The following is a 117,997-nucleotide window of genomic DNA, read 5'->3' as shown; positions in this document are numbered from 1 at the left end:
GATCTTGCATTGCTAGTTCACTCCTCAGATGGTTTTAACGACCAGTGTTGTTCCTGGAGCCCTGGATTCCATCCGGGTCTCTCGTGGGTGCTGGGGTCCAACTACTTGGGCCAGCTGCTGCTCTCCTGATCAGCAGGAAAGCCGGGTTGAAGTGGAGTAGTCAGTACTTTAACCCGGCAGAAGCCACATCGCTGATTTCATTTTTTTCCTCAAGCGCATTTTCATGTGGAAGGGAAAGAAAGATCGTCCATTTGCTGGTTTACTTCGCAAATGCCTGCAACAATTGGGGTTGGACCATTCCAAAGCCAGGAAGCGCAACTCGGGTAACGATCTCCCTCCCAGGTGGCAGAACTCCAAGTACTTGAGCCATCATCTGCTGGACCGCATTAGCAAGAAGTTGGAAAGCAGGGATGCTAACGGGGAATGTGGGCCTTGCGCCCAAATGGTGTCTGCTCTGTGGCACCCAGCACCCGTCCCGCGGTTGTGCTCAAAGTCCTGCAGCTGGGAGTAATCAGGAATGCAAGAAAAAGGGAAGGGGTGGCGGGGAGAATCCCAACTGCAGGGCAGTCGAGTTGGGACTTGGCATGCCTGGTCATGACTTAATGGAACATCATCTGTTGTGATCACCTCGGAACCCTAAAGAACAGTTTTACATACATGGGTAATCGTATGAATGGTCTCAAAGGGGAACAATTTACAGGCCACAACTGAAGTGACCGCCTATGGCGGTTCAAAGAAACGGACACATTGCAGATTCACTTGTGTAAATAAAAAGCATCCGGAAGTTGGGGCACACGTTGCTGCTGGCCAGAAAAGGTAAATACATGGCAGTCATATCCAGTACCTGGCAGTTTTTCCCCTGTCTGGGAGGTCCTGCGGTCGTCGCGGCAGGTGCACGCCCCGCCACTGCGCTGCCCGGGCCGGCGCTGGGTCCCCGAGCGCACGGCCGACGGTTGGCCAGAGCGCAGTCCTGGCGCTCCTCCACCCGCCGTGCACTGTCTTCCTCGCCGACGCCGCCATTTCCCCAAGTCTGCAGGTCCCCGTCACGGTCACGGTCGCCGTGAAGCCGAGGCCGTCCTTTCTCATTCCCCTGGCCTCCCGCCGGCGACGGCGCCCCGCGGCCCGAGGCAGCGGCCCCGGCCCCGCACCCCCGCCGCCGCCCGCTTGGTACGCGCCGCCTCCCCCGCCCCGCGCGCCTCGCCGTCCCGTGCCCGCGGGAGTCACGTGCCCGCGGCGGTCACGTGCTCGCGCGGCGGCCAATCGCCGGGCGGCGCTGTCCTGGGAGCGAGGAGGCTGTGGTGAGAGACGGGACCGAGCCCGGAGATGTTTTCTAGCCCGGCCCTGGCGGCGTTCGTGGCGGTTGCAGGGGCCACGACGACGACCAGGACCGCGACGGCCCCGCGCCAGGGCGCTCCTTCGGGGGGCGAAGCCCGCTGCGCGCGCCGGGCTTAGGGCCGTGCGGGCGAGGGGGGCGTGGCGACGGCCGGGAGGAAGGAGGGGCGCGGCTCGGAGCCCGCCGCCGGCGCCGGGAAGCAGCCCACCCCCGCGCCCTCGCACACGCCTCGGCGCCGCGCCGCTCCCGTCCCCTCTCCCCGGAGCCAGGTAGGGTGGCGGGGGGCGCGCGTCGCCGCCGGGCCGGGGCGCGCCCCGAGGACCCGGCCGGCCCTCCCGTGACAGGCCGTTAGGGCCGCCCGCGCCCGGCCCCGCCGAGGGCCCCGCCCGCCGCCGCCGCCCCCCGGGCGTCCGGAGGAGCCGCGGTGCAGGTGGGAGCCGCGGGCGGGCCGGGGGCGCGGGCCGGGGCGGGGCCGGGCGCGGGGCCGCGGGCGCGGGCGGGGAGGGTGGCGGCCGCTCCCGGAACATGGCGGGGCGGCGGAGCGTGTGCGTGCCGGCGTGCGGCGGCCGGGCACCGGGGCGCGCGGGAGGCGCGGGCCGTCCGAGGGAAGCCCGGGGCTCGGGAGAGGTGCCCGAAAGCGGGAAGGAGGGCGGGGAGGGAAGCACGGCGGCCTCCCCGCCGCGCCGGCCGCTCGCACTGCCAGTGTCATCCAGCCGCCGTGCGGCATTGGGCAATCGTGGGCTCCCGGGCCGCTCGGTGCCAGTGCCCCGTGGTGGAGCACCCGGTGAGAGCCCCTAGGAGCATGCCAGGTTCCTCCTGGAGCTCGCCTGGGAGGAGGAATGTGGGAATGACGCATCCTCTAGGATCCCAAAGCGTTGAATAATGGGTTGTACAAAGAGGTTACGGAAGCCCAGCTGACAGCTGTTTTCGTAATAACAGTGAGAAACTAGAATGGGAAGTTAACCGTATTGCGCTAGTTGAAACCGTAGGAAATTATTTAAAGCAGGGCGGTTCACCGCGCCTGTCATCTCCAGCGGACGGGGTTGGGGGACCCGGTGGCCTGTAACGCGCCGAATTACCTTTAATCCTGAAGTTGAAATGAACCTGAGTTCTCTGTTTTTCTTTTCTCTAAATTGGCCGTGGGTTGTATAAATTTGGAAACGAATTAATAAAAATCGTTATTTTGAAGTAAGTTAACTGTTTATTGAAAACATGCTGAAGTAGGCCGTTAAAACCGTAGCCAGTGATCTGAGTGTCTTCACAGCTGCCATACAAAGGTTTTCCTGGAGATTAGCTCAGAACTGGCAGGACATATGCTCTGCCTGTGCCAAGTGGCTAAAAAGCAAAAAGACAGTGTGCAGACCAAGATGAAGTTATGTCAACGGACTTTGTTGAGAAGGACTTTAATGCCAATTAAATTCCTAACATTATACAGCTTGAGCAAGGTGAAGTTTAACTCTTCGGGGCGTGTGTTACGGGAGGATTTTAGAGACAAGCAGTGTGTTAAAGGGAAATCAGAGCGACAAATGTATTCATTGGAGAAAAATTAAGAAGTAGGATGCAGTTAATACTCTTGGGTATGGTTTCTGTAGTTGTTGCTACAAATTAGTTACTGTTCACTGAACTGGGCAGAGCTTGGAAAGTGGAACTCCCGGGGTGTGTAGTCCCTGAAGAGTGTCTGAGGAGGAATAAAGAAAAACAAATATTCAAATGAGGAAAACGCGGTAGCTGAAAATACGTTGTGTAATCTTTGGTGTTGGTTGTTTAATATCCAAGAAAAATTTGAATTTTATTTGGAGGCAGTTGTCCAACCGGTGGAATGAATTTAAAGAGGAAGTTTTTACAATCAAGATGCTGATACTATTTTTCTTTCCCTATGAAATTTGTTGAAAAAATATACTCATCTGAGGTAGATTGGGAAAATTATGATCAGTTGAGATATTCCAAAAACACAGCGCTGGAAGAAATTTTTCTGAAGTATGAAGAATGTGTGTAAAAGTGTTATTATTTTGTTGTTGTTGTTAGCTGACCAATGGTTAGGTTGTCTTTAAACCATTCTTAGGTTGTAAGAGCTTTATTTTAACTCAAGAGGACAGTGCTTGCTGGAGTTAGTCGTTTCCAGTTGTAGTCATAAGAGGCTTAGACTGACTTCCGCGTGTGAACGGCATGCCTGTCAGGCATAAGGCTTATGTCTAATAATTGTAATTGGTTTCTTAACAACTGTTGATGCTGTTTTCTGCCTTGACTTTGTTGCTCACAGCGATCTTTCTGAAATCCCAGTGCTCTGGAAAAGTCTTAGAATTGGGATTTCAAAGGGATTCAGATTTTCTGATTGGTGTTCCTCATTTTACATGTGAGAGACTGAAGGCCTAGGAAGGTGAGATGACTGACCGGCTGACTTGTCTGCAGTCAGAGCAGTCTGTGGTTTGGCTGGAGGTTTCTTTCTGTGAAGATACTAATTTGCCCTTCTTTAGAAGCAGCTTCTTGCCTTAGTACAAGAAACATGGCAGTATACAAGGCCACGGTTCAAGTTCTCTTTGACATCTCTACAGTGTTTTTGTTGTTATGGTTGCAGTTTTAACAAATCAGATTAACTTTCAGAATCCTGTGTTAATCTACACAATTAATTTTCCTAAATAATTTACAAGTTTGAATGGAACAAATCAGAATACTATATTAAAAAGCACATTGTGTACTACAACCTTTTCTGCAGATAAAAAGTGGTGACATTATATTTAAACAGAATTTATTTTTTAACAGTGTTAGGTCTCTAGGTTTTTGTTTAGTTCTAGGTTTATTCTTGGCACCTGCTGTTTTACAGATTATAACTCCTCTGGGTATATTTTCTCATCCCCATTTAGTTCTTCCTAATCTTAGTAAAGCTGCCTATGAACATGTTTAAATATTGGAGTTTGTTAGAGCCTGACTTTCCCTTGGAAGGTATGATGTCTCTTCCTACAGCATTTGAAAATAGTATATATTTTCATGCATGCCCAATCTGTCTCTTTGACAGTGGCTCTTAAGAAGTTGTACTGAAAGTATCTTAGTAGCAGTGTTAATTGTCCCTTTCCAGTTTCCAGAGATAGCAGTAGCAGGAGATGATTTTTCTTTAGGAGCTCAGCTTAGAGTAGTTTGTTTTGAGGCTACCTGGTAGTTCTGAAACCTGGACAGGAGAGCTTTAGTTGGCTTTTACTGTTAAGGTTAAGACCTGGTGCGCAAAATTGATATTCTGGAAATCAGAATATGTTGTGTTCTGAGAATGCCTCAGTGTTCATGGCATTGCAAATAAAGGTAATAATCAGAAATAACGTTTGTTGAGCAGTTAGGTTATGCACATTTGTGTTCAGAGTTTTAAGCGAAATATTTTTGATAATTTTCTTAACTCTGTGAAACTAACATATGGCAGAGGAAACTGAAAATATGAATGTGACTGTTCGTGCCCCTGAACAAATAATGATTCCTTGGTCACTTTAACCATTTCTCTCTGTTCTGCCTCTAATTCACTGGTTTTGGAGAGTTTTAAGGCACTGTTTAATTTCAGGCTCATGAAAAATATTTGACGGCCAGTCAGTCTACTTTCTTGTGGGTGGTCAAGAGAGAAAAGCCAGTGCTGCCTGAGGATTGTAGGAAATAGGTCGGCAATTCTCTTTCTGAGCTCTTTGTTGTTAAATTACTTGTCAGAAGCTAATTTTTCTCACCAGCTACAAAAAGACTACAGTTGTCAGTGTTAGAAGAGGCTCTCCTTTCAAACGCTGCCTTCCTCTTGGTGTCTTGCTCTAAAGAGGCATGCTTTAGTCCCATTAGTTCAAGAAAAAAGATAAATAAGCCACCTCAGCTAGCCCTTTGATGTAACAGTCAACTCAGCAATAGAAAATGTGAGATTTTTCCAGGTTAGAAAATAGCATCCAAGGTTTTCTGGCAAGTGAAATTCTCCCCAAATCTACCAAAAGTTTTAGCCTCCATACTTAGGAAAGTAAGGGAAATGCTTCCAAATGAGGCAAGTAGAGGAAGTAAATTATGAAGTTTCATGTACAGGTGGAAGTTTGCCTTTGGTGTTTAAAAAAAATCTAAAATTGAAAAATTGTGTTGCCATTGAGCAGCTCTCTGGTATCTGTGCGCTGCATTGAACTCGCTTCAGAATACACAGTAGCTTGTCTTTCTGATTATTATATTTAGGCCATGGTTGAGGGGAACAGTACATATATTAGGAAGCATTTTTGAAACAACTTCATTGCTTGAAAGTTAGAATTGCTTCTCAGATTTCATGTTATTCCCCTCCTACAGTAGTTTGTGGGCAGTCTGACTTCTGCAGTAAAAACTGTGCATGTCGCTTTTGTCTAGAAATAGCTGTATTGACTCAAGAAAGGAGAAGGATAGCACATTAAAATCATGATACTTTGTAGTCCCTAGGGTACTTCTTAAATATCTCTTGAATGTTATGACTATGACATTTGCAAAGCTAGGATTGTTAACTAAGGGGATGAGAATTGAGCCACGGGTTGAATCTAGGTTAGAATCATCTGGAGTAATGCTGCGCCTTGAAATTCACTCATGAAAGAGAAGCAATAAGGAAACTTCAAGAAAGAAGGACGTGTACTTTTATTTTCTCTTTCACCGAATCTATTGTATACAGCTGGCTATTTTGTTTTACCTCTTTCTGAAACAAACATGTAGGATAAAGCAAATGTTTGTAACTGTACAGCTTCACCAGTTTGTGGTGATCATTTATATCAAAGAGAAGTAGATAAAAAATTAAAAATTTCTCAGAGTGTTTACTACCACACATAAGAATATCGATCCTGGGAATAAAGATTTGATTTGCGTTTCAGTGATCTTAAATCTTGCAACCTCTGAGTTAAAATAAGTCTTTTTGCTAGCTTAATTTTCATTATTTTGAACTTACTTGGTGATCAAGGAAATTACTTTTATTGAACTTCTGTACACTACCTACTGATATTTTAAGCTATTGAGAATAAGATGTACAGTAGGCCAACACTTCAGAATGTTATCACCTCAATATCATCAACTTTATATCTCATTACTCAAGAATTAACTTGAAATTTCCAAGCGTTGCAAGTCTATTCCTTGGAAGAATTTTCTTTTGTGATTAAAATCAACTCAACTCATTTATGTATCTATGATTGAGATGATCATGGTAGAGTGGTACTCAGCCTTTGGAAATCATCTGTCTTCCAGGATTTGTAAAAATGAAGACTCTTCTCTAAACTGTTGGTGAACAGAACCAACACATACTCTGCACATTTCTCTCTGCCCTTGTGTTACTGAAAGTAAGTGGGCGTGGTTGATAGCAAGGCAGCAACTTGGCTGACTTCTTTTCAACCCCCTTGGCTCCTACTCCTCCAGGGGCTAGTGCTGTGCACACATCCAGTGAAGATAAATCTATGCTTTCATAGATACTTAGGTATTCTTAGATTTATGCTATTAAATTTGTTTTTACCACTTTTGTTTTATGTTTTCATTAGTTTTTTTAAAGAGTTATTTATTTTTATTGGAAAGTCAGATATACAGAGAAGAGGAAAGTCAGAGATGATCTTCTATCCGATGATTCACTCCCTAAGTGGCCACAATGGCTGGAACTGAGCCGATCTGAAGCCAGGAGCCAGGAGCTTCTTCCTAGTCTCCCACATGGGTGCAGGGTTCCAAAAACCTTGGGCTGTCCTGGACTGCTTTCCCAGGCCACAAATGGAACTGGATGGGAAGTGGAGCAGCTGGAATATGAACCTGCACCCATATGGTATCCTGGCTTGTGCAAGGCAAGGACTTTAGCCGCTAGACTACCTCGCCGGACTCTGTGTTCATTTTTCTTATGTGTTGCACGTAGTTTTCCTAATCTGACATGTAATCTCTTGGATCAAATCTTGTAGCCCACTGCACATAATGGAACTCAAAAGACACTAGCTCATTCCCCAATTATCTTTGCCAATACTTTTTTTCTTAAAGACTTTTTTTCTTTTTTAGAGATTTATTTATTTTTTATTGAAAAGGCAGGTTTACAGAGAGAAGGAGAGATGGAAACATCTTCTGTCTGCTGGTTCATTCCTCAAGTGGCCACAACAACTGGAACTGAGCTGATCGGGAGCCAGGAGCTTCTTCCAGGTCTCTCATGTGGGTGTAGGATCCCAAAGCTTTGGGCCGTCCTTGACTGCTTTCCCAGGCCACAGGCAGGGGCCAGAAGGGAAGTGAAGCAGCCAGAACAGGAACCAGCACCCATATGGGATCCCAGAGCATGCAGGACAAGGATTTAGCCACTAGGCTACAGCCCTGGATCTGAGATAATTGCTCCTTAAGCTCTTTAAGTTTTAAGTTATTTGTTAGATTTGTTTATTTGAATGGCAGAGTGACAGGTGGTGGTGGGGGAAGAGGTTGTTTACTTGTTTACTTCCCGGATGCCCATAGCCTTCATGGTTTGTCCAGTCTGAAGTCAGAACTCTGTATCAGTCTCCCACAGTGGTGTCAAGAGCTCAGGTACTCGGGCCGTTTTCTGCTGCCTCTCAGTTGTGTTAGCTGGAAGCAGGGTTGAAGTTGAATAGCCAGGACTTGAACTCAGTCCCAGCTTACCTGAGTGGTGACTTAACCCATTGTGCCACCACTTGCAGCTCTCTTTAAGTGTTTTTGTTCCGGTCACACTTTGAGTCCAGGGATTTCTCTTCTTGGAGCCTGTCTGCACAGTCATTAGGGAGGCGGTAGGAGAAAACAGGATTGCTGCAGCATGCAGGCAAGCATGGGCTCTCACACTTGAGCCCTTTTCATTACAAGTGCTAATTGACTGGTGGAGGCATAATTACTGATATCCTGTAGTTGATAATAGGTTCTCCACATGCATTTTCATTCACTCCTTATTTTGACCTAGTGAAGTTTATCTTCCTGTTCTGCAGACTAGGATCAAGTTAAATAACGTGAAGTCACGCATACCTAGTAAAGGGTGATGAAGGTATTACTTCATTTCAGAAACTACACTTTCAAAATGATGATATTGAGAGAAGGAATAAAATCTTGAGTAAATTTAGAATTTTTAAGAGTAAAATATGTAAATACATATGTGATTATGAATTTTTGCAAGGAGTAGAAAAATCTCGAAGGAGCCTGGCTCTTAAAGGAGCCAGGGCTACCCCACAGCCCACTGCTTGCTGCCCTTTCTGTGCCTCCTCGTCCCCCCAGTCAGTGCTGCCGCCATGCCAGGAGGCCTGCCAGGAGATGAAGCCCCCAGTGTCAAGGCCAGCACTGCCTGCGGACCTTCTGGGAGAGTCACAGGGCATCATCTTCTGCCACACCCTAGTTTGAACCACAGAACGTGGCAGAGCCACAAATCTGGCAGCAGAATTTGCCAAGAGGTGTGTTATGATGATTGCTCTTTTAGTTATCATCGTGCCTGGAACAAGGATAACAATTTTTACAGTGGTGATGCACCTACAGTAGAACTGTCTTTTCCCATCATTGATGACAGGAGTTGAGGCCTTGTCATCCTGTTGGGCATGCTTGACCCAGCAGAGAACGATGAGAAGAACATGCCTGTGACAGCTCGTGTGACATTTTCGGGCCTGATAAGAAACAGAAGTTGTCTGTCCCCTATGCCGCCACCAGGGGCAGGAACTTGGTTGAGCTTCTCACAGTAGTTAGCTCTGCTGACGGCAGAGAAGGGAGTTGCCACCTGACTTGAGGGAAGGAGGTAGTATGATGGTCCTAAGGAACATTCTTGAAAAGGAAACCCAATCTTTTCCTCCTAAGAGCTCCTGTCTGGCAAGAAATGCCTGTGCTCCACGCCCAGCCTTTGGCTGCTCCAGGAAAGCAGCGCTGCAGCTGCTCACATGGCCCAGTGCACCACAGGATGCCAGCTGCCAGTCATGTTTCCTAGAACAATTCCATGAGATCATCTCCATTTAATCACCTGGGTCTTTCGGGTCTTTAGGTTGGCACTCAACATTGCTTGGGATTCTTTACTCTGTGCCCTCATCAGCATTCTGTCCCATTCACAGGTGTCAGCAGTCTGCTGGCTGGGCTGGCTGGGAAAGACAGTCTGTGTTAAAGACTCAAATTTTGATGAATCTCTGCTGTTTGTAATTAATGAGGTTACTCTCTGTTGATAGTAGGGAAAACTTGCTTTGCTCCATCATAGGCTGACTGCTGATTTACTTAACTGTTCTATTTGATCCCTCTCTTCCACTAACCCTTTTGGAGAAAGATCTGTAAATATTTACAGGTATTACCTGGAGTTCAAGAACTTAGGAACTTGGAAGTTCTTTGATCAGTGTTTTGATCATAACTGGAGGAAAAAATAGCTTTATTTGTACACTTTTCTAGTTGATAAATTAGGAGTGGATTTTTCAAATATTTTACTGTTTAAAAAATGGGGTGCATTTTTGCTACAGGGGAGAAGCCAGAGAAAAGCCCTCAACCAGGAAGCTGTCCCAGAGGTGTGTCTGGGACAAGTGCCACATGCCTTCCACACAGATTGTTTTCTGAGGTTAGCGTGCCGCTTGATGACATTTTATGTGAAAGGGCTCACCTTGTAGAGGAGAGCATCATCGAAAGCATTTTATTATAGTGCTATTCTTTTAAAATTTTTAAATGCTAATTACATGGTTGATCAGGGTGGGAAGGATTGAGGGTTAGGGAAAAGTGGGTGAAATTGTTGTTTCTTCTTGTCTCTGGGGGAAGGGGAGAGATAAAGGGGGAAGCCACACTCAGCCTCCCAAATGTCCCAGTACCCAGGGATTGGGAACCGCCACCCCATATCAATCCAGGGTCCTGACCTGATGCATGTTCTAGTGGTTTGTATCAGTTTTGCTGATCCAAGGGTGAGGCAGTCCTCCCAATGTCTGTTGCCTGACATAGTCGACCTCAAGTCTCCATTCACCCAGATTTTTGCTGAAGCCCCCAACTTGGCTGGGGTAGTTGTCCAGTTTGTTCAGTTCTCCCTCCTCTGTTGTGGTATCCATTGAGCTGCCATAATCTTGATAGGCAACAGGGTCTGCCGCCACTGCTCTGCATTTTCCATTCATAGGTGGGCTCAAGGACCCAGACCAGAGAAACCCAAGCCTCACCAGATCCCCCGCCCCAGGGGCTCACAAACTCAACATGCATCTCATGGACAGGCCCCATGAACTGGGCCAGGTGACCTGAGCCCTGCTGGATCCCCTACCCCTGAGCTCAGGAACCCGGCACCCACCTCACAGGTGGGCCCTAGGACCCAGGCCAGGCAACCAGAGCCTCACCAGATCCCCCACCCCTGAGGCTCACGAACCCAGCACCCACCTCGCATGTGTCTCCCACCCCCTGCCAAATCACCCACCCCTGGGATTCATGAACCTGGCACCCAGTGACTCCAGGCTGGCCTGGCTTGCCTCCCCTCAGCATCCACCATCACGTTGGGTGGTCTGGTTCAGTCTAGCCTGCCCGGAGTTCCAGCTCCTACTGGTGGTTGCTACAGCCTAGCCTAGTCCAGTCCCTATCCTGGCCCTAATGTGAACTGGCTGGTGTTGCAGCCCCACTTGACCCCTGTGCATCCTGTCTTGGTTCTCAGATACCAGTGGATGTTATGAACTGACTCACCCTGAACCAGACCCGACCCACATCTTTGCCAGCAGGTGCTGTAACCTGGCATGGTATGGGCTGTTCCTTGCCTGGATTCTTGTACTCACCTGCAGGGGCTGCATTCCTACAAAGGACTTCCCCAAGCTCCTCTCTCAGGTCTCCTCCCAGTGGCAGATTTTGTGCACAACAGTGGGTCCTTTGCTCAGGTTGAATTTGTCCACCTCTTGTCCTAGCAGGAACAGTGGTCTTGCTCAACTGGTCCACACCCATTCTGGTTGTTACTGTTGGGTGTTGTAGCCCAGCCACATCCGGTCCATATCCAGACCCAGCTTTCGTGTGGTTCAGTGGGATTCAAGACCTGCTGCAGCCCATTCTACAGCCACCCTGGCTCTCACAAGTACCTGTGGGGCGAGAGTGTAGCCCGTTCTGTTGGTCCCCAGACTCAGTTCTACCCATGCCATGTCCAGCCCAGACTCAGCTGAGGTGTCCCCTTAGCTCCCTAGCCAGGTCTGTTCGCATATACAGCTTTTGGGCATGCCAGCCAAGATTGCAGTTCCATGGGGTGAGCCCACACATCTCCAATGGATTCTGTTACCAAAGCTGATTCTCTCACATGCTAGTTATTGTCACAGCCCATCCTAACATCACCTGTCTCCTGTTTCAACTCTTACTGAGGAGTACTATTATCTTGCCTTCCAGGTAGGCCCCAGCCTTAGCTTTGGTGCGTTCCAGTAAGTGGTGCTTGGTGATGGTTGATGCTACCTACCTAGCTCAGGTCTCCCATGTGTTCTGGTACTCGGGACTGACCCTTAAAGACCCTCCTGTTCCCCCCTCCAAACTCAGCCCCTTGCTTAGCTACACATGCAATGCCGTTATCCAGTAGTAATTCCTCACCTGGGCATGAACCCTCAGGTCATTGCTCACCCCTACTTGTGCAGTCCCCCAGTTGTCCTGCAAATCCACACCCCAAGCCCCCAGGGTGCGCTGCCAGGAAATCCGGGGGCTATAACCAGCGCCATTGGTGCCTGCACCCCCAAGGCAGCTGCTTGACCCCCCAGGCAGGAGAGGTCCGAGTTAGCCGCCTGACCTCAACCAGGAGAGGGCGCCTAGCCTGGATGGTGGCCAGAGGCAGCCCAAGGCCTATAGGGCTATTTTTGCAGTGGGTTGCTATTTTCTGAATTTTGCTTTTTTGATATCAACAAATAAAATCCTTTGTTAAGCCTGGAAAAAAAGAAATTTTCAAAATTTGACAGTAACTTTATTTTTGTTTTTGTTTGTGAATTTCCTGGTTTTCCACACTGTAAGTTTTATGGATAAAAGAGTTTTAAACAGTGCAGGTTATTAACAGTTTGTAAGGGCTATCTCTGTATGGTACTGCATTTAGTATTGTTGAGATGATATAAGGGAAGGTGATATTGGAGGCTGTGTCATTTAAAGGGTTCACTTTCAGGGAATAATATCTCAGTTATGACATAGGAGGATGTGGTTATTTTTTTTTAAAAGATTAATTTTATTTTTATTGGAAAGGCAGATATACAGAGAGGAGAGATAGAAAGGAAGATCTTCTGTCCGATGATTCACTCCCCAAGTGAGTGCAACGGTTGATGCTATGTCGATCCAAAGCCAGGATCCTCTTCTGGGTTTTCCACGTAAGTGCAGGGTCCCAAAGCTTTGGGCCATCCTCGACTGCTTTCCCAGGCCACAAGCAGGGAGCTGGATGGGAAGCGGGGCTGCCGGGATTAGAACCGGCGCCCATATGGGATCCCGGGCGTGCAAGGCGAGAACCTTAACCACTGCGCCATTGCGCCGGGCCCGGATGTGGTTATTCTTTAGTCATCCAAGTTGCCTTCTAGTTAGTGTAGAAGTGAACAGGGTAAACCCTGTGAGGACATGGATTATCTCTGTCTTGTTTTCTGTTCACATTGTAAGTGGTTAGCATGTTATCTGTTCAAGGAAGGAAAAACACTAATGACAGGAAATGATTTGACTAGCATAGGGGATGTATTTAGATTAAAAGAGAAAAGGTGGTTAGCAGTTGAGAAGGGCAGCAATTATTAAGAGGCTCAATATGAGTGCATTGACAGGATGGAAAATGATGCCATACGAATTAGAAAATAACTCTTGAAGTTGTATGTATTCCAAATAGGAAGTGAGGCAGTCATTGAAAAGATTCATTGGGTTTTAAGACTTTAGGTACCAATGCTAAGTTTGTATCTGAAGGAGACATTGAATTTAAAACCCAGCAAAGGAAGGTAATTACTTAAAACAAGGATCCAAGGATCAGCATTGTGACATAGTAAGTTTAACAGCCTGTTACGCTGGACTTACATGTGGGTGCTGATTATGAGTCCTGGCTGTTATATTTCTGATCCAGTTCCCTGCTAAAGTGCCTGGTAAAGCGGTTACAGGATGGGCCCATGATCTCGGGTCCTGTACCCACATGGGAGATCTAGTGGAAATAGATCTGAGTTACGTTGGGTTCTTTTTTTGTGTATTTAAGATGCATTTTATTTATTATTTTAAAGGCAGAGTTACAAAGAGAGAAGCAGGGAGTGGTAGAGAGAACTTCCAGTAGCTTATTCACTCTGTAGATGATTGCAACAGCCAGGGCTGGGGCAGGTGGCAGCCAGGAGGCTGGAACTCCTCTGGTCTCCCACTTGGGTGGCAGGGTCCCCAGATGCTTGGACCGTCTTCTGCTGCTGTTTCCAGACACGGTAGTAGTGAGCTGGAACTGAAGTGGAGGAATCAGAAAAACTGGCATGCATACGGGGCATCAGTGTCGCAGGTGACAGCTTTTTCTGCCTCACACAACAGTGGCAGTCTTTTTTGATTTGATATACGTAGTAGAAAACTGTGTGAGATGTCAAGCAATTTGGATGTGCAAATGCGGAATTTTGGGTGAGACATAGGATTTATCCTGAATTTTGATTTGGTAGTCAGTGGCATACTAGTGGTATTTAAAGAATAAAAGGAGTGCAGCATCAGGTGCTAAGACACTTCCCATCGTAAGTTCTAAAGATGAGAAGTAAAAAAAAAAAGAAGAAGAAAAGGCTTATTTTTTTCATTTTAATAGTTTTAAACCCAAAAAATGGCCCATAAACAGATGCTTATATTTGAATACTCAACACCCAGTACTCCCTTCTCCACTTCCTCTGTTTTGGAAATGCTAGTAACACTTTCTTGAATGTCTTTGTATGTCATCATATGTATGTAATGTATAAGCAGTATACTTGTAGGATGAATTTCTAGAAGTTAAATCACTAGGATGAGAGTTTCTGCATTTGTACCAGAGTACTCCCAGAAGATGAGATCCCAGTGTCCATCCGCCTGAGGCAACAAACAAGAATTCTGATGAGGCTGAACCTTGTCAATGCAGCTTTAATCTTTGCCAAATTTAAATTAAGAAATCTTGTTATTATTGTATAGTTTTAAAATTATCACTGAGTTTGAATACCTCTGCTGACTCAATAGAATCATTCCTTGGACTGACTCTTTGTGTTTGCTAATTTGTTATAGTAGGATCTTTATTTACTGGTTGAGTATAACTGATTATTTTTCATATATAGAAACATTTTTTGTCTTCTGATTTTGTCTTATTTGCATTATAGTTTCACTTTTTTAAGATTTATTTTTATTTATTGAAAGAGCAACAGGGAGACAGTGATTTTCCATTCATTGATTCTCTCATCAGATGCTGCAGTGGCCCAGAGCTTGGCCCATGCTGCAGCTGGGCTTTTACTGAGGTCTCCACGTGGTGGCAGAGCTCCCGCTGTTTGGATCCTCTCCCTCCGCTCTCCCACTGGAACAGCTTGGACTGCACCTGCCACTGTAGTTTGTATGCTGGCATCACAGGCATCAACCTAACGGGCTCTACTCCAACACTGGCCTCTGCATTGCAGTTTTGATGTTTATTTATGAATTATAAAAATGGATTTTTGCTTCCATCTCATATTTTGGAAGACTTTTCCCCATAAAGGGATTTATTTTTTCCGTAGTACTTTTGTGGTTTAATTTCTTTATTTGTCCTACATACCAACACTTTTAACAGGTCAGAACTAATTCTAAACTTCATAACAATTGGAAAAATAATTTTGGAAAATAAAAATGATGGTAAATAAAATAATATTAGAAAGTTAAAAAAACTATAGTATTGCTTTAAGAATAGAAAGGCAAGGTAGTAGCACAGACTCAAAAATATTCAGTTATGTAGAAGAATAACATTATAATTTACAAAAATTAACATTATAAATAAATGGAAGAGTTAAATATCTAATGAAATGGAAAGATTAAGATTAAATCTATTTTTATTATTGTAGAGAAGGTTTAAACCCAAAAATGAGGCAAGTAGTTATAAATAAACTTAGAGGCATCATGAACCAGCATTGTGGCACAGTGAATTTAGCTCTACTTGGGACACCCAGTATTGGAGTACTGTGTCAAGTGCCAGGGGCTTCCCTTTGAATCCTGCTTTTTGCTGCAGTATCCTGTGGAGCAAGGGGATGGGCCCAAGTTCTTAATTGCTGATGGAGACTCCTGGCTTCAACCTGACCCAGATTGGCCTGTTGGCCAGCGTACGTGGAGTGAGTCAGTGAATAGAAGACCTCCTGTCTGTCCTTTTCTTTCCTCTGTTGCTTTGCCTTTTCATGTGTTTGAAAAAATACGTTTTAATTAAATTACAGGCATCACTTACACATTTGTGCTGCACTCTCCTGTTCATTGCAGAATTATTGACAATAACCAAAATGTAGATGCAGCCTGAATGTCCAGTGATGGATAGATGAACCGATGAACTGTGTGTGTGTGTGTGTGTGTGTGTGTGTGTGTGTACACACATATGGAATGTTATCCAGCTTGAAAAAAAAGAAGTAATGGAAAATTCCATGCTGTAACATATGTCAGAACAATGAAGTTAAGTGAAATTAGCCAGCCTCAAAAGGACAGCTATTTGGGCCTGGCACGGTAGCCTAGTGACTAAAGTCATCGCCTTGTATCTGCCAGGATCCCATATGCGTGCCGGTTTGTGTCCTGGCTGCTCCACTTTCCTTCCAGCTCCCTGCTTGTGGCCTGGGAAAAGCAGTGGAGGGTGGCTCAGGACCGGATGGGGTTGAATCCGGCTGTTGGGGCCACTTGGGGAGTGAACCGGAGGATGGGGATCTTTCATTCTGTCTCTCCTCTGTGTAATCTGACTTTCCAGTAAAAATAAATAAATCTTTTAAAAGGACAGATATTTATTGTTTTTTTTCTTATGAAATGCCTAGAGTACTCAAATGTAGACATTAGGTAATGAAATGGGGAGTACTAAGAATGGGAGGACAGGTTTGAGGAGTTACATTTAATGGGTTTCACTTAGGGAAAATAAAATGATAGTGGTGATGCTTATACAGTAGCATGGATATATGTAATGCCATGTTTCAGTATGGTTGAAGTGACACATTTTATGTATATTTAATCACAACTTTTAAAGATTGAAATAAAAATGACAGCATAAATTTTCTTTTACAAATCAATGAGATTATGATTGCAAGGTAGAAGAATGGACTATATTTACAAAATTCTAGAGGAAAGAAAATAAGTAGCTGAAGAAAGATTGAAAAGGTTTTTGATGGTAAGAGTCACAGAGTCTAAGCAGTCAAAAGGATGTGGGATTGGATAGAGCCATGAAACTGGAAGAAAGAATGGGGGTAGGATTTGAGGTAAGGATAGAGTGACAACAAATAAAAAAGAGGAAATGAGATATGCCGTTGTTTGCTGGAAAATAAGTTGTCACTTTAAGGGTTTTGTGTGTGTTCAAGATTCACTTATTTATTTGAAAGGCATAGTTAGAGACAGAGACTGAGAGAGAACAGTGATCTTCCATGTACTGGGATGTTGGGGTCCCTGCAGTGGATGTAGGGGACACAAAGGTGTGAAGAGTATTGTTCCATTGCAGACAGGGCCCCAGGGAACTTCCCCGCTGTTTGGCAGGGCCCCCAGGGACATCTCTGCCCCCACCTGAATGCAGCTCCACCTTCTTTTGCATGGACACCAGACCACCCTGCCTGGGAATTCTAATCTATCCAGGCATTGTTTGCTGCTGTGGGGCTGGCCTTTTGCTCAGTGTGAGCTTGGAGGTTAATGTTGGTGATAGCATCTTGTAAAGGGCCTTCTGTTATTCCTACTGTCTTGGCTGTCCCCATTGACCTTATGCTAATCAAGGGACCTTCATTTAGGCTTTCATTCTTTAGATTCCCCTTTTTCTTTGTGATGCAAGATTGAGTTGTAGGATAAGAATTGTAGTAGGAATGTCTGTTGTTTCTAGGTAAAACTAATGGCAGAATTATCCTTAGATATTCCCAACTTGACCATGACGTAAAAAGTCTGAGCCAGAGTTTGACTGATTTTGTATAAATAAAGCGGACAGCTTTCCCACATTGTCCATTATGATCATGAAATCCTAGTGGTCCGTCTTTGTTTCCTCTTTACGCCTCATCCACGCACCCTTCTCGAGTTCCAAACTCAGCTGGAACTGGACTGCGGCACTGGCTTATTCCACAAGGGGTCCCAGCTTCATCCTACCTGAAGCTATCTGGATTCCCACGTGAGTGGTAGCAATCTTTCTCTGTTTTCCCAGGCTATTTATAGGAAGCTGGATCAGAAGTCGCCAGGACTTGAACCAGCACTCCTGTGGGATGCTGGCTTTGGAAAGGATGGCTTAACGTGCTATGTCACAACACTACCTTCTAATTATGAACTTTTTACTTTATAATATTTTAAATGTATAGAAAATGGCTGAGGTAGTATGGAGTTCCTATATATCACACCATTGTTTTCATTTTATATTAATAGGGTTCATGTGTCCTAAGTAGCGAACTGATATTAATGCATTATTATTAACCAAAGTACATATTTTATTTCTCTTTTCCTGGTTTTTTACTTTATGTCCTTTTTCTTTTCCAGCATCCCATCCATAATGCTATGTTACGTTTCATCATCATGTCTCCTTAGACTTCTCTTAGCTATGCTGTTTTCTCAGACTTGCCTGGTTTATAATGGTTGAAACTGTCAAGGAGTTGTCTCCTACCTCAGTTCTGCCAGTAGCCCTGGTTCCTTTTCTCACAGAGAGCGTTTGTTAGTAACCATGATCTGCATAGTAGATGTTTTTTTTTTTTTTTTTTTTTTTTTTGCTACAGATTTTTTCTGTTTGCAGGCATCCTTAGCCTACACAGGAAGGTATGTACACATATACCTGATTTGGTAGATAACCATCTGTGTTAAACACTCATTCATATTTATCATTCATATTTACATCTCCAGTTCTTATAAATTTTCTAAAGATTTTTTTTTTTTTAATTGGAAAGGCAGATCCACAGAGAGGAGGAGAAACAGAAAGATCTTCCATGTGCTGTTTCACTTCCCAAGTGACTGCATTAGCTAGAACGGAGCTAATCCAAACTCAGCAGCCAGGAGCTTCTTCCAGGTCTTGCACAAGGGTGCAGGGTCCCAAAGCTTTGGGCTCTGGCCATCGTCCGCTGCTGGGTGATAGTGGAGCAGCTGGGACATGAACTGGTGCCCAAGTGGGATGCTGGTGCTTGAAGGAGGAGGTAGCCAGTTTTATCCATTCTGCTGGCCCCTATCTCTTCACTTTTAATTAACAAATTTCCAGTCTTCTTCTGCATCTGTCCCCCAAATCTCATACCAGTGGTGAGAAATTTGACTTGCACCAGTCAGTTCATTTCTGCTATTGTACATATAGTAATTATTGAATGGTTAACTATAGCCCCTGTGAAGCCTTAATTGAGGTAATGTATAATGTAAACAGACATGTATAGTATGATCCACTATTTTAGCCATTTTAAAGCGGTAGTTTTTGGTATGTTCAAAATGATTTTTGTAGTTGGCACTGATACCTTAATTCTGGAACGTTTTCATCGCTTGTACTCACTAATGCACTATTTGTGTTTATGCCGTATGTAAAACACTTGTACAGACCTAAATTGAGCAATAAATATACCTCTGATTGGTTTCATAGAAATAAATATTATATAGTTGGGAGTTAATGGATTAAGGTGTGGGTTTATTTCTCCATTCTAAATCCTCTTGGCAGATACTAAGGGAGCCTTTTTAATATCACCCTTACTATCCCCTACCAGATTCTCTGACTCAGTAGTCACATTTAAAAATCACATTATCTATTTGTATCTTTTAGAAAGTATCTTAGTGGTTACTTCTGCAGCACATATACTAGAAAGTATCCTTTTGCTTATCAAGTGGCATGAACCTTATAAAACAGCTTTGTAAATATAAATAAATTGAAATGTTCTAGAAGGAATTAATGTGAGCTAAGAAATACCTCATCAAAGTTAGAAATTATGCTAAGGCGCGGGCATTTGTTGCAGTGATTAAAACTCTGCTGTTGACTGTGCCTGGAATTAAGTTCTATTTCCCGTTCCAAGCTTCTGCTAGTGCACACTGAGTGAGCAGGTAATCACTTAATTGGTTGAGTACCTGCCACCCATATGACAGAACCAGATTCAAATGGCTCATCCCAGTCCCTGCCTTTGGGGGCCTTTGATGGAAGTGTGCACATGGATTCCATCTCTACCCTGCCATGCCCCATCCCTAGTTCTCTGCCTTTCAAATAAAGAAAAATTAATGACAGGAAAATGTCAGCACACTATGATCGTCTTTAATTTTTTTTACATTAATTTTATTTGAAAGGCAAATAGGGAGAGGCACAGGAATATCTTCCATCTAGGGCCTGGCGCGATGGCACAGTGGTTAAGGTCCTCACCTTGCACGCCCGGGATCCCATATGGGCGCCGGTTCTAATCCTGGCAGCCCCACTTCCCATCCAGCTCCCTGCTTGTGGCCCGGGAAAGCAGTCGAGGATGGCCCAAAGCTTTGGGACCCTGCACTCACGTGGGAGACCCAGAAGAGGATCCTAGCTTTGGATTGGCATAGCATCAGCCATTGCGCTCACTTGGGGAGTGAATCATCGGACGGAAGATCTTCCTCTCTGTCTCTCCTCTCTGTATATCCGACTTTCCAATAAAAATAAAATAAATCTTAAAAAAAAAAAAAGATCTTCCATCTGTTAATTCACTCCCCAAATGGTTGGAGTTGTTGGGGTTGGGCTAGTCCAAAGCCAGGGTCCTGGAACAACATCCAGGTCTCCCATGCAGATAAAGAGGCCCCACAGGGAGCTGGTTCAGAAGTGGATCAACTTGGACTGAATCTGTGCTCATATGGAATACCAGCATCACAGACAGTGATTTAATGCACGGTGCCACAACATTGACCACATACGCTAGAGGTTTTTTTTTTAATGTACCTGTGTAAGGGTACTTCAAAAGCTCATGGAAAAGGAATTCAATGATAGCATGGTCCACAAACTTTTTTAGATGGTCTTGTATGTTATCTTGATACTTGAGAATAGCAAGAGGATGTTTTATCTTTTTTCCATAGATTTTTCTATTTTTATTTGAAAAGACAGAGTTGCAGACAAGAGACAGATTTTGAATCCACTGGTTCAGCCCCCAAATAACCATAATGGCTGGATCTGAGCCGGTCAGAAGCTAGGAGCCAGTGTCTTCTTCCAGGTCTGCCATGTGGATGCAGGGACTCAGGTTTTCTCAGGCCATCAGCAGGGAGCTGGCTCAGAAGTGGAGGGAGCAGCAGGTCTCAACTGTGACAGCTCAGATGGTAGAAAATGGTGACAGTCTAAGGCTAGGTCTTCTGAAACGTTCCTGGGACATGTCCATAACCTGGGTTTTGCCATAACGTGGGGTTCTTGAAAAGTCTGGAATGGGGAGTGAGAGTGCTTATCACAAGATGATCCCTCTTTCCAGAATGATGTCTTGTTCTTTTCTCTTGCAGCTCAGGCAGTAAGCTGACTGATCCGATGGTTTTCTGTAAATAGAATTGGAAGGACCTGTTTGCCTGGTTCTGCTGTTCACTACTAGATGGGATGTGACTCTTACTGATTGGGTAGTTTAAAGTGAATGATGTTTAGCCTGGGTTATCTGTTCTGTGCCACTACAGTTGATTGGATCATTTGTATTGTGCATTGATGTAACTTTGTTGATTGAATGATTCGTATCATGTGCCAGTGCTCTCTTAGTTGATTGGATGATTGTTGCTTGAGAACTCCTGAACACAGCTGGTTGGGGCTGCTCGCCTCTTCTGTGTGTGGTGGAATGGGACAGTCTACCACTTGGTGCTGGTCAGTGAGTTAAAGATTCCTGAGCTTCTGAGAGTGTGTCTCTGACTAATTTCTGGGATAGATTTGGTCACTTGCAACAAAACTGGTGCCCATATGAAATGCTAATGCTGTAGACATAGGCTGAGCCTGGCAAAGGCCGTGGTTTTGGCCCCAGCATGCTTTATCTTTACTGTGAATTAAATTAAATGTTTGAAAATGTATTTTTAGGGGCTGATGCCATGGTGCAGCAGGCTAATCTGCCACCTGCAGGTTTGGCTTCAGACCAGCTGTGGCCATTGTAGTTATTTGGAAAGTGAAACCAGTAGATGAAAAATCTCTCTGTGTTTCTCTCTTTCGTGTAAAATAAAATTTTATAAAAGATATTTTTTAATATGCCATTCTTTGATAATGTCATTAAAGAAAACACCCAAGTAGTACTAGATTATTTTAAAAGAAGAAATGTTTTACTGCTATAAATTCAGTAGTGTAGAAAATCTAACAACATTCATTTGTAGAGTATTACTTCTTGAAGTCAGCTGTTAGATAAAAACAGATTTCTTAATCTGTTAGAAACCATGTATATTTTAAGAGAAGAAACGTGTTTGATAAAGAACTGCATCCTTTAGCTCTGTCATGGAAATTGCTTTTTAAATAAGAAAGTCACCCTTAGCTAGCATGTTATTGAACGCTGTGTTCAGCCCTTAGGACAGAGGTTGAAGTCAAAGCAGTGTAATAGCTGCCAGGACTGTTAACATGAAGGATGGAAGTAAGGCACTTGTTAGTCCTGGGGAGAGACCTCCCAGTATTTTCACTCACCTGGCATTTCTTCCTGAGTGCCATCAATGTGTTAAAATTCCAGTTTCTTCACATCTTCATCAGCACTTGGTCTTCGTAATCTGAAATTTGAGCTGTTGTGGTAGGTGTATACAAATGGTGTCTCATTGTTCATTGGCAATGAAGGAGGTTGAGCACCCTTACTTGTGCTTATTTGCCATTCATTATCTATTCTTTGGTGAACTATTAAAATCTTCTACTCATTATGAAATCAGGTTTTGTTAATTGTATAAGTTGCGTATATATTCTGAATTTTTAAGTTATAAAGATGGAACTTCAAGTATTTTCTCTCAGTATGACTTACTTTTCACGTTTAAACAGTATCACTTAAAGAACAAAAGTTACTATTTGTGAAGTCCAGTTTATCTAATTTCCCTTCCTTTAGGTTCTGCTTTTTGTTTTCCTTATTTTAGTGATAGGCTAAGAGTCTTTGAACAAGAAAACTTGAATTAAAAGCTTAAATTGTTAAATTTTATACACATACACATAGTGAGAAGAAATAAATGTTACAAAGACCTAAAGAAGGCAGAATTGCACTCATTGTGACAAATAAGCTTTTAGTAGGTTCTGTGTGTTTATACAAGTAACTCTTACATATCCATTCTTTACAGATCCAGGATGAGAAGACTGACAAAAGAAACTAGCTGAAGAGCTATAAAATGCCCAAATCTGGGTTCACAAAACCAATTCAGAGTGAAAATTCTGACAGTGACAGCAATATGGTAGAGAAGCCATATGGAAGAAAGGTACATCATTTTACTAAACATTTGACTTTTCTTGGGAAGTTACAAAAAGCAATATGGATATCAGATTTTTTAAAAAATTTGTGTATTTTTATTTGAAAGGCAGATTCTACGAAGAGAAAAGTAAGGACAGAGAGAGGGGACTCCCATTTGTTGTTTCACTCCCCCAGCAGTAGTAATGGCCAGAGCTGAGCTGATCTGAACCTGGGAGCATCCCATGTGGTGCAGGGTTGCAGGGATCTGGGCCATCCTCTGCTATTTTCCCAAGCCATAGCTGGATCAGAATGGAGCAACCAGGAGCTAGCACCCATAGGGATGCTGGCGCTGCAGGGTAGTTTGGCGTGAATCTCTTAACTTGCATGTAAACTTGGTAGAAGTAAATTCCTTAGGGACATGATTGCTTTTATTTTTTTTAAAAAAAATTATTTATTTTCATTGTATTTGAAAGGTTGGGGCAGGCCAGACTAAAGCCAGGATCCCAGAACTCCTTGCCAGGTCTCTCATGAGGGTGTCAGGGAATAAGTGTTTTAGTTGTCATCTGTTGGCTCCCAGGAGGTGCACTAACAGGAAGTTAGAGGAACAGGGCCTCTTATAAGTGGTACAAGCTGCACAGGCAGTGACTCACCACTGTGCCAACACCTGGCGCCGGTTGGTTTTTATTTTCTAAGATTAACTCAATTAACATACTGGAAAAAATTCAAGCCCCCACGATTTGGTATTTCTTTCCCTATCTCCTGACCCTTGGTGGCAAAACAGCCAAACCTTATCTTTCATATTTTCCAGATCTTTAACCTTGGGTCAACTTACATCAATCACTTCTTTAACCTTAGTGTCTTTTTCTGTCCCTCTCGTAAAGGACAGTAGTGCCCTAAAGAATTGTAATAGTGAAATGGTGTATTATTGGTAACAAAATGCTAGGTATATAGTAAGTTCTGAATACACTTAAGCAGTTTTTGTTTTTATGAGTCTTTTTATGTGTATCTTACTTTAAAAAAATTTCATATGAACTTTTGAATTGCCTGTTAGTTGATATTAATATCTATGCCTAATAATCTCTGCTTATCTAGTTCATTTTATATATTATTTTGTTTCTTTCCTGTTTATAATATTATCTTTTTAGCTTTCTTTTGGTTGAAGGAAATCTGAGATGTTTCTAGCTTTTGCTGATAAGGGTTAGTTCAACATCATCAGAAAAATTTCTTCATGTTTAAGAGTTTCATTGCCTATTGCAGTAGATCCTTATTCTTACCCCAACTCCTAGGCAATCCTAAGTCTGCTTTAAAAACTAGAAGTATAAACTTTCAGACATTGATTTTAATGTTTGTTTTGCCTTCTGGGGACCTTTGTAAAAATTTGCATGTAAATTTTATGATCAGTACTTCACTTTCTGTGGAAATAACCCAGTGCGATTTTCTTAAGGTCACTTTGTAGAGTATTGCCATCTTACTAATACTGCCTTACAATAATCTCTCTCCAATTTTCACTTCTCTTCAGCAGCACTTTGTATTTTCAATGTGTTGGTTTTACATCAAGTTATTTGTATTTCATCTTGGAATTTTTTGATAGTATAGAAGTGTAGTTGATTTTTATTGCATTTTATTTTATTGTATTTATTTGTTGTATATCATTTTATTGTAAATTTGTGTTTTTAAGAAAAGGTTTGTTTATTTTACTTGGAAAGCCAGAGTCAGAGAGGGGAGAGAGAGAGATGTATCTTTGTCTTTCCTGACATTTGTTTATACTTTGGTTTCTGGGTTTGTTTGTTTGTTTTTATAATGGAACTACATGGAAAAAACTGAAACAGAGGACATACCTAATGCCTTCATTTCCTCATAATAGTAGTTCCAGAACCAGCTGATTATAAAACCCTACTTGGGAACCTTGGATGTAAAATTAGCCAGGCATCCCCAGCCCTAGCCCACCCTGTTTTTATAAAGCCCTGTCATCAGCTAGATTTGGGAGTCAATCCTTAGTAATTTTTTTTCTCTGTAATTCTTTTTTTTGTTTCTTTTTAAATTTTGTTTTTGGTTATGTTTACATAGTTGCTTAGGGTGGGAAAAGTCGAGGATTAGGGGAAAGTGGGTGAGACCATTGCAAATTTTTTTTCTTCGTGTATCTGGCGAAAGGGGAAAAAAGAAGGGAAGAAGCTTCCTCCTGCCTCCCAGCTACCTTGGCCAGGGGTCCCCGGAGTGGGGCCTGCCTGCTAAGAGGGTTCTACTCCAGTGGTTACAACAGTTCTGATGCTGTCCTCATGCTAATCCAAGAATGAGGAAATCCTTTCCAGGCTCATTGCCTGACATAGTCCACCACAGAGTCTCCATTTGCTCAGATATTCACTGTCAACATTTGGCTGGGGTAGTTGACCAATTTTTTTTCTACCCTCCTTCCTCTGCTGTGGTACCAGATGTCCTCTGCATGGTATCAGATGTCCTCTGCATGCCCCAATGGACTGCCATATCTTCCATGTGCATCTTGGTATGCCATCTACTGCTCCGTCTAAGCCACTGCGGAGACCCAGTTTTAATACATGTTCTCCACAGTCAGAACACAGGGCCTGCGTTTCTCCCCATGGGTGGAGTTTTGAGTCCAGTGGTTCAGTGGGGGGATCCCCAAAGAATCCTTTTTTGAAATGATCTCAGATCTGACTCTTGTGTGTGCCACATACACTAGTAGTTGCAATTGCTGGGTAAGTTTTTTCTCCAGCCTGTCTTACATAACCCAGTGGATACTGCAGCCCAGCCTAACCCTGCCCACCACACACTTTGCCCTCATTTACACCAGCAGGAACTGCAACCTAGTTGGAGAGACCCCCCGATAAACTCCATTAGGCCTACCCCGAGTCCCAGTTCCTATGCCTTCCAGTATGTGCAGCAGACTGGTCCAGTCAGTTCACATCCCATTCTGCTCTCATACATTTCAATGGGCATCAAAGCCTAGCTCCACTAGCAAGCCCACACTCGGGCCAGCAGATATGACTGCCTGTCTAGCTAGTCCTGCCCCCTGCCCTGGTTCTTATGCTCACCCGTGGAAAGTTGTATCCCACCAGGGAGGTACGCAGATTCCCTACTGGACCCACTCCCAGTCCTGGATATTGCACGCTCCAGGTGGTTCTGCAGTCTAGCTTGACAGGGTTTGCCCCCAATCCCAGCATTTGCCAGCTGATGCTGCAGCAAAGCCCAACCAGCCAGCACTTACTCTGGTTCATGCATGTACCAGTGGTTTTCCCCCTAAACCTGCTCCCATGCAGGCCAACAGGTGTTTGTAATCCTGCCTAGCCTTGTCTGCCGCTGTCCCAGTCTCATGTTCATCAGTGGTGGCACTGGCCCAGCAGAGAGCCCCTGCAGCCCCTGCTCCTGGGCTCACACCCTCCAGGGCCTCATGTGTACTGATGGATGTTGCAGCCTGGTATGGCATTGCCTGCCTGGCCTTGGGATTTCCTGGCAGGTACTGTGTCCTGGCCTGGCCTGGTCTGCCCCCAGTTCCAGCTCGTGCTTGTGGATGCTGAAGCCTAGCACAACCCAGCCAGTGCCCAATCTGGGCCCTATTGTGAATTGACTGGTGTTGTAGCCCAACCTGGCCTGCCCTGTACCTCATCCCAAGTCTCAGATCTGCCAGTCAGTGTTAAGCCTGGCCTGCCTCTAGACCTAACCCACATGCATGCCAACAGGTACTGTAACCCTGCTTGGTCTGGGTTGCTCCCAGCCTTGGTTCTTACACTCACCTGCAGGGACTTTGTCCTAACAGAGTTCTCCAAGCTCCGCAATTAGGTCTCCTCTTAGTGGCAGATCTTGTGCACACTGGTGAGTTGTTGGCCCAGGTTGACTTAGTCCACCTCCTGTCCTGGCAGGACAATGGCTTTGCTCAACTGGTCCACATCTACTCACGTTCTTACTGTTAGGTGCTACAGCCCAGCCATACCTGGTCCACGCCCAGACCCAGCTCTTACATGGTTCAGCAGGTGCCAAGACCTACTACAGCCTGACCTATACCTAAGCTGGCTCTCACAAACATCAGTGGGTACTAGAGTCTAACCCAGTCTGACACAACCCAGACTCAGTCCACACATATGCCAAGGCACATTGTGGTCATTTCCAGCCCAGATCACTGCCCCATTCCTGCTCTCTTGCTCATTAGTGGGAACCAGACCCCTTAGCTCCCCAGCTAGGCCTGTTCCTAGCCATAGAAATTTTGTGTGCCATTGTTTGCTCTGGCCCAGCTCAGCATAGTCCATCCCTCATCTTTTCATGGGATCCTGCAGCGTGACCTGTCCCAGGCCTGCCCCCAGGCCCAACTCTCGCTGTTGAGTGATACAACCTAGCCCTGCTCAGTCTCCTCACATCCCTGGCTCATGCAAACTGGTAGGTGTAAAGCCTATCCCAGCATGATCCTCACTCCATTCTGGCACCTGCACATGTCAGTGAGTTAAGATTGACCCAGCCCTGCCCAGTCCACCCCCTTCCAGAAACAACCCACACACTTGCCTACAAGTGAAGCTACCTAGCCTGTTCTGACCAACGCCCAGGCCTGAATCACATGCTTATCAGTGGGGGCTGCATCCCACAAGGGGAGTTTCCCAAGTTCCTCGACCAGGTCCACTCCCAAATCTCACATGTGCCAGCAGGTACTTGCTCTTTAACAGGCATAATCTGCCCCTCTCCATCCCTTCCTTTGTATAAGCTGGTGGATGTTGTAGCCTGGCCCACCCCACATCCTATTCTTTAGTGCCCCTGTGAGTGCTGCAGTTTGGAGCAGCCCAGCCTGTTCCCAACCCCATTATCCATGCGTGTCTTGGGGTTCCATGGTCATGCCCAGCTCAGCTCTTAAGCAAACTAGCAGAAGTTGCAGTTGCATAGGAGTGGAGCACATATACCCTGCACAGTGTGCCCCCAGACCTGGTTCTCTTGCATACTGATTAGTGTCATGCCCAGCCTAGCATTACCCATCACCTGTTCTGACTCTCACTGGCAGATACTATGGTCTGGCCCTGCTGGGAAGGCCCCCAGTTCTAGCTTTAGTGTGCACTGGTGAGTGGTGGTCAGCGATTATGCATGCTAACTAACCCAGCTCAGGCTTCCCATATGGGCTGGTTGTATCGGTCTGACCTGTAAAGATCCTCCAAATTCTCCCCTCAAAACTGCTTGGTTTCAGCCTCCTTGCTTTCCTGTAAGTTCAGTGGCCTCGTTGATGAAGTCCCTCAGAAGTCATTTCTCACCTAGAATGTACTCCTTCAATGCTGCTCCCTCCCCCACATCCCCTTGCACCTTTACCTAATCAATCCATAGTCCCTTCATGCAGGAACACATATGGATTCCCCAGTGCAGCCTTCTGAAGCACAGTCTTCCAGTGGGTGGTCTGGCCTGGAGCTCTGCTTGCTTACTGGAGTCCCAGACTCTTGGCATATGTGCTGGCCTGGGACTTTACCCCCACACACACCCAAGATCCAGACCCATTCAAAGTTCCCCAAGCTGGTCCTCCAGTTTCCAGGCCAGTGTCATTACCTACGGCTCTCCCTCCCCTCCCCAGACCCCACTGGAACCAAGCACAAGGGGAAATCCCCAGGCTCACCCCACCTGCCTGGGTTTGAGCTCCTAAGTCCCCGGACACCCCGGCTGGTGCTATCCCTTTAGTCCCCTGCAAGCCTGACCTCTAGACCTCACAAGCCCACTGTTGGACAGGAATGTGGGTGCAAAAAGTAGCCGCTTTGTCATGACTGATGTGTGTATTTTGATTACCATGTTCAGTTTATATTTCATGTAATTTTTTATATGGTTCATGTCTGACATCAAATTATATCTGCAATTTTGTACTTCTTTATAGGTCTTATGTCTCTTCTACATATTTTGGGTTTTCAGCACTTTTGAGTGTACTATTTTAATTTAATTTTTAAAAAATTCTTGAATTAGCTTAAATGTTGATATAGAGATTATCATACATGTTATAATTTATCATAGCCTTTGGCAGATTAATATTAACTTATTTCCAGTAAAATACAGCAGCTCCATTGTAGTTCCCTTTCCTTTGTGTTATTTGTATAATATAGATTACATTTTCTATGTGTTCTTAGCCAAATAATAAAATACTGTAATTATTGTTTTATACAATTTAGCCTTTAAAGAAATAAGAGAAATCTGAGTTGATGCAGTTCTTTAAAAAAGAAAACTTTAGGGCCCAGCGCGGTGGCACAGTGGTTAAGGTCCTCGCCTTGCACGCCCCATATGGGAGGATCCCATATGGGCGCCGGTTCTAATCCTGGCAGCCCCGCTTCCCTTCCAGCTCCCTGCCTGTGGCCTGGGAAGGCATCGAGGATGGCCCAAAGCTTTGGGACCCTGCACCCGCGTGGGAGACCCAGAAGAGGATCCTGGCTTTGGATCGGCATAGTATCGGCCCGTTGCGCTCACTTGGGGAGTGAATCATCGGATGGAAGATCTTCTTCTCTGTCTCTCCTCTCTGTATATCCGCCTTTCCAATAAAAAAAAAAAGAAAGAAAAAAAGAGAACTTTATTTATTTTACTTGAAAGTCAAAGTTTCAGTGTGAGAGAGGGAAAGACTGTGAGATCTTCCATTCTCTGGTTCACGGCATTGGCCAGAGTTGAGTTGGGTCAAAGCTGAGAGCCAGAAGCTTCCTCTGGGCCTCCCATGTGGGAGCAGGGCCTAAGCTCTTGGACCATCCTCCACTGCTTTCCCAGGCACATCAGCAGGGAGCTGGATCAGGAGTGGAGCAGTCAGGACTAGCAATCTTGTACGGGATGCTAGCACTGTAGATGGAGGATTAGCTTATTGTGCCACATTGCAGGCCGCATTTATGCAGTTCTCTACCTCACATGTACTATTTTGGGGACATTTTAATTTCTTCCTGTGAATCAGTTTCCTGTTTAATGTTATTTCTTTACTACTTAAAGGAATTTTCTTAATATTTGCAGTAAGAGGGTTTTTAGCCATGAATTCTGTCTTCCTTGCTCTGTATACAAATTTTGATCTCTTTTTTAAAGAAAACTTATTGAAATGTTACTCATATACCATAAATTTAAAGTATATAGTAGATTGTAGTATATTTACAGCATTACACAGTCATACCACAGTTGATTTTAGAACACTTTAATTTAGTATACACCCTTGAAAAAATGAGAGAAAAATACAGGTCATGTATTAGTGTCATGAACATAGCTCTTATGTCATGGATTCTCTGGAAAAACTTCAGAAGCCATACTTTGAGAACTTCTGTACCAGTTATTAATTAATGTATTGAGTGCATAGTGATGAGGGATAAGAGAAGGGAGTTCAGGGGTGGCCTCATAGTAGAAAAGACATTTAATCTATATTATCAAGGATGTATAAGTGTTTGACTCACAAGAAGCTGTAATTAAAGTATAGTCTAGACAAAAGAAACAGCAAGTGAAAAAGAAATGAATTTGTTGCAATATTGTACTTCGAGCCTGTGAAGGATACAGGCTAGAAGCTAAGTCTCTTGTATGATACAGGGTGCCAGTTCATCATGGCATTGTGTGTGTGCTCTGAGGACCCTGACATTTATTCTCTTATGAAAGACCAAATGGTTGATCATAGTTTTGTTTTAGAATATATTTGTTTATTAGTGGGATAGAAAGAGTGTGCATTTGCTTGTAAGTATGCTAGCTCCTCTAAGCTGGTTCACTCCCCAGATGCCCACATTGGCAGGGCTGAGCTGGGGACACAGTATAGGAACCCCATGTCAATGGCAGGGACCCAGCTACATGAACCATCACCTGCTGCCTTCTGGGGATGCATTAACCAGAAGCTGGAATCAGAAACAGAGCTCAGATCCAGGTGCTCTATAATGGAATACACCAGACTGAGTGCCCACCCCAGAGTGTTATTTTTAAACAGTCCAAGCAAGATACTGTTTGGTAGTAGCTTTGGGAGCAGAGAGTAGTTGGCAGGTCTAAAAGGTGTTGAATGAGGTAAATTTAACTTGTGTATGTAGAAACAAGATCATCTGGGTCAACTCCAAGGTTTGTGCTTTGAATAACCAAGTTAATAGAGAAAGGTTGTCTTGAGAAGTATTGCTTTGATTTGTCATGGTTAATTACATTGGCTATCAGCATGATCAAGTGAAAATATTTAGTAGATAGATAGCCATTTATGAGCTCAAAACAAGTCTATAGATAATAAACATTTATATAAGTTGTGGAAAAATAAGCTTATGAAAATGACGCCTAATTAAAGTATCTAACATGGGGCAAGAATGGAAGGTGTTGATAAATTGAGATATTTTAAAAACAGTCTAGAGGTGAAGAAAGCTGAGAACAAGGAGGAGCAGATAAGGCTCTAAGAGAAGCTTATAGAGATTCTCTGCAGTGCCCACGGCCACTGCAGGACTGGGTGGGAGAGATGAGGCCAAAGAGACACCTGGATGAACTCAGTGAAAATGATTTCAGTAGAATTGTGGGAACAGAATATAGTGTGCGATTTGAGCAAAGCGTTAGAACTTTGTTTCTAAATTTGTAAATATTGAGATGCTTATGTTTGTGAAAATTTATCTGGGTTGCTGGATCACTGTCTATAGTTGGCTTCCTGAGGCCAACCTCCTGAAAGCTTTTATTCCTATTATGAACTTTTTATGTTTCCATTGTGCAAAATGTACAAAATGCCTGAGCATTGACCTCATAAAAGTGATTCCTTGAAAGTATAGAGATGGTGTAATGTTGTGGCATAGCGCGTGTGCATTAAGCTATGGCTTGCAGCGTCAGCATTCCATCAGGTTGCTGGTTTGGTCCATGTTTCAGCTGCTCCTATTGATGGGCCTGGGAAAGAAGCAGATGTGGGAAACCCAAATGAAATGGCTCCGTGTGGTCTGGCCAACCCCTGGCTGTTGTGGCCATTTGGGGAGTGAAGTAAATAAATAATAAATAAATGGAAGTGAAGAAATACATACATTTTTTAAATGAAAAAGTATAGTGACAAGCAAAAAGTAAACACAATCCATGAGCATAGTTCTATTTAAAAAACATTTTTAATTAAGTTAAGAGTATTTGTTCATTATATTCTTACCTAATACAGGTGTGTTTAGAACTATTCTCAGTCTCTATTTATGGATACTGTACTTTCTCAAGATCATTTTTGGTTGGGTAAGGATTAGAAGTTTTTGTGAGGCAGTCTGTAGGGCATATATGGTGTATTTCCTGCCATTGGGTAGGATTTCATGCCAACATGACACCAGAGGTTGCTAGATTTCCTTTTGGGGCTGGGACATGTAGGCTAGGATTCTGCCTCCAGCACCAGCATCCCCTATGGACACTGGGAAAACAGGGAAGGATGGCTCGAGTTCTTGGATCCCTACCCCATTGTGGGAGACCCCAAGGAAGCTTCTTGCTCCTGGTTTAGGATTGGCTCAGCTCCAGCCTCTGTGGCCATTTGGAGAGTGAGCCAGTGGATGGAGGATTTCTCTCTGTCTTTCCTTTTCTCAGTTAACTCTTCCTTTCAAATAAAAATAAATCTTTAAAAAAGAAGATTTTTAAATCACTACCTAATTGTATCTTAAGAGAAAGGACCATAATTTGTTTACATTTGTAAGTTCCTGCTGCTACTGCTTAAGACAAATGAAGGAAGAGAGAAAGAAGGGTGTGTGAGAAAAAGAATAGGCACTATTATGGTTATTCACCAGTTTGCTTTTTTCTCAGTGGGTGAATGGACTTAAGGCCAGCTTCTGGGTTCTCTTTGAGGGTTTTTTTGTTTATTTAAGATTTATTTGCTTATTTCAAATCAAAGTTACAGAGAGAAAGGAAAAAACAGAGATCTTCCATCCTCTGGTTCACTTTCTAGATGGCTGCAACAGCCAGCACTGAGCCAAGCTGAAGCCAGGAGCTTCATCCCAGGCTGTCTTTCAGTGAGTGTGGGTAGACATACATGGATCTGTGAGACAGAGAGGGCAGGGGCCCAGGCACGTGGACCATGCACTGCTGCTTTTCCTGGACCATTAGCAGGGAGCTAATTGGAAGTGGAACACACAGGGTCCCAAACCTCTGGGCCGTCCTCCACTGCTTTCCCAGGCCACAAGCAGGGAGCTAGATGGGAAGTGGGGCTGCTGGCATTAGAACCGGCACCCTTATGGAATCCCGGCGCGTTCAAGGTGACGACTTTAGCCGCTAGGCCACTGCACCAGGCCTCAATACAGTTTTAAAGTAGATTTTATGTTAGATGATTTTACCCAATTATAGCCCAATATAAGTATTCTGAACACCTTTAAATTTAGGCTTCACACAGATTATGTATTTTAAAGGCACTTTTGACTTTGGTATTTTCAGTTTATGATGTACTTATTGTGGTGTAACCCTGTTGCAAGCCAAGGAGCATTTGTATTAGTCTGCCCTTTTTTTTTCCTGTATTTTTGATGCTTCACATCTGAGCCTGTGCTGTCCCTTCCAGAGCATTGAGTAGGAAACAGCTCACAAACAAGCATACCAACCTGTCCATCCCCTATATAGGCCTCAGACTGTGAGTCGTAATCCTGCTGCCCTGCTTTCAAAGAATCTGGTACAAGACAGTTAGAGAAACAGCCTTCCAGCCAAGAACCGGCTGAAAATCTTTAAACTAGCCGGTACCCCCCACCCTTTTCTTTCCTGTCCAAACCGCTAGGGATTCCTGCGCATATTCTGGGAACTGTCTTTTCTATAGCAATCATAGTGTGATCTGTTTATCTTCCTATATCTGAATAATACTAATATAAAATGTATTTTAAAATATTGGTCTGAGAAGCTTCATTTTATTGGCAGAAGTGAAAAAATGCATTCAAGAGAACTTCACTTCAAAGCTTGGAAATAAATATAGAGGTCCATTCATCTTTACCAGTTAAGACAGAAGAAAGTCACATTTCTCTGTTTTGCTAATGGTTTTTTAATATATATAAAATGATTTTAATAGAATAGTCTAAGATGAACAAAAATAATCTCGTTTTTAGCCCAGAAAATTATACGCTGTGCATAAAAATGATTTAAGATGTGCTTTTTCTCCATTTACTTCTTTTTTCCTTTTGAAGTACCAAGACAGTATTTTAATTCAAACGTTTAGGTTCCAACTGCTAAGTTGTTTTTTTAATCCCAGCAACTTTTAAATCTTTATCCATTTCTTCAAGTTGCCTGACAAGAGGATGCACATGCAGCAAAACAAAATATTATCCAATTACAAAATTTAAGTGTAAAGTTTACATGACTAGGTAAATTCGAAAATTCCCTTTTTTGAGTTTTATTTCATGTTTCTGATTGCTTCCCAGATGAAACATCATTTTTGTAAACACATCAGCTTCCCATGACTCCACGGAGAGAATTAAGACCAGAACATAATTTCTTAAAGAAAAATAAGTATTTAACGAGTCTCCTTTACAGTATCAGTGCAGTGGTTCAGCCCTACTCCCTGGGGCTTATTTGCATCACTGTTAGAATATAGAAGAACGTGACTTTCCTAAGAATGTGGAGCATGTCACCAATCAGCATCATCCTCTGAATTTTTGATACAGTGTATTCTCATAAGAGGTTTCTAAAAATGAACAACCCTTGTGTTCTCTGAATGAGCACTGCTTGATTATGGATATTATGGCTATATTGATCATGGACTATATATATATTCTAAACCCATATTAATTTGATTTGATAGTTGTATTTTGGAATTTTTGTATTTATGTTTGTGAGGGGTTTCATCAAGAATGTTCTGTCTTTGATGATCATTTGTATCAATCTCAGAAAATTATCCATTTTGGGGCCAGCCTATGAAGCAGTACGTTAAGCCTCCTCTGCCTGTGACACCAGCATCCTGTATGGGTGCTGATATCCCATTTATATGGGTCCCGTATGCGAAAGTATGGGTGCTGGTTCATGTCCCACACTTCCGAACCAGCTCCCTGGTAATGCTCTGGAAAGCAGCTGGGAATACCCCAAATGCTTGCCTCCCTTGCAACATGTGGGGGACCCAGGGGAACCTCCTGGCTCTTGGCTTCTGCCTGGTCCAGCCCTGGCCATTGTGGCCTTTTGGGGAGTGAATGAATTCACTCTTTCTCATTCCCTCTTGCTCCTCTCTCCCCTTCTCTTTTTCTCATTCTTTCTCTATAACTCTTTCAAGTAAATTTAAAAATAAAATCCTTTTTAAAAATTGTCTATTTTTCCTGCGATTTGGTGTGAAAAATTGATATAGCATTCTTTTATAACTCTTTAATACTACATCTGGCATTCTCTTTAATCTCTGGCTTTACTGTTTTTACTGTTTTCATGATGCGACTTGCCAAAAGTTTTTGTGTTTATTGCTCCCTCAGAGTCTTTGGTTTCATTGATAAAGTCTGTGATATGAAAAAATTCAATATTTTAATTGTTTGTTCCCTCTTCCTTTAAAGTTGAATGTTAAACTCTTCTGAAGATCTCTACAGTTAATATAAATATTGTGGTTTGGAAAATATTCTCTTAAACTTTTCTGATAATACAGCCTAATTTTTAGTATCAAGTTTGTGTTTCATGAAACGCACTTTAGCTGCACTGTACCAATGGGATGTTGTGTAATAGGAGTGAAACTTTATAATGGCTGCAGACCAGGTGAATAGGATATTTCACCTGATAAGGTGGATCCATGATGTTAACAGAGTAGGGTGGAATAGAGAGTCGTGTCTTCTCCCAAGGAAGAATTCAGATGTGACACAGAATAGTAGTGGTGAATAGAGTAGTAAGATCTCATGGGATTGGGCATCCACCAGAACAGATGGATCTGAGAAAGGGAGCGCCCGGCCACTGAGACTGAAGCTTATTGGGGAGAATACCTGGCAGGCCAGGCGGGCATCTCGGAAAGAGGCCAAGAGCACGGTCTGTTGTCAGACTGGGACTCGCCAGGGAATGGGGTTCAGTTCGTCTCACAGATTTTATCCCTCTCTTCTGAACAGCGGATTTGCTAGATCTATGTGAAGTAGATAAAATTTGAGTAAGATTGTATTGCCCAGTGTTAAGAGACCGGTAACTCACTTTGCCTGACCTGAGAGGATTAGCCTAGGGTGAAGGGAAAGCTGTAAAGTTAACAGGGTATGGGCAGGACTCTGCGGTATAAAACACTGGGCTGCTTCATCCATTCCCCCAGGTACTTTGTTTTCTGTAGGTCCCTCGGACACACATAGGCTAACTTCCGACATAGCATTAACATTTTATTGCTCATAGTTCCCACATACTGTATTAAAAGGGTTTCTCTGTTTCTAAGATTTAAGAATTGGGAATGTGTCTTGTACTGAACTGATTACCCTTTGGTTCATATGATTTATATGTACTTTTCTCTGTATTTTAGAGTTCTCTAATTTTAGGCATGTGGTAAAATCACTGAGAAGAATGGGTCTCATCTCCATAGTTCTGGAATGGAGCCCAAGAATTTGCATTCCTCCCGAGTCATCGGAGACTGCTGATACTGCTGTTCCAGAGGCTCTTTGCCCTAGTGACAGCAGATAACTGTACAGTCATCCCATACACAGCACCTACACCCTTTCCCCTCCCCTTGGAATATCAAGATCTAAGGATGCTCAGATCCTTTTACAAAATGGTGTAGTGTTTGCGTGTAACAGATGCACACCACTTTGTATAGTTTAATTCTTTCTAGAATACTTACAATAACTACTATAGTATAAAGTATAAATACTATGCTAATAGATTGTGTTGTTTTGGGAATCATGACAAGAAAATACCAGCATGTTTGGAACAGACGCAGTTTGCTTTTCCATGTATATTCAGTCTGTATTTGGCTGAATCTGTAAATGCAGAACAAGTGGATACAAGAAGGAACTATTGTATTTATAAAAATATAATGTAAATGTGTTTAGTTCAATCCAGAATTTCTTTTCTGATTTGTGTATTTATTCATTTTATTATCTAAATTATGATTCTATTATAATTATTTTGTTCATTGTTTTAAAATTCTGGTACTAAGTGGGAGGCTATGAAAGAAGTTAGAAAAAGCTGAAGCTGGATGTTGGATGCCTGGAATAGAGTGATGGTTTGTAATTCCTCTCTGCTTTTGTGGTTACTTAAAATTTTCCTTAGTCAAAAGCATTTTAAAAAACCATATGACTCGACAGATATTGATATAATGTTATTTATATTTGATTTTCTAGCAGAGTAAAGACAAGATTGCATCTTATAACAAAACTCCAAAAATTGACCGAAGTGATGTGAGCAGGGAGATGAAAGAGAAGCCATCCATGAAACGTAAACTCCCTTTTACTGTTAGCCCATCAAGAAATGAAGAGCGAGATTCAGACACAGGTAGAATGATTGTTTTTCTATCAAAGCCTTAATCATTTGCTTACCTTGATTCTCTTTTCGCCACCATCGCTCTGCTTCGCATCCTAGTTCATGGAGAAACGTTTATGTTTCAGACTTAACATTTTTGAACAGGCATTTCTCTGTTATTATACAAATGGGATTTCTAACCAGACATAAAAATATCTATCTTTCAGCATTCATTACAAATCTACTACTTTCAGGACTTAATTTCTTTGAGAACATGCTAATGATGAAAAATTCTATATGCAAGAAAAGTTGTTGAGTTTTTCTAGACTTATTTGGTATACCAAAGAAGTTAGCATTGGGCCTAGTGCAATAGCGTAGTGGCTAAAGTCCTCACCTTGCACGCACCAGGATCCCATATGGGTGCTGATTCTAATCCCGGCAGCCCCATTTCCCATCCAGCTCCCTGCTTGTGGCCTGGGAAAGCAGTGGAGGATGGCCCAAGCCTTGGGACCCTGCATCAGTGTGGGAGGCCTGGAAGAGGTTCTGGCTCCTGGCTTCGGATCAGCGCAGTACTGGCTGTTGCGGTCACTTGAAGAGTGAATCATCAGATGGAAGATTTTCCTCTCTGTCTCTCCTCTTCTCTGTATATCCGCCTTTCCAATAAAAATAAATAAATCTTTAAAAAAAAAAAAAGAAGTAGTTAATGCATTTTGTATCTAGAAACTTCAAGCTGACTGTTTAAGTGTTAAACTTTTACATACTGGAAATTGGTAGTGGAGTTAGTCAATCCGAATGATTCATGAGACTCTTACACTGCCATTTGATAAGGTGATAATGCTTTGCACTTGAATTAATCATCTCCTGGAACTGCTATATATTTAAGAATTTGTTACACATCTATCATAGTTTTTTACTTGTATGAAATCTTAATAACAAACTGTCTTTAAGAATATTTTACTTCACTCATAGAAAATTAGTAATCACTGTTTCATCTTTATTACGTCCTTCTTAAGCTTGGATGTTTGTTTAAGCAGCTCCCCCTGCTGGTTCTTTCACTGTACGTTAACGGCTGGGTGCCAGGAATCCAGTGGAGATCTGTGTAAGCAGCAGGAACCCCATTCCTTGAGCACTCCTGGCTGGGTGTCATTAGCAGGAAGCTGGAGCTGTACAAGGCTTTCCAGCCGCCTTTGTCATCAATACAGCATGATCTCGATTCTAAACACTCTAAGATACGTGAAGAGTTTGGAAATACCTTGTGCTAAACATAGCTTTAGAAAATACTTAGTTTTTAGTATATGGTTTTAGTAAATACATCTCTTTTTGTATATTGTGTTTTCTTTCAGGTTAAAAATTGTTCTTAAACATCCATGACCTCTTTAAACCTTGAAAGTAACTCTCCCAGTGGTTAAGAAACTACTTGTTTTGTTCATTTACACATATTAGTTTCTTCCAGAAATTTGAAATCTCTTTTTCTGAAACATTCCTCTCCTTGTCATTGAGAAGCTTCAACTAGTACTCTGCCACTGTGCTGATAAAATGATGATTTAGCTGTATGTCACCTAACAATATTTTGGTCAAAATTTTTAAAAAGATGTAATTATTTATCTGAAAGCAGTTAGAGATATCATTCATGCAGTGATTAACTTCCCAAATAGCCGCAGTGGCAATAGCTGGACTAAGCTGAATCCAGGAGCTGGGATCTCCAGCCGGGTCTTCCACGTGGGGCCAAGGCCCCAGACACCTGGCCCTTCTGGTGTTTGCCAGTGCATTACAGATCACTGGATAGCACATGAAGAAGCCAGGACTCAAATGGAAACCAGCCTGACAGGCAGCTCCTTAACTATGCCACAGTGCTGGCCCCACTTTGCTCAACACTTTATGAAGATTATATCACCTGGTAATTTTACAACCACTTGTGTATGTAAGTATATTCTGTGATCACACGATTGAATGGACTAATGACACAGTACTCAGGACGTAGACTTCATTATTACGCAATAACTGTATACACCTTTAGGATTTGACCCTTCTCATACTTCTCTGTCCTGCTTTCAAGTCACTTTGCTAATCATCTTTAAATTATTTACATTAATCAGGTTTTATTTTTTAATAATAGGGATATTGTAGCTAGTTTTACAAAATTTTGAAAAATTCAAAGTGCTAGCATTTTTTAGGAATAAATCGCTGTTCAAAACAGGAATAAATTTTCTTCCCACAAGAGTCTTTGTAATTAAATCAGATAGACTGTTAGTCTTTCATTTCGTTTGAAATTAAAGAGAAGATGTTAATTAGGAAGGTATGAATTTTAGATATAAGCTAATTCATATTTTAATAATTGGATTATGTATTTACCCCACTACATTTTTTCTACTGTGTGAATTTAATGTTGCAGTTCTCTCACCACATCTTGATTTTGATTTTTTTTTTTTTTGGCTGACTTATTTGAAAGACACAGAGGAGAGATCTTCCATCCACCAGTCCGCTCTCCAAATGGCCATAATCACCAAGGCTGGGCCAAGATGGAGCAGGAGCCAGAACTCCAGCTGAGTCTCCTTCATAGCTAACAGGGACCCAGGAGTTTGAGGCACTTTCCACTTTCTTCTCAGACACATTAAAAAACATCTAGATCAGAAGTAGGGCAACCAGGACTTAAATTGGCATTTAGCTACTGGGCTGGCATTGCAAGCAAGTGCTAAACTGACCCTAACTTTCTCCCTGTAAGACCAGTTTATAATAAACTTTTATTTTCCTTTTAGGAAAAGTCACATGCTGTCATCAAGCAAACTTTTGATGAATTTTTTTTAAAACATTTATTTTGTTTTTATTAGAAGGGCAAGATATACAGAGAGGAGAGACAGACAGGAAGATATTCTATCCAATGACTCACTCCTCAGGTGGCCACAACGGCCAGAGTTATACCAATACAAAGCCAGGAGCCCGGAGCCATTGCCAGGTCTCCCACATGGGTGCAGGGTTCCAAGGCTTTGGGCCGGCCTCCACTGCTTTCCCAGGCCACAAGCAGGGTGCTGCATGGAAAGAGGGGCTGCCAATATTAGAACTGATCTCCATATGGGATCCCAACACATGCAAGGCGAGGATTTTAGCCACTAGGCTACCATGCTGGGCTCAATCTTGATGAGTTTAAAATACATATGGGGAAATTGTGTGTAGAGCAATTTCCAGAAAATTGTGGAAATACATATAATGAAAGGTTATGCATAGATTTTTAAATTTTTGTATCAAAAATAAGCTTATCTTTTCATGTTTCCATAAACTTTTTGAAGTAGCTTTGTGTTACGATTTTGAAAATCTGAAAAAAATGTGATAATCTGGATTTATAAATTTTGGTAAATAATAGAGCAAGACAGTTTCAGGGACTGCACATAATCAGTATATATTAATAAGAATTTTTCCAGATCCAAAGCAGAACACAATGTTTATGATCTGTTTTTTTTTTATTACTTTTCATAGTTCAAAAAATGAAGTCAGACTGAAGATACTATTAAATTATATAAGATCTTTCTCTCTGTCTCTACTTATCTTTGTAAATTTGCCTTTCCATTGAAATAAATAGTAAAATTAATCAATTAAAATAGGAAAGATGAGATTTGATTATTGAAATATAAGGAATTATTTCACTGTTGAAACTAAGCCTAACCCTCATGGATATATTTTGAGTTCAGAGCAAAATACAAATATTACAAACTCTGAATTGATCAAAACAGAACAAGGAATGAAGAATATGAAGTAAACATTGACATCTCTCATAGCAAGGGATTAGCTGATGCTGTACAATCTGAAATATGTGTTTTGAAAAATGACTACTTCTTGCAATTTAGATAATATTTTGGTATATGGTATCTGATAGAGAATTTGTAATTCCTTTAGATTGTTTACTTTTTGGGTTTAGTTAAAATTGAATTAATCTTAAAACTTGTTTAAAAGTGATTTCTGTATTTTTTTCTCAATTATTACATTTTTTGGTCTCTTTCTACTAGTTTGTCTTTACAATTATTTAGGCAGGTGCTTGGAATAATGCTCACCGGAATAACGCTTTATTTCTAGGTTTTGAGATATTTGTTATTTTCTCCTTTCTATTTTATATATGACTTGGATTTTTGGAGTAAGTGACAAATGTGGATACTTTAAAAAGTTTATGAAAATGAAATTACAAGATGTTTTACCAGACAGGCATTGGGTAAACTGGTTAAGACATTCTTTGAAACACCCACATCCTATCCTGGAATGTCTGGGCTCAAGTCTTGTCTCTGCTTCTTCAGCTTCCTACTAATGCTGCTACCCTGGATGGCAAATGGTGGCTCAAGCGTGTGAGTCCCTGCCATCAATTGCTCAAACTCTGATTAAGTTCTAGACTCTGGACTTTTGTCTGTTCCAGTCCCAATGGTTTGCAGCAGTTTACAATTTGGAAGTGAATGAATAAATGGAAGATGGTTCTCTTTGCCTTTGAGTAAATAAAAATGAATTTTGAGTTTAAATAAAGTTTATTTTAGAATAAAACTCTTTAACTGAATGCATAATTTTTGGCAAGATGCATTCTCTTGAGCTTTTTCAAGACTTCTTTATATATTCTCTACAACAATCTTTTTCCCAGTAGGTTTTCAAATCCTTGTCCAAGGAAGACCCCCTAGGCTCCAAAATAATCAAGTGAATCAGGGCCTCTTATTCTTTGTTTTAAGAGACCCTAGTATAATTTCAGTTTTTAGTTTTCAATAATTTGATGCTGCTTTTCTAAAAGATAACATCCTAGAAAAGTCAGTGCTTGAGTATACCAATACAATTTGAGAAGATAACAACATAATTTGAGGTCGTTCCTGAGTCCTCATAGCTGCGTTGTTCATTCCGAATTACTTTATTTCAGCATTTTTCCATCCTGTCTGCTTATCGTCATTCTGGTGATTATCCCATGTTGTCTTACTTACCCTGTCAAAGATTTACTGTGAAGCCAATTTATGCAGTGATTCATTCCATACATAGGGTCCTGGTGTTGGAAGGGTAAAGATTTCTATGGCTCTTGATATTTCTTTAACATAATGATATCTAGTGATAAAGCCTTCAGCAGTATAGGAATGTGCTCTAACCTCCAGTAACACGGGAGGACATGTCTCTCTTTAGGGTTAATAGATGACACCTTCTGTAGAGGTTTTCATTTAGGTTTGTATTAGAAAAACTTTCATTTTTTTAAATAGTTCCCCTCTTACAAACATTTATTTGTTTATTAATATCCTCTTTTTACATTTTTAGATTCCATGGTTTATAGATACTGAGGTGTGAGAAAATTAAGGCACAAAGTGACTTATTCCAGAATCCTCAGTAACAGTTACAGGGCATGTGGAAATTTAATAAACTGAATATTTTCTGCTAGCCAACCTTATGTTTACCTATGACAACTTACGTTTTACAGAATAAGGCTCTGTAGAATACATACTCAAATTCTAAGCATACTTACTTGGAAAAAAAGCCAAAGAGTGCAATTGATGTGGATTGGTTACTTCCAAAGGAAGATTTAGATAAACTGTTAAACTGCTTTCTTTTTCTTAGTGAATATAATTGGAAGTTCACTTTATCCATTGTACCCTAACTTGTCAAAATAATATGCTCTGCTTTTAGTAGTCTGTTTAATCCAATGGAAATAACTGGTCGCTCTGCTGTTGTTTTCCTTCACCATATAATGGAGGCCATTTTGAATTTTCTACTTTTCTCTATGTGAGGTTTCAAATACTGTGTTTTGTGGAATTTTTGCTACTGATTTAATGAGTTAAGTTTTGAAATAAAAATGGTCAGTGAAAGTCTTATTATTCAGCTTATTTGCTCAGCTTAAAATTGGTTTAGGTGTTGCAATGTTAATGATCTCCCTTTCAGTCATGAACTTGCAGAATTTCTGAGTTTAAAGTTTAAGACGTATAAGATTACCAGTTCTATGTTGGTTTTTCTCTAACATTTGGTTATTTACACATAACTGAAATAAAAAGTATTGCCTATAAAGAGGATCCTGAGAAAGTACTGTATCAATAAATTGAGCATTTGAAGATCAGAATAAAACTGTGACCCTGAAATGACATATTGTTTGTAAGTAAAAATATCTGCTCTATGTTACTGCCTAAGTTCATTCTTCATTTTTTTGTCTTTCTATCTTGAACTGTTAGGCAGACTTCTCATGTATCTCACATAATAAACTTTGTTTTGATTTAGGATGGTAAGAAGTTTTCACTAGTGATTACTATTGATTCACGCCACTTGAAGGATATGCAATTTATAGAAAGATCTATGGTCGAGGATGCTATTACAGTCTGAAGAGGAGGAGTTGTGGCACTCATAAAGTGAAAATAATAATTCAAGTTTTTAAAAACTATCTCCTAAGCAGAAAACCAGTGCTAGAGTGCTGCCTCTGTTAGCATTATTTGGAAGTTGAAACAGATTATATCAAAACAGATGGTGTGTTTTAGTACCAGCATCACTAATGTCTACTGTGGAAACTGGTTGAATTTCTCAACTTTAAGATATTCCAATTGAAGAAACTGAAGTCTTCGATATTGGCCAAACCTATATTTTAAATGTACTTTTAGCTTCACTTTAAAAAGTAGTCTTTTGGGAAAACAATGACAGATCATTGACTATTTGGTAGTCTTTTGAAAAATGTTGGTTTGTTGCAATTCCCTTCGTGTGCCTTTTCCTTTTCTCCTGTCTCTTCTCATTCTGTAGATTCAGACCCAGGACATACAAGTGAAAATTGGGGGGAGAGACTTATATCTTCTTACAGGACATATTCAGGTAATTAGATTATCAGGTCTTCCTGTTTAGTCAGTGGTTTCTGTCACATTTACAATTGTACTATTATTTATTTTCAAACAAGTTTATGGATCTCTTCCGTTGAATAAATGAGCTGTATGAGTGATCCCAAATTTTCCAGTTTTCTGAGATATACCAAGTGAGTAGCATCACATGCTTTATGTGAACATTATAAGCAGGGCTGCTGTATGCTTTGCTTGGGTTTTGAACAGAAGATTTGAATTTTTATTTATTAAATGCGTTAAAATGCAAGGTTCCTTGGAGAAAGGCCTTTATTATCAACTGCATTGGAATGTTTTTAGCCATGATACAACTAATCATATACTACTGGTTCTTAATTGTTCCAGAAAATAATACAAGAGAATATGTAAATAACTCCCATGGCTGGAAACTAATTAGTTAAGTGGGTTTTTTTGGTTTGTTTAAATTAGTGTGACATTCTTATGCCTGAACTTTTTGTCTCTGGGTGTCTGAGTGCCCATTTTACAGCATATGATATTTCATTATTATTAAAAGTAACTTCCTTTTTCTGAGTTTTTTATTTTATTAATGTGTAATGATGCTATTAGGATCAAATAGTCATATTTAAAATTACCCTTGAAGTTGTTGCTTAGGCTGATAAGTCAGTAGTTCCTGTTTAACAAGTTTTGTTGAGGGGAGCATATTTACAGTCACTTTCTTAGGAATCAAGTATATTTCCCTAAATGATGACATCTAAATACCAGGGAAGATCTAAAGGAGCTGTATGTGAAGCTCATGATCTGAATATCACCGCAGGAAGTCACAATGCAGATACAAAACTGTTAACAGATTCATATAGATACTTTAGAAGCACAGAGTAACGGTACTTTTCCTTCTTCGGAGTCATGATTGAATCACTGCATTTGAGTAGTAGTTCCATTGACTTATTCCTTACATAGTGGCTGCTATGTGGAAAATGCATTTTCTTTGATTTTTGGGAGATTTATGAACTAGGTGTTCCCTAAGAAAAGCAAATTTGTCTCTTCTTAAGATACTCTCTACATATGATTGAGAAAAACTAAGATTTAACTTTTGATTTATTCCATCAAGTCCTGAAAAAGCATTAATTTTCAGGAGTTTAGAACTGGGACACCTTTGTGGTTTTGAAGATTCTCTGGATCTTGAAAGAAGAGTGGATTGATAGAAAGTCCCCCACCCCCACCCCACCACTGCCCTGGTATCTACCCCCTCCTCTTTCCTATTTCCCTCTTCCCTCTTCTCTATCTCTCTCTCTTTCTCTCCATTTCTCTCTCATTTTTGCTCTAGATAATCTTAGATTAACTTCTTTATCTTCCCCCTAAAATCTCTAGGCTGGCTGAGTGGACTTAAACAAATCTACAGTAGTTTATACTAAGTGAGCTCCTGGTTTAAGTTTTGCTCTTTTAGGATAATAAACTGCATATTTTAATTATTGAAACTTAAATAAATTTTTCAAGCATAGTGCTTTATGAGGAGGCTTCAGAAATTTTGTAGCAAAAGAAACTGATAGAGAACGGTTAGTGCAGAAAATTTTGAATCTTGTTTTTTTATTAGTTTTGAATCATGTTCTATTGTTACTGTGTATTTCTATGAACTTTTTGAAAGACCCATCATATTTTTTACTTACAATAGATCAAAGGGAGCAGATTCATTACAGGATAGATCCCAAATCAAAGTCTTGTGACTGCTTTGAACGTGAGAAGCTGTATTTTGAGTTGTAATTGGTGTGGCTGTCTGGCACCAGCTGCCTTCTTCAGCTGCTGTTCACTACCTTCCTGGTCTACCTCATGCAGAACATGAATTCACATGAATTTCCATAGTAACAAAACACGATTACTGTTATAGGTTAGCATATGATTTGAATTTTTGTTCAAATAGTAAGACTGTGCACACAATATGTTTATTCTTGCCCACAATGTAATAAATCTTTAATCAATTGGCAGCATAAAATTCTAATAATGAATGTCTGTATCTCTTTTGTAATATGAGTGTATATATTTTATCACTTCAGTGTCATCTTTTTTACACATTATATTAAAAGTCTGTTTAAAAATCACTTGTCAAATAGAAAACAAAAGGCAAAATCTTATACAATATTTTAAGGATAGATACAAAGTTTTGTTCCTGCAATTACTAGTTTTTACTTATTTTCAGTGAAAAATCTTTAATCTTCTATAAAACTTTTATAATGTTATTTTATGAGAAAAATATATTCATGACACAGCTTTGCTATTCAAATGTAAAGCCACTAGACATTAATAAAAATTATGGTATCTCATTAAATACTAGGGAACCAAGAGATACAGAGTTTGTTTTACAGAAAAAAAATGTCCATTTCAAAAGATAAAGATATCTCCAAAGACCTGCTTCCTACTTTGTAATAAATGTAGTAGTAAGTTAGCTTAAATACCATATTGAGATTAGATCTATACTAAATGGAACCATTAATGATAAAATATGAAATGTAAAAATGGAGTAACGGTGAAAATGATATATTAGAAATATTTAAAATTTGATTTAGATATGTCTTACACAATTTTGGTTCATTTAAAAAATATTAAACAGGGCCTGGCGCGGTGGCACAGTGGTTAAGGTCCTCGCCTTGCACGCCCGGGATCCCATATGGGCGCCGGTTCTATCCTGGCAGCCCCACTTCCCTTCCAGCTCCCTGCCTGTGGCCTGGGAAAGCAGTCAAGGACGGCCCAAAGCTTTGGGACCCTGCACCCTCGTGGGAGACCCGAAAGAGGCTCCTGGCTTCGGATTGGCATAGCATATGCCGTTGCGCTCACTTGGGGAGTGAATCATCGGACGGAAGATCTTCCTCTCTGTCTCTCCTCTCTGTATATCCGTCTTTCCAATAAAAAAATAATAATAAAAATAAAATAAAATAAAAAATATTAAACAAAATGGAAATATTAGACACCCTTGAATTTTGAATGGATTTTAGGCAGTGGAGTTTAAATGTTAGTACCTTTTAATGGACTACATTTTATCCTAGTCAACTGAAGTACCATACTTGAAGAATTATTAATTTAGTTTTTTTATAACTATTAATATGAGATTTCAGCTTGCTCTGTGAAATTTGCTAGATTAACAAATGTGTATCTGTTAGCATGTTCTAGCTGATGGCCACATGTGCTTGTAAAAGGCAAACACTGTATTGACTATTAAACTTTCCTTTCTCCCACTAAATGTTTGATGCTTAAAAAAAAATTCTTTGTATTTATTTGAAGGGCAGAGCTACAGGGAAAAGGAAAGAGAGAGAGTGCTCTTCCATTTGTTGGTTCATTCCCAAAATGGTTGCAGCATCAGGCTTATGACTTCAGCCCTGCCCAAACCAGTTTATTTTTGAGCATTTGAGAAATAAAACAGCAGATGAAGACTTTTGTGTCTGTTTTTCAAATAAAAAGAAACAAAAATATTTTTAAAAGAGTATGTAGGAGAAGTTCTCAGGAAAAAGCTAAAGTCAGAAGCCTGGAGATCCATCCAGATTTCCCACGTGGGAGCAGTGGCCCAGGTACATGGGCCATCTTCCGCTGCCTTCCCAGACCATTAACAGGGAGCTAGATCATAAATTCATCAGCCAGGACTTAAAACTATTGCCCACACGAGATGCCAACATTGCAGGCAACAACTTGATTTGCTGTACTTCAGGACCTGGGCCCTAATGTTTGCTATTTTTATTTTTTTTAACTTAAAGTTTTTTTATTCTTGCATTTTTTTAACTTAACCTTTTTCAGACTCAGTTCCTATTTTTAATTATATTTATTTTACTTATTTTGTAGCCACTCTCTACATGTGCTGTCAAGCGTGGATCAGGAAGTTCTATCTTTTTTTCCATAAGGTTTCCTAACAAATAGATGCCTAGATGGGTTGATAGGCAGACCTCCACGTTAGCTTGCCCAGACACCATTAACTCCAGAGAAGTTCTCAAGCAAAACAGACATTCATATCTCCTACCCATGGAATCTAAGTCAGGGTTAGTTCTCTGGCAGTTAATGGGAGGTAGCTGCATTACCAAAGAATTTCCCAAATTAGCTAATTATAAGTGCTTTGTGATAAATAAAATCTCCTAAAGTTCTTGGAAAGTTTTGGATTTTCAAAGATTCTGTGAACCCAGCTACACAGAAGCTTTAATTCTCATTTTCAGCTTTACATATTGTCCTGTGACAAGAATAAAAGGATTTGTTGCTTATTTTCAGTAATTATTTAGTACAGTGAGACATGGTAGGCTTCATAGAAGATTGTATAAAGTGTTGCTGTCATTATGAGAGTCATTTGAATCTGCATTAGTATATAGACTTTAACAGTAATGAATAAAATCAGAGTAAAAGAGAAGTTTCAAAGATGTAATATGGTCTACTCCGTGTCCATGCATTTAACTAATCGTGGATGGAAAAATTTTGAAAAAAATATTGCCTTGGTAAGTGAACATGTGCAGATTTTTTTCTTATTATTCCCTAGACAAAACTGTAGACAAATTATTTATGTAGCTTTGCATAATGTTAGATTTGTAAGAGATCCAGAGTTGATAAAAGGCTTATGGGAAGGATATATGTAGGTTATATGCAGATGCTACACACTTTTTTTATAATTTTATTATTATTTTAATTACATTATATTATGTGACACAGTTCTATATAGGCACTGGGATTCCCCCCACCCTTCTCCTAACCCTCCCCCCATGGTGGGTTCCTCCCCCACCGTTGCGTAACCACAGTTCAAGTATAGTTGAGATTCCTTCTTGCAAGCATACACCAAGCATAGAGTCCAGCATCTTATTGTCCGGTCAAGTTCAGCAGCTTCTTGGGGAGACCCTCCCCAGTCCGAAGGCAGAGCCAACAAAGCAAAATCCCGGTCAATTAAAAGCCCCAACATAACATCAGCAACAATTAATAACGTTAAGAGATAAATTGACACAGTATTGAGCAACCGATATGTCAAAATTGGATGCAAGGCCTTAACAACTTTCTGTGACTATTTCAATGACATTTCAACAATTGAGGTGCGAAACAGTTTTAGGAAGGGTGTGCAGAGAAATCTTCCATACCTTGGTGAGGAGTACTTAATCCCCGTGTCCTACCTAGTAAGGTGTGTGTGAGTACATGCTGACCAAGCCTTCCTTGTTGTTCTCTGCCTATCCATTCCAGTTTGTGAGTGTGCGTGTGTGTGTGTGAGGACTTGAGTATGCATCGGTTTTGGTATCTTGAGAGAGTGGAAGGGTGTGTTGGAACAAATTTCCTGTGGCTATCAAGGGATGACTACTAAGGAATACATGAAACATTATTGAAGAAGTTACGTTTTAATAGAACAGATCAGTACAATATAGATTTTACTTGAATAAGTTTCCAAATACTAATTTTCTGAATTAAGAGTGTTTTATGCATTCAAGAAGAATATTGCTTTATGCTGATATATATCTAGGACTAGCTCATTTTATACATAATCCTTATACATGGATAGTAAATGTGAATAAAATTGCCTTTGCTTCTGAGTACCTACATACATTTGTTTAAAGTTCTTATGTGTTTTATAATAATTTCAGAGAAAGAAGGTCCCGAAAAGAAGAAAACAAAAAAGGAAGCTGGAAATAAGAAATCTACACCAGTTAGCATCCTTTTTGGTTACCCACTCTCTGAGAGGAAGCAGATGGCACTTCTTATGCAGATGACGGCGAGAGACAACAGTCCAGGTGACACCTGCCAACATTGATTTAACGTGTTTGAATTTTTCCCAAGCAGCCTTGTTTTCATGGTTATTTTTGACTACTTTTAATTTTTTGATTCTTTCTTGGATTTAGTCCGTTACCTATAACATCTGTTCATCGTTGAATGATTATTTATGTAGCAAGTGTGTGTCATCTATATCATCCACTGGATTACAAGCCATGCAAGAATAAGAATCTTTGCACTTAATACTTAGTGGACATTCAGTAAATACTTGTTCGTTAAAGCATTGAACCTAGCTATGCATTCTGACAACTAAAAATATTAAAAATTTTGAAGTATATAGTTGACTAATACGAGGAAATAAATCATTTTTGTATGGAGAAAAGATTTCTTTTGGCTGAATTCAAAGACTTTATGTATTTCTGGGGAATGCAACACAACTTGATGAAATTTATTGAAAAGAAATATTTTTCCTGGAAATTTCTCCTACATACTCTTTTAAAAATATTTTTGTTTCTTTTTATTTGAAAAACAGACACAAAAGTCTTCATCTGTTGTTTTATTTCTCAAATGCTCAAAAATAAACTGGTTTGGGCAGGGCTGAAACCTCATTCTGAGCTCCCATTTAGGTGGGGGGGGGGGGGGCTCGCGCAAGTGAGTCACCAGCTGCTGACCCCTAGGATAACGTGAGCGGGAAGGTGGAAGCAGAGCAGAGCTGGGCCTGGAGACCAGACAGTAAGACGCTTGTATTACCGAATTAGTGAATCATACACCTGTCCCTGATACTGACTCTCAGTGGAAAACAGTTAAATTTTAAGAGTTTTGAGTTTCATGGTGTCAAGCAGAGTATGAGCTTATCTAATTTTTCAGTTCTAAAAACATTTTAGATTATCTTAAATGAATTAAGTCAGGCAGGAAGATAAATACTGCATATTCTCCCTCATGTGAAAACTAAAGAAACCAGTTGATCTGAATAGTGATTGCTAGAGGTTAGCAGCTGTGGGGGAGAGGAGGGATTGTGATCGGGGTAATGGGAATACAAATGGTTAATGTCCCACCACACAGTAGGCTGACAGTAAATACGATAGCTTAATATATGAGGATACTTCAAAAAGCTCATGGGAAGAGACAATTTCAGGGACCAGCACTGTGGCTTCACACGTTTGTGGCATTGGCACCTCAAAAGGACGCCAGTTTGTGTCCTGGCTGCTCCGTTTCCCACCCAGCTCCTTGCTTGTGACCTGAAAAGGCCACAGAGGATGGCTCGGGCCCTTGGGTTGGGTCCCTGACCGTTTGTGGGATGAATTAACAGGTGAAAGTTCCTTTCTGTAAATCTGCCTTTCAAATAAAAATAGATGAGTCTTTTTTTAAAAAGTTAACTTATTTTGGAGCAAGCACATTTTGAAAAGTATGTGTTATTTTTTCTTAATATATACTGTGAACTTTTTGAATACTCACACTTTATGAAGAGAGGAGCTCAAAGGCTGCAAATAAATGATAAAGACACGAAAATGCTAATTTTTGTGATTTGATCAGTGGGTGTTGAGATATCACTTGTACCCCATAAATATATATATTCATATATATATTATATATACTTGTTACGAGTTGATTTTTACAAGGATAAAATTCCTATGATACAAAAATTCCTTTTAAATTATTGTTGAGGGTCTCCTTTTTTTGTTTTTTGTTTTTGTTTCTGTTTTTAATTTAAACTCTTCTACCTACTGGTTTATTCCCAAATGGCCACAACAACCAGAGCTAGGCCAATGCAAAGCCAGGAACCAGGAGATTCTTTTGGGACTCCCAAGTGGGTACCAGGGCCCAAGTATTTGAGCCATATTTCACTGTTTTTTCCCAAGCATATTAGTACTAAACTGGGTCAGAAGTGGAGCAGCTGAGACTTGAGCCATCGCTCCTATGGGATGCCAGCACCACAGGTGGAGGCTTAATATACGTGCCATGGCACTGGTTCCTGAGGGCCTCCTTTTTAAAGCAGAATATTTTGTTTTGATTTCTCCCACCTTTTCTACCTCCAGCTTGGTGAAGACTGACCAAATTAAAGGTATTTTTACAGAGCTAAAACAAAAAATTTTAACCGGCAAAAATGGCTGAGATTAGTGTTTTTTCTAATACTTAAAACACTACTTGGAATACATCAAATATGATGTATCTTGGGTTCAGTTCCCACTCTTGATTCCAGCTTCCTGCTGATGTGTTATCTTTGGAGATGTCAGGAGGTAACTCAACAATCTGGGTCCCTGCCATTCATATGGGAGACTGAGGTTGAGTTTCTGGATTCAGCCCCCCGCCAGCAGTGAGGAGTACAGCAGCAAATAAGGGTATTCATTCTTGTTATTGCTTCCCCTGAGTGTGATTATGTCCCTGTCTTTCTGCTTAGGCTTCAAACAAAATTTTACTTGCATTTATGTATAGAGTACCATGTAGTGTTTCACTACATGTAGATATATTGTCTAATGTCCAAGCATTAGACATTAGATGCAGTATCTCTTCAGGATAGACTGATCTTTCCCCTCAAATACTTAACATTTCCTTATGGTGAGAACACTCAAAACGTTTTTTTATATGTTTGTGTTTGAAGATAAATAAACAGTGCATTATTGTCTGTGGTCACTTTAATAAACAGTGCAACACTAAAACTTTTTCGGCTTGTCGGACTACAGTTTCATACACATTAATCAATCATATCCCATCTTTTCCTCCTTTCTACTTTCCCCACCTTCTGGTAACCATTATTTAATTTTTAACTTGTATGAAATCAGCTTAAACTTTTGAGGGAGACAGTGCAGGCCTTAATGTTTCTGTTTGGCTTATTTCAATTATTGATCGACTGTTATCCTTTTTGTTGCAAGTGACAAGATTTCAACCCTTTTAGAAAATACTTGTATTTGTTTGAGATTCATAGAATGAGAAAGAAATCTATCCATTAGCTGACATCCCCGATACCTGTATTAGCCAGGGATGGGGTTTCTAAGTTTTATAGGCATTTTGCAAGACTGACCTAAAACCATCCATGACTTTAACTTGTGCTTAAAATCTGATGAAAATTCTAATGCTTTGTCTGAGACCGAGATACTTACTCCAGCAATCAGCTTCAGTGTATCTAGGTGTTAGAATGACAGCCCAGTAAAAACATGCTTTTTGGTAGGTAATCAAATTATTCATTCGGCGAACACTTCTATAAAATATCATACTTCATACTTTAATTTTGACCTGATTTTGTGAATTGACAAAGTAACATATTTTATTTGACATGATATTTGACTACCTGAAAGGAAGATTTATTTCATGTATTTGGGTCAATTTATTAATATATAATCCAAGTCAAGTATTGGGTTGTTACGATGGAAAAATCTTCCCTATGTTCCAGGAAATTAGCATATTACCCATAAAAATCTTTAAATAAGTATACAAAATATATAGGCTAGAACTTTGGTTACTTTTTATTACAGATTCTACACCAAATCACCCATCACAAACCACACCAACCCAGAAGAAAACTCCCAGTTCTTCGTCTCGACAAAAAGATAAAGTTAATAAAAGAAATGAACGTGGTGAAACTCCTTTACACATGGCAGCTATTCGAGGAGATGTGAAGCAAGTCAAAGAATTAATAAGTTTAGGGGCAAATGTGAATGTGAAGGATTTTGCAGGTAAGAAGAGATTAATTCCAGACCAATAATCAGAAACTAAATTTTTAAACAGATTTCCTTTTATTGCTGAAAGGAAAGGTTCTACAAGTATTTTTTTATTATAAACCTTTTGGGATGTATACATAAAACTCTGAGCTCTGCTACAATTTGATGTCAGTAATGGTTTAGATTTTTATATATTAATACTTACATTTTAGTTGATGTGTTATGCTATAGAGCTTATTTCAGTTTAGGAATCTATTAATGTGACTTTAAATGTATAATTGTTTCACAGTTCAAATTCTCTGAAGAACATTTATAAATGAACATGAAAAATCTAAGAATTACACTCTTTTCATTTTAATAACTCACATAGCATACCAATGCATTATTACTGTTCAGCCTTCAAACTAAAAGTATGCAGAGAATAATATAGAAATTCCTCTTAACTTCAGAGTACACTGTCCTACCCTCTCTCCTCCATAGAAATAGTAATCATCTGAAGGTTATCCTATCGTGTATTCCCATTATTACATATGTAAGTGAATAGTTGCTAATATATAGGTTTTTGTTTAAAGAGGTGAAATTATTCCATTTATATCATTATGGTTCTGCATACTGCCTGAGGTTTGACAGATTTTCTGTCTGTTTGTGTCTGTATTTGTGTGTATGTGTAACAACATATCTTTCATTTTTAATTGCTGCATTTATATAGGCAGTATGGTAGTGAGCACCCTATGCAAACATCTTTGTGTAGTATTGCAGGGAATTGGAACTGCTAAATCTAAACATTAAAATTTTTTGATGTACAGGCAGATTGCCCACCAGAAAATCCTATGTCAATTGATATTACAATTAGGAATATATGAGAGCCTTTTTTTTTTTTGGTGTTTGTTTTTTTTGTTTATTTGTTTATTTACTAAAACTAAGTGTGTCAACCTAATTATTTCACAATATGACAAGTGAAAGTGAAAAAAATTGTTTGATTTTTTTCATACTCAATAGTAACAGTAGAACATCTTGTTGTCAGATAACTCTTCTGTCTGTTTTCATTTGGCTTTGAAAATTTTTTTTAAAGATTTATTTATTTTTATTGGAAAGTCAGATACACGGAGAGGAGAGACAGAGAAGAAGATTTTCTGTCCGATGATCCACTCCCCAAGTAGCCACAGCAGCCAGACCTGAGCCAATCTGAAGCCAGGAGACCAGAGCTGTATCTCCCATGTGGGTGCAGGGTCCCAAGGCTTTGGGCTGTCCTCCACTGCTTTCCCAGGCCACAAGCAGGGAGCTGGATGGGAAGCAGGACTGCCGGGTTTAGAACCTGTGTCCGTATGGGATCCTGGCACCTTCAAGGTGAGGACTTTAGCTGCTAGGCTACCCCACTGGGCCCAAGTCTTAGCAACTGAAAGATTCTTAAGAGAGCCCTCAGGTAACCTATTTTCACTATTGACACATCTGAGTTTGATTTCTGTATTTGGGGTGAATGGGGACAGCAATGATATGCAGTATGCTTTAGCGAATAGGTCTTAATATTGCTTGTCAAAAGCCTTGAAAACAGTTTCACTTTGAGAGTTTCACTCCTAAGGATTTGTGTTAAATATTTGTCATTGTTTATAGGTAGACTTAATTGTAAGGATCATCTTGTAGTATTGTTTTTAATATTGAAAACTAGCAGTCCTCCAAATCCTTGCTGATAGGAACTTGTTGAAATAAATGATGGTGTATTTGATGAGCAGATACCATCCTGTAGAATAAGAACAGTGATATAAGGAGTCACTTAAGCTTGATACAGTGGAAGAAATAAGTTAAACATTTTTCTAACTATAGGGGAAAACTAGTAGGTATGCTGGATTTTTAAAATTGTTAAATCCAATTTATTTATTTATTTATTTATTTGTACTTTTAGTGGTTTCTAATAGCTTTTTGTGAACATGTGACCTTTTATTATTAAAGCTATTATTATTAGTTATAGTTAAAATGACTATAAAGAATGATTTTTTTAAAACAGGAGAAAACCCTTCTGTTACTGAATAAAACCATTGTGTACTGACAGACTCCAAACAAGCTTATTTATATTTTGCCTCCTTTTTTTTTTGTTATTTTTCTCTTTTATTCAGATGATTGTTAAAACTAGTGTGCATTTGATGCTGAGAATGAATACTTAATACGTTGGTGATATAAGTTTTCCCCAATGGAAATGATCTGTTGAATAAACTTTGTTTAAATGATTATTCTTAGGTGTTTGTATTAAAAAATTTCTTTATTCCTTTTTGCCTTTGCACTATGTGCAGTGCAGAGTTGATACGTCACACATAGGAATATACCTGAAAAGCCTTTGTCTTAGAATTAGTGCTTGGGAACCATGTGTTAAGTTGATGTTCTAACTCTAGGTTGGACACCATTGCATGAAGCCTGCAATGTTGGATATTATGATGTGGCTAAAGTACTGATAGCAGCTGGAGCAGATGTTAACACACAAGGGTTAGATGATGACACTCCACTCCATGATTCTGCCAGTAGTGGGCACAGAGATGTAAGTATAATAAAGAAAATAATCTAAATTGCATATTATCAAATACAAATTCAAGGAATGGGTGTTTTTATAGCTTTGCAGTTGAGACACTGATCAAGTTACCTTACTTTAGTGTCACAGGTAACAGCTTTATCTGCTTCATCGTAGTGCTGGTCCTGCTGACTGTCTTTTAAAACATGTTATTGTGGTTGATATAAAAATGAAATTTAGAGGCAGTTTAGATATGGGTCAGTTTTGGCCTGCCTCGTTTACTAGCAGTATGTTCTTAATCAAATTACTGTTCTTCTCTGAATATCTGTTTCTTCATCGTTATTCCATATATAACACCTATTTAAAGAGCATGTTTGAAGGAAAAATTGATGCCGTACATCAAACAAACCTTGAAATCTATTATAGACATATCAAAGGTAAAAGATAAAAAGATGTTACTTTTTCAAATCTACCAAACTATTTTAGAAATAAAAATAGAGAAATTGTGATGTTTTTCTTATTTACGTGCTTTTATAAGTTATGTTTACATGTTCCTCACTAAAGAAATTCTAATGCTGAATAACAATATATGTACATACTATTTTTCCTAAATTTTCCTTGCTTAACACCAGAGCATTCTTTCCTTTAAGTGTGTGCCTAGTTGTGTGGTGGTGCTTCCTTGTACTGGCTTACTCCAGTGTAGTTTACTCTTATTTCCTGCATTCCATTGAACACCATGCGTGAAGGTGTTTTGTGGTGGCTTCTGTTGCTGACTGGGGAACTACTTGTCAGATAAATGCCCTGATTTGGTGTGGATAGGAGGAAGAGAGAGCAAATTGATTAATAGATGGGATGGGGTGACGATAGGAAGAATGTCAAAGTTCCGATTAAACATTAGACATTACAAGATATGTGGACTTTTTTTCTTTTCTTTTTGAAATTATCAGAAACTGATTTTTGGCTCTGATATTTTAAACATGTGCTTTTTATTCTGTAAGTAAAGTCTTATTGAAGATGAATAATTTTCCTTTATTTTATAGAAATGTTTTCTTAAATAAGAAATGTTTTCTTTAAATAAGTATGCCTTCTAAATAAAACATTCTTTGACTATAAGTTTCTGAACATTACAGAGGTGCAGAATATTTCCAGAAGTGACCTTTGAGCTCATGTTCTCACAAAGACTGCAATAACATTTCTAGTTTTTCCAGAGGAAGACTGGCATGCTGTTTTCAAGAGCCCTTTGCTTTTCCTCCCACCAACATGCCTCAGATAGTAGGAGGCACAATTCAAATGCTACTGAGAGCTGTTTTCTCCCTGTTATTCACTTCTGCCTGAGGAGGAGGAGGGAAATAATGAGAACTACCAGAAACTGCATTTCTGAAGAGCTGCTCTGTCTTCTGAGCCTCTAACAGAGAGTTGCATTTCTTTTCACTTGGTACTGGTGACAACTGCCTTAACCATCCAGAAAGTATTACTAAGCAAGGAGGGTCAGGAAAATAAATTCTGTGCCCAAGTCTGAATCATTTAGATCAAGAGAATGAATATAACTTTTCTTACAACCTGATTTTTTGCAAGTGTGCAAGTACCTCATCATACCCATTTTTGTACTATCCTTATTCTCTTCCTACACAATATAATTTTTAATCCCACTTTTACCAACTACTAATTTATTGCATGTTTATGCAGCCTTATGTTGCCTGAAGTCCTTTTTTTGAATAAATAATTCTGCACAATAATTATTTACTTGTGTTAGAGTTTTTCAAGGATGTTTGAATTAACCAGCTATACTTAACTTATCACAGGCAGGAAATATTTGTTGATTAATTCCTGAAGAGAACAGAAATCTTTGAGGAACATCAACATGCTTTATTTTATTTTCTCATTCTGGGGCCTAAAAATGGAAAAGTTGGAGCTCATAAAAATTTTACTGCATTTATACACTAACTTTTACAATGACTAAATATTTTTTACTTCAGTGAATCTCTTAGACCCATAAAATAATAGCAAGAGGAGATAAGAAACATACTCACAAGAATAAGGAATAGAAGAAAAAAATTAGCCTTTTGGATTTAAAGCACTGACCAGCCCCTGACCAAGAATGGGGCAAGGCAGATATTTCTGCAAAGGGTTCACCAGGGAAGAGTGGCTTTATAGGCCTCTCTCTCTCACTGTTGCCTCTCCCTTCTTTTCCTGCCCCTTTAAAACTTTGTATACAGACTGTTCTTGGTTAACTGACTAGATTTGATTTGTGAGTCATAATTTACTCACATTTTATTTAGAAGAGACAAATTATAAACCACAAGTTAGTGCAGCACTGACTCTCGGGATGTGACGTGTTCCCAGTTACCTCTGGAAGTTCTGTTGAGATGCAAAGACTAGCCTCTCCTCAACCCTCTGCAGCACCTTGGTGGCTGACGTACCGCATGATGACAAGTGTCGGGGACAGTTCTTCAGCTCAGCCTTGGAGAACTAGCTCATCTAGTTGGAATCATGAGTAAATGTTTCATCTTTGTGTGTTGTTATAGCTCAGATTTTCCACAATAATCAACATTTTTGCTGTATTTAGTTCATTTTAAATTCATGAATTGTATCTCATTTAAAATTGCTACCTTGATGATAAATTAAATAAATATCTGTTTTAGGACATTTGTGCAAACTTTCTTTTGAAAGACATGTTTTATTTCTCCTTTAAAAGAAGTTACTTGATAGGCAGAGAGAGGGGCAGAAAGAGCTCTTATCTTCTGATTCACTCTCAGATATCCACAGTGACCAGATCTAGGTCAGACTTTGGTCAGGGTGAAAGCTGGGAACACAGTCCAGGTTTCTCAAATGGGTGGCAGGGACTTAGCAAATAGAGCCGTCACTTGTTTCTGCCAAGGCCTGCATTAGCATCAAGCTGGAATCAGAAGTAGAGCTGAGACCCAAATTGCTGCACTGTTAATGTGTGCATTGCTGATGCTAGCAGTTACCCTAGGAGAGCAAAGGGCCAATGAAGAAAAAGCCCAGGCTGCTGAGAATGAACTTCCTAACAGAAACTTGATTGTGAAGAAAAGAAACATCAGTGAGACAAGGAGGAAGCAGCTTTGAACAAAATTTCTTATTCTGTTTTATTTCTTTTCCATTCGTTTTATTTTGTTTTAGGGACAAAGAGACATGAGCTGTAAAAATTTGGGTTTTCTTAAGAATCCAACTGTGGCCTGCCTTGTGGTGTAGCAGGTAAAGCTGCTGCTTACAGTGGTGATATCCCAAATGGGCACTGGTTCAAGACTTCCAGTCCAGCGCCTTCATAATGATCTGGGGAAAGTAGCAGAAGATATAGTCCAAGTGATTAGTTCCCTTGGCCTGGCCCAGTCCTAGTCTTGTGGCTGTCTGGGGAGGGAAGCAAAGGAGAGACTATCTCTGTCTTGCTCTATACTCTGTAACCCTTCCAAGTGGATTTTTTGCTTCTTTTTAAAAAAAATACCTAAGCAAGAATGGGTGAAAAATACAGAAATGAAGAACATTAAGAGGGGGAACAAATGAAAAAGAAGTAAGAGCTAACTTCATAAAGACCCTGGTTTTGTGAACCCTGAAGTTTGGTGTGGAAAGCTCCTGTGAGAAAAATTTCACAGTAATAAATACAAAATTAGAAATAGGGAGTAAGCACTTAGCATGGGAGTTAAAATGCCTCCATTGCATATTGGACTATGTGGGTTCAACTGCAACTCTTGACTCATTCTCTCTCTCTCTCTCTCTCTCTCTCTCTCTCGCTGCCTCTTTGCCCCATCCTCTGTCTCTCTCTTTATTTATTTATTTATTTGTTTATTTTTAAAGGCAGAATTGGAGAAAGGGAGATCGTCTGTCTACTGGTTGACTCTCCAAATGGCTGCAACTGCTAGGACTAGAGTAACCCAAGAACTTGGTCTTCATGTCCCAAGTACTGCCATCCTGTAGCTGCTTTTCCAGACACAAAGGAAAGATAAAGAGGGGCTGGCTGGTGTTGTGCCATAGCAAGTAAAGCCATTGCTCAACACAGCTTGGAGTCCTGGCTAATCCACTTCCCACCCTTGCTAATAATACTTCTGAGAAAGCAGAAGATGATCCAAGTACTTGAGCCGTTACATATGAGGAGAGCCAGATGAAGCTCCTGGCTTCCACTTAGCCCTGTAGTCGTCGCCATTTGGAGAGTAAACCAGTGCTTAGAAGATTTCCAGTCTCTCTTCTCTATGTGTAACTCTGCCTTTCAAACAAGTAAATGGTTCTTTGAAAAACAAGGAAATAGAAAGGCTACCTTGAGGGTTTTAGTGTTTATACTTGTTGAAATACTGATTTGTGCTCTGTAAAAATATGCAAATATTACATGTTAAAAAATCTTTTTAAAGATTCCCTAATGCTTGGTGGAGATAAATAACATTAACACTTTTCAAGTTCTCTTTAGAGTACACATTTGAAAAGTCCGGGGAGCTTACTGATTTATCAGCACCACTTGGAACAGCAGTTATTAATAGGCACAACATATTTTTGTTGATATAAATAAAACAAAATGATGAGATTAAATTCTGAGGAGCCCTGTTTACAAATTTTGGAACAATAAGGTCATCAGTTGGAAGAGAAATTTCAGTTAAAATGTAATTGAGAGAATAATTGTTAGACACTGAGGAATGGTTGGTAATGTAGATTGAGAACACAAGGGTGTTGTGTACCAAGAGGATGGTTGAAATGATATATGTGGGAGGAAATAACTTCTGTGGTTCAATGTTACAGATAGTGAAACTATTACTTCGTCATGGTGGAAACCCATTTCAAGCTAATAAACATGGGGAGCGCCCTGTGGATGTAGCAGACACAGAAGAATTGGAATTACTGCTGAAAAGAGAGGTGCCTTTGTCAGATGATGATGAAAGTTACACAGGTTCGTTTGAAATAATTTGTGTTGAACTGCTTGATAAGACATTTAATAGAACAATCTGGGCTGGTTTGTAGTACGTTAAATGTTTGAGTACCTTAGTACTAACTGTCATTAGGATAATGTTTAGTTAAAATGATTACAGTCTTGGTGTTTGCTGCATGTAGCTTGTTTAATGAAACTGTAGTACTATTGACAGATTTCTGTGATTTTTACCATGAATTGCTGGAGTTTTCCTTCATTATCTTCAAGCGTGCTGTTACTGTGACTTCTTTTCAGTATTCTGTTGTGAATTACAGAGCTGCTAGCCTTCATGTCTCTCTCTTGCATTAATAAATTATGATTACAGTTTAGCTATGATTTTGGTGATTGAACATTGGTTGGGAGCACTGTCTTTTAAAAATATATTTTTAAAAAGATTTCAAAGAATATTGTGCAAAACTGAGCATTTGTGGAATTTTAGAAACATTAATAACATAACAGATAAAAGATCTTCCTATATTGATGGAAATCTTTATACAGATTGGAAGCATTTACTATATTTTCAGAAATCAAAGAAAAATCAGGTTTTAGTCATGCAAACAACCATGTCTTAAAAAATTTTTCATTAAGTGATTAAATTTTAATTTTATGTTATATTTGAGGGAATCAAGCCATATTCCTTTAATTGCAGCCATTTCCAGAATGTAAGGGGCTAATGTCTGTAGTTTTGAGACACAGGGTTCCAACACTTATTTTCACATAATACAGTTAAATTATCTTTCCAAAGGAAAAGCAATTGAAAGAATACAATTTTTTAAGAAAAAAAATATTTTTTTATTGGAAAAGCAGATTTATAGGAAGGAGAAACCAAGAGAATATCTTCCATGTGCCAGTTCACTACCCAGCTTTCTGCAACAGCCAGAGCTGAGCTGATCTGAGGCCAGGAGCTTCCTCTCGGTCACCCACATGGGAGCAGGGGATCAAGGATTTGAGCCATTCTCTGCTGCTTTCCCAGGCTGTTAGCCAGGAGCTAGATGAAGGTGTAGCTGTTGGAACACATGCAGTGCACATATGGGTTTCTGGGTGCAGGTGCAGGATTAGTCTGATACACCGCTGCACTTGCCCTATGACTGTAAATGTTTTATATATAACAGTACTTACAGGAGTAGGACAAATTTATGCTCTGTTCAGCAAAAGTTCATAACATAATCATTAAGCTTAGAATGAGAATAAGCTTTAATAAGGAAATCAAAGGAAAGACAAAAATGGATCTAAAGAGAAAAGCAAGGAATGAATAAAAAGCAAAACATAATGATTAGGAAACATTTTTTAAATGTATAAGAAAACAAAACTGAATAAAACTACAAGTTGCTTGTCTGGGCAGCTCTACCAAATTCCCAACAAATCTAATCAAAAGAAAAGTGAACATTTGTAAGCCTTTATAGGAGCATAAGATGAATAGAGGGTGAGTATTTGGTATGGCGACTGGAATGCTCATTTCCCATCTGAAAGTGCCTGAATTTGAGTCCTGCTTCTCCTCCCAGTTCCAGTTTCTAATGCACACTCCGAGATAGTTCAGGTGGTAGGGTCCCTGGCACCTATGTGGATAAGACAGATTAAAAGAACAAATAAAAGAACTATAGCTGAAGAACCCTGTACCTGTCTAGATATTCACCTTTTGAAGTAAAGCAAAGGTAATTACAGGCATTGAATGATTTAAAAGCATATCAGTAGGTATCTTTTCCATAAAAAAGAAACAATGGATGATAATCCAACAGCCTATGTAAGTGGTTGCCTAATGGGGGAGTATAAAAATTAATAACATCCTTTAAAAAAAATCTGACAATAGCCACAAAGCATATGCGCTCTTATCATTTTAGAGGTATATATTGAAATATGAGGCTATTGGATCTTATATAACAAAATGTACAGTAATTAAAATATGCATTTTATGTATTCTAATAAATTCCATCATCATTTCAGAGAAAAAGAAAAAATATTTAAAAATTTGTGTGGAACCACCTAGAACCCCAAATTTATTTACTCATCCCTTCTGTCCCTAATTCCTGGAAAGGTTAGCATTTTTTTTCTGAATTTAATTAAGTATATTTTAACTCCATTTCTTTTTTTTTTTTAAACTTAACAGTTTATAGTATTCAAGCAAGGTTTTACAGAACTTCGTAGATTCTCCCATACAGTTTATGTTAGCAGGAGGTTGGGTTCAGAGTAGAGCCAGGACTTGAATCGCGGCACTCTGATACAGGATGCTGGTACCCAGGCTGGAGCTCAATTTTCTAGAGATTGATGGTCATTGGCACTGAGATAGAATACAAATGTGACATCCTCTCTACTTCTGGTTCGGAATTTACCATCATACAAATCATACTTTAAAATACCTAGAGTTCTTCATCTAAAAATCACATTTCTAAGAGTACCTCATCTTTATTACAGTACTCTCTTCAGTGACGGAGAAGGTGCATAATCATCACCAGGCCACTTGTTGAAGAAATTAAGATATAGCTATTCACAGATTTTTATAGAACCAGAAAACAGTAGATCAGGGCCATCCTTTGAGTTTCAGTTACTTGGAAAGATTTTCATAAGATGCTGTTCCTTTTTTTTTTTAAGCAGACTTATTGACATATTGTCTTCCGTCCTCTGGGTCACTCCCCAAGTGACTGCAACAGCAGGTGCTGGTCTAGGTCGAAGCCAGCAGCCCAGAGCTCTACTCAGATCTCTTGCAGGGACCTACACAGTTAGACTGTCTTCCATTACTTTCTCCGACATATCAGCAGGATGCTGGACCGGAAGCAGAGCACCCAGAACTCTAACTGGTACCCACAGAGGGTGCTGGCTTCTCAGAAAACAGCTTAGCACACTGTAACACAACACCAGTAACCAGATATTCTTTTTTTTTTTTTTTCCAAAAGACACATACACAGACTTGTTTGTGTAAAATCATGTAAACACTGCTCACATGAGCTTGTTGCAAATGTCTGGGAGGATGCAGACCAGGCTGGTGAGGCATGTATTTTAAGGGAAAATTGACAGAGAAGTGATGGGTGATTTGAATGGTAGAAGCAGAGACTCACACAATCCAGTGATATATTTTTTGCATGTAAATATATGAATACTCTTGACAAAATTTTCATCCCGTGTATTCCTGTTTATTGAATCCTGTGTGCCTTTCCACAGCTAACCTTGCTGAAGTAGACTGTAGACTGACTACTACATGGAGCCCATTTTTATTGTCAAACATGCTGCTAATACCTTTTGTTTCCTTTTTACCTCTTTTCTTTCTTTTGCAACCCTGTGTTGGTTTTCCCAAAGATTTTACTTTCTAAACCCTCTTCATATTCTCCCAGATACATTTCAACTGTGTTTCAAATTTTGACTTCTGCTTATATGATAAGAACATTCAGATATATATCCGCTTTAGAACTTTATCTTAGCTGTCAAACTGAGGTATTCAACCGCCCTGGATATTACATCTGGTTTCCACACAAAAATCAGTACACCAAAATGAAACGTACTTCTCCATTGACATTCCTTTTCTTTCTCTTCTGTTTTAACTAATGCATAACACCTTTTCACACACAATAAAAGTCTTATTGGGAGCTGTTCCACTCTCCTGTTTATTTTCTCTGTCAGTTATCCAGTAACTGTTCTTAAGCACCCATTGTGTATTTGGCATTAAGCATAGAATGTGTGATCAATCACAAAAACAGAAATACTAAGAACATCTAGTTTACTCCTGCTTTCAAATACTTGTAAATAAATCTGGCAGTTACACACTAAAAGCCAGTGTGGAGTCACGATAATAATAACTTAAGTTCCACTGGTATCTGTAAAGAAAATACAGAGAGTAGACAGTTTTTGTATGGTGTGTTGATTCTACCTGTTCTGGCTACAAACTTAAGTTTCATCTCAGAAAATGGGCAGTGTAAAGCAGCTTTTGTTATAAAGTGTGTGTTAGAAAGAAGTACAACAGATTTTTCCCATAGGAGAAATGTATTTTATATCAACTTAACACATTTAATTATGGCAGAACACATCAAACCTTTTTGATCTTTATCGAAATTGATTGCTTCATGTGTTCATCAGCTATGTGTTGATTTTTCAGAATATTTATTTTCCACATGGTGAATGTACCTGAGTTATTGTTGATCAGTCTCCCTCAAGAAATGATGCAAAAATCATCAGTAAGTATCATACAAAGATTTTGGAGTTGCTGAAAAAGACTGATGAAAAAACCCAACATTTATTGCTTTATTTACATGAGGTCCTTCTAGACTTTACTGAACTTTATTCAATTTAAATTCAGAACATTAATAATATTTACTCAAGAACTAATTTAACTGCCCATCGCTGTTTGTGTGAAGGCTGGTAGCATTGTTATCCATCCGATACATCATGTCATCCATGTGACAGATGCACTTTAAGTGTAACAAAGTTAGAAAATAGACAAGACTGAATTTTAGAACTTAAAAAATGTGGAGTAGATAAAAGGACATCCTCCATGTAAAATCTGAACTATGGTTTATTTCACTGGGCATTCTGCTTCACGCCAGTGAAACAACCACATATATTCCAGTGCTCAGGATAAGTGGCTTGTGCTGGAGTGTAAATCACTGTCTTGCTTACCTCATCCAAAAGGCCGAAATGTCAGCTGAAGTAGGAGTGTGCTTAGTGATGCAGTGGTTTCCTTTTGTGGCAAAGTTATTTCAAATCAGATCAGTGATAAACAATTCACAGTCTCACTTCATGGACCATCATTTGAGTAGCAGTTTTATATCATACATATCGGAGGCTTAGGATATTGTTAGAGGTTACATGTCCTAGTTAATACGGCTTAGTTGTATCTGAATAGGTGGCACAGTTTGCATAATTCTTAAGTCATTTTCCCCCAACTTCTGCCCTTTTCTAATGATCTTCTTCCATTATCTTTTTATACAGAAATTCTAATAATATTGTTTGCTACAAATAATTACTTCTTGCTATGCTGAAACCTTAATCATATTCAGAGAGTCAGATCATGCTTATAAACCATAATTGTAGTAGTAGAGAAATGGGTAACTATATTACATAGTTCACCCTCTCATACATCTTAACACTCAACTAATTACCAAAGTAGAGGTTTGTTTACAGCTTTGTTAGATATTAATTTCATTATGTAAAGAGAGTACCTATGGACAAAACTTAAAATATCACGCATTGTTATAGGAGCTATTCACTTTGTTCTTATGTTACTTTGTCTATAGTCTGGTTTTGTGTCTTAGTCAGCTGGTAAGGTTTTCTCACAGGAAATTATCCATCATAATAAGTGTAGAAGCTAGTTTTTAGACCAACCATAAGACAAATACTCTGTAAAGCAGTAAATATTGTTACCCACTGGTATTTATTGAGTGCATTTCTGCAATAAAAATACACAAAATGACCAGTGTTTGAAACTTCATCTTCTCAGTGTTGAAATAGTAAATTTTACTCTTATAAATCTATTGTCATAATTTATAAAACTTACTTCCTCAGCTTTATATTTCAGGAACTGTGAAATTTGATTATTGGCAAATTATTGTGGAATTAATAAGTTGACAAATTAAGAGATCCAAAATAGTCCAGAATTTTTTTAGTGAAATAGATTACAATTTAGTGATGTTTACAGTTCACCAATAACTAGAATGAAACATCACCTCAGGACATTCTAAGTCAGACCTTTTAACCTTAGAACTATAGAGAATGTCAAGAAGAGATTGTATAGAATATTTTAAATATCCTAATATATCAACATATTTGATCATTAGGGATTTTGATTTGTTAAATCATTTCCTGGAGTAAAAGAGTCTGCATGTTAGTATAGTTAGAATTAAAGAATTCTCCCTTTTAACATAAAATGTAAATGGCATTTTCTTCCGTTTAACAGCTTCCAGTGTATTTGTTAGGTGGTAGGAGTTAGACTTCATATGAGAAAATCACAGCCTGTTTATAACGCAAGAATCTTACTTCATTTAACTAAGACTGACCACCTTCTTTAGTAATCCTCTTCCTGAAACTGTCGAGTAGCTCACTTGTCACATAACCCTGTGATGTGAGTGCTTCAAGCAAATTAAATCAGTGCTTAGACGTGTGTGAGCGAAAGCTGGAGCTTACAGCGTGACAGGCAGTGAGGTGTGCTTTTGTTCCATGACCACTTACCTGTTAAAAGAAGTTCTGTTTTTATGTTCTGCATGCTCTACATTCTTTTCTCTGCTTTGCAACACACAACTGGTGTGCTTGATACGCTGGCCTCCAAATTGAGTTTTTTAAACTTTTAAATACAAGTATCAACAATGTCTTGCATCTTAAGAAAACCAAACCAATACGGTTGTGTTTTGTGATAATCATTAATAGTTTTCATTGTGTGTTTTATTGAGTTAACTATGTCTTGCTAATGCCAAAATCTAAGCATTTTTAATGCCAGGTTTAGTGCTTTAAGGGAACTATATTGGTGCTCCTAGCAATATCTATAAAAATTACATCTACTCTTCAGGTTTGACCTTATCCTATTTCTTTTCCTGCCTCCTTCCCTCCTTCCTTCCCTTTTGCACAGACACACGAAACACACAAACACACAAACACACACACACACACCCAAAATAAATGGGGAATTATGGTTTCAGCTGTGGTGTTTTCTGGCTGGCTGCAGATTAATGTAAGTCACTTTTGTGTTACCTAAAATAGTAGTCTGCTTAAATACCTGTCTTTAAAGTTTTTAAAAATGTCATAAAAAAATTTCAAGTGTTTTTGTCCAAAGCGTGTAAAATTACGTCTAAGAAATACTGAAGCGAATGGGCTTTTCTGTTGTTTAAAATGTGAATTTGGTGACTTTGATTAGAAACTGAATTTCAGACAATGCCTAACAGCTTAAAGTGAGTCTGTCACATAATTTTACTGGTGAGATCTTGCTGAATGTGAATGACTAAAACACCATAAAAGGTACATTTGGGCAGAAAAATAAAAACAAGAAGCTTGACACTAAAATTATATATGCATTTAAATGAGTTCAGCTATAGCTATTTCATTATTGTCCATAGCTATTTATGTAGTCATGGTAAAGGACCTCCATGTAATAATATATGTTTATAATATAATAGCTGAGACTGGGTGATTTTGTCGGTTTCCTTTAGTGACATCAAAGTTTTTGTAGTGATACCAGTCTTGATTTCAGGAAAAAAAATTTTCGTTAACTAAATCAGTTTCTTTGTTACTGGCCATTTAATAGAAGAAAAACGTTTTGTAATGACTGACTGCTGGAATTAATAGTCCATCTTAACATGATTTTCTCATGTATATCTTGCTTTAGACCTGCTATTTTCGGCTACTATTTACATTCTCTTCCCTCCCCCCTCACCCCTAAATTCTTAACTGTGATTTCCTTACCATTATCTGTGTGAAAGTAAGTTCTCATCTGGCTTACTTACTTATTTTCAAATACATAGATGTATGACTTCTTTTCCCTTATAAGGTAGAATTAAAACATCTGAACTTTATTTCAGGAAATTGAGGTTTAGGTTTCTTTCTTTTCTTCTTCTTCTCCGCCCCCTCCCCCTTATTTATTTGCAAAGCCGAGTGATAGGGAGAGACAGAGAAAAAGAGGCAGGGAGAGAGCTTTCATCGACTGGTTCACTCCCCAAATGGCCGCAAGGATCAAGTCTGAGGCAGGCACAAGCAAGGAGCCAGGGATTCCAGCTGGGTGTCCCATTTGGGTGGCAGGCCTCAAGAACTTCAGCCATTATCAGCTGAGGGAAACTAGATCTGAAGCAGGACAGCTGGACTCAAACCAGAGCTGCAGTATTGATGCTAGCATTTCAAGCTTTGGCTTAAACTATTGTACCATAATGTTGACCCCAATGTTTAGAAATTTGAGACTATGAAATTATCTAGTTTGTTGGGTTTTTTTTTTAATTTGTATGTCCTTACACTACATTCCTTAATTGATTTGGAAAGGTAAAACCTCTAAAATTTGTTTTTGAAAAATGCTGACATATTTTTCTGATGTTACTTCTTTCACTAGTCTATATAAGTAACAGTTCAATTTGTAGTCTTTTACTGATTTTCATTATTGAACTGTTGCATAATGAAAGAGCCACTCAAAATACATTTAGAGGAGACTTGATGGCATAAAGCCTTCCCCTTAAGGAGGCTCCCAAACGCAGAGGTGTCAGTTTGAAGGCGGAGGTTATTCAGATCACTACAAACAAGGAGACTCCACAAGCCTTCTGAAGAATAACAAACAAACAAAAAAATTCATAGATGTAAGGCAAATCAACTGAATGAGAGACAAGAATGGCCAAGATAAACAAACACAATGGTAGATTCTGGAAAATATAGTAGGAGACCCAAAAGATAAGTTCTCATTATGCTGGGGGATTCCAGAGGGCAGCCAAGCCAGCCCATGAAACTAACCCCCCCCAAAAAAAAAACCACGGTGGAAAGAGATTAGTGAAAGCCCATGTACACCTTTGGGATTCAAAATACACATGATTCCTAAAGTAAACTAAAGAATAGTTCAGGCATTGTTGTATTAGCTATTCACTTAGCTGTTGCTAAGTCAAGATTAAGAGAGGGCAGCAGAGAAATTATAGAAGGCAAATGCTGTTGGAAATATTAGGAAATAGTATGGAAAAATGTTCTTAGTTCTACTAAAGGAGCAAATATCAGGAATAAAGTACTTTTTCTTTGAAGAAAGCTTCCCTTAACTAAGCACAGAATTAGATTTTAGACCAAAGGGGATTTTTAATTAATTAATTTGTTATTTTTAAAAATTTCTTCATTTTTATTGGAAAGGCATATATACAGAGAGGAGGAAAGACAGAGAGAAAGGTCTTTGTCTGCTGGTTCTCTCTCCAAGTAGCTGCAATGGCTAGAGCTGAGCTAATTTGAAGCCAGGAGCCAGGAGCCTCTTTTGGGTCTCCCATGCGAGTACAGGGTCCCAAAGCTTTGGGCCATCCTCGACTGCTTTCCCAGGCCACAAGCAGGGAGCTGGATGGGAAGCAGGGCTGCTGGGATTAGAACCAGTGCCCATATGGGATTCCATCGTGTGCAAGATGAGGACTTTAGCCACCAGGTCCTTTTTATTTAATACAAAAGGCTGGCAGGGTAGGGCAGGAGGTACCAAAACCCCCACGGTTAAGTCCATCCCAACTCTAAGGAGTTATTTTGTTTTTAATCCTATAAACTGCAAGAAACAAGTACATTTTATCAGTAAAGGATAAGGACAAAGATTTGGTTTTCCCATTTCAAGGATGAGTTTTACCTGAAGTGTATTATTTTAAATCTGGAAATCAATCCTAACCATCACTTAAGTGTAACCACTAAAGAAACATGCTTGGGCATAACATTTTATTCCCTTTCTGAAAATATTTTTCAGATATATTACTTTCAGCAACTCAGAATACAAGACTGAAAGAAATAAAGAGAAAATCAGGACTCTAGTGTAAAATTGCAAAATTGTAGTAACGAACAGTCGGCATATTTCACAGTAAAATGTCAGAGAATGTCACAAGCATGATATCCCTGGGCAGCATTTTGGTGAAGCAAGTTAACCTGCCCTCTATAATGCTTGCATCCCGGAATAGTGCTGACTGGATTCCCGGCTACGTGCCTGGGATGGCAGCAGAAGGTGGTGTTTGTGGGCACCTGCCAAACAGCTGGTAGACCAGCTGCAATTCTAGGCTTCTGGCTTCAGCTTGACCCAGACCAGCTCTTGGGATTATTTGGGGAGGATGGGAGAGCTTTGTCTCTCTCTTTGTCTCTGCAACCGCCTTTCAGTTGCAACTGCCTTTCAGTTAGTTAAAGTTATTTTTTAAACGGAAGAGCTGTGAATTATACTTGTGGTCTAAGGTTTTACTGTCATCTGTTCATGTGAAAGGTTTTTTGTCTCTTCTTACAAACAAGGAAACAGAACAACTCAGGGGAAAATAAACTATGTTAAGTCTGAAGTGTGCTAAAATGCAGCAGGATTTGGGGCTGCTCTTGGAATATGAACATGCTTTATTTTATCTTTTTTATAAGGTTTATTTATTTGAAAGAGTTACAAAAGAGAGATCTCCCATCTGCCGGTTCAGTCCCCCATTTGGCCTCAGTGGCCAGAATTGTGCCAAGCCAAAGCCAGGAGGTTCTTCCAGGTTTCCCATTTGAGCATCGATTGTTGTTTCCCCAGGGCAGCAGTAGGGAACTACACCACAAGTGAAGCCGAGGGCCCTGCGGCATGGCCTAGCGGCTAAAGTCCTAGCTTTGAACGCCCTGGGATCCCATATGGGCGCCAGTTCTAATCCCAGCAGCTCCACTTCCCATCCAGCTCCCTGCTTGTGGCCTGGGAAAGCAGTTGAGGACATCCCAAAGCTTTGGGACCCTGCACCACATGGGAGACCTGGAAGAAGTTCCTGGATCCTGGCTTTGGACCGGCATAGCATCGGCCATTGCGCTCACTTAGGGAGTGAATCATCGGACAGAAGATCTTCCTCTCTGTCTCTCCTCCTCTCTGTATATCTGACTTTCAAATAAATAAATAAATCTTTAAAAAAAAAAAAAACAAGTGAAGCTGAGACTCACACTGGTGCCCATATGGGACAAGACATCCTGGATGTTGCCTAACTTGCTGTGACACACCCCTGAACTCAATCTTGCTTTCAGAAGTCAGGCTCCATTTAAAAGAACCCAGATAGAGACCTGAGGTTTAGGAGTTTTGTTTTTTGTTTATTTGCATGTTAAACTGTGTTTGTAGCAAGAATGATGTCCTGGGTTGTGGGCTTATTTTATTTCTACTTATGTATTTTTAAAGATGTATTTATTTGAAACGCAGACTCGAGAGAAAAGGGCAGATTTTCCATCTGCTGGTTCATTTCCCCAAGTGGTGGTGCTTAGGACTTTGTACTCTAACCCATATTGGAAAAATGTATAGATAATTATTTTCTTAGTTGTATTCCTTACATGAAAAATCAAGTTGGATATATTGTGTTCATGACCTTTAATGTTAAACCCATAAATAATTTTTCGACTTTGCTCTTTTAAATAACTGTGTTCAGTATAAGAGCTCAGATTTTATTGTTCCTAGACTATCTTGAGACAAATTTATAAGCCTGTGTGTGCTCAGTTCCATGTCTGTAAAATAGGGTTTATAGTATATAGATCATAGAGAGTGTATTAAAGATTAACTAATATATGAATACATATACAATCTTAACTGGCACATAATTAGTATTTGGAAAGTATTAGCTTTAAAACGAAGACATGAAATAGTTATACTGCATTTCACATTTAAGATAAACCTACGTTTTTGGCATTGCAGTCTTTATAAAATGTCATTTGTATTTACCATTATAGAGAAGATGTAATTTAAATTCACTAGTTTATATTCATTTGAAGTAGTAAAGAGCACTTTTTTTTTTAATAAACTGTATCAGCAGCCGTTACTGAAGTGCTTTATGTATTTTTTTGAAATATGTAAATGCATTGATACTGAAGTATACTTCAAAATCAAGTAAAGTTGGTACTACCCATCTACATATTGGAATGCCTGGTGAACCACAGCTCTGCTCCCAATTCCAGCTTCATGCTAATGCATACCTTGGAAAGCAGCAAGGGAAGGCTGAAATATTCAGGTCCCTACCATCTACTTTGGAGACTTGTGTTGAGTTGCTGTCTCCTAGTTTCAGCCTAGTTTGTTACAAGCTTGTAGAAAGAATGCCATCGCATATCACTGCCAGGCTGCCTTCAGCCTGGCTCAGCCCCAGCTCCAGCCCCAGCCCCAGCCCTAGCCCCAGCTCCAGCCCTAGCTCCAGCCCTAGCTCCAGCCCCAGCTACAGCCCTAGCTACAGCCCTAGCTACAGCTCCAGCCCTAGCCCCAGCTCCAGCCCCAGCTCCAGCCCCAGCTCCAGCCCTAGCCCCAGCTCCAGCCCTAGCCCCAGCCCTAGCTACAGCTCCAGCCCTAGCCCCAGCCCCAGCCCCAGCTCCAGCCCTAGCTCCAGCTCCAGCCCTAGCCCCAGCCCTAGCTACAGCTCCAGCCCTAGCTCCAGCTCCAGCCCTAGCCCCAGCCCCAGCCCTAGCTCCCAGCTCCAGCCCTAGCTCCAGCTCCAGCTCTAGCTCCAACTCCAGCCCTAGCTCCAGCCACATCCGGCAAGTGGATCAGCATATAAAGGTTCTCTCTGCATCTCTGCCTTTTAAAAAAAGAAAAACCAAAATGAAGTTTATATATCAATTCAACTTTGACCTCAGTGGGTATGTTTAACAGCAAACAAATAGGTTTCATATTTAAAATTTTTATTCTACTCAATCATGAAGTATAGAGGTATAAGATACCCATTTGAGTGCTCATGGAAAGATAAGAATGTGCCATGCTACTAGGAGTTTGTGCAGTTCACTCTGCCTATGTTTACATCCTTTTATATATACTGAAAAGCAGTGGATGACATGATTATGAATACCAACTTTGAAGTCACAGAAACTGGACCTGAAGACCCAGCTCTGTCCAGTTAATTCTACAGTCATGGCTACATGTATGATTAACATTATTGTATAGTATTCTGAACATGTAAGGTTGGCACAAATATAAATAAGTAGTTTACAGACTTATATGTTCATTTTACATTTTTTAAAAAGATTTCTTTTTATTGGAAAATGAGATATACAGAGAGGAAGAGAGATTAAAAGATATTCCATCCAACGATTCACTCCCCAAGTGGCCACAACAGCCAGAGCTGAGCCAGTCCGATGCCAGGATCCAAAAGCTTATTCCAGGTCTCCGACGTGGATGCAGGGTTCCAAGGCTTTGGGCTGTCCTCAACTGCTTTCCCAGGCCACAAGAGGGAGCTGGAAGGGAAGCGGAGCTGCTGGGATTAGAACCTGCACCCACATGGGATTCTGACTAATGCAAGGTGAGGACTTTAGCTGCTAGGCTACCGTGCCAGGCCCTCATTTTAAGGTTTTACCAAGGCTTATTTTCAATAAGAAGTTTTATTGCACTTAGTTGTACAAGGGTACTCAAAAAGTTCACAAACAATTATTTAAAACATAAGTTTATTTTGGAGCAAACAGTTTGAAATATACCTTTAATTTTCTCATTCTATGCATGTTTCTGAAGTCCCCTCATAGAAACTATTTTTAATTATTGTATACTATTATGTACTGAATTGAATGCGGCTGATTAATGCAAGTCTATGTTGTGTCCCCCTTCCTTGTACTGTCTCCTTTGGTCTCCCCTTTCCTTTAAGAAGTACCTAAAGATACATTACATGAGTGACTGTCAATTGAGACTAGTACTTTTTTTTTAATATTTATTTATTTACTTATTATTTATACTGGAAAGTCAGATCTACAGAGAGAAGGAAAGACAGAAAGAACTTCCATCTACTGATTCACTCACCAAGTGGCCGCAATGAACAGAGCTGAGCCAATCCAAAGCCAGGAGCCAAGAGCTTCTGCCAGGTCTCCCATGTGGGTGCAAGGTTCCAAGGCTTTGGGCTGTCCTCAACTGCTTTCCCAGGGTACAAGCAGGGAGCTGACTGGAAAGTGGAGCAGCCGGGACACCCATATGGAATTCTGGTAGATGCAAGGGGAGAACTTTAGCCCTTAGGTGATGGTGCCGGGCCCAGAACTAGTATTATTAATTATCAAAGCAAAAATTCTATCAGATATTAATCCATGGGATATTACATGGAAGAAAATAGCTTCTTGATTCACTCTTATTTTCTCTCCACTCACTGCCTGCATGAAAAGTCTGTATGGCTCTGTGTCTCCTGTCTACTCCAGTAGCCTCAGCATACTCCTTCTGAAGGAATACACACATCTGTTGTAGCTCTGTAAGAAGTTCAAAAGGGGCAGGAGTTAGCATGAAGCTTCTTTGTCTTCAAGCTGATAGTACAGAGTTAAACAAGCATAAAAGTATGTGATTGGATATTGATCTTTATATATTAATATGTGCTCTATTGAATTTGGCAGTATTTTATATAATACAAATTTAAATACTCTCAACATACATGATTCATTTTCCTTAGCAATGAGATATTTCTCCCATATATAATATGTGCCAGATACAGGCATTGTACATAAAACCATTCACTTAATCATCATAGCAGCCTTGTGAGTATTAATCATAATAGATTACTGATCTATTAAATGACACACCAAAATTTGAACCTATGAATAATGCTGGAAGATGAGACCTTTCCAGTACCCTAGGCTGGGCGTTACTGAGTACAGGAAGTTCAGTATGATGTCGCTGTCTGCCTGTGACTGAAATCCTAATCCAGTCTATGTTTATTTGATTTATTTATACCTTTCTTGAAGAATGTCACGATTAAACTCTTCTCTCCATTATATGTAAATACAACACTTTCTGTTCAATAAAAATGTACTGAAAATAAAATAAACTGATAGTTGTCAGTTTGGATTTTGCCAGAGAGCCTACAATTCACTGATTTAAATTCTTAAAGAGTACATTTGGATATGTAAAATATTCCTGAAAATATGCTCACATATTATTCCCTGATTTTGTAATCAAAATTATAAAAATTTCCTAAATATGTGTGTTCAGGATTTTTACTTGTTATATTCTATAAGTTGCATAATATATTCATTATTTAAAACTTTTTAAAAACAAATTATTTAATTATAAGCAAATCAGTGTTTTGTGAAAAATTCTGAATGTTTGCAAAAGTAGAGTATTATGTAACCATATGTACCTATTATCTAGTTTTAATATTTAACATTTTAATATATTAGAACTAAGCTTGTTTTGATCATTGTTTTGACATCATTGAAAAATATTTCACTTGCTATCTCTTCCAAAGATAGTGCTGTTTTTTTTTCACTTAAGTGTAAATATAATACCGTTGTCATAACTATGATGATTAATTCTTACCACCATTAGATACCCAGTCATTTTCTAGTTTCTAATTGCCTCACGAAATTTTAACTTGGGTTTCTTATTGTTTTTAATGAATTATTAGAGAGCTCCATCTGCTTTTTTCTTTTTAAAGATTTATTTTATTTTATTTTTATCACAAAGTCAGATATACAGAAGAGGAGGAGAGACAGAGAGGAAGATTTTCCATCTGATGATTCACTCCCCAAGTGACTACAACGGCTGGTGCTGCACCAATCCAAAGTCAGGATCCAGGAACTTCTTCCAGGTCTCTCACATGGGTGCAGGGTGCCAAGGCTTTGGGCCTTCCTCGACTGCTTTCCCAGACCACAAGCAGAGACCTGGATGGGAAGTGGGGCTGCTGGGATACGAACCAGTGACCATATGGGATCCTGGAGTGTTCAAGGCTAGGATTTTAGCTGCTAGGCCACCACACCACCCCCCACCCCACTTTTTTAACTTTTCAGACATGGAAACCATACCCAACTGACATATGTGCCAGTGGGTACTGCCGTCCAGCTGATATAGCTGCTCCCTGCCTTGGTTCTCAGTTCTTACACTCGCCACCAGGAGCTGTACCTATCAGGGGAATTTCCCAAGATCCCACTTCTTCCCCCAGGCCTGCTCCCAGCAATGGATTGTGCGTGTGCCATTGGCTGCTGCACAGACTGACATGGCCAGTTCTCATTCCTGGCACTCACTGGTGGGCAGCACCAAAGCCTAGGCCAACCCAGCCACAGCCATTCAAGGTCTCACTGTTGGGTGTTACAGCTCAGCCCAGGCTTTCCCACTCCCAGACCTGGCTCTCGTGCAACTTGGTTGGTGCCACTATCGAGTACTTTCTTACCTGATTTTTATATTTTCTCCATGTACCCACAGTGATTTCAGTGTTAGAAAAAGAATCTTGTTTATGAGAAATAACAGGTAATGTTAACTTTCATAGTTCTGAACTTTCATGGTATTCTGTTTATTTTTATTAATATTAAAGAGAACAGTTTTCATGTAGTTGATAGATAAAATTCCAAGAAAAGAGCCAACTGTACCTCTCTCCCTGTGTTTCCCCACGTCTTCTGTATGTCATCACTAGGGTTTGGTGCAGCAATTAAGATGCTAGGAGGCAGCAAGTATTAGCTTAAGTGTTTGCGTTTCTTCACCCTCAGTTGAGTTCCAAGTCCCTTCAGGGACCCAGAACGAGATGTTGCAGGTATTTAGGAAATGAACCAACAGTTAGAGGGCGCCTGTCTTTCTGTCTCTATTAGCCTTTCCAAATAGATGAAGTTACTCACCTCTTGTCCCCCCAAACATATATATATAATTTCCTTTAGATTAATTTTCCCTTCCATTACTGTGGGCCAGCCTGTTCATCTCAGGAAGCTTTAGGAGAAAGCTAAGAAGTTGTCATTGTTATTGTCTGACAATAAGACCTTAGTTCTTAATTCTAAAATTGCATCTTAACCACCCTATAAAAAATGATTCAATCACAGAAGATACCCAACCATACCACTCTCCCTGTGTCTCCCCACGTCATCTATGTGCCATGACTGGGGTTTGGTACAGTGATTAAGATGCAAGCACGCTTACAGAAAGTTAGGTAGATCCTTGCACAGTGTGAGAAAGGGCAAGCTAAGGGTCACAGTGAAGTAAATCAGCAAGGTGATATTGGAAGTAAAGGCGGCTGAATAAAATGTTTACCACCTCTTCAAGCTATTCAGTTTAAAGCAGACATCAGCAATGAGTTAACCAGGTAATAGTTGCTACCTAGATGCTTTACAAAACTGCAGAGTAAGTAAAACTGTTTCTGATATCTTTATCTTTTCCTGCACTCTCTCACCAGAAAGTAATTTCTTGATGTCTTAATATGCTTCTGAAACTAGTTGTACATTTATTTAACACAAAACACTTAACTATATGCTGTGCACTTTAAAGATCCCTTAGATCATAGGCTAACATTTTAAAATATCTGTTGAATAGTGTGGAAAATCAAAGCAAAAAATTGCAGTTCATTCACCTTCCCCTCAAAAGATCCCATTTCCATAAGTGACCCTTTTTTCCTCAATGACTGTACTTAACAGTCCTCCTGTCATCTGTCCTACATAAACAGAATATAAAGTTTTCTTTTTCATTTTCTGGTTACTATAGATTTACACAGATGCTGTTAATAAAATAGTAGTTTTTAATCTATGTAAATTTACAGGAGGCTAAACGTATATATGTGCATATTGTCTGAATTTAAGAACATATTTCTACGGCCCTTGTTGTAAGGCAGTCTATGATACTGGCATCCAGCACCAGTTTCTATTCTGGCTGCTTCACTTTTGATCCATCTCCCTGCTGATGGCCCTGGGAAAGCAGCAAAAAATGGCCCCAAAGTGTTTGGACTCCTACCATGCACATGGAAGACTTGGATGCAGCTGTGGGCTCCTGGCTTTGACCTTGCCCAACCCTGCTGTTGTGGCTAGCTGAGACATGAGCTTACAGTAGGAGGTATCTCTGTGTCTCTGCTCTCTCGCATGTCCACACACACTGCCCTATCTCTGTAACTCTGACTTTCAAATAAATAGGTTGTTAAAATTAAAAAAAAAAATTCTATAGAATGCATTGGGAATGTGACAGCAGTTAGCCTTCTCTTTGACTCTTCTGGGCAACATTTAGCCTCACATTTCATGATCAGTGTAACAGTGCTTAAGATGCACAGCTTTTGGAGTAGTTCATGGGTGGTTTCCAAGGTATGACTGGAAGATTGAAGGTTAGCTTCCTTTGAAATCAACTGTATAGACTTAAAATATTTCCAAGCAAATATACTCTAAAGACAGATTCACTGCATATCATTCCCTTCACCAGATGACAACCCCGAAGCAATTCTTCTACATATAAATGACTGAGTATTCCTTTTCTGGAACACTAAAGTATCCCCCAGTTACACAAGATCAGCTGCTTAGAATCCACTTACTACTGATATGGGCAATGTATTTTGCAGGAAGTGAAAGAGAGTCTGTATAAAAGTAAGACAAAAACTCCTTGGACTAAATCCCTTAATAGGTGACCATTGACATGTTACCTAATGGCTCTGTTTACATGTATATCAGATCAGGATAATAATGTTGGAGGAGTCAAGTATTATTTACATAAAATTAGGGCTCAGTAATTGGTGGTGGCACTGGAGTTGTTGTCCAGACTTTGAAAGAGCTTTTACCATCTTTGGAGTTTTTGTTTTATCTTTAATTGGGAAACTCTTGAATGGAAACCCTCCAGTGATCTAAAATCTTGGCCATGTTGTGGTTTAGGGTGATTGCTGATCTGTATGTGAGCAAATGATGAGAACTTGAACTGAGGCAGTGGTAGTATAAACAGAAGATAAATCAAGAGGTAGTCAAAAGATTGAAACTATGAAGTAGTTTGGAAGAAATTGAAGGTTGGCAGTGGCTCTGAAACTGTTAATTTGCATAATTGGGTTGGTCAGTATATTGCAGAGGTAAGTACAGGCTTTAGGTTGCAAGAGAAAATACCTGTGGAAGGGAAAGTAGTGAGGGAAATGTTTTCTGTTTTGATTTTGAGGTGATTGAAAAGAGTCTAGGAAATGCCATGTTGAATTTCAGGGGGAAGGTGGGAGGTAAGGACTTAGAGTTGACCATGAATTCTTTAAGAATCATCATGTATTTAGTTTTGTATCAGTCATCACCCACTCCCAAAATACAATAATTTTTCCTAGAAATGCATATGCTAATGAAGGCCAGTTAGGGTCATAAAGTATAATATCTTGGGGCTGGCACTATGGCCATAAGTAGATTAAGCCTCCAGCTGTGGTTCTGGCATCCTTTTTGACTCCTGCTTGAGTCCCAACTGCCCCACTTTCTGTCCAACTCCCTGCTGATGTGCCTGGAGAAGCAGCCAAAAAATGGCCCAAGTCAGAAGAAGCTGCTGGCTCCTGGCTTCAGATCAGCCCAGCTATACCCATTACAGCCATTTGGGGATTGTACCAGTGGATGGAAGATATCTCTGTCCTTCCCTCTCTCTCTCTCTGTAAATCTGCCTTAAAAAAAGAAGTAATAGGGCCCGGCGCGGTGGCGCAAGTGGTTAAGGTCCTTGCCTTGTACGCCCGGGATCCCATGTGGGCGCCGGTTCTATCCCGGCAGCCCCACTTCCCATCCAGCTCCCTGCCTGTGGCCCGGGAAAGCAGTCAAGGACGGCCCAAAGCTTTGGGACCCTGCACCCTCGTGGGAGACCTGGAAGAGGCTCCTGGCTTCGGACCGGCATAGCATCGGCCGTTGTGCTCACTTGGGGAGTGAATCATCGGATGGAAGATCGTCCTCTCTGTCTCTCCTCTCTGTATATCCGCCTTTCCAGTAAAAATAATAATTTAAAAAAATTTAAAAGTAAAAGAAGTAATAGTAATGACGTAGCCTCTGCTTGCAATCTTCTGCACTCATGGTTTCCAACTTGGGCCCTACAAGAGGTTCCTGCAAGGAAGGGTAATGAGAAGAAGGGTCTTTCTGCCAGCATTCAAGTGCTAACCCAACAGTATTCACATACACATCCATGGAGTGGGCTTCAGGAAGCCAGCCTCTCTGGCACTCAGAGAGATCCAAAAGTTTGCCATGGGAGGGATGGGGTCTCCAGATGTGTGCATTGATACCAGCCTCAACAAAGCTATATTGGTCAAAGGAATAAAGAAGGTCCCATACTGCATCAACATGAAAGTTTTCAGAAAATGTAATGAGGCTGGAAAAATCACCCAAAAAACTCTATACTTTGTTTAGCTGTGTACCTGACATCTCTTTCAAAAATCAGGGAAGTCAGTGTGGATGCAAACTAACTCAAAGTTGTAAAATTGAAAACAAAATGCTTGTTTGGAGAGAATTAGAGGGAGTGATTTACTAGATTCATATATACAGTCACCCCCCTGCATTGATCACATCTGCTGACTAGATTGTTGCTCCCTTTAGTACAAGATGAAAATGCATAGTGGGTTTAATGGGAGGGATGGGGGCTATGAAACCATAAGATTAATGGGTTTGTCGATTAATTGATTGATTGATTTGAGACAGCTGTTTGCTCATTTCAACCATTCTGAAGACAAACATGAAATTGACTTTATATACATGAACGACTTTCACTTGTATTTAAATTAATTTGCTAAATTATAAAATGAAGTTCAATTTTTTTATTAAAGATGTTTAATATTTATTTGAAAGGCTTTAGTCAAACAGAGAGAGGGAGAAGATAGATCTTCTATCCGGTGGGTTACTCTCCAGAGGGCTGGCCCAGACCAAAGCCAGGAACCTCCATTCAGGTCCCCTGCATGGATACAAGGGCCCAAGGACTTGGGCCATATTCTACTGCCTTCCCAGGTACTTTAGCAGGGAGCTGGATTAGAAGCAGAGCAACCATGATTGAACCAGTACCCACATATGAGATGCCAACATTACTGATGGCAGTTTAACCTTGTTTTGTTTTTCAAACTATATTTTTTCCAAACTTGTATTTGAAAGGAAAAGTCATAGGAAGAGGTACACACACACACACACGACATTCCATCTGCTTGTTTACTCACCAAATGGCCAAAACACTCTGGGCTGAGCCAGGCTCAAGCCAAGAACCAACTGCTCCATCCTGATCTCCCAACATCGTTGATCATCTTCACTACTTCCCCAGGTGAATTAACAGGGTGCTGGATTGGAAGCAGAGCTGCCAGCACTCAAACCAGCTTAAACTGCTGTGCCACAGTACTAAAAACAAGAAAAATATTTTTATGAATTTTTAATATTTTGATGATTTCTTCATTATCTCTTTTCTATCTCTTTCCTGGTTTCCCAATTTATAATACGGTGAATAAATTGAGATAATAAGCATTGAAATGTTTAAAGGGCTGTTATCCAAACTAACTTTATACACTGACTACCTATGCCTAGTAATTAAACACTAGAGACTTAAAAAAAATTGAAACAAGGGCCCGACGCAATAGCAAAGATGCTTAAGTCCTCTTCTTGTATGCACCTGTATCCCATATGGGCACCAGTTCTAATCTCGGCAGCCCCACTTCCCATCCAGCTCCCCGCTTGTGGCCTGGGAAAACATTGGAGGACAGCCCAAAGCCTTGGGACCCTGCACCCACATGGGAGACCTGGCAGAAGCTCCGGGTTCCTGACTTTGGATTGGCACAGCTCCAGCTGTTGTGGCCACTTGGAGAGTGAACCAGCAGACGAAGAGCTTTCTCTCTGTCTTTCCTCCTCTCTGTATATCTGACTTTCCAATAAAAATAAATAAATTTTTTTTAAAAAAATGAAAATAGCATGATGATAATTTGGCGATTTTTAGGTTGGTTTTCTTTTTCCTACAGCAATCACCTGAAAAATGCTGAAGAAGCATTTTTTGAAAAAATGTTAAAACGCAGAATCGGTTTTGATCTGTATTTCTGGGTGATTAAAGTACATCAAGAAATTGTGGGCTGTTTAGGGAAGGAAATTTCAACCTAGTCTGCAAGGGAAATGGTGCCATGGAGATGGTGGTCTCTGTTGGGTCCACAGGCTTGTTAGCAATGAGTGGTCATCAGAGATGGTGCTTAGAGATGGTGGTGTCTGGTGGGTGTATAGTTTCATGCTGGGCCAGGTCACCTTTGTGGCACCTTGGAAAACTTCTAGACTCTCATTATGGGCTGTAATTAGTTTTAGGCTAACTTTACAATTTACATTCTTTGCTCTTAAAGCAGGAATCTTAAACAACAATTATCTGAATTGGAACATAAGCTTTGAGTAGATTAAGTAGGAACAAATGATAAATCATGCATATTCATGCACATACTAGGGTCCTTTATGTTTGGTAAAATTGAAGCAAAAATTTATTTTAGAGCTTAAAAATTCATGCAGAAGGCTAGCATTATGGTGCAGGTAGGGGTAAAGCTGCTGCCTACCAACATCCATGTGGGTACCAGTTCAAGTCCTCACTGCTCCACTTCTGATCCAGCTCCCTCCAAATGATCTAGGAAAGCAGCAAAAGATGCGTGGGTCTCTGTCACCCACATGTGAGATCCCGAGGAAGCTCCAGGCTCCTTTGGCCTATCTCTGCCCTCTGGGGATTGAACCAGCAGAAGAAAGATCTCTCTGTCTCTGGTCTGTATCTTTGCCTTTGAAATAATTTTTTTAAAGACTCGCTTATCTGAAAAGTAGAAGGAAAGAGAGAGAGGGAGACACAGATTTTCATCTGCTAATTCACCCCCAAAATGGCTGCAGTGTGTGGGTGTGGGCCTAGGTAAGATCAATGCCAGGAGCCCCTTCTGAGTCTCTGTTAACTCTAGGGTCTCAGGTACTTGGGCCATCTTCTGCTGCCTTACCAGGCTGCTTAATAAGAAGCTGGATGAGAAGTGGAACCCTTAGAGTCAACCTAGATTTTTCTCTTCAGTTATAGAATTTGTATACATAATATTTTAGCTAGAAAATATGTCAACCAAGGAAGAAAAATAAAAGTGAGGCCAATCAAATAGACTGTAGTAAGCACAAACAGCAGCTTAGATGCAGTTTATAAAACTGTGTTTTCATGTGCTTAAAAATACAAAGGAATTGAGCCCAATTCACTTCCTGTGATAGTACGACACGTGTCAGTATCAATCTGACGTAACTAAGAGACGTAACAGAGAAGCTTTTTTCAAATTAGGTATTTACCCATTTATATATAATCTTGATTATGTAATTAGGGGTTATGTTTTATAATTTCTTGGTTTTGAAGTCATGTTTCTCATACAATTAAAGCCATCTACCTTTATGAAAATATTTCCCTGTGAGAATCATGAAATCCCTTGTAATTTACTAATAACTATGTTGAAATACAAGACAATTTTAATGTTTACTTACTTAAACCCTTTAGACTAGTGGTTCCTAATTTTTGGTGGTCAAAGATATTACTTAAGTTAAATACTGTCTCTCCAGAAAAAGTGTACATACATGCAGAAATTTACAGAATATTGTGGTAGCTAGCATTTTCTTTGAATTTACATATGTGGATTATTAAACTTTGTTCATTTGTAAAGATTTTTTTAAAGGTTTATTTTAGTTATTTAAATGTCAGAGTTAGAGAGATAGAGATATCTTCCATTTACTGATTCACTCCCCAGATGACCACACTAGCCAGGCCAAAGCCAAGACCCAGAAGTTTCTTCCAGGCATTCTTGGTGAGTGCTTTGGCCATCCTCTACTGCTGTCGGAGATCTGGATTGGAAGTGGCACAGTTAGGACTCAGCACCCGTGTGGGATGCTGGTACCTCAGCAGCTTTGCCCACCGTGCCAAGGTACTAGCCACTAAAGATAAATTGATTTAATTCATTCATTCATTTCAAAAGTTACAGTTACAAAGACAGGCCTTTTCCATCTAATGGTTTCCTCCCAGGTGGCCAGAAGGCCAGCATTGGGCCAGGGTCTTCCCTTTGGGTGACAGGACCCAGATACTTGAACCATTGGCCACTGCTTTCTTGGGTCATTAGCATGGAGCTCCATCTGAAGTGAAGTGCCCAGGACACAGATCACCACCTATATGTCAACATCATGGTTGGTGGCTATAACCAGTCCCTGTCTTTCATATTATGTTGTGATTTTAGAAGTGTTAAAAAGGATTTCATAATGAGGCTGGTTCTCTGTAAAACTGCTTTATAGCACCTTAGCAGCATTTCTATTGTGTTGTTTACATATAAATCTTTAATGATTGTGTTAGAAATTACTTGTTTCAGTTATATTTTTCTCTCAGTATTTCTGGTCGTAATGTTTTGACCAACAGATTTTCTTTTCTTGTTCTAGATTCTGAAGAGGCTCAATCTGTAAATCCTTCGAGTGTTGATGAAAATATTGACTCTGAAACAGAGAAAGACTCCCTCATCTGTGAAAGTAAACAGATACTTCCCAATAAAGCACCTCTTCCGTCTGCCCTGGATGAATATGAATTCAAAGATGATGATGAGGAGGAAATAAATAAAATGATTGATGACAGACATATTCTTAGGAAAGAACAAAGGAAAGAGAATGAATCGGAAACAGAAAAAAATAGTTTGTTTGCAAAACAGGAGAAAGCCTTCTACCCTAAATCATTTAAAAGTAAAAAGCAAAAGCCATCTAGGGTTTTGTATTCAAGTACTGAAAGTTCTGATGAAGAAATTCTTCAGAACAAAAAAGTTTCTACTTCATGTTGTGTCCCTGAAACATCAAACTCTGATACACAAACCAGAAAGGAATTTGTATTTCCAAGTGAGCACAAGCAGAAAGGCAAAGTTAAAAGAAAATTGAAAAACCAGAACAAAAATAAAGAGAACCAAGAGCTGAAGCAAGAAAAAGAAGGGAAAGAAAATACCAGGATAACAAACTTGACAGTTAATCCTGCGTTAGACTGTTCAGAAAAGACCAGAGAGGATGGGAGTTTTAGGAAATCTTTTAGTCCAAAGGATGAGACGTCGTTACATTTATTTCATATTTCCACTGGTAAATCACCTAAGCACTCTTGTGGGTTAAGTGAAAAGCAGTCAGCAGCACCGAAACAAGAGCACATGAAAACATGTTTATCCCCAGGAAGCGCTGAACCACCATTACAGCCTGATCTAAGTCGGTACGGTAACACAGATCCGGAACTCTTGCCAGAAAGTTCCAGCGCAAAATCTTGTAAGCATAAGGAAAAAAACAAACATCAAAAAGAGTTCCACCTGGAACTTGGTGAAAAATCAAATGCCAAAATCAAGGATGAAGATCATAACCCAGCATTTGAGACTTCAGATTGCACTCTGAAAAAAATGGATAAAGAGGGTAAAACTTTTAAAAAGCATAAATTAAAACATAAAGAGAGAGAAAAAGAAAAACACAAAAAAGAAGCTGAAGATGAAAAGGAAAAATACAAAACTAAAGATGGTGCTAAAGAAATACAGAGGAGTGTGGAATTTGATAGAGAATTTTGGAAAGAGAATTTTTTCAAAAGTGATGAAGCAGAGGATCTGTTTTTAAATATGGGACATGAGTCCTTACTGTTGGAAAAGAAATCAAAATTGGAAAAAAATGTAAAAGATGATAAGTCAACCAAGGACAAGCATGCTTCAAAAGAGAGAAACTTTAAAGAAGACAGGGAAAAAGTTAAAAAGGAAAATGAGAGACCTTTTAGGGAAGAGAAATTAAAAGAAGAAAGAGAGAATGTACTTACAGATAAAGAAACAGAATTCATTTCTTTGAGTGTCGGGGCCAATGAAGAATCTGTGGTGTTGCATTCAGCAGAAAAGGAAGTGGACACTGAAAAACAAGAAAAACATATCAAGGAAAGTAAGGAAAAATCTGAGAAACGATTTCAAACCAAAGAAAAGGACGTTGAGAAGACTGAAAGAAAAAACTCTGAGAAAGAAAAGAAAATAAAGCATGAGCATAGGTCAGAAAAAGACAGAGCAGATTTTCCTGAAAGTATTGACAGGGTAAAAGAAAAGGACAAGTTGTATTCACATTACACAGAAAAATGTCATAAAGAAGGTGAGAAGACCAAGAGTATTACTCTTAAAAAAACTGAGGACAGAGAGAAAAGTAGGGAAAAGTTGGATAGAAAACATGACAGAGAAAAAGCTGAAAAAGACAGGCAGCTGGCAGAAAGCAAAGAAAAGCACTTAATGGAGAAAAAAAATAAGCAATCAGATAGTAGTGAGTATACTAAATCAGAAAAAGGCAAAAGCAAAGATAAAGACAGAGAGGCAGAGAAAAAGGAGAAATCTAGAGACAAAGAAAGTACTAACACATTTAACACCAAACATTTACAGGAAGAGAAAAAGTCAAGTGTAGTGGATAGTAGTAAAGCGCCTCATGACAAAACCTTATCCCTTAAAGAGAAAGCAAAAGATGAGCCTTTGAAAACTCCAGATGGAAAAGAAAAGGATAAAAAAGATATAGATAGATACAAAGAACGAGACAAGCACAAGATCCAGCTAAATAGTTTATTCAAACTGAAGCCTGAGGCAGAGAAGCCTAAGCCATCACCAGCTGCGAAAGATGCTCGACCTAAAGAAAAGAGGTTAGTGGATGATGATTTAATGCAGACAAGTTTTGAGCGAATGCTAAGCCTTAAAGACCTAGAGATAGAACAGTGGCATAAAAAACATAAGGAAAAGATAAAGCAAAAAGAAAAGGAACGATTAAGAAACCGTAACTGTTTAGAACTTAAAGTGAAAGATAAAGACAAGACAAAGCATACATTAGCTGAATCCAAAAGTAAAGACCTTTCTAGATCAAAGAGTTCAGAGTTAACTGACGCTTCTACCAAGGAGAAACAATCTAAAGATGCTATAAGTAGCAGGTCACAGTCTGTTGACACCAAAACTTCAGTGAATTTAGGGAAGTCATCCTTTGTTTTGGATAATAGTTTAAACAGATCTCCTCGATCGGAAAGTGAGAAGCCAGGTCTCAGCTCGCGATCTGTATCCCTGGTCTCCGTGGCTAGTTCAGAAGACTCCTGCCATACCACAGTGACAACACCCAGGCCTCTGGTTGAGTATGACTCCGACTTCATGTTAGAGGGTTCGGAGTCCCAAATGTCCTTTTCCCAGTCACCTTTTTTGTCAGTTGCCAAATCTCCTGCCCTTCATGAAAGGGAGTTGGACAGCCTTGCTGACCTGCCAGAGCGGATTAAAACTCCGTATGCAAGCCGACTTCAAACATCCCACCTCAGGTCGTCCTCTGTAGAAGACGTTAAGCTAGTTATAAGCGAAGGGAGACCTACTGTAGAGGTTCGAAGGTGTAGTATGCCATCTGTCATTTGTGAATATCCGAAGCAATTCCAGACAATATCAGAAGAAAGCAATCAAGGCAGTTTATTAGCTGTGCCAAGAGATATTTGTCCTTCTCCCAAACTCGTGGTATCCTCAAATGTGCCTGAAAAAGACCCTTTACATGGGTCCCACATACATTCCAGTTGTACAGCCTCGCCAACCGGATCTGTTAGCAACAGATATATTTCAGCTGATATTAATGTTATCAAGAGTGTGGGCACAGTAATTGACAGCCCTATGCATTTAGAGCCAGCTAATCAGGTTGGTGTGATCCAAAATAAGTCATGGGAGATGCCTGGTGATAGACTGGAATCGTTGAGCACCAGTGACAGTGTCTGTCCAGATGCTAGTATACCTGATCAAGACTCTTCTGTTCAGGGTTTTCCTAACTCTGACAGCAAAATGCTCAGAGAGCAGAATGCTGAGTTTTTATCCCTACACCAGACTGAACTGCCAGGAAACTCCTATTCTCAGGATCCAGCATCCTTTCTGCCTTCACAGCAACCTTGTTTCCCCAGCCAGCCACTTTCGGATGTTGAATCTCTTTGTAGACATATGTCATTGTCCTATGTTGCCAGTCAAGAGCCAAGTATTTTACAACAGAAAAATATTGTTCAAGTTATCAGTTCTGTTTTAGACAATGATAATGAATCCATAAAAGATGGAGGAAATAATTTTGTCCTAGATGCTCAGAAGCCAGATGCCTTTGTCGCAGTGTACTCAGAAAGCACTGCTCAAGAAGGAACACCAAACTCAGAGAAGGCTAATACTCTGCCTGTAGTGCTGTCAGCAAAGGACTTAAAGGGAAGTGATGCTGCCTCCCAGCTAAATACACACTATGCACTTAGCAAACTCACATACAAGTCTTCCAGTGGTGAAGGTGAGAATAGCACAACCGATCCGCAGGTTGTTGCACAAGAACGAGAAAAATTGGAGAGTTTGGTTTTAACTCATCTGAATAAGTGTGATTCTGATTTATGTGAAATGAATGGAGGAATGCCAAAAGGAAACCTAAATGAACAAGGTAATCCGAAACACTGTCTTGAAAGTGAAAAATGCTTGCTCTCCGTGGATGACGAGGAGTCTCAACAAAGCACTTTATCAAGTATGGAGAACCATTTGCAACAGTCAGCTCAGCCAGAATTGCACAAGTATGATCAGTTAGTTAAGGTAGAGTTGGAAGAAAATACTGATGATGATAAAACTGAAAACCAGATTCCTCAAAGAATGACTAGGAACAAAGCGAATACCATAACAAGTCAAACCAAAGCCATTCTTACCAGCTGTACAGTATTACCAGAAAAAGACAGTGAATCTTCATCTCCTAGAGGAAGAATAAGATTAACTGAAGAAGATGACCCTCAAATTCATCATCCACGGAAAAGAAAAGTGTCACGTGTACCTCAGCCTGTGCAAGTGAGTCCTTCTTTATTACAAGCAAAAGAGAAAACTCAGCAGTCTCTGGCAGCCATTGTAGACTCTTTGAAACTCGATGAGATTCAGCCATACAGTTCAGAGAGAGCAAATCCATATTTTGAATATTTGCATATAAGAAGAAAAATTGAAGAAAAACGCAAATTACTTTGTAGTGTTATTCCTCAAGCACCTCAGTATTACGATGAATATGTAACATTTAATGGATCATATCTCCTGGATGGAAACCCCTTAAGCAAGATTTGTATTCCTACAGTAAGTAACATTGTGATTTGAAACTCATTTACAACTTTGTCATAGAGGTATAATACAAATGATAATGTAATTTTAAGTTTTCTGGTCACATTTAAAATGTAAAAAGAAAGACAACATTAATTTATTTAGCCCCATAAAGCAGAAATACATAATAACTAATAATGAGGGTTTTGTTTTGTTTTGTTTTGTTTTTAGCTAATTCTGAATCTGGTGTATCTTTGGCACATCTCAGTTCAACTGACTGCATTTCAGTTAGTGCTCAGCAGCCACGTGGGTCTTGAGCTTGCCTTGTTAGGGAGCACAAGTCTGTAGTTTCTTCCTTCACCTGCTTTTCTCTTTTTGCCCTTTCATGCAAAATCAGCATGTGCTTTGGCTCCCATTCTTCTCTAGAACCTTCCTATATGAGAAAACTGTTTTTATACTGAATTTGCCAATATTTCCTCCTCGCTCACCTTCATCCACCCAATGAAAGTATGTTTTGAGTCTCCAATCTGGAGAGGAAAAAATTCTTTCTTGACTACGCCAGCTTCTGGAGCTCACTTTTTGTGTCCTCAGTCTGCTTCAAGTTTCTATCTCATGTCCTGTTCTTTCCCTAGCTGCAATGCACAAGTCGCTGTGAGCTCTCATTCCTGCATGCAGTGCCATGCACTGTTCCCGTTTGGACATTGTGACTGTGTAGTCCTTGGTGGAGGCCTCCCTTTCCTGGTCTTGGATCATAACACTGTTTTGGTTCCTCTGCCTTGCTGACTAAACATTTTCTGTTTCTTAGAATGACTCTTCTCAATGCATTCATTAAATGTGAGTTCTCTAATGATCCATTCTTTAGTCAGCTTTCCAACTGTGGGAATTACTTCTGTAGTTTCATCAGCCTTCCAAGTGTTTGCTGGTCTCCAGAAATGCTTGCCTAACCCGATTATGTTTATTGACCTTTAATATAAAACATTATTACCTTCTGGGGTTTATTACCTAAATGTTCTTCACATACCTTGTGAAAGGTTGGATTCCTCCAGAAGCTGACGGTTAAGATTCTGTGTGTAAGGCTCATTGGTGAATGCTATCAGGAATAAGATTATGAGGAAAACCAAGTCTGCAGAGGCACAAGTTTAGCTAAAAAACAGTTGGAACAGTGGCCTCAGTTGAACCCACAAGAACTCTGGATTGAAGTGGTCCTTCTGCTAGCTGGTGTGCCCTCATTGTGGGAGCATGCTCTTGGGCACCAACACTTTCTGTAGGAATTCTTTAGGAGAAAGTGTAGTGACAGCTGGCAGCCACCAGCACTCCCATAGGTGGGCAATATGAGCTCCTTACCCTTGTACCAAGACCTCAAACTATTGAAGATTTATTCATTAATTTGTTTAGAAAGAGTTACAGAGAGAGAGAAAAGGACCTTCAGCCTGTTGTGAACTCCACCTATGTCTCAGATGAACAGCACTGGGCCAAGCTAAAGCTGGGAGCTTCATCTAGGTCTCCCATGTGAGTGGCAGAGATCCAAAGAGCTGGGCCTTTAGCAGGGAACCAGAACCGAAATAGAGCAGCTGAAACAGGCACCACATGCGGCATCTTTACCCACTACACTGTGACAACAGCCCCAAGATTACAAACTTAGAAGAAATTATTTCTCTTTCTTATCTTCAGAAACAAAACTATTTTTTATTACTGATGATACTGAAGCAGAATATGATAAGCTACCAAATTCTAAACGCTATCTTGAAACTCTCCAAACCTGTGTCCTCCACCCATCTTGGCTTAGAACCCAGATTATCTCTCACTTAGGCCATTGAGGCCATTTAAAAGCAATTACATGTTTAAATACCTAACCTGTAATTAGCTGGCTTCCCATTGTTAGCTTAATGTCAAAAACATAAAGCAGCCATATTTTTTAAGATTTATTGAAAAGGATCTTTCATCTGCTGGTTCACTCTCCCAAGTGGCCACAGTGGCCAGAGCTGAGCTGGTCTGTATCCCGGAGCTTCTTCTGGGTCTCCTACATGAGTGCAGGTTCCCAAGATCTTGGGCCATCCTCTACTGCTTTCTCAGGCCACAAGCAGGGAGCTGGATGGGAAGTGCAGCATCCGGGGCACAAACTAGTGCTCATATGGGATCCTGGCTCATGCAAGGTGAGGACTTCAGCCCCTAGGCTATCATGCTGGACCAACAGCCATACTTTTTACAGTCTGATTTTAGTCTACTTCTCCTGTTTCATTTTCTCACTACTACTTCCAAACTCAGTATCAGCCAAGTGGAATTGATTCTTCTAAAGGAAATCTCTGGGTTACGTCTTCTGATACTCTTGGCTATTCTGTTTCCTTAAAATTATTTCCTCACTTGACCCTTCTGCATCCTTTTTTGTGCCTCAGTTCTACCTGCAAAGACACTATGCATGCACTCTTGTTGAAGCTAAATGACATGTGTCTGTCTTCCTCATACAAACCCTCTGTAGAGGGCCCGGCGGCGTGGCCTAACGGCTTAAGTCCTCACCTTGAACGCGCTGGGATTCCATATGGGCGCTGGTTCTAATCCCAGCAGCTCCACTTCCCATCCAGTTCCCTGCTTGTGGCCTGGGAAAGCAGTCGAGGACGGCCCAAAGCTTTGGGACCCTGCACCACATGGGAGACCTGGAAGAAGTTCCTGGATCCTGGCTTTGGATCAGCATAGCATCGGGAAGTGATGGGAAGTGAATCATCGGACAGAAGATCTTCCTCTCTGTCTCTTCTCCTCTCTGTATATCTGACTTTCCAATAAATAAATAAATCTTTAAAAAAAAAAACCCTCTATATGACATAGTTCCTCTGAGCTGTAATCTGGTTAAAGGCAACAATACTGCTTATCTGCTCTATAAGTTCCATTTTCTCTTCATCCCTGAAAACACAGCTGATGTCCATAACCATGTTTCTTCAGCATCCGGGGAATCTCCTGAATGTCCTTCAGGATCCAGGAAATGCTGTGTTGAGTACTTAGCCCATTAACCTTACCTCACAAGCACTCTTTTTGCCCTGTCTCCTTTAGTCACTGTCATCTACTGAATTCCCAGATTGGAACCCAAAATTCAAACCTTGATTTTTTTTTTCTCTTTCCCTTTTAATCAAATCAATTTTTTTTCATGTCTGTCTTTCAAATAATTATTTAGCTTAAAAAGAATACATGCAGGTTTAAGGATCTGTCATTATTTTATACAGTTCAGATGACTTAGGTTCCTATATGTACTCCAACCTTTTATTTATCAAAGTCTGTGCTTTCTGAGTTTATGAGACTAAAATTCCTTTGTTCAAAATTTAACTTAAAATAGAGGCCAGGATGATTTTGACACTACAGTGTTTTTTAATTCCCCTTATGATTTTTTTCCATTTGTGTCTTTCTGGCCAGTTAGTTCATACTTTATCAAAGTAATTTTTCCTCACGTTTCTGTACTTTGGCTGTAATATAAAACCCAGTGCCATCCTCAGAATCAGTTTAAGTAATTTATCCATCCGTTAAATGTTTTCTCACAGTTTAGCTGGAATGGTTTTTTTTTTAAGGAAGAAAAATAAATAAACAGGCCAGATTTCTCAAAATCAAATGGACAGAGAGCAATAAAGTGTTGTCATTGTGTAGTATCTATTGTAGCCACTGATTAACTCTATGGAACCCCTACGCTGGGCTTGCAATTGTGATGAAAAGGAAAGTGCATCCCTGGAAGTACTAATAGATACTTTGTCTCTCTCTTTCAAATTTTAAAAATAAATTCAGTTTTAAAATGGAAATCGTTGGTTCCCTGTAGCACTTTTAAAATTTTTAATGTGTTAATTGGGAGACTCTTAAGTAAGTACACATACCCCATGTTTCCTGAACTAATTTGTTAGAACTATTTTCCTGGGATCTTCTGTGATGATGGAATGTTCTGTGAAGAATACTTTAGCAAAAGCCAGTACACAGAATAGACAACAGCATTTATTCCTTTGCCCTGCTGACCTTCCATTCTCATGCCCTGCCATTCCATACTCCAAATTCAGTGTTCCAGGAACTGAAAACTTAACTTGAAGTTGCCTGTGGATGTCATGCTCTATCTTTGTTTCCCATCTTAAACCATGTCTGTCCCTTAGGGGTTATTTCCCTACCTTCTTTCCTTTTTACTCCACAAAGTCTTTTTTCTCTAACTTATCTCTGGCTTTAAGAGGTGTCTCAGGCATTATACCCCCCAGGAGCTTATGACACTTCAAACTCAATTGAATAGATATCCTACCTTTGTGTTCCTTAACATAACCAGACACCTATGTGGTTGTGGTTGTTGTTGTTGAAAACCACCTCAGTAGCATCAAATCATCTACTACAGCTCTTACTGAATTTAAACATTTTAGTTTTTAGGACTTAGAAACAAAACAAATATATTACTATGATTAGAAGTCTGAAGAGCTCAGGCTCAGTAAGGGAGTGTCCAAACAGAATTTTCCACATTATGATTCCTTATATATTTCATTCAGCTAGCTTTTCAGTCCACCATATTCCTGTGTCTGGGTTCTAGAGTCTTAGATCCATATTTGGTCCTTTAGAGAGAGGTGTTCATACATTTCGTATGAATCCTGAGGCACCACATCAGACAGGATGTAGATAATACCTGATTATCCCATTTTCATATAAAATTGACAGTTAAACTGTCAGAATACCCAAGTAAATTATTTTACATGGCAGAAATACTTGAGGTATCCTACTTTGCCTAAATATGTTGACAGTAATTATAACCAAAGAAAAGAAGCAGAAAATATAGATATTCACAGGCCAACTCACTGTTTCTTTGCCATACTTTGAAGTTTCTTTACAATAACAGTAGAACTCCCATGTAGTCAACTTCCTTAGACTTATGACATCTACCAGAAAGCGCAATCCAGCCTCATATCAAAGTAGAAATGAAGGGGCCAGTGTAATAGCTCAGCTGGCTAATGCTCTGGGTTGCAGCACCGGCATCCCATCTGGGTGCCAGTTCATCTCCCAGCTGCACCACTTCCTATCTTGTGCCCTGCTTATGGTCTGGGAAAGCAGAAGAAGATGCTGCAAAGCTTTAAGACCCTGTACACACATGGAAGACCCAGAATACGCTCCTGGCTTCCAGTCAGCTCAGCTCTAGTTGTTGCAGCCAACTGGGAAGTGAACCAGCTGGTGGAAAGTCTCTCTCTGTAAATCTCCCTTTCCAATGAAAATAAATATCTTTTAAAAAAAAAAACAAATTAGAGGTGAACCAGTAAACTATTGAAATATGGATAGGCAAGGTTACATGGGAAATTAAGTATTAATAGTTTTCTGAGAAACATGTATTACAGTATTTCATCTATCTTATTTAAGATGACAAAATGTAACTCAGGACTTTAGTGTGTTTATCTTGTCTACAGAAACATCTCCGTTTCTGTATGGATCTCTCAGGCTGCCGTAATCCTCAGACGGTTTCTTCTGTTTGCATGCCAACTGATCTGGTCTTGAGACTCTTTCAGTCCCTCCCTGAGTAATACACGAATGCTCTAAAGAGAGTTTCTCCATAGTAACTCTCTTAGTTCCTCTGTTCTGTCAAATATACAACAGCCTCCAAATCAAAAAACCTAAGTGTACTGGAATGCTCTAGTATGAATTCCAAACAGAATTGGAGTTGACATGGAAATAAGAATTGCATAACTTAGGCCAAACCACTGACAAAATATCAGAATTTAAGTTATGCACTAGTAAGTTTGATTTTGACAGGATAGTCCATTATTATAAATAAAATCATTTTTAATTATATTTTTTTCAATTAGATTACACCTCCACCTTCATTGTCAGATCCACTTAAAGAGCTTTTTCGGCAACAGGAAGTTGTAAGGATGAAACTGCGTTTGCAACACAGTATTGAAAGGGTAAGTTTCATTCATATTTATACTAACAATGGCAACTGTTGTTTTTTTTTTATTACATTGCATCATGAGACACAGTTTTACAGGCACTGGGATTCCCCCTTCCCCTCCCCAAACCCCCCCCATGGTGGATTCTTCCCTCTTGTTGCATTACCACAGATCAAATTCAGTTGAGATTTTTTTTCCTTGCAAGCATCTACAAAGCATAAAGTCCAGCATCTTATTGTGCAGATAAGTTCAACAGTTTCATGGGGAGACAGTCTCTGATCTGAAGGTACAGCCGAAAGAGTATCATCCCAATCAATTGAAAGCCCCGACATTACATCAGTAACAATTTATAACATAATGGAATTAGTTGACATGATATTGTGTAACCAGCATGTTCAAAGAGAGAGAGAGAAAACAACAACAACAAAAAAAGAGTACAAATTCTGAACCACATCCTATGACTTCTACATTGACATTACTATTATTAGTTTATATACAGCTGGGTTCTATACACCTTAAAATGGCTATAGATTACTATTCAGCTGTCTCATGTCTATTTTAATTTTACTATTTAGCAAATGTGTTTTATTAGTGAATTTTTCTTAAAATGATTTGATGAGTAGTTGTGTTTTTTTTGTCTTGTAACTCTCCAATTAGAGGATTTTTCTGGAAGAATTTTTATTTTTGTTGTTGTTTAATTGGGAAGTAAGATATACAGAGAGGAATAGAGACAGAGAGATCGTCCCTTTGATGATTCACTCCCCAAGTGGCCACAATGGCCAGTGCTGTGCCAATCCAAAGCCAGGAGCCAGGAGCTTCTTCCAGAATCCCTTGTGGGTATAAAGTCCCAAGACTTTGGGCTGTCCTCAACTGCTTTTGCTGGCCACAAGCAGGGAGCTGATTAGGAAGTGGAGCTGCTGTGACGCAAACCATATGGGATCCAGGTGCATGCAAGGCTAGGACTTTAGCCACTTGGCCACCGCACCAGACAACATTGGAGAATTTTTAACCATATTTTAGGATAGCTGGGCCCATATTGTGATTCATTATGAGTATGCTTTTAATTTATAAATGTCTCTAGTAATTTCTGATAATTTGTTGAGTATAACTATCGTGATAGATTCCTAATGGGTCATTTGGCTTTCCTCACTTTGAATCAGTCCTTGATGTTTTTCACTATATTTTAGGGCCCAAATGCAGAATATTTATAAAGGCTGTGCTAGTTGTCCTTTTAGATCTGCCCGAGTGTCTGCTTCAGTGGTTAGTCTGAACATGAAATGACAGGGGAGAGCCAGTGTTCCCTGTCAGTGCTGGAGACTTCTGTTATTAATGCTACCCTTGCCGAACTTGGATCTGCACTGTGCCTGCCTCTCAGGATACATGGGTATTTGGGGTCTATTTAGTGCATGTGGGCTGCTAATGGCTTCATGTCACTTATGGGTGGAATAGGCAGCCGCTGAACAATATGCCTACATCAACACAGTTGTCACATCATTTCATGCAGTGACAGGGACTTAAAATTCTGTGGAAAAGTCACCTAGATCCCAGTCTTTGAATTACTACAAAACACTCAGAAACACCTGTTCCCTGAGCTCTGAGAAGAGCAGGCAGGCATTCAGCATGGATGATGCCTTCACGGACTCTGCACATGACTCCTCTCTTTTCTTTCTTCTTCTTTTTTTTTTTTTTTTTTTTTTTTTGTTATAATCTTACATAGTTAAATAGGGCACAAAGGGTCAAGGGTTACAGGAAAGTGGGTAAAATCATTGTTTCCACAATAATACCACTTCTTTTCTGTGTCTGGGCTAAGGGGAGAAACAAAGGGAGAAGCCCCACCCAGCCTCCCACCCATCCCAGGTCCCAGACATGGGGCATGCTCCAAAGGTCCTGCTCAAGCAGTTTTGATAGTTCGGCAGTTCTGAATTGTTGCTATTCGTGCCATTCCAAGCACGATGAAATCTCTTCAGAATCCACTGGCCGTCATAGTCCCTTTATGGTTGGGGTTCTGAGATCAGTAATTCAGTTGGAGGGTTCTCCAAAGACTTCATCTGAGGTGATCCCAGACCTAATTCTTGTGTGTGCTTACCAATACAGGGTCTGGCACCATCCATCACCCCAAACAGCTTATGCACTTGCTGGTGGTTTCAGTTGCTGGGTCAGTTCTGTCTCCAGCCCTGTCTTCCATGCAAACCAATGAGAATAGCAGTCCAGCCTGATCCTGCCCACTTCATACTCAGCCCTCATACACACCAGTGGGAGCTGCAGCCTAGTCAGGGCCACCCACAATACCCCCACCAGGCCCATCCCCTGTCCTGGTTCCCATGCTTGCCAGTCTCTACAGCAAACTGTTCCAGTCTGACCCTCATCCCATTCAACTCTCATACATGTCAATGGGCATTGAAGCCTAGTTCAACCCAACCAGCCCTATTATCCAGCCCACACACATGCTGGCACGTGCCTTTTTGTCTAGCCACCCCTGCCCCGTCCTAGTTTTCGTGCTCTCTAGTGGGAATGGTAAGCCAAGAGAAAGATGCCTACTATTTCCCTACTAGGCCACTCCCACTCCCAGATTATGCACTCTCCAGGTGGTTCTGGAGTTAACTCGACAGAATTAGCCCCCAGAGCCAGCCTCTGCCAGCTGATACTGCAGCAAAGCCCATCCAACACTCACCCACTCTGATTTGTGCTTGCACCAGAAGGAACAGTCAGCCAGCCTGGCTTTTCCCTGATCTAGCTCACATGAGGCCCACAGGTGTTGTAGCCCTGCTCAGTCTGGTCTGCCCCCCTCCCAGCTCTCGCTCTCCAATAGGAGTGGTGGTCCAACAGGGGAGCCCACATTCCCCCTACCAGCTTTGCACCCTCCCATTGGTTCTCATGTGTGTTGATTGTGCGCTGCAGTCACATCTGGTACGGCTCACCTCACTTGGCATTCCATAATGTGTACTGGTATGCGTTGCAACCAAACCCTGCCCAACCTACACTCTATTCTGGTGCTTGTATTTGCCAGCAGGTGATGTGAACTGGTTTGCCTGCTCTGCCTCTGACCTATGCCAAATGTATGCTGGTGGATACCATTAACCGGCCTTGTCTGGGCTGCTCCCTGTCAAGGTTCTTGCGCTCACCTGCAAGGACTATGTCCCAACAGAGGACTTTCCCAAGCTCCTCCATCAAAACCTCTCTCTATGCCAGATCTTGCACATACCAGTGGGTCCATGGACCAGCCCTACTTAGTCCACCTCCTGTTCTGGCAGTAACAGTGGCCCTTCCTTGCTGGCCTTCAACCCATTCCGATTGTTACTGTTGGATGTTTCATCCCAGGCAAGGCTTGCCCATACCCAGACACAGCTCATACATGGCTCCGTAGGGGCAGAGACCTTGCTTAGCCCATCCTACATCTACCCAGGTTCTCCAGAGCACCAGATGGTGCTCTAGAGTCTAGCCCAGCTATGTGCGCCCCAACCCCAGTCTACACTTATGCTGAGGAACACTGCAGTCATATCCAGACCAGAACGCAGTTCCCACTCTAGCCGCTGCACTCACCAGTGGGAACCTCAACCCAGCCAGGGTGTACCCTCACAGCTTCCCAACTGAGCCTATTCCCAGCCCTAGATTACATGCGTGCCAGTGGTTTCTCTGACTCAGTTGGCTTAGCCCCTCACCTGCCTCAGCCTTTGTCTTAAATGATGTGGCCTAGTATCCCTAGCTCATGCAGACTGGTCAGTGTAAGAGTCTAGCTCGTCATGACCTGTGCTCCATCCTGATTTCTGTTCTTCCTTGAGAGTTGAGGTTTGCTTGGCCCTGCCTGGGCCACCGCCTTGCAGTTGCAGCTTGACTCACCCCAGATCCTGTTTTATGATGCACATTCTGGTGCTGCTGCCTTGACCTGCTCAGTCTGGTGTCGGTTCCTTTACCCGTAAATGATGGCAGGTTCCATGGTAACACCTAGCTCAGCCCATCACCACCCCAACTCATGAGCTAACCTGCGGGACTTGTATTTCCACAGGGTCGGGCCCACACTTCCCCACTGAATCCACCCTCGGACCTGGTTGTCTCATGTGCCGGTTAATGTCTTGACCCTGCCAAGTGTGACCCGTCCCCTGTTCCACCACTCAGTCAGGTACTGGTACCTAGCCCTGCTAGACAGGCATCACGCCATAGCTTTTGTGTGGACTGGTGTGTGGCAGTCAGTGATGCTCTACACATCTCAGGATTCCCATGTGGGCTGGTGAATCAGTCTGGCCCAAATAGATCTTATGGACTCTCCCCTCCCAAACTACCAGGTCTGAGTCCCCATGCTTGCCAGCAAGTTCCATGACCCCATTGCTGGGAATCACCCAGAATTCATCCCTCACCTACACTCAAACTGGCCTTATCCATGGATGTGCCTAAGCAGCAATTACATACCTTACAAACCCCAGAGCTCACTGCCAGGCAGCCAGCAGGCAGAGCCTGGCACCAAATAGGTGCACTGGCCACCCAAATCCTAGGACTTGGTCACAGGACATGGTGGCAGTGACCATGGCCTGAGTCCCCAGCATTGGGTCCAGCCTGGCTAGGGCACCCCCACAGCAGCCACACTGCACAGGGCTCCTTTTGCCCCAACCCCACGGCTAAACACTGCCCACATCTTCCTGCCCCAAGATGATAGCTGCAAGGCAGAGCCCATGACTCCTTCTCCAATGCACGTGGGCAACATTCCCTGAAAGCCAGTGATTCCGGAGCACAAGTACCTATAACTCTGCTGGTGGAAAAGGAAAGGCAGTGAGTTCACCCTGCCATAACTCTGCTCATATCCATTGAGTTAGACAAGGGATGAAGGATACAGCTACCCATATCATCATAAGTTCTCTGATCATTAAACAGACGTAGGAAAGCATTCAGCATGTTGAGCAACAGACATGACTGAGAAATTCTGGCTGCACCCCACTAGGAGAACAAGTCACAGAGACACTCCCCAAAGTAAACTGCAGAGTTGAGACAAACAGCCTGTGTCATCCCCATTGACTCCAAGCTGCAGTTCCCATTCTTCTAAACCAGGCCCCAGGGCTGGTCTCTTCTCGTTTCCTCAGCAGCTCGAATTGTAGCACCATGGATCCTGGAAATGGCGAGAAGGACAAAGAAGTAGAGCAACTTTGGATCAACACCCTTGCAAAAGTCTGATTCCAGAGGTTTTGTCATCTAGCTCTAACAAGGAGTTGTATGTTTCCTTGCCAGTGGAAACGATGCATGCTCAGTCCACCTGAATGACTGAAATCCAGCACCTTCAAACCCCTGGAAGTAGACATCCCTGTGATAGAGGAAAAGCAGCCAGCACCAGTGTGCTTACACCCACTGGTGTCTAGAGCTGTCTGTCCAGGGGTCTCTAGATAGGTGTTTTGTGCCCTCTTCCATTAGCTCAGTTCTGACACCTTAAGAAAGACATGTTTTCAAAAACCCCTTAAGTTGATGTTAGAGCTGGAGTCTACATCATCTGTTGATTAGTCTAAACAGTCTCTTTGTATCATCCTGGAAAAGAATTTAGTCATTGCTTACTAAATAATGTTTGTGCTATTCCAAATTCTAGGCTTATGAGTTCTTTGACCATTGTAGTGTGAGCCTTGACATTTCCTTGCATATCACTGTTCACTGTCAGTCCCACTTCTGATCCAAGCTCCCTGTTAGTGCACTTGGGCAAACAGCAAGAGAGGGCTCACGTGCTTGGGCTCTTGCACCTAATGGGAAGTCTAACTGAATCTCCTGGCTTCAGCCTAGCCCACCTTTAGCCATTGGGACCATTTGAGAGAGAACCAGTGGATGGAAGATCTGTCTCTTGTCTCCCTTTTCTGTAACTCTACCTTTTTATTTCCTCGTTTGAGGAAGAAAAGGAGAACGTGTTCTAAAATTAGGTACTAATGTTTTAAGTGGCATTCAACAGGCTTTTTTTTCCTCATTGTGGTTTTAATTTTAATAGTGATGTTAAACACATTTCCGTTTGTCCTTGCCCATCTCTTAACTGGATTGTGTTGTTTTTGAGCTTTATTTTTTATTTTTTTATTATTATCATTTTATGATTTAGTTCCATAGGCCCTGGGATTTCTCTTACCGCTCCCCAAGCCCCTCCCTCACACTGAGTTCCCCTAAATTATTATTAGAGTATAGTTCTTCATAAAGAGTCATATGTCCATCATTGTGGGCATGGACAATGGCAGCAAGTCTAGCATCCTATTGTCAAGATATAGTTAACAGTTTCATTGTAAGTCCATCTTTGATCTGGAAGTAGAGATGCATACTACATTGTATCCTCACATCTGGATATAATAGTTTTCATTACACAGCTACTATACATCCCCTTAAATGAAAAGCCACGAAACAAAATTAACAGCAGGAAGAAATTTATAATGCCCTGAAGTTAAATAACATGCTACTGAATGACTAATGTGTCATTAAAAAAATGAAAATTAAGAACCCTCTCAAAGAAAATGATGCTAGTGTATGACCTATGAGTCAGTAAAGAATTTAATGAGAAAAAAAAAACTTTTTTGAAAAAATAAAAACAAAAATGTCAAAATCTGTGAGATATAATCTCTGCTGATTCTTGTCAGTGAAATGTGTCACCTGTAGGCAACAAATAGATAGGTTGTGTTTTTTAATTCAATCTACTAATCAACAAGTTTGATTGATGGATTTAACCCATTTACATTCAGAGATAATATAAATAGATGGTAATTTAGTCCCATCATTTTAGCAATCGTTTGTTCATTGATCTAGTCTGCTGTTGTTAATTTACTGGGACGTTCTTCACATTTGCCTTTGGTTTTGGTAGGTGCTATTCCTTCTCTGTCAAGAGAACATCTTTGTAGGGCAGATCTGCAAGATGTGTATTCTTTGAGCTTCCCTTTACTGTGGAATTTTATTTCATTTTCAAAGGCAAAGGGAACCTTTGCTGGGTACATTATTCTGGGCCAAAAATTTTTTGATTTTAGAATCTGGAACCTGTCACTCTAGCTTGTAGAGTTTCCTGTGAGAAGTCAGCTGTGAATTTAATTGCCATTCCTCTATAGGTCAATTAATTTTTTTCACGTGCACATTTAAGGATCTTTTCCTTATGTTCAATTGAAGAGAGCTTGATTTATCATGTGCTGCGGTAAAGATCGCTTTTCAACCCTGTTGGGAGTTCTGTGCCCATCCTGGATGTTGTTTCTCAATTCTTTCTCCAGATTAGGGAAGTTTTCCTTTATTATTTCATTAAATAAATTTTTAATCCCAGCTTCTCTTTCTGTACCTTCTGGAACTCCCATAAATCTTATATTTGCCTTTTAATAGTGTCTTTCAGTTCTTGAATACTTTTTTTTAGCTTGATTCAGGTCTGCTTCCAGCTTTTTGATTTTTTTTCTCTGTTGTGGCAAGAAATATCTTCCAATTCTGAGATTCTTTTTTGCCTCGCTCATTCTATTATTGAGACTTTTCACTGAATTTTTCATTTGCTCCATTGTGGCCTTATTCCCAATAGTTCTGCTTGACTTTATTTCAGTATTGCTGTTTCCTGTTTACATACTTCTTAAATTCATGTATGTGCTCCTCATCGTTAATAAGAAGCTTTATAATGATTTTTCTGAATTCTGTATCCCCATTATCTTGATGTTTTCCTCAAGCTTTTGCTCCTTTGCAGCAGAGTCTTCAGTAATATTCATTGTGCCTCTGTCTCTTCTTTTGCTTTTGGCCATTGTTCTTCTGGTCAGCAGATTCTTCTCCTTGGGGCAAGTTTCTAAGCCATGCCAACCACATGTCAACAATTCAATTTTACTTATTGTGATTGGTACCTCGTTCTTTGTTTACAGTCGTTTGTGCCACTCCCTCCAACAAGTTTCAGATCTGGGCTGTTGTGTTTAACTTCCACCACAGTCTCTGTAGTCCCAGCTCATGGTTCACCACACTCAACCTGCCGTGATCCTATGCTGAGGCTGCTCTATTGTCCGTACAATCTTTCTCCCACTTCCATTTCATCTGTTCCCCAGATTAGGGAGACACCAGGTGTCCTAAACAACTGGGTGATTGGCAGTGCCAATCTTGCCAAAACCTGCTGGTCTTAGATCTCAGGGCCCCGTGGACCTATTTTGAGTCATAAAATGACAAAGTAGGCCTTATTTTCCCTGTGTGACCAGGACAATACACTTAACTCATTGAGTTTGCTCCCAGCTCAGCACATGTGGAGTTAACTGTTTTCCCTGTAATCTCAAAGCCTTTGCCACACTGAACAAAATGGCACCTGATGTGCCGCTAGTGGAGTTATGAATCTGCTGGCCATTATGTCTTGAGGATACCCAACCTGTTTGGGGTGGAACTTGCAGGATGTCACGTCATTGCAGTGTACCAAACCCAAAATGAGTTTGCTCCGAGCTTAGTACAGGCACAGTCCTGTCCCATAGCCTTTGCCTCCCTACACTGGGTGGTGCCTGATTCAGCTCTAGTAGGGGTCTGGGATGTGAAATTCACGCTGTTCCCACACTGGCAGATTGGGATGTGCTTCTCTGTCTCTGCTCTTGGTCAAGTCAAAGAAACGAGCTGGATGGCAGTTCTTTGGTTTCACCTCCTGAGCTCCCAGTGGACTTCCCTTCCTACCTGGTTGCTGGTGGAGCTCCAGAAGCTGGTGGAACTCAATGTGCCCATTGCTGACTGCCACTGGGTTATCTGGCACTGCAGCACCACACCATTGTCTCTGCTGCTTTCCCCTGTCCCTCAGCCTCCAGGTGCCCATCTGTGGTCGGTGTGTCCTCTCCTATTTCCTGGCATGTACCCTCTCTGCTTCACCCTGGCTTGTTTGTCTGTTTAAATGTGCCCAGTGTTTTACAATTTTTAAAGTAATTTTTTGAAACACCAAATTTGAAGACAGAAAAGTACTTAAACTTGTAAGAACACTAGGAATTGTCAAATTTTGCTCAAGCCCTACTGTGAAGAAAAAGCCATTCTGGAACTCAGGTTCTTTAGCGTGTTTTAAATTAGATTCTTATCATAAAATTAAATTTGTTAGTGTGTTAAACAAGTTGTTGAAGAATTTTTTTTAATTTGTTCAACTAGGAAAAACTCATTGTGTCCAATGAACAGGAAGTTCTACGGGTCCACTACAGGGCTGCTAGGACACTGGCAAATCAAACACTGCCATTTAGTGCCTGTACTGTCTTACTGGATGCAGAAGTATACAACGTACCATTGGATTCTCAGGTAAGATGTTCTTTCACTGGGCTGTCTTTCAAGCATATTTCCAGAGAAGAAAGTGAAATTAAACAATCATTAAAGTTCAGGGGAGGAGAAAATCTTCCAAACCAAAGTCTTTTCAGTTCAACTGAGTTATTTCCTTAAGTGATCTAAAAATTTGGAATTTGTTTTATTATAAAAGAAGATAGTCACAGAATACTTAGATATATTGGATAATGCTCTTATAGGTTTGTTTCTGTCATTTGTTTCTGAAGTGGATATTTAGACATTAGTTTTAGACCTTCAACCATTGGGAAAGCTGTTGACCCTGGAAATCTAGGTCATAACACGGCCAAATAGAACTCTTCTGATTTGATCTTGGGTGTTAGTGAAATAAAATAATTCAGAAAAGCCAGAGCTATATTTTTAAGCAAGTTTATTTCCTTATACATTTTTTATGACTAGAATCACCCATCTTAGCTACCAGAATTATTTCTTTATTTGTTGGTTTATTTTAGGGATCTTATATCTGCTCGTTCACTCCCCAGATTTCCACATATGGCCAGATCTGGACCTGTCCAAAGCTGGGAGCTTCCTTTGGGTCTCCCACATGGGTGCAGGGGCGTGTGTGTGTGTATCACCTCTGTAGGAAGATATATAGACCATTTCATGCGATAGTTACATGCCCACTTGAGGGGGGGTGTCCTCTATAGGACTGTTTCATGTAGGAGGTAAGGGCCCACTTGAGGTGCCCACATCCCTTAGCTGCGTATTTGGGTAGGAGTCTCAGTTCTGCTGATGCTCTGAATGATTCAGGTATTTGAGTTCCTGCCTGCCACATAGAAATCAGGGAGGAATTCTGCACTTCTGGCAGCGCCTGGCCTCCCGTCTCTGGCCATTACAGCATTGAGGGGGTAACACCACAGATGAAAGATCTCTATGTATGTCTCTCTCTCTTTGCCTTTCAGTAAATAAACAGAATCAAATGGCTGGAAGCTGCTACCTTCTTCCTTCTTTCCTTTCTTCCTGTTTCTTTTCTTTTTTTCAAGACGTATTTATTGGAAAGGCAGAGAGCGATAAGGTAGAGATCTCCCATCAGTTGGTTCACTCCAAAATGGCCTCAACTGCCGAAGCTGGGACAGGCTCAAGGCCTTCATCCAGCTTCCACTGCTTTCCCGGGCACATTAGTAGACAGCTGGATTGGAAGTCGATGACTAACTAGAACTTAAGGAAGAATTGTTAAGGAAAGAGGAGAGGTCACTGAATTTCCAAATTCAAAGATTCTAGAGTGAAAAATAGATGATTTTTTTATAAAGATTTATTTTTATTATTTTTTTTATTGGAAAGGCGGATATACAGAGAGGAGAGACAGAGAGGAAGATCTTCCGTCCGATGATTCACTCCCCAAGTGAGCACAACGGCTGATGCTATGCCGGTCCAAAGCCAGGAGCCTCTTCTGGGTCTCCCACGAGGGTGCAGGTTCCCAAAACTTTGGGCCGTGCTCGACTGCTTTCCCAGGCCACAGGCAGGGAGCTGGAAGGGAAGCGGGGCTGCCGGGATTAGAACTGGCGCCCATATGGGATCCTGGGCGTGCAAGGCAAGGACCTTAACCACTTGCGCCACCGCACTGGGCCCTAGATGATTTTTAATAACTGAAATTAATAGTATAATTCTGTTGCTAAAAGCTAAGCTAGACCATGTGATATTTTGAGTATATTATGTTTTTTGTTTTGCTTTTCTTTTTTTTTTTTTTAAGGTTTCTTTATTTTTATTGGAAACTCGGGTTTACACAGAGGAGAGACAGATCTTCCATTTGCTGGTTCACTGCCCAAGTGGGTGCAACAGCCGAAACTGAGCTGATCTGAAGCCAGGAGTCAGGAACTTCCTCCAGGCCTGCCACAACGGTGCAGGGTCCCAAGGCCTTGGGCCATTCTCGACTGCTTTCCCAGGCCACAAACAGGGGGCTGGATGGGAAGTGGAGCAGCCAGAACTGACACCATGTGGGATGCCAGCACTTTAAGCAACAGCTTTACCTGCTCCACCACAGTGCTGCCATCTAATTCATTTTTCAAAAGTGTTTATTTTCTTATGAGCAACAAAGAGAAGGGGAGGGAGAGAGATCCATCTTTTCAATTAAAAACTTTGTTTACTTTTAGAGAGGAGAGAACAAACAAGTATCAATCCAGGTGTAAAGCAGCAATTCATTTAGCCTTATAAGAAAAAAAAATTCCCTAAGATAATGGTTTTTCAGTCCTAGTTATTAGGGTGGTAGTGGTCCAGTTTTCTTTCGTCAGTGATTTTGGGATCATTTGAGATATACTGGGAAAATTCACTTCTGACATTTTCTTTTTAACCCAAATAAGATTGTCCATTCTTTAACTCTGTGATATTCTGCTATCGGTGTCTGTCATATCACAGGTACTCATTCATATTCTGGGCTGTTAGTTTCCCACCTCAGTTTCTAGCTCTGCTGTGGACTTACTTTTAGGTCTTTTGTTATCCCTTGAGTTTTGAGAGGAGGATGAAATAAACAAGTGTATGTATGTTACTTACCCAGTGCTCTGAACTAGAACACTCCCCCAGTGCCTTGATTATAATCCTCCACTGATACTGTTCTAAAACAGATCTAATTACTCTATGCTTCTGCAAAGCTGAGACAGACCTTGGGCCAGCATTGTTACATGGCTTTCCCTGGCAGGCAGTGTAAATCTCAGGAGCCCACATCATTTTGCCCTCTGTGACCATAGTCATGCCTGAGCCTGAGCAGGGGACAGGCCTGTGAGTCACAGTGTTCCTGTGGTCGTTTTCTGGGCCAAGTCCTGCCATAGGCCTAGATTTGACATGGCTGCATTGAGTACCCACCTCTAATCCAGTTCCCTGCTAGTGTGCCTAGGAAGGCAGCAGCAGATAATCCAAATACTTGGCTCTCTGCCACCCATGTAAGGGCATCCCGATGGAACTCCTGCTTCCAGCTGACCCAGCCCTGGCATTATGGCCATTTAAGGAGTAAACTAGTAGGTGAAAGGTTGCCTGGTCTCTCTCTCTCTCTCTCTGTGGGGAGGGGTGGCTGTGTGTTGTTCTACTTTGAAATAAATACACCTTTTAAAAGGTTGTTAAATCATCCATCATTCTCTTTAAAATGTTTAAATTTGGAAATTCTAGAAGTTCCTTCGTTGCATCCCTGGCATCTGTTTCTCTAGAGTCAAAAACTTTCTTAAGATCCAGCTGTTCATCTTAACAGCCCCTTCAGATATCTCTAAACATAATTTGAAATGGAGCAGTTATTGGACTGCCATTTGCTATGTGCTGATCTAGGTCAGTCTTACTTGTCCATCCATTCATTTATTTACCAGTAAAATAAGTTTATCAGCACAGACAGAAAGACAGAGATCTGCCATGTGTTAGGAGTGGATGAGTCAGGCAGAAACTGGGAGTCCAGAATTCTGATCATGCTTCTGCTTTTTTAAAATAAACTTGTAATAGTAAAAGAGATTCAACAGTAAAATCCTAGATAGTCAAAACGACTTACTGGAGGACCATAAAGGAAGTTATAGCTGCTAACAATGTGAGCAGTATGGGTGGGCCTTTAGAACAGCAGTTAAAGACACCACTTGGGATACCTCCATCCCTTATGGGAGTATTTGAGTTCAAGTCCCAGATCAGCTTCCAAATCCACCTTCCTGTTAATTTGTACCCTGGAAGGCAACTGGTGATGACACAGGGACTTCCACCCCTGCCACTCACGTGGGAGATTTGGATTGTTCCAGGACCCTGGCCATTTGGGACATTTGGACAATCCTTCAGCAGATGGAAGATCAGTCTGTCTCACACTGTGTCATGCTCTGCCTTACAAGTAAAATGTAAATAAATTTTAAGTGTGGGTAGTGTGATTGTCATTCTAAATTCTCAAAACAAGCCAAACAGAGGTGTTCTCTGGGCGGTGATGTTGCTCACCACCAGATGTTGCTTCCCACCAGAATTCCATATTGTAGTGCAAGTTCAAATCTGCTTTGGATCCCCCTCCCTGCCATTGCCCGTGGAAAGGCAGTAGAAGATGGCCCACGTACTGTGTGGGAGATGCAGAAGTTCATGAGTCGTGTCCTTCATTGAGACCAGCCCCATATGCTTTCTCAGGGGGGAACCAGCTGATGGAAGGTCTCTCTGTCTCTCCCATTCATATTCTGTCTCTCTCTCTCTGCCTTTCAGGTAAATAAGTCTTTTAAAAAAGAAAAACTAAAGGTACTCGTATGACACAAGGGATTATTAAGAATATGTACTTAGTTCAAGATTATGAAATAAGGTACAGAGTTGCAGTTTGAACGTAATCTCTTAAATTCCAAAATTACTATTCTGAAGGCTTCTTATAAAAGTTTCTTAGTGGGCATACCAAAACATTAGTCATAGAAAAATGTTCCCTGTGTATGGTAAACTTTAAAATGAAATCTGTAGTCAATTATTGTTTATTAAAAATGTCACAGGCCCAGTACTCCATGTACCTTTTAGAGAAACATCTTTGACTCAGAAGAATAGGAATCACGATGAGTAAACAGAGAGCATATACTATAAAAATATATTATGGCATGTAGATTTTTAAGTTGTTTGTTGTATTTTATAATACTCAGCTGCTTTGAATGTTCTCTTTTAGTCTGATGACAGCAAAACCTCCGTAAGGGATCGCTTTAATGCAAGACAGTTCATGTCTTGGTTACAAGATGTGGATGATAAATTTGACAAACTAAAGGTATGTATGTGAAGAAGTCAGTTTAAATGAACGGGTTCCCCCAAACAGGAACTGCAGTTAGGAAGGATATGGTGGCTAGTCATGAATTCTTCCCTGGCCCATAGCTTGAAAGCTAAAGGGAAATAAAAACCGCAAGTGCATTTTGAGAAGTAATATAAGGTCCAGTTGGAAACTACCATAGTACAGTGCATTTGTGCATGGGTCCTGGTACTGACTATGCAGTATACATGTATGCTATGTTTTGCAAACCTGTAAACAAAAAACTATTTGAGATTGTGAATCACTTGAAAAGTTGTCTGAATTTTCATGATTCCTTTGATAAATTGAAATCTCATAACTTGAAAGCATATTTTTCTCCAAATTGAATGTGACCCATAAATAGTTGGCAGGTTGCTATGAACAGGGTAAAACTGAAATGGATTCGTCATTTGAGATCAATTTTTAAACAAAGAACATCTGACAGAATAATCACCAAACTCTTCTCTTCTTTAAAACAGACATGTCTCTTAATGAGACAGCAACATGAAGCCGCAGCTTTAAATGCTGTCCAGAGACTGGAATGGCAGCTCAAACTCCAAGAGCTCGATCCTGCCACCTACAAATCCATCAGCATTTACGAAATCCAGGAGTTTTACGTTCCCCTTGTGGATGTTAATGATGACTTTGAATTGACTCCCATCTAGCAGTCATTCTTCCCCGAGGCAGTTGTCCTGGCCTGATACGCTCCAAGTGTTACGCCATGGAATGCTGCCGTCTGTCAAAAATACTGGTAGGATGCCTTGGACATCAGTCTGCCTGAAGTTGGTTATGTAGAAAACACCAGTCATTGGATAGGAAAGGAGGGATATTGTGGGTCTCAGGTCCATGTGCAGTTTCTAACAAAACTCTTATTATCGCACATTGGTGAAAGGTGACTGTTGTGGTTGGCAGACTGGCAGGCACTTCAGTAAGAGTCAATTGGCTAACAGCGCTGGCAGTTGTTAGCTCGCTCTTGTGCTCAGATAACCACTAGAGCTCACATCTCTTCCAGGTTTGATTAAAAAGATACCAGGAAACTGAAAGGTTTAATTTCTACCAAATAGCTTCTAATGTGGAAGAAAAACTAGGCACAAAATTTCTTGAGTTTGTTATATCTGTAAACTAATTGTACATTTTCTTTTTGAATGTTTTCATATTGTCTTCCGTTTTAATAACTTATTTTATAAATATTGTGCAGATGTAAATCTTGTAATTACTGGTCAAAATGTATACAAAGGGATTGGTAGTGAAAACATATCCAGAGAAGCAGCTGTAAAAGTTTTGTCTCGTGTGTTATTGGACCAAAGTTGTAGTTTGTATGGGGTGCAGTACTAGTGTTGAGGTAGCAGAACTTTTCAATAAGGCATGCATGTGTTGAGTTAGCTTGTTACCTCACAGCTGTAAAAACTGTGGCTTGGTTGTACTGCATGCTTCTGATAAATTATCTCTCCATAAGTGATGCCTGGAACAGTGTAAGGTGTTTCATACAAGTCTCCTGTGATAGAACCTGTGACTTCCTGTGTGGGACTTATGATTTAGAATTAGTCGTACAGTCATACAAAGAAACTTAGCTCTTGTTTCATCTCACAGTAGAGCCTGTTTCCCCCAGGGGAAAAAAATGCCTTTGAATGAACATCCTAAAATTGTAAATGTCTATTTTAATATTCAACAATGAAAGAATGTGTAAATATATGTAAATATGTTTAATAAATTTTATTGGTCATGTTAAATCATTGTAAAACTTTTTTACATTGCTAAAATTTAATGTTTTAAGCTTAATAACCTTTGCACTTTTAAAATAAAACTGAGTACTACTAGAATCAAAATAGGTATTTGATGTCAAAATAAGTAAAAGAAATCTAGAAATATTCCATTTGCTCTCTGAAATGTTTATGCAACTTAACATGTATTTTTCCTTGTATCAAGATGCAAAACATAATTTGCAAAATTTTATACTTGAAGTAAAATTTGGTATGCTGTTTTATAATAAAATAACTAGCAATATACTTAGAAAAAGTCCCATTTCTCCAATAACATGACAGATTAAATATTCAGGAATATTTCAGGTCTGAAACCTGCTGTAGCACTTGCTAAGCATTTTTGAAAGAATTAATGTAAAATTCATAAGTATCTGGAACTTTCCATAGTACTTTCTTAAATTATACTTTTATTGTGACACAGAGAGTAAAGAAAAAAGATGTACGTGTGTGAATGAAATTCACTTGCAAGTTGGCTGTCCCAGGAAATGGGAGAGAATGCTGAAGTTTTTGAGTGCAAAGGTACATATTAAGCTTAGGGATTTTTTGAATTTTTACATGAATTTATATGTTAACTCTTACTGTACTTGGCATGCGCAATAAAGCAGCACGTGTAAAAACTACACAGTGCAAGAACTTTATCATAAAGGTTGGTTGTAGTTTTCTTTAGAATTTAGGTGAGAGACTTTTGGCCCTTTTTATTGGATAAATGGGGCCAGAAAGGCAGGGTAGGCTTTGAAGCACTGGTTTTGTTGACATTTATTAAAGCTGGGAACACAAAAAGCTAATTTATAGAAGCAATACTTTTTAATATGAAAAATTTAATGCAAACTTTGTTTATACTTTAGCCTAAAAAGGAAACTTGATGGGACAATATGGCAAATCGTAACAGTCAAAACCCAGATTTTTGAGCCTAGAAGTTATAGAAAATGAGAGGGCTAAGTTTGTATCGCGCATTTCGGTGCATTCAGGAGGCATGAAGATGGGGCGGGACTGTCACTGGCCAAGCAGAACAAGCTCCCAAAGAGAAGAGCAAGAAGAAGCTAGTGAGTTTTAGCCAGGCCAGCTTTGCAGTCTCAGCCGGTGGTCACCGCAGTGCTCCTCAGCAAGCTGGAGCCTCTGCTAGCAGTCCTCAGATTGCTTTGTCAGGTATCGGGACAGCCGGAAGCGAGCGCCTTCTCGTGCGTTGGACATTTCTCGTCAAGTCAGTAGCTAAGGGCTTTTGACACTGAAGAGAGTGTGAAACTCTGAAGTGCTAGGGAAAAAACTTGACATGGGCTGTATACCTAAAAAGATTGTGCGTTCTGAAAGAAAAATATATGATGGCTACTTTAATCAGTGATTCTTTCTGAACTCCTCAAATATCATGAACAAGATATTAAATTGTTCCTAAGGATTTGTATTTCTTTAAATCTTGTTCTAAATAATATCTGTTTAATAAATGACTAGTTGATATTTGTGCATGTTATTTAATAAAGAGTTATATTTTTATAGAAAAAAAATGAGTGAAATGTGTGCTAAATTGTTATTTAATTTTCCACTCCCAAATGACAAACCTAAACACTAATGTTTACTTGGGCAGCTAACAAAAGTGCAGAAGTATTCATCCTAGGAAAACAAACAGTCTTAAAGCCAGAGGGGATTTTCTGTCAGCAGGCCCTGAGACCACCAAGTGGAGAGGCAACAGTGTTTTTCAGCCACAAGAACCACTGGGGACAGATGTGGGGGCACATCCGTTTATTGTAAGGTGAGCACGAACTTATAGACGAGGAACGGGAAGGCTGGCGGAAGTTCCCTACAGCCCTCCCACCCAACAGTGACATGACATTGTATCGGGCTATGGGCATGTCTGTCTCTCGGGGACCCTCCAACCAAGTTACAGGTCACGTTCCTCACACATGGCTGGAAGCTATGCCTCAGGTCATGGGCGGTTAGGCCGTGGGTCATGCCTGCCAGGTAGCAGACAGAGATCCTGGGGTGATCTCCCACATTTGAGAAATTGGCTTTCAAGTTCAAATCCAGATTAATGAGGGTTCTCAACTGACTTTTGAATATGGCATTATATATGCTGCAAACTCCATGACCAGGAGGTATCAGGTAAAGACTCTCAAATTATTGGGACATAAAATTGTAGTTATTCTAGATTCTAAGTGCAGAAATACATAATTTTCTTTTTCCAAAAATTTTGGGATATTTTTATGTTCTATCATAGGCTAGCACGTAAAGATTCAAGTGGGAATATTTTCATATTGTATCTAATATGTAAATACAAAACCTTAAGATTTTAAATGGAGGAAATTAACATTTCAAATTTATGAGTTTGTCTATGATGAAAGGCGTTCCATCACTTTTTTAGATTATTTTCAAATATTTAAGTAAAAGGATTATTACAAGAGATATTAATCTTGGGCCCATGCAGTGGCCTAGTGGCTAAAGTCCTTGCCTTGAATGTGCTGGGATCCACATGTGTGCCATTTCTAATCCCGAGAACTCCGCTTCCCATCCAGCTCCCTGCCTGTAGCCTGGGAAAGCAGCCGAGGACGGCCCAAACCCTTGGGTCCCTGCACCTACATGGGAGACGTGGAAGAGGAGGTTCCTGGCTCCTGGCTTCGGATCAACACAGTTTCTGACCATTGTGGTCACTTGGGGAGTGCATCATCGGACAGAAAATCTTCCTTTCTGTCTGTCTTTCCTCCTCTCTGACATTACAATAAAAATAGACATCTTTTAAAAAGAAGATATTAATCTCTTGGGAAGCGTTTCTGAAATTTAGCAGTTAAAATATATTGTAATTAACACATTTCCTTAATGGCTTGTTGGAGCACCTCTTTGTAACATAAAACAGTTTTATTTTAAGCTGCCATGAAATTAGTGACCCCAAAGCAGTCATGAATACAGGCTCACAAAAGAAGTCAAGGCAAATAAAGTTTAGCCAGTTCCTTTAATCTAAGTTGCAAAAAGAAGAAATTCTAGATTTATTAGCTTAAAAACAGTGAAAGGTACTAGTAAAAAATAAAAAGGCCGAATTTCTCAGTGATTAAACGATATGCTGGTTTTGCAAATAATAGCATTTTTCTGCACTTGTGCCATCTCCATTAAAGGAAATGGTATGTAAATTTTTCGCTCAGAGTTAAGCACAGTCTTTCCTCACATGGGGACTCTGTTATTAGTTGCATCAGTTATACAGAACCAAAGAACACCGCCAGCTGTGGGCAGCTGCCTCGTACCTAGGCAAGTGTTACACTGCTGGGTGTGAAGTGGCTCATAGCTAGTTAACATTGTGGTCCTCTTCTTTCCAACTCTTGGCACTCTTCCAAGGCAGTGTGCCAACATAGATGCCTTTTTTTTTTTTTTTTTTAGGAATTTTGGGGCAGAACACCTGGAGTGTCAGTATGGGTCCACATCAGCTGGCTGCCCTGCCTCATCACTGTTACCATGTATAGGTGGGGGTACATGCATTGCCCTGGGCCACAGGATGGGGACAGATTGGAATGTGGGCCACTAGGAGTGTATTTGACATGTGTAAGAAGATTTCTTATGGCTTCCAGGGACCACTACACCTGCAGGCAAGCAAAGGAGCTGACATGGGGTGGATCGGATGAGGTGTCTGGGATGGCGTGCCTGGGTCAGGTGAAGGCACTGGGCCAGCACTCACAAGAGCCTTCTTTCAGGGTGTGTCCAGTAGAGGCTCTTTGGGATCACCTTGATAGACCTCAGCACCTGCTGCTGCGAGTGAGATCTGGGACTGGGAGTAGGCTGGCAAAGCACCCACTGGCAAACAGCTGGAACTGGGGATGGGCCAAATCAGGCTAGGCCACCATCTACTGGTTCGTGCAAGAGCTGGGCCTAGGTGTAGGGGTAGGCCTGACAGATAGCCACGCCCACCAGTATCTGTTGGCTAGTGCACACGAGAGCCAGGTCTGAGGAAATCTCTAAAGAATCCACTGGCTGACATAGCTCACCTTAGAGTCTTTGCCCAGATATTCACTGCCAACACATTGCTGGGGTAGATGATTGAATTGTTCCATCCTCCATCCTCTGTTGTGGTACCAGGTATCCTCTGCAGGTTCCGAAGGACTTCCATATCCTCCATTTACACTTGGATATGCTGTCCACTGCTCCGTCTGAGCATCTGAGGAGACAGCTTTGACACATGCACTCCATGGTCAGACTGTGGAAGCTGCACTTCTCTTCATGGTTGGGGTTCTGAGATCAGTAGTTCAATTGGAGGGTGCTCCAAAGAAACTTCATCTGAGGTGATCCCAGACCTAATTCTTGTGTGTGCATGCCAATACAGGGTCTGGCACCATCCATCACCCCAAACAGCTTATGCACTTGCTGGTGGTTTCAGTTGCTGGGTCAGTTCTGTCTCCAGCCCTGTCTTCCATGCAAACCAATGAGAACAGCAGTCCAGCCTGATCCTGCCCACTTCATACTCAGCCCTCATACACACCAGTGGGAGCTGCAGCCTAGTCAGGGCCACCCACAATACCCCCACCAGGCCCATCCCCTGTCCTGGTTCCCATGCTTGCCAGTCTCTACAGCAAACTGTTCCAGTCTGTCCCTCATCCCATTCAGCTCTCATACATGTCAATGGGCATTGAAGCCAAGTTCAACCCAACCAGCCCTATTATCCAGCCCACACACATGCTGGCACGTGCCTTTTTGTCTAGCCACCCCTGCCCCGTCCTAGTTTTCATGCTCTCCAGTGGGAATGGTAAGCCAAGAGAAAGATGCCCGCTATTTCCCTACTAGGCCACTCCCACTCCCAGATTATGCACTCTCCAGGTGGTTCTGGAGTTAACTCCACAGAATTAGCCCCCAGAGCCAGCCTCTGCCAGCTGATACTGCAGGAAAGCCCATCCAACACTCACCCACTCTGATTTGTGCTTGCACCAGAAGGAACAGTCAGCCAGCCTGGCTTTTCCCTGATCTAGCTCACATGAGGCCCACAGGTGTTGTAGCCCTGCTCAGTCTGGTCTGCCCCCCTCCCAGCTCTCGCTCTCCAATAGGAGTGGTGGTCCAGCAGGGGAGCCCACATTCCCCCTACCAGCTTTGCACCCTCCCATTGGTTCTCATGTGTGTTGATTGTGCACTGCAGTCACATCTGGTACGGCTCACCTCACTTGGCATTCCATAATGTGTACTGGTATGCGTTGCAACCAAACCCTGCCCGACCTACACTCTATTCTGGTGCTTGTATTTGCCAGCAGGTGATGTGAACTGGTTTGCCTGCTCTGCCTCTGACCTATGCCAAATGTATGCTGGTGGATACCATTAACTGGCCTTGTCTGGGCTGCTCCCTGTCAAGGTTCTTGCGCTCACCTGCAAGGACTATGTCCCAACAGAGGACTTTCCCAAGCTCCTCCATCAAAACCTCTCTCTATGCCAGATCTTGCACATACCAGTGGGTCCATGGACCAGCCCTACTTAGTCCACCTCCTGTTCTGGCAGTAACAGTGGCCCTTCCTTGCTGGCCTTCAACCCATTCCGATTGTTACTGTTGGATGTTTCATCCCAGGCAAGGCTTGTCCATACCCAGACACAGCTCATACATGGCTCCGTAGGGGCAGAGACCTTGCTTAGCCCATCCTACATCTACCCAGGTTCTCCAGAGCACCAGATGGTGCTCTAGAGTCTAGCCCAGCTATGTGCGCCCCAACCCCAGTCTACACTTATGCTGAGGAACACTGCAGTCATATCCAGACCAGAACGCAGTTCCCATTTGGGCCCTCACACTCACCAGTGGAAACCCCAACCCAGCCAGGGTGTCCCCTTAGCTCCCCAACCAGGCCTGTTTCTGGCCATAGATTGTGCCAGTGGTTGCTCTCCTCCAGTTTGGCACAGCCCATCACCTGTTTTGGTCTATGCCTTAGATACTATAGTTTGGCCTAATCCAGTCTGCATGCCCATCTGGATTCTCGCTGGCGGGTCATGGAACCTGGCCGTGCTGAGTCTGTTCCCATCCCTTGCTCAGGCAAGCCAAGATGAGCCAAGCTGATGAGCTCTGTGTGGCATGCGCATTTGCAGAAATCCCATTCTTCATCTGAAAGCACAGTCTTTATCCCAGGCCACAAACACTGCCAGCCGCTTCCCTGCAGGCCCAGGATGATCCATCTGCAGGCAAGAAATGCCAGTTAAACAAGTTGCAATAGCCACAGTTTATCAGTAATTTTCTTTAGATTTATTTGTTTTTATTGGAAAGTCAGGTATACAGAGAGGAGAGAAAGAGAGGAAGATCTTCCGTCCGATGATTCACTCCCCAAGTGAGCGCAACAGCTGGTGCTGTGCCGATCCGAAACCAGGAGCCAGGAACTTCTTTCTGGGTCTTCCACATGGGTGCACGATACCAAGGCTTTGGGCTGTCCTTGACTGCTTTCCCAGGCCATAAGCAGGGAGCTGGATGGGAAGTGCGGCTGCTGGGATTAGAACCAGCGCCCATATGGGATCTTGGCAGGCTCAAGGTGAGGACTTTAGCTGCTAGGCCACCACAGTCATTTTTTCAATGGCCAGTGGTGGGTGGAGAAAAGCAATAAGTTTGTCTGCAATCTCATCAAGGACTTTCCTCCAGTTGCTTTGTTCTGTTGTGCGCTCCTGTAAGTGCACCCTGCCAGGTGTGTACACAGAGTATTAAAATGACATGAGCTCAAGGGCTGAGATTTAATGAAGTCAGTGAATATTGCTCCTAAATCAAGCATATTGTCTAAATATGAGCACTTGGAGGTGGCAAATGCTGTGACAGGTGGTAGCAGGTGCCCTGCCTCGGTTTGTGTGCAAACACATGTTATGGGACAAAGAATTGCTTTAGAGCAGATAGCAACCAGTTAAAAAGGCAAACCCTATTTTAGTTAGTGAAATAAATCAATCCCAAAAGGGCAAATATCACATGTTCTCTCCGATATAAGGCAACTTTTGTGCAAAACACAAGATCAATGGCCCTTTCAATACTTTTTTTAAAGATTTATTTCAGATATACAGAGAGGAGGAGAGACGGAGAGGAAGATCTTCTGTCTGCTGATTCACTCCCCAAGTAGCGGCAACAGCCGAAACTGTGACGATCAGGAGCCAGGATCCAGGAGCCTCCTCCTGGTCTCCCATGCAGATCTCCCATACCCAAGGCTTTGGGCCGGCCTCAACTGCTTTCCCAGGCCACAAGCAGTGAGCTGCATGGGAAATGGGGTCCATATGGGATTCCAGAGCATTCAAGGTAAGGTTTTTGGCTGCTAGGCTACCACGCTGGGTCCCCTTTCAATACTTTTTTTCTGTATCTCATAGGTTTTGATATTTTTTTATTTTCATTTCTTCAAAAAGGTTTTTTTTCTTATTAATTTCCACACTCACTCATAGATCACACAGTAGCATCATTTTGCTTCAAGCTGATTCTTTTTCATTTCTTCAGCAATATATTTGGTCATTCAGTATCATGATACTTCATGTTGTGAATTTTCTATTTTTTTCTTCCTGTTGTTGATTTTGTTTTATGGCCTTTCATTCAAGGGGATGTGTAGTAACTATGTCAGAGAGAGTATCATATCCAGACGTGAAGAGACAATGCAGTGTGCATGTCTACTTTCAAATCAAAGATACACTTCCTTTTTTTAAAATGCACTTCCAATGCAAACTGCTGAATAAGTCTTAACAGTAGGATGCTGGACTCTCTGCCATTGTCCATGCCCACTATGTCAGGATACACTTAAATAGCCGATATGTTAAAAAAAAATGCAAGTTTGGGCCCGGCACGGTGACGCAAGTGGTTAA

The 117,997-nt window shown here is 40.7% G+C and overlaps 1 protein-coding gene and 1 non-coding gene across 7 annotated transcripts; one reads left to right on the top strand and one right to left on the bottom strand.

The window, feature by feature from the left end:
• The first annotated feature begins 1,296 nt into the window (after positions 1–1,296).
• ANKRD12 (ankyrin repeat domain 12) lies at positions 1,297–110,933 on the top strand. Of its 6 annotated transcripts, XM_040970544.1 has the most exons (14): positions 6,478–6,488; positions 15,015–15,021; positions 22,506–22,645; positions 36,744–36,894; positions 43,582–43,650; positions 49,214–49,360; positions 52,811–53,011; positions 55,381–55,523; positions 60,237–60,384; positions 84,040–88,712; positions 94,469–94,567; positions 103,607–103,750; positions 108,369–108,464; positions 108,962–110,933. In XM_040970544.1, the coding sequence occupies exons 3-14, from the start codon at positions 22,559–22,561 to the stop codon at positions 109,145–109,147; spliced, it is 6,144 nt and encodes a 2,047-aa protein (XP_040826478.1). In that variant the 5' UTR covers positions 6,478–6,488; positions 15,015–15,021; positions 22,506–22,558; the 3' UTR covers positions 109,148–110,933. The 6 variants fall into 6 exon arrangements, with proteins under 6 accessions (XP_040826477.1, XP_040826478.1, XP_040826479.1 ...); XM_040970543.1 differs by lacking the exons at positions 6,478–6,488; positions 15,015–15,021 and adding an exon at positions 1,297–1,602 and having other exon boundaries at positions 22,511–22,645; XM_040970545.1 differs by lacking the exons at positions 6,478–6,488; positions 15,015–15,021 and having other exon boundaries at positions 21,397–22,645; positions 36,747–36,894.
• LOC121149973 lies at positions 106,453–106,573 on the bottom strand. Its single transcript, XR_005882915.1, has one exon. It is a non-coding gene; the product is annotated as a small nucleolar RNA SNORA5 (small nucleolar RNA).
• Positions 110,934–117,997: the final 7,064 nt, after the last annotated feature.

The sequence above is a fragment of the Ochotona curzoniae genome, unplaced genomic scaffold (assembly GCF_017591425.1).
Source record: "Ochotona curzoniae isolate NIBS_2020 unplaced genomic scaffold, NIBS_Ocur_1.0 scaffold_4812, whole genome shotgun sequence".
NCBI lineage: Eukaryota > Metazoa > Chordata > Mammalia > Lagomorpha > Ochotonidae > Ochotona > Ochotona curzoniae.
The sequence above is the reverse complement of the archived record's forward strand: the minus strand, read 5'-3'. Positions and strand labels throughout refer to the sequence as shown.

What these genes read in the sequence shown, in the direction of transcription:
- ANKRD12 (XM_040970543.1), top strand. Translation starts at nt 22,559, where the DNA reads ATGCCCAAATCTGGGTTCACAAAACCAATTCAGAGTGAAAATTCTGAC. An exon ending in GGCGAGAGACAACAGTCCAG is followed by an intron (nt 49,361 to 52,810) that starts GTGACACCTGCC and finishes TTTTTATTACAG; the next exon opens with ATTCTACACCAAATCACCCA. An exon ending in TGATGATGAAAGTTACACAG is followed by an intron (nt 60,385 to 84,039) that starts GTTCGTTTGAAA and finishes TTCTTGTTCTAG; the next exon opens with ATTCTGAAGAGGCTCAATCT.